At 39.6% G+C, this 144,179-nt stretch overlaps 2 protein-coding genes across 4 annotated transcripts; one reads left to right on the top strand and one right to left on the bottom strand.

The window, feature by feature from the left end:
* Positions 1 to 49,151: 49,151 nt before the first annotated feature.
* Positions 49,152 to 87,818, top strand: SHCBP1L (SHC binding and spindle associated 1 like). Of its 2 annotated transcripts, XM_004013857.6 has the most exons (10): positions 49,152 to 49,770; positions 53,583 to 53,732; positions 56,680 to 56,894; positions 57,858 to 57,944; positions 58,016 to 58,234; positions 73,774 to 73,879; positions 84,333 to 84,486; positions 85,849 to 86,099; positions 86,718 to 86,840; positions 87,507 to 87,818. In XM_004013857.6, exons 1-10 carry the CDS (start codon positions 49,372 to 49,374, stop codon positions 87,756 to 87,758), a joined length of 1,956 nt encoding a protein of 651 aa, XP_004013906.2. In that variant the 5' UTR covers positions 49,152 to 49,371; the 3' UTR covers positions 87,759 to 87,818. The 2 variants fall into 2 exon arrangements, with proteins under 2 accessions (XP_004013906.2, XP_042085118.1); XM_042229184.2 differs by lacking the exons at positions 85,849 to 86,099; positions 87,507 to 87,818 and having other exon boundaries at positions 86,718 to 86,836.
* A 2,723-nt stretch (positions 87,819 to 90,541) lies between these two features.
* Positions 90,542 to 135,247, bottom strand: DHX9 (DExH-box helicase 9). Of its 2 annotated transcripts, XM_015099353.4 has the most exons (28): positions 135,126 to 135,247; positions 131,747 to 131,879; positions 130,809 to 130,949; positions 123,707 to 123,818; positions 122,650 to 122,753; positions 121,738 to 121,886; positions 119,335 to 119,381; positions 117,699 to 117,835; positions 117,089 to 117,178; positions 116,831 to 116,992; positions 116,612 to 116,689; positions 115,855 to 116,046; positions 110,450 to 110,591; positions 109,938 to 110,020; positions 106,411 to 106,567; positions 104,204 to 104,304; positions 103,142 to 103,355; positions 102,867 to 102,961; positions 102,518 to 102,591; positions 101,261 to 101,413; positions 99,379 to 99,539; positions 98,505 to 98,616; positions 97,759 to 97,920; positions 97,522 to 97,649; positions 95,849 to 96,078; positions 95,579 to 95,694; positions 94,511 to 94,711; positions 90,542 to 92,238 (listed from the first exon to the last, which is right to left on the bottom strand). In XM_015099353.4, the coding sequence occupies exons 2-28, from the start codon at positions 131,855 to 131,857 to the stop codon at positions 91,821 to 91,823; spliced, it is 3,870 nt and encodes a 1,289-aa protein (XP_014954839.2). In that variant the 5' UTR covers positions 131,858 to 131,879; positions 135,126 to 135,247; the 3' UTR covers positions 90,542 to 91,820. The 2 variants fall into 2 exon arrangements, with proteins under 2 accessions (XP_014954839.2, XP_012043090.2); XM_012187700.3 differs by lacking the exons at positions 121,738 to 121,886; positions 122,650 to 122,753; positions 123,707 to 123,818; ... (1 more) ...; positions 131,747 to 131,879; positions 135,126 to 135,247 and adding an exon at positions 120,189 to 120,302.
* Positions 135,248 to 144,179: the final 8,932 nt, after the last annotated feature.

Below are 144,179 nucleotides of genomic sequence, written 5' to 3'. Positions count from 1 at the left end.
ACATGTCATGGGAGGGACTTCCCAGTGGTTAAGACTCTACCCTTCCCTTGCAGGGGGTACAGGTTCAATCTCTGGTTGGGGAACCAAGATCCTGCATGCCGTGTGGTGCATGTCATGAGGGCAAGGATGAGGCCAGTCTCCCAGCCCTGACACCTACCTAATGTCTAGCACATGTAGATACTCTATAAGTATTTGTTAACTAACAACCCAATGAGGGTTTGGGGGTAAAATATAATTCTGAAATTATCTAGCATTACTCAGAAGAAAATTTCCATTTTTGATCTCTTCCACAAAATGCAAGAAGAGCTTTTTTTTTTTTTTTATGAAACAGTATCGGATAATTATAATGAGAAAAAATGGGACATTGCTAGTCCAAGCACCAGTGATAAAACGCTTGTTGCCACCTGTGATGACTTTAAAGGCTGCGTCTACTGAAGGCAAGGCCTTAGCAAACGTCATACCTGCTGCAGTAGATCCTAAGCCTGTGTGGGGTAGGAGTGGAGGGTACACAGAGTCAAAAACTGTCAGGCTTCTTCTAAGTGTTCATTTATATTGTCCAAACCTTGGACAGTGAACATGTGTGGTAATGAGTTCTAAGGATGTTAGATCAGGAGGCAGGAACATAATTTTAGATTGGGCTGAATTTATCACTTGGCATGTATCCATAAAAGATGCTGGATTCAGTGAGCTAATTCAAGCAGCCGAGAATAGTTCTAATTGTTGGCTTTGATTTAATGTATTCTATGCTGAGCTAAGCTGACATAACAGAAACTCCTTGGTATTATATGAAACAGTGATTCTCAGCCCAGTTTGACCTCATGCCCCCTTTTTATAATAATTTTTTGTAATACCCCCTTTGTTCTGAAATGAAATTCATAGTTAATATAATCCACTGATACATATTATTTTCTTAAATCAATATAGTATTCTAACTGTAACATAAAGAAGGAAAGGGAAGGTATTACTATTTCAGTGTGTAAATGCTTAAACACAGCTCCTATCAGGAGACACAGCAGCAAACTAGTCAGTCATATGTCTACATCTATATGTGGAATCACCTTGAGTAAAATAGCTACAAATATAGGCTGACATAGATGTGTTGTTTTGAAGGTAAAAGATCATAGGCAGCCTTGTGGTTGGTGACATAATTTTTCCAAAATAATGAAACACATATTGGTGAAGTTCTGAACAAAACAATATAGCTATAGCTTCGTGTACATGATTCTTGCTTTCCAGAAAATTCAGTGTATATTAAAACCTCATACACGAAAAAAAAAAAATTCACAAACGTGCCTAGATAGTTTTTGAATGGCTTTCATGTGAAGGTCAATTTTTTTTTAATGTAATGTAGTGACTGTATTTGACACAATTACACAGTGAAACCCAAGATTCTGGCCTCCTGATCACCTAGCCTGAAAGTCAACCTTTTTTTTTTAAGCCTTTTATTTTATATTGGAGCATAGCTGACTAACGGGGCTTCCCTGGTGGCTCAGAGGTTAAAGTGTCTGCCTCCAATGCGGGAAACCCGGGTTTGATCCCTGGGTCGGGAAGATCCCCTGGAGAAGGAAATGGCAACCCACTCCAGTATTCTTGCCTGGAGAATCCCATGGACAGAGGAGATTGGTAGGCTACAGTCCACGGGGTCACAAAGAGTTGGACACGACTGAGTGACTTCACTTTAGCTGATTAACAATATTGTGTTAATTTCAAATGTACAGCAAAGTGATTTAGTTACATACATCTATTCTTTTTCAAGTTCTTTTCCCATTTAAGCTGTTATATAATATTGAACAGAGTTCCCTATGCTATGCAGTAGGTCCTTATTGGTTACTAATTTTAAATATACCAGTGTGTACATGTACACACTAAAAGTCAACATTTAGATTTAAATGGTACTACCTGCTTCTCCCTCTATTTCTACTGCTAGGATCAAAAAAAGAAAGTATCAGCATTTAATGATCATATATTATGTGGAAGGAACTATGTAATGCTTTTTAGTTATTCTCTCAGATCCCCTAAAACAGCCCAAAAAAGTAGGTGCTTTTATTACCCTTGGATGAAAGAAATGAATAAATGAAGCTCCTGGATTTTTCTGAAAGACCCTGTGTCCTTTACTGAGGTAACTGTACACTGGGGAAAGAGAAAGACTCTTCATGGATTATGGACTGAGCTCTGAGCTGCCATGAATCCCTGGGAACCAAAAGCTTTACTTCGGTCACTCAGTTGAGTGTGGCTTATATAAGTCATGTCGTAAATGCTTCTGGGTTCGAGTCTATCTTACAGTGGGTCCTGATATTTACAAGCCCACCTCTGGTTTCTTCCACTATTCCAGAGTATATAATTGGAATAGTATACTCAGCGGTTGGTAGAATTCTAGTATTGGTTCCCAACCCAAGTAATAAAGGCTACTACCACAGATAAAGGTCAAGTAGAGGATTCCCTCGTGATCCAGTGGTTAAGAATTGGTGCTTTCACTGCTGTGGCCCACGTTTGATCCCTGATCAGGGAATTAAGATCCTGTAAGCGGCCAAAAAAAAGAAAGAAAGAAAGAAGAAAGAAAGTAAAGAAAAGGCCAAGTAGAACGGCCTTCCCAATCAAAACAGCAAACCGAAAGCAACTCTAAATTTCTGGGAGAATCATAGAAGTCAGTGTTTGAAAGGGTTTAATAAAAGACTTGAAACAAACAAGAGTACTAGTCCTCATCTTATCTGCATTGAACTTGACATTCACCTGTGCAGAAGACAAATAGGTTCTGGCATCATACGCTTAATTATATTAGGAAGAGTATACAGCTGCACCTTTGATCTCTTTACTGAGTCAAATCAACAAAATGCCACGTCTTGTATGCAGCTATTGATGTGATAAGTGCATTTTTCTTTCTGTCTTGAGCTGAAGCACCTTGCTTTCACTAATGTGGATAGCAGCACACCTTCATTGTCTTGGTAAGCAGATGTCATGTGTGCCAAAGAATGGAAGGTAAGTCCCACAAAAGTGCATTGTCCTGCCACCTCAGGAAAGTTTCTGAGATTCCTGTTGTTTAGTCACATGAGGATATTATTACCAAAAAGAAATAAACAGTGATGCACCTTGCAATTCTACTTTGAGGAAAAGGCACAACACTTGGCGGAATGGTTTTTAATTAATATGTAACATAGTTGGGTGTACATTCTCTGACCTTTCCTAAGCAACCTATAAAGACACTGACATTAAATAGACCTAGAGGAAGAGAAGGATGTCAGCTGCTCCAGGCTTCAATGCAAGTATCTGATCCTTCATGTACAGAAAATACAATGGCAATTGACTTTACCCGTGGACTATCTTGGAATGCTGTGTAGAAACCTGCAGCAGGCCTAACAAGAGAATCATTATCAAAGCTCCTTTGAATTTTATCACCAGGTCCTTCTCTCTTCAGCAAATAACTACTCTCCTTTTCTTCTATGTATCTCTTAATAAATCTCTAAATTGAGTCCTGATAAAGATGAAACACATTAAATGATTAATTAGCCTGGTTACTCATCACAAACTGGGTGTTTTCTTTTCAATCCATCACAGTGAAAAGTTGGACATGACCAGCACACTCCACCATTAAATGGAAGCAGCGACTGAATTTGGTCTGAAGCAGGCCCTTGAAGGACAGGTGAGTTGTGTGAACAGGTGGCTCATTCTTTATCAGTTACGCTACACACTGACTCCTCTCCCTAAACCACACATATGGCCTTGTGGAAATCTACTATCATCAGTTAACTGAGAAAGAATACTTCAAGCCTGATCTGCAGATGGTTTTTGGAGTATATGCTGGTACCAGCAAGAAGCAGACTGTCATAGCATTAGAACTTCAAGTTGGGGGCAAGAATTGGGGGGTGAATTGGATAAAGGTGGTCAAAATGTACAAAACTTCAATTAATAAGATAACAGTACTAGGAATGTAAATGTACGATATGATGGCTACAGTTTATATTGCTCTGTGGTATGTTTGAAAGATGCTAAGAGGGGGGTTCATGTTTGGGATCACATGTACACCCGTGGTGGATTCGTGTCAATGTATGGCAAAACCAATACAGTATTGTAAAGTAAAATAAAGTAAAAATAAAAATTAAAAAAAAAGAAAGATGCTAAGAGAACAAATCCTAAAAGTTCTCATCACTAAGAAGAAAAATTTTTCTCTTTTTTGTATCTGAATAAGATTGTGGATGCTAACTAAATTTATTTTGGTAATCATTTCATCATATATATGAGTCAAGTTATTATGTTGTACACCTTAAACTCATACATGGCTGTATGTCAATTATAGCTCAATAAAACTGAAAAGATAGAAAAGAAATTTTAAAATAACACACTGTTACGCAGAACAAATAATAACAGATTTATAAATTCACCAAAACAAACAACAACAAAAAAGACTTAGAACTTATATAAGGGGTCTGGAAAAATAATTCCCCTCCTAGAGGGAAGAGCTTTAAACAGCAATATGGGTTATCTGCTTTGCCTGGAAGGATGAGTGGCCAAAGGTTAAAATCATCAGTGATTTATGGTGTTATGCAATAGTTTAGATTGATGATCAGGGACTGGACAGAACTCCAATTAGGATAACAATTGGAACTCCAATTGGAACTCCAACTGATAACAAGGAGATTTGGTTAAGCTACACATATGAAATGATCCTGCAACTCTCCACCCCACCCCACATTAGAAAAAGCTCATCAAAATGGACTTCCTCTTGTCAAAGCTGATTTAGTGATTGCTACTGTTGAGTGACTGCAAAAGTTAGATTACATGTTAGGCTGAAAATACAGAGGCTTAAACAAGTCACAAGTAATAGGTATAAAGTGTATTTACCTTTCCTGTAGAAATCCTGGCAGGTGATCCAGGCTATTATGGCAACTTAACATTTTAGGGAGTTCATATTCTTTCCTGCTTGCTTTTCCCTTTTCCTCTGCTGTTTTATATAGGGTGTGTCGTTAGTGGTGAGTCCACACGTCACACGTTCTCAGAAGAGGATTGTGACTGAACTAGAGAAGGAAAGAGCATCACTCAGAGGTGGATGCTGTGACTGAGAAGATGTGGGGTCTCTCTTTTGGAATGACGGTAAGGATGTTCTCATTTGTACAAAGTGTTGCTGCATTATACTGAGTGGGAATAGGTGGTTGTTGGAAGTTTAAGGATGAGAAGAAGGGTCTGTACAAACGAATTTTGGGTCACCAAGAGGACTAGCATACATACTATAGAATGGTTTGCAGAACACCTATTTCACCCTTGTCCCAGAATGCCTTTCTGAAATGCAGAGATTGGAAAGCTGAAAGATACTTATTCCAGAATTTAATAGATTTTAAAAATAAATTCTTTTTGAGTGCACCGGGTCTTAGTTGCTGCACATAAGATTTTTTTTAGCTGTGGCATGTGAACTCTTAGCTGGGATCTAGTTTCCTGACCAGGGATGGAACCTGGGCCTCCTGTATTGAGAGCATGGAGGCTTACCACTGAACCACCAGGAAAGTCTCTTATTCCAGATTTACATTTAAGTTGCAGCTAAAATTCCATATTCAGATTATTTGGGTTGAGCCAAGCTGAAACAAAGAATTTGATTTGAAACTGAGTTATGTGAGGGTAGAAACTGATACAGATGGTGAAGAAGAGCTGGCAGCTATGGCTTCCTGGTTCCCAGGGATCTTCCCATGTTAACAGGAGGGTTTTAGATTCAGCAGCTTTTGATGTGACAGAGGTGGCCTGTTTCTGGTGCCAGCCATTGTGGAAGCAGCTTCCTGACTCAGCAACTTCCTGATCACGACAGAGTCAGCCACTACCTATTTCTATGTATTACTTTGGGAGAAGTCCTGGAAGTTCAGACCAGAGGTTCTTCCTTTAGCTCTTCCAATGACTGTACAAATCAAATAAACTTTTTGGGATTTAAACTAGCTAGAGTTTATGCTCCAGACTGTTAAGAATCTACAATAATACACATGGGACCTAGAGAACAGGAGGTCTGTTATAGGAGGATGATAAAGAAATGTTCCATCTTACTAGCAGTACACCAGGGCCGGAGGGCAATCAGTTCATGTCAGAGTCTTTGGAAAAAAGTACCCAGCAAAATAAAAATAGAAATCATAGATTATCTGATGTGATTAGGCATTTGGAAAAATTATTGCTAAGTGTGTTGGAAAAATAAATGGTAGGAGCAGTTGAAAAGAAATTAAAGCTAGGTACAGAAAAAACGCAAGCAAATAAAAAAGGAGTCAATTATTAATTGCAGGAAAACTAGAAAGATGTACAGAAAAAATGCATTCTTAAGGGACATTATTTGGCTCAACAGTAAATAATATTTACACAGTCAGAAAAATATATACATTGGCTATTACTTTAGCAGATTTCTTTAAGAATGGAAGAAAGGAAGTACAGAGGTGAATCTTCAGCTACTGTAATAAGTAATCTACAGAGTCTGTCTAAAATTGATGTTAGTAGGTATAGTTATAAAAAAGAAGGAGATAAATAGCAGAAGACACAGCTGAAAGATTTAAAAACAGCTGCCCCTAGGGAGTTATATTTGGTGGCAGAAAGAGGAAAGACTAGTACCTCTTGGTTTAAGCCTTTAGTACTACTTGATAATTTATCTATTTGTATATATTACTTTGATGAAAATATTTTAAATTAAAAAGAAAATACAGGAACTAAATATTCCACTCAAGAAATTAGAGAGACTTCCCTGGTGATCCAGTGGCTAAGAATTCACCTCCCAGTAAAGGAGATGTGGGTTCAATCCCTGGTCAGAGCACTAAGACCCCACATGCTCTGGGGTAACTTAGCCCATGCATTGCAATGAAGGGTCTGTGCAGCAAAAATAAAAAGAAATAAATGAAGATGCTTAAGAAAAATGCTAAAAGAAAATATAACAAAAAATATCCCAATAAAGAAATAACTAGAAGAACAAAGAAGTGAACTGATAACTAAGAACCAAAACCAAATATAAAATGTAATCTTAATGGAGAAAAATAATCTCAATCTCTACTGAAAATATCAATAAAACAAAAACCATTGGTAAGATTAACCAAGAAAAAATTAGTAGAAATCATTGAACACTATTAAAAGCAAGAAAGGGACACAAATGTATATAGTGAGATTAGTCATTCTTCAGTTCAGTTCAGTTGCTCAGTCGTGTCCAACTCTTTGCGACCCCATGAATTGCAGCACACCAGGCCTCCCTGTCCATCACCAACTCCCGGAGTTCACTCAGACTCATGTCCATCGAGTCAGTGATGCCATCCAGCCATCTCATCCTCAGTGGTCCCCTTCTCCTCTTGCCCCCAATCCCTCCCAGCATCAGAGTTTTCTCCAATGAGTCAACTCTTCTCATGAGGTGGCCAAAGTACTGGAGTTTCAGCTTTAGAATCATTCCTTCCAAAGAAATCTCAGGTCTGATCTCCTTCAGCATGGACTGGTGGGATCTCCTTGCAGTCCAAGGGACTCTCAAGAGTCTTCTCCAACACCACAATTCAAAAGCATCAATTCTTCAGCGCTCAGCCTTCTTCACAGTCCAACTCTCACATCCATACATGACCACAGGAAAAACCATAGCCTTGACTAGACAGACCTTAGTCGGCAAAGTAATGTCTCTGCTTTTGAATATGCTATCTAGGTTGGTCATAACTTTTCTTCCAAGGAGTAAGCGTCTTTTAATTTCATGGCTGCAGTCACCATCTGCAGTGATTTTGGAGCCCACAAAAATAAAGTCTGACACTGTTTCCACTGTTTCCCCATCTATTTCCCATAAAGTGATGGGACCAGATGCCATGATCTTAGTTTTCTGAATGTTGAGCTTTAAGCCAACTTTTTCACTCTCCTCTTTCACTTTCATCAAGAGGCTTTTTAGTTCCCCTTCACTTTCTGCCATAAGGGTGGTGTCATCTGCATATCTGAGGTTATTGATATTTCTCCCGACAATCTTGATTCCAGCTTGTGTTTCTTCCAGTCCAGTGTTTCTCATGATGCACTCTGCATATAAGTTAAATAATATTAATTATTATGCAAATTAATTTGACAAGCTATTTGACATGAACAATTTACTAGGAAAGCATAACATAAATATTACTTCTAACTCAAAAAGGGGTAATAACAATGATACATTAAAACTTTAGAAGAAATTGGAATCTGTTAAAGAATCATTCTAAAACAATTAACCAGTTTTATACAATTTCTTCATGTAGTTTCAACATTATAGAAACTGTTTAGAAACATATGTTTAACAGGCTTCCCTAGTGGTCCAGCAGTTAAACTCCGAGCTCCTAAAGCAGGGATTCGGGGTTTGATCCCTGGCTAGGGAACTAGATCCTGCATGCTGCAGCTAAGACTTGGAGCAGCCAAATAAATAAGTAAAATAAAAATAAATAAATGGTGTTTTAGATAAGAAAAGAAATGTGTGGTTAAGAAAATCTTTCTAGCCCATTCTATGTATCAGACATAACCATGGTTTTAGCTCTAAAATAGTTATAGCACACCCCTCAAAATTATATAAAGTCTTGCTAATGAACAAAGATGCAAAAATGCTAAGTACTAGAAAGTTACTGTGTGGATCACCACAAACTTTGGAAAATTCTTCAAGAGATGGGAATACCAAACCACTTGACTTGCCTCTTGAGAAACCTATATGCAGGTCAGAAAGCAACAGTTAGAACTAGACATGGAAAAACAGACTGGTTCCAAACAGGGAAAGGAGTACGTCAAGGCTATATATCGTCACCCTGCTTATTTAACTTATATGCAGAGCATGTCATGAGAAACGGTGGGCTGCAGGAAGCACAAGCTGAAATCAAAATTGCAGTCCATGGATCAAAATACAGTCCATGGACTTTTCTAGGCCAGAATACTGGAGTGTGTAGTGATTAACTTCTCCAGGGCATCTTCCCAACTCAGGGATCGAACTGGGGGTCCCCTGCATTGCAGGCAGATTCTTTACCGGCTGAGCCACCAGGGAAGCCCAGATTTTCTCCGAGATGGATAAAATACTGGAAACAAGTCAAATACTTCTTAATAGAATTTATAGATTATTTTTTAGGAGGAATGAACACTTTTACAATATTTAGTCTTCCTATCCCAGAACATGATTTATCTCTCCAGGTGTCAGATTATCTTTTGTGTCTTTGAGTAAAATTTTTAGTGTTTTCCATTTGGGCCTTGCTCATGTTTAATAAATTAATCACTGGCATTATATGGATTTCTTTTTATTTATTTTTCCACTGTATTTTTTCATTATATTTTATAAGCAACTATTACTGGTGCATATTGTTACAAATAGTGACCATTTGTCTGTCCCATTTCACAATGTGCATTTTTTTCTTCTCTTACTGTGGTGTTTAGCACTTTCAGTACAACGTTGATACTATCACTCTTTGCTTTTTCCTTACTTGAATGGGATTGCATTTAATGTTTCACAATTAAGTATATTTGCATGGTGTCTGATAGGTCAGTTTTATCAAGATATATTCCTAACTTATGAAGTGTGTTCACAAACATGGAATTTTTATTGAATTATTGTTTGTCATTTTTTGAAGATCACTTTTAACTTTAATCTGTTAATACAGTGAATTTTATCCTTTAATTCTATAAAATTGATGCATTTTGAAATTCCTGTGATATTTACCCAATTACATAAAGTGCTCATCTATTTACAAACTGTAAGATCTACCTTTCTCAGTTCAGTTCACTTGCTCAGTTGTGTCTGACTCTTGGTGACCCCATGGACTGCAGCACACCAGGCCTCCTTGTCCATCACCAACTTCCAGAATTTATTCAAACTCATGTCCATTGAGTTGGTGATGCCATCCAACCATCTCATCCTCTACGTCCCCTTCGCCTCCTGCCCTCAATCTTTCCCAGCATCAGGGTCTTTTCAAATGAGTCAGCTCCTCGCATGAGGTAGCCAAAGTATTGGAGTTTCAGCTTCAACATCAGCCCTTCCAATGAACACCCAGGACTGACCTCTTTTAAAGTGGACTGGTTGGATCTCCTTGCAGTCCAAGGGACTCTCAAGAGTTGTCTCCAACACCACAGTTCAAAAGCATCAATTCTTCGGCACTCAGCATTCTTTATAGTCCAACTCTCACATCCATACATGACCACTGGAAAAACCATAGCCTTGACTAGATGGACTTTTGTTGACAATGTAATATCTCTGCTTTTCAATATGCTGTCTAGGTTGGTCATAACTTTCCTTCCAAGAGTAAATGTCTTTTAATTTCATGGCTGCAGTCACCATCTGCAGTGATTTTGGAGCCCACAAAAATAAAGTCAGCCACTGTTTCCCCATCTATTTCCCATGAAGTGATGGGACCAGATGCCATGATCTTCGTTTTCTGAATGTTGACCTTTAAGCCAACTTTTTCACTCTCCACTTTCACTTTCATCAAGAGACTCTTTAGTTCTTCTTCACTTTCTGCCATAAGGGTGGTGTCATCTGCATATCTGAGGTTATTGATATTTCTCCTGGCAATCTTGATTCCAGCTTGTGCTTCTTCCAGTCCAGCGTTTCTCATGATGTACTCTGCATAGAAGTTAAATAAGCAGGGTGACAATATATAGCCTTGATGTACTCCTTTTCCTATTTGGAACCAGTCTGTTCATGTCCAGTTCTAACTGTTGCTTCCTGACCTGCATATAGGTTTTTCAAGAGGAGGTCAGGTGGTCTGGTATTCCCATCTCTTTCAGAATTCTCCACAGTTTATTGTGATCCACACAGTCAAAGGCTTTGGCATGGTCAATAAAGCAAAAATAGATGTTTTTCTGGAACTCTTTTGCTTTTTCCATGATCCAGCGGATGTTGGCAATTTGATCTCTGGTTCCTCTGCCTTTTCTAAAACCAGGTTGAATATCTGGAAGTTCATGGTTCATGTATTGCTGAAGCCTGGCTTGGAGAATTTTGAGCATTACTTTACTAGCGGGTGAGATGAGTGCAATTGTGCGGTAGTTTGAGCATTCTTTGTCATTGCCTTTCTTTGGGATTGGAATGAAAATTGACCTTTTCTAGTCCTGTGGCCACTGCTGAGTTTTCCAAATTTGCTGGCATATTGAGTGCAGCAGTTTCATAACATCATCTTCCAGGATTTGAAATAGCTCCGCTGGAATTCCATCACCTCCACTAGCTTTGCTCATAGTGATGCTTCCTAAGGCCCACTTGACTTTGCATTCCAGGATGTCTGGGTCTAGGTTAGTGATCACATCATCGTGATTATCTGGGTCGTGAAGATCTTTTTTGTACAGTTTTTCTGTATATTCTTGCCACCTCTTCTTAATATCTTCTGCTTCTGTTAGATCCCTACCATTTCCTTTATCGAGCCCATCTTTGCATGAAATGTTCCCTTCAGTTCAGTTCAGTTCAGTCGCTCAGTCGTGTCCGACTCTTTGCGACCCCATGAATCGCAGCACACCAGGCCTCCCTGTCCATCACCAACTCCCGGAGTTCACTCAGACTCACATCCATCGAGTCAGTGATGCCATCCAGCCATCTCATCCTCGGTTGTCCCCTTCTCCTCCTGCCCCCAATCCCTCCCAGAATCAGAGTCTTTTCCAATGAGTCAACTCTTCACATGAGGTGGCCAAAGTACTGGAGTTTCAGCTTTAGAATCATTCCTTCCAAAGAAATCCCAGGGCTGATCTCCTTCAGAATGGACTGGTTGGATCTCCTTGCAGTTCAAGGGACTCTCAAGAGTCTTCTCCAACACCACAGTTCAAAAGCACCAATTCTTCGGTGCTCAGCCTTCTTCACAGTCCAACTCCCACATCCATACATGACCACAGGAAAAACCCTAGCCTTGACTAGACGGACCTTAGTCGGCAAAGTAATGTCTCTGCTTTTGAATATGCTATCTAGGTTGGTCATAACTTTCCTTCCAAGGAGCAAGCGTCTTTTAATTTCATGGCTGCAATCACCATCTGCAGTGATTTTGGAGCCCACAAAAATAAAGTCTGACACTGTTTCCACTGTTTCCCCATCTATTTCCCATGAAGTGATGGGACCAGATGCCATGATCTTCATTTTCTGAATGTTGAGCTTTAAGCCAACTTTTTCGCTCTCTTTCACTTTCATCAAGAGGTTTTTTAGCTCCTCTTCACTTTCTGCCATAAGGGTGGTGTCATCTGCATATCTGAGGTTATTGATGTTTCTCCCGGCAATCATGATTCCAGCTTGTGTTTCTTCCAGTCCAGCGTTTCTCATGATGTACTCTGCATATAAGTTAAATAAGCAGGGTGACAATATACAACCTTGACGCACTCCTTTTCCTATTTGGAACCAGTCTGTTGTTCCATGCCCAGTTCTAACTGTTGCTTTCTGACCTGCATACAGATTTCTCAAGAGGCAGGTTAGGTAGTCTGGTATTCCCATCTCTTTCAGAATTTTCCACAGTGGTATCTCTAATTTTCTCGAAGACATCTCTAGTCTTTCCCATCCTGTTGTTTTCCTCTATTTCTTTGCATTGATCGCTGAAGAAGGTTTTCTTGTCTCTCTTTGTTATTCATTGGAACTCTGCATTCAAATAGGTATATCTTTCCTTTTCTCCTTTACTTTTCACTCCCCTTCTTTTTACAGCTATTTGTAAGGCCTCCTCAGACAGCCATTTTGCTTTTTTACATTTCTTTTTCTTGGGGATGGTCTTGATTCCTGTTTCCTATACAATGTCATGAACCTCCATCCATAGTTCATCAGGCACTCTGTCTATCAGATCTAGTCCCTTAAATCTATTTCTCAATTCCACTGTATAGTCATAAGGGATTTGATTTAGTTCATACCTGAATGGTCTAGTGGTTTTCTCCACTATGTTCTTAACTTTTATCTAATAATCTCCAAAGCCTTTTTGTTCTCCTTATATGATATCTGAATCCACCTGCCAATACAGGAGAGATGGGTTCTGTCCCTGGATTAGGAAGATCCCTTGGAGAAGGAAATGGCAACCCACTCCAGTATTCTTGCCTGGGAAATCCCAGGAACAGAGACAGGTGGGCTACAGTCCATGGGGGTCACAAAGAGTTGGACACAACTGAACACACACCCACTTGCATGGGATAACTGACCAAGCCCTAATTCACACATTTAATTTTCCATAATTTAATATTCAATCAGTTACAATCTGTCTTAACTGGATTTGTTTAAAACATATTTTGCTTATTCTGAGATTGCTTCCGTTGAGCAGGAGCAGAGTCTTCAGCTACACTGATCACAATCTCCCTGGAACAAGTCTCCACGCAGGCTTCCTCCTTGTTGAGTGATTTTGAGAATAGAGCCAGGCATGTTTTCCCTGGGGGCAAACCTGTAAAGAGGCTTCCTCCAGGGTTGGGGGCTAATACGTATTTGTGAACCAGCCAGTTCTCCTAGTAAGCAAAAGAGATGAGTCAAAGCCATTTCCTATCTTTCTCCAGTTGTGTGTTGTGTTAGTTACTCAGTTGTGTCCAACTCTTTGCAACTCCAAGGACTGTAGCCTGCCAGGCTTCGCTGTCCATGGGATTCTCCAGGCAAGAATACTGGAGTGGGTTGCCATTCCCTTCTCCAGAGGATCGAAACTGTCAACAGGCTGGTGCTCTCTTCTTGGTTATGTTAGCTCTGTGAAAACTCCTTGAGTCATAAGATACATAAGTGAGATAGGTCTTTATTTTCCAGGGTTAGGCAAAACATATCCACTTTATATTTGCTAGACTGTTTTAGTAGATGTTTGGAAAGTAAGGTCATCAAATGCATATGCTTATTTTACTCTCTTAGCTTTATCCCAGGAAGAGTTTACCTTTACCATATGGTGTTAATTATTAATAGAAAGTTAAAGAAGGAGGATCTGCAATTAGAAAAACAAGAACCACAACTTATTTTTACTGTTTTTGTTGAAGTATATCCTATAAGAGAGTTGGACCATAAAGAAGGCTGAGTGCCAAAGAATTGATGTTTTTGAGTTGTGGTCCTGGAGAAGACTCTGGAGAGCCCCTTGGACAGTAAGGAGATCAAACCCAGTCAATTTTAAAAAGGAGATCAATCCTGAATATTCACTGGAAGGACTGATGCTGAAGCTGGAGCTCCAATACTTTGGCCATCTGATGGGAAGAATAAACTCATTGGAAAAGACCCTGATGCTGGGAAAGATCGAAGGCAGGAGGAGAAAGGGGCAACAGAGCATGAGATGATTGGATGGCATCACTGACTCAATGGACATGAGTTTGAGCAAACTCTGGGAGACAGTGAACGACAGGGAAATCTGGTGTGCTGCAGTGCGTGGGATCGCAGAGTCGGACACGACTTAGTGACTAAACAAAAACGCCTTAAGGAGTGGCTGCAGGCTGATGACTCCTAGGTGACGGGTATTCTTTCCTTCCTGAGCTCCCTTAGGGCTCACTGGCTCATGACCAGCTCCGTTGAGTCGCTCAGTCATGTCTGACTCTTTGCAACCCCAAAATGGCTCATAATGGAGGAGGGCTGCAATTGCTGAGGGCTGTGACATCCTTTGTTTACTGATAAGGCAGGAAATATTCCATTTCTCACCTTCAATGTTTTCATTTATTAATTTATGTTAATAAGGACGCATGGAATCATAACTGTTACAAACATTATTTTGTTGTTCGAACAGTCCATTTCGGCCAGTGAGAACTCTTCCCAAATCAACTTCTGTGTCTTTTTGACATGTCCCCATCATTCTTTGAGTACTTCCTTTCAGTCTGACATAATAAAGTATTTCAGACTCATCTTTCACTCTTGCTGCGCCAATTCTGGAATCAGCTGTTCTTATTTTTATAAGGAGTCCTGATTCCTTTCAGCGGAGAATTGCATATTGAATCCAACTTCTGCACTGTTGGTGTGCTTGTTGCCATTGGATGTGGTGGAAAGGGGTGATGCTCTAAGAGGTCAGAATTAGGGAATGCGTATATCCCATATCAATATATACATGTATTTCCATACCCTGGAAACACTGAAATCCGTAAGTTCACACCATTGCTTCTAACTCCAGTCCATTACAGTGTTCATTCTAGTTTAGTATGTTTCCAAATCTGTAACTCTTTTCTCTAAAACAAAAAAAGGGAGACTCTAGCACCCATCATCAATATTTTATTTCTTTTAGGTATTCTATTTGTATTTTGTGTATTATCTCCCATTGCCTCTGCTGCCTGCTTAGCTTGTTTGAGGGATAAAAATAATAGTAAGTCCAGTGTAGCAGGAACAGGAGTATAAAAGGGAAAATGGTAGAAGATGAAATTAGTGCTATATCACTTGTTCCCTGACATTAAATCTTTGTTGGCTTCCCAGTGGTGCTAATGGTAAAGAACCCGCCTACCAAGGCAGGTGGAGAAGGCAATGGCACCCCACTCTAGTACTCTTGCCTGGAAAATCCCGTGGATGGCAGAGCCTGGTAGGCTGCTGTCCATGGGGTCACTAGGAGTCGGACATGACTGAGAGACTTCACTTTGTTGGAGAAGGAAATGGCAACCCACTCCAGTGTTCTTGCCTGGAGAATCCCAGGGACGGGGGAGCCTGGTGGGCTGCCGTCTATGGGGTCGCACAGAGTCAGACACGACTGAAGCGACTTAGCAGCAGCAGAGCAACCAAGGCAGGAGACATAAGAGACCCTGCTTCAGTGCCTGGGTTGGGAAGATCCCCTGGAGGAGGCATGGCAACCCTCCCCAGTATTCTTGCCTGGAGAATCCCATGGACAGACGAACTTGGTGGGCTACCATCCATAGGGTCACAAAGAGTCAGACACAACTGAAGTGATTTAGCATAGCACAGGACATGATAAAACAGAATAGTTATTAAATAAAAGTTAGTTAAATTTAAGTGAAGTGAGATCTTAAACATGGACTTCCACATCTTCAGACACGCATATTTTTTTTTCCTGTATTTTGTCTCTTGAATCATTTTTGTCTTATTTGTCTTTGTATGTTTCATAATGGGCTTCCCTCATAACTCAGTTGGTCAAGAATCCACCTGCAATGCAGGAGACCCCAGTTTGATTCCTCGGTCGGGAAGATCCTCTGGAAAAGGGATAGGCTACCCACTGCAGTATTCTTGGGCTTCTGTTGTGGCTCAGCTGGTAGAGAATCTGCCTGCAATGTGGGAGACCTGGGTTCGACCCCTGGGTTGGGAAGATCCCCTGGAGAGGAGAAAAGCTACCTGCTCTGGTATTCTGGCCTGGAGAATTCTATGGACTATACAGTCCATGGGGGTCACAAAGAGATGGACACAACTGAGTGACTTTCACTTCACTTCACTTCATGCTTCATAATATTTATCTAGCACAAAACAAGTGCCCCATATGTTTTTATTATTTAATTTAAATTTTAAAACAATGCATTTAAATTTGTTTTTAAAAACATAATGGAATGTTTTTATTTTCTAAATAGGTATGGACTGAATTTTTTCATAGAGAAAATAATGATCTGCAGTATTCCAGAGGAAACTGGCTTATTTTTATATATTCTTAACATTTTCTTTTTTAAGCATTCTATTGTTTTAAACATGTAACTTAGACTCTTAAAAATAACATTTTCTTCCCCTAAATGCCAATGTATTTACTTTTTCCCATTTGGCAAGCATTGATTTGGAGCTTCCCAGGTTTATAATAGAACTCAACCCTTCCTCACCTCCTCCCACACCTTCCTCAAGAATTAAAATGAGTCAACACCCGGCTTCCCTGCTGACTCAGTGGTAAGGAATCTGCTTGCCAGTGCAGGAGACATGGGTTCGATCCCCGATCCAGGAAGATCCCACATGCTGAGGAGCAACAAAGCCTGGAAGCCACAACTACTGAGTCCTCTGTGCCACAACTACTAAGCCTGCATGCCTTAGAGCCCATGCTCTGCAATGAGAGAAACCACTGCAACGGGGGTCCTGCACACCGCAGCTGGAGAGTAACCCCCGCTCGCCACAACTAGAGAAAAGCCTGTGCTACACGAAGACCCAGCACAGCCAAAAAGAAAGAAATCAATAAAGTTATTTTTAAAAAATGAATGCATACCTTATTGTACTCCTCTTTTTGGATCTTTCTCCCGAATATGTATCATCTTCTTAATGAGATACTTTGGTGAAAAAATGAGTTTTGTAGAGTTTAACAAGGTCCAGTGAGGGATTTTAATACAAAGAATTGGTTATGTAGGTGATGGAGGCACTGATAAGCCTCATAGGGTTAGGGGGGCAGCTCGAGCACCAGCAGGGGCAATGGGAGGGGGAGGGCTTACCAGAGCCTAGAGGCCAGGGTCAGGCAGGAGGAGGATTCAAACAAAGTAGGAAGTGACCAGCGGGTGCTAGGACCCCAGAGGAGAGGGTCACTCCAGAGCAGCTGCAGGTATAGGAAACGCACAGTGACTGCTGGAGATATCACTGTGTTTCACTAAAACAGTGAAAAAGAGAAAAATACCTTGGCTTCTCCCTCCCGCGTACCTTTCAGTCTCTTCCCAGAGCCGTCCATTTGGGTGAACCTCAGAGGGGCAGTTAGCAAGGGGGCCTGGGAAATGTAATTCCTTGTGATACAGAGCCGAGCAGGGGAGCAGAGGAAAAATTGGTGTGAGAACAGCAAAGGTGGCCCAGAGCACGTTTCTTACCTTCCATTTTCGGGAAACTGAATCAATAGTGACTGCGTTATTTATTGTTAAGAAACAATAATAATACCTCATGGGATTTAAAACTACAGCTAGAATTAAATTATATGATGATAATCATTAAATTATACAGTATTTTAAGTAAGGCAGTAAGAGGGAAAATGAAGATCAAGTATTTTAAGGTCTTTCCATTATCTGGGAAGTTAAGTTATAATTTGTATCAGATATTTTAAAATGTCAACAATGGCTTAACATTGCTAATCATTAGGGAAATGCAAACCAAAATCACAATATCACTTCACATCCATTAGGATGGCTATTACCAAAAAAACAAACAAACAGAAAATAACAAGATTTGGCAAGGATATAGAGAAATTGGAAACCTGAACATTATTGCTGCTGCTAAGTCACTTCAGTCATGTTCTACTCTGTGCGACCCCAGGAATGGCAGCCTACCAGGCCCCTCTGTCCCTGGGATTCTCCCGGCATGAACGTTGTTGGTAGAAATGTAAAATGGCAGAGCTGCTATGGAAACAGTATAGCTTCCTCAAAGCATATACTGGAAATGAAGAAAAACTGAGTTAATTATTGGAGTAAACGTCACGCACACAAAAATTTTAAGGACAGCAAGTTACTCTATCGCGTTAACAGAATACAGGAGAAAAACAGATGTCTGTGAAAACAGATGTAAAAGGAAAACATTTGGTAAAATTCAGTACCCATGCACAATTTAAAAAGAGAGAAACTCCTACAAACTAGACTAGAAGAGAACTTTCTTTCTTTCTTTTTCCCTTTCTTTCTTTATTGGCACACTGCAATGTATGTAGGTCTCAGCTTTCTGACCAGGGATTGAACCCGGGTCCCCTGTAGTGATAGCACAGAATCTTAGCCACTGGACCGCCAGAGAAGTCCGCTGAGAATTTTCTTAATATAATATATCTAACAAGAGCATACAGCAAACACCTAACTTAATGGTGAGATGTTCAAAGCTTTCCCCCTGAGATCTGTAACAAGTAAGGAAACCATTCTTACGACTTCTATTCAGCATAGCCCTGAATGCATAACCTCTGCAGGAAGATAATAAAAAGAAATAAGAACCAAATGGGTTGGAAATAAATAAATAAAACACACCTTATTCAGATATGCCATGATTTTGTATCTAAAAGTATCCAAAAGGAATGCTGATAAACTATTACAATTAATGAAAGAATTTTACAAGGTTTCTGATTACAAGGTCAATATGCATAAATCAGTTATATTTCCATATGAGAACAATTAGAAAATAAATACTAAAAAAGACACAATATCAAGAAAATCATCAAATTACACAGGAATAAATCTTATGAAGGAAAGATGTTTACATAGAAAACTTTAAAATATTCTTAAGAGAAATTAAAGAAGCCCTACATAAATGGAGAGATATGCCATGTTCATGGGTTAAAAGAATCAACATTGCAAAGTTAGTTTTTACCCAACTAACCCAAAGATTGAGTGCAATCCCTTATCAGGAATCCCAATGGCTTTTTATTTCATGGAAATTGATGAGCCTATTCGAAAATGTATGAAGAAATGCAAAAGACAATTCTATAATAACCAAAAAATCATGAAGACAAAGTTGGAAGATATATACCCTTGGAAATAAAAATAAAACTACAATAATAAAATGATGTAGCATTGACACAGAATAGACAAATAGACTGAACGTAACAGAGAATTCAAAAACAGAATCAAACATTTATAGATTCTTGATTTATGCCAAAGCAGCATCACAACGTAGTGGAGAAAGAATAATATTTCCAAAAAATGACCCTACAACAGTATCACTTAGGAAAAAGTAAATATTGACTTCTATCTCATACTATCCTCAAAATTAATTCTAGGTGAATTAAAAGTCTAACTATGAAAGATGAAACAATAGTTTCAAGGAAGTAATTTAGAAGAATATTTTTAAAATCTTGAGGTCATAAGTAAGACACAAAGTGCACTAGCCATAAAGGGAACCTTTTCTTTACGGTCCAACTCTCACATCTGTACGTGACTTCAGGAAAAGCCATAGCTTTGACTATATGGACCTTTGTCAGCAACGTGATGTCCCTTTGTTATTATTAAACTAATATATAATAATATTATTATACACTATAACATATATATTAAATATAGTTAACATAATAAATTATATTCATCCATACAATAGAATATAACAGTTAAAAGGAACAAATCATTTCTACATACAACAACATGGATGAAACAAACATAATAGTCTGGGTGTTTAAGTGGTATGTTTTCAAATCTATTGCAATATTTATCCTTATGGCTGCCTAAACTTTTCCATCTTTGTCAGTGGGAGCCCTTTCAGTTAGGCTTCTGAGTTCTTTTGACACATTCTTAGCAATCTCAAAGCATTCCTTGCAATCTAAGACAAGATTTTCAAGCCTGTCCTGTACATTCCCTGTCCTATACCTGAAATTAGTTCTTTTCTGAAAGAGTCCTTGTTACTTTTAGTACAAAATATTTGGAGATCACCATCTCAGTGTTAACAGTGCTCATTGATGCTGGCTTGGTAAATGCATTTAGGCCTATTCAGTGGACAAAGCTAGGTGGCTCTTTTTAGGCCACCAAAGATATATATATATATATATATATATAACACATATATATGAGCATCCCTATATGGCCTATGTAACAGGCTTTCTGAATTTTGTGTTATCATTTCCTTTTTATTACTATGTATCTTTAAACAATGTATTGTTTAGTTCTTCAGTTTTGAAACGTTATATAAATGGAATTATATTGCAGTTATTTTGTGACCTTTGCAAGGGTTTGGGTTTGGTTTTTTTTTGGTCAGCATTAAGTTTGTGAGATTTACCCATGTTAAAACATTCACTTTCATTACTCTATACTATTTCATTCTCTGAATAAACACCATTTATTTATCTATTCTCCCAAAGATGTAAGTTTGGGCCATTTTAAGTAATTTACTCCAGTGAACAAAGTAAGTATGACCATCTGGTGTGTGTAGTCTCTTGCTGCATTCATGGAGGAGTTTCTTATTTCCAATAACTGAGAAGTGGAATTTCTGGGTTCTAAGATCTAATCCCACTTTTGGTCCTTCAGCTAACCTGAAAGGCCTTTGTCAAGGTTCCAAAGCCGCGACAGTGGCGGATGGGTGATTTTCCGTTCTCATTATGCTTGGGTCCTCAGTAGTTTCCAACTCAGCTTTTCCTTCCCTGGATGCTCTGCCCGGGTCAGCATAGCACAGTCGGCTGACATTGCTCACATTCCAACGGTAGCTCCTTCCTGGTCTATATTTCCAGCTCCTCCTAATCCACTCTACCCCCACCTCTCAACATGGAGTTCCTGGGAATCCTTCCTGAGCCCTTTCTTTTTCCGCTCTCTACGCATAATTTCTCTAGGTGAATGCATCCATTTCTATGACTTTAAATGCCAATTATTTGTTTTGGACACTGATTTTTTGGTCCTCAGCTTTCCTCTCTGAACTCCAGTTGTATGATTAACTGCTCAGATGACTCAAGAGTCTTCTCAAATTTAGCAGGTTTGAAGTGAATGTATAAATTTTCCTCCGTATATCCTAGCCTACTCAGACTCCCTCATCCCAGTAAATAGGATACTAGTCTTTCAGTTGCTACAGCCAGAAGTTTGGACTGACTCTTGATGCTTCCCTTTCCTTCATCCTCACCCATCTAATCCATCACAATGAACTGTGGGTCTGTCTCTAAAATATATCCTGACTCTGAACATGCTTCTCCACCGTTATTGCCCCTATCCTACCTGAGCTACTTTCATCTTTCTCCTGTGCTTCTGCAATACCATAACTGATCATGAACACTTCTGTTTTTATAATCCTTCTATTTATTCTTCCTACAGCAGCTGGTCCAGATGCTTCAGTCACACAGGCCTCTGTCAGTTTCTTTTACAACATGCTAAGACTTTTGCCTTGTAGGGCCTTTGCACTTACATTGCCTCTACATGCATTGTTCCTCTTGGATTTCCCATGAATGATTTCTTTTGATCATTAGGGTCTCAGTTTAAAAGTCCCCAACTCAGAACGGCTTCAAAAAGAACACAAGTAACAAGTGTTGGTGAGGATGTGGAGAGAAGGCGAACCCTCATACGCTAATGATGGGAATGTAAATCGGCATAGCCGCCTCTACAGAATGGAGGTTTCTCAAAAAGCTGAAAACAGAACTACCATATGACCCAGCAAATGCACTCCTGGGTATACATCCAGGAAAAACAAAAACACGAATTTGAAAGGATACATATACCTGCAATGTTCACAGCAGCATTATTTACAATTGCCAAGATAAGGAAACAACCCAAGTGTCCATCATAAGATGAACAGATAGAGCAGATGTGGTGTATCTCTAGTGGAATACTACTTATTCATAAAAAAAGAATGAGAAGGTACCATTTGCAGAAACAAGGATAGACTTGGAAGGCGTTATCCCAGGTGATATAAGTCACACAGAGAAAGACAAATACTGTATGATCTCATTTATATGTGGAATCTATAAAACACAACAAAGTAATGACTATAACAAAAAAATAAGCAGACTCACAGATGTGGAGAACAAACTAGTGGTTAACAATGGGGAGGGGAGCAATTTAGGCATAGGGGACTAAGGGACACAAACTGTTATGTATAACACAAGTTACAAGGATATATTGTACAACACAGGGAATATAGTCAATATTTTATAACTATAAAAGGAATATGTTGTCGTTGATGTTGGCTAGTCGCTCAGTTGTATCCAACTCTTTTGCGACCCCCATGGACTGTAGCCCACCAGGCTCCTCTGTCCGTGGGATTCCCAGGCAAGAATGCTTGAGTGGGTTGCATTTCCTTCTCCAGGGAATAAATGGAGTATAACCTTTAAAACTTGTGAGTCTATATTGTACACCTTTAAGTTACAGGTGTTGTACTTCAGCTATACTTTAATTTAAAAAACAAAAGAAAAAAAAAAAAGTCCCAAGTTAGAGAAGACTTCTCTGACTCTCCATTTAATTAGTTCCACTCCACTATCTTCTCCTCAGTGCCCTCGTTCCTTTAAAACACGAATCACAATTTGCAAAAATATATTGTAAAAAGATGTTTACAGTCTGTCTTCACCACAAGACTATAAGGTCCAGGGGAATAGGAGTTTTGTTAGTCTTTTTTCCTATTGTACCCCAGCATCTTGCAAGCTCAACCCCGTTTTGTTGTCAAGTTGACAAAAGTTGTCAAGTTTTGTCATGTCAAGTTACTAAAGCTTGACAGTTGTGAATAAGACCCATATCACATCCTCAGTTTTGCCAAAGTGAATAATTTATTTGTAAAATATTCATCAACCTTGACAGTAGATGCCAAAAGAATTCTATGCATATTGTAGTAATTTCCTGAATAAATTCCTGTCTGACTCCATCTATGTCAATACTTGGCTTCCTTAGCAGAGGGTATTTGGCGGTGGCTTCCGAAATGGCATGAAAACCTTGTTTAAAATCCCATCAAACTTTTTAGCTTAGCCACACAGCACTGATCAAAAGTTCTGTCTTGAGGAAATGAGCAATCCTTTCTCTTGACCTGAAGTCCACCTGAACTGCCACCGAGAGTCTCTTTGTTTGGTTGGGTGGGTCCAGCGTGATGAATGAATAGCCCGTTTACCAAAGAACAATAGCGTAGAAGACCTAGGTCACTAACGAGTTGAGAGGTGTTAATCTCCTTGCAGGTAATTATTTCCAGAAATCTAACAACTACTAGAATGTTTCAACTCCTACCATGGTTCTAGAAATGTAGCCAACACACTTAAAATGTTTTTAAAACTTGTTAAAGATTTCATAGTTTTTGGCTGTACACAATTTCAGAAATCATGGTTTCATATTAAAATTGTAAAGTAGTAAATATTTTTCTTGAAATTGTTTTGAATTTATAGTTTAGAATCTGAGAGAAGGATTTCATTGATAAGTTTAATTCACTTTCAGATCAAACATGGGGAACAGATACATTGATCAAATGAACACTTTTACATTGAAGTGATATGTCAAACCTACCGAGATGCTGCTGTGACCTGCAAATGTTTACTTCAAGAAGTTAAACATCAGAGGTTGTGCAGGGGTTAATCAACAGTCTATTTCTAATAGCTTGCTGACAAAGGCAACTTTATTCTATGTGTTTCTAAAAACCACCAACCTTATTTACTATAACTTTACAGTGAAAACCAAACTGTTCATGGCCTCGATGCCCTGAGAAGCCTGGAGTCCTTAGAAACCAAAAGTAAACCTTTGAATGGGAAAAATAACTTTCAAACTTGATCTTCCTCTAGAATTTACGGTAGCAGGTAAAGTAAACCGGGGATCCTCCCCATACCTCCTTGTGAACTGGAACATTTCATGCTGAGCAAATTGTGCGTGGTAACACACCACACTGAATTTAGCTCATATCTGAAAAATACCACAACCATGCTCCATTGTTTGGCCATGTTTACTTTCTGGCTAGAAGAACTTCCAAAGAGTATTCATTTCCTCTATCTCTCTTAGGCTCTGGACCTTTGTTTCTTGTGGTATAGCTTTGTGTGGTGGGATTTAGGTTGAGTTTTGAAAGCCGAAAAGGCATGATTAGATTTATCTTTAAAACACCTTTTGAAAATACTGTCCATATCTTACTGTTTTACTGTAAAATCCTAGTCCATTTTTACACAAAATTTCCAGATAAACTGGTTTAAGGTTTAAGACCTGGGACCTCAGATTACAAAACAAGAAAAGAAAAGACAACAGAAAAACCCAACAGCTTGTCATTTCTGATTTAATTTTGTTATCGTTTAGATATTATACCAGATTCTTCTATTAGGTGAGACTCTTTGTTCCTCTGCTTCACCTGTCAATTTTCAATTGAAGTCTCAAATGGCCTAAGTTGGTCTTCAGTTTCCCTTCTGGTAATAAGCAAGATATGTCCGTGGAGCAATCCAGCTTCTCACACTGATATAGGGACAGCTGAAGCTATCCTGGAAAATCCTCTTGCCTGGAAAATCCCATGGACAGAGGAGCCTGGTGGGCTGTAGTCCATGGGGTCGCTAAGAGTCAGACAGGACTGAGCAACATCACTTTCACTTTTCACTTTCATGCATTGGAGAAGGAAATGGCAACCCACTCTAGTGTTCTTGCCTGGAGAATCCCAGGGATGGGGGAGCCTGGCGGGCTGCCGTCTCTGGGGTCACACAGAGTTGGACACAACTGAAGCGACTTAGCAGCAGCAGCAGCAGCAGCAGCTCTCTGATGAGGTATATGGTACCTAATGCTATAAAAATATTAGACAGTAACAGCCTCCAAAAATGGGTTTTCTGATTGGCAACATTTCACTCTGACATTTCCATCTGTGTTTAAGTACATAATTTAATTTTTAAGTTACCCAAATCAAAAAATATAAGAATGAAAAGAAAGAAAATTGCTTCTGTGAAAAGTAAGTTGAACGCACTGGAAACTTGCAATAAGATCGAATCACTTCAACTTGTTTAGTTGTCAAATTTTGTTGTTGCTTAGTCGCTGAGTCATGTCTGACTCTTTTGTGACCCCATGGACTATAGCCAACCAGGCTCCTCTGTGCATGGGATTACCTAGGGAAGAATATTGGGGTGGGTTGCCATCTCCTTCTCCAGGGGATCTTCCCGACCCAGGGATCAAACCGTTGTCTCCTGCATTGGCAGGCAGGTTCTTTACCACTAAGCCACCTGGGAAGCGTAAGTTGTCAAATTAGATATAGGTTAAACAATAAAAAGTTTAACTGACATTAAAAGGTCTGAGAACAATAAATTCCGTGGTGGTCCACTGGTTAGGGTTCTGTGCTTTCTCTGCCGAGGGCCTGAGTCAGGGAACTAAAATCCCACAAGCTGGGCAGTGCGGCCAGAAAAAAAATGTTTTTAAATTTGAAAGACAAACACCTCAAACATAATAGAGCCACCACTTCACCCTAAGAGTTACTGTTGTGGCCATCAGGTAGGTCAGTTAGGTAGAGGTCCTTAAAAGAGAGTCTGCTTTAATGTTGACTTATGCCATCTTTATGGTATTCCTTATTTTTAAAATATATCATGGGTGTAACAGTGTGTCAAAGAAATGCAATTGAACAACAATGTAAGAGAGACTCATGCATAATTTTTTTAATTATGATATTAAAAATGGCAATAAAATATCCCAAAGAAAATGCCATAATCATTTTATGATTGTTAAAAACTCAATCAGTTTTTAGGTACAAATAATAGAAACAGAAACTGACTTCGGATGTTTAAGCAGTTTATTAAAAGAAGTTTTTAAAAGATATTGGGTTAAAGCACATGAGTTTTATGGTATGTAAACCACAGACTGATAGAGCTGCAAAAGAGGATGCTGTGTGTGTTCTCAGTCGTGTCTGACCCCACCAGGCTCTCCTGTCCATGGAACTCTGTCCAGGCAGAACACTCTCCTGTCTAGGCAAGAATACTTTCTGTTCAGTCACTGAGTAGTGTCTGACTCTTTGCGACCCCGTGGACTGCAACATGCCAGACTTCTCTGTCCTTCACTATCTCCTGGAGTTTGCTCAGATTCATGTCCATTGAGTCTGTGATGCTATCTAATCATCTCATACTCTGCCACCCCCTTCGCCTCCTGCCTTCAATCTTTCCCAGCATCAGGGCCTTTTCCAATGAGTCATCTCTTCACATCAGAGTACTAGAGCTTCAGCTTCAGCTTCAGCTTCAGTCCTTCCAGTGAATATTCAGGGTTGATTTCCTATAGGATTGACTGGTTTGATCTCCTCGCAGTCAAGGGACTCTCAAGAGTCTTCTCCAGCACCACAGTTCAAAAGCATCAGTTCTTTGGTGCTCAGTATTCTTCATGATCCGACTCTCGCATCCATACATGACTAATAGAAAAACCATAGCTTTGACTGTATGGGCCTTTGTGAACAAAGTGAGGTTTTTGCTTTTTAATACATTGTCTAGATTTTTCATAGCTTTCCTGCCAAGGAGCAAACATCTTTTAATTTCAGCCTGGGAATATGCACTGGATTATGAATGGAATGGAATTTTCAGTCGTTTTGTATGATGGGGTGAGGTGGGGCTCCAGCCCATGCCAAGTCATTCTACCCCAGATCATTCCATTCTTTTCTCTCCTTCATTAGTTACTCTCTGATTCTAAGTTCTTTGAAAGATATTAACTTTGCAAGGCTACAAGATAAAATGAATTACATTTATAAGTCAAACTGGAAATGCTTTGAACTGGGCTTGCTCAGTTTTCCAAATCCCCACTACTGTATTCTTCCCTGGCCTTCCTGAAGGTGGTTTTTGTTATCTAAACACGCAAAAGCCAGCACAAGATATCCAATGATTCAAGTTTTTCAGCATTTATAAGGCAAAGACGTGCCCACACTTCCATTCACCTCTACACTCACACATTTTTCCCCTCTTACTCTCTCTGGGGGCAAAGAGAAGGAAATGGAGAAATTCTGGCTTAGGTCAAGCATTCCTTATCTAAGATGTACCTTGTTCCCCATTGCCTTAGTGTTTGGTATGTTTCTTCCGGCAACAAATGCAGAAGAAAGATGGCTGGATGGCTCCCTGGGACAGTGCTTCTTCATGGACTTCCCTTGGACTCTAAGTTGTTCCGTCAGCCCACATCTGGCTGGAGTCCCAGGCCACCCAATGCTCTGGTACCTCTCACCCAGCAGCAGTTGTTCCAATTGGTGAGCCTTCCAAACCTGCAATCAGCAAGATGGCTTGGGAAATGTCCCTCAGTAAAACATGCTTATGGCTTAGACTTTTAATACATATGAGATGAATCCAAATTGAAAAGTATTCCAAAGGACAAAAGAATTGCAATTCCTAGTGTTAGGGAGCAACTATACTACCGTTAAGAGTTTGGGGGCTTCCCTGGTGATCCAGTGGTGGTTAAGAGTCCACTTTGGAATGCAGGGGACACCAGTTCGATCCTGGGTCCAAGAAGATCCCACATGCTGCAGGGCAACCAAGCCCACGTGCCGCAGCTCCTGAAGCCCACTCTCCCTAGAGCCCATCCTCCGCAGCGAGAGAAGCCCCTAGAGTGAGAATCCCACCCACCACAAGGAACAGCAGCCCCCTCTCGCCACCACTAGAGGAAGCCTGCCTGCAGCTATGAAGACCCAGCATGGCCAAAAATAAGCTAATTATTCATTAATTATTGATTATTTTAATAATTAATTATTGATTAATTATTAATCAATACATTAATTAATAAATGTGTATACACACACGTATATAGGTACACATGTACATCTGTCATAGAGCCGAATTTATGGAGCATGGACTTAGACAGTCACACCAAAGTGTATTTTTTATTAGATTAAATTAATTTATTTATTTATTTTTGGCTGTGCTGGGTCTTCATATGAATATTGTATAGGAACAATACGCATAGGAATATTACTCAGCCATGAAAAGGTAAGAAATTTTTCATTTGCAGCAACGTGAATGGACTTGGAAGACATCATGCTGAGTGAGATAAGTCAGAGAAAGACGGATACCATATGATTCCACTTGTACGTGGAATCGAAAACATAAAACCAACGAACAGACATAACAAATAGAAACAGAGGCACAGATTCAGAGAACACACAGAAAACAAGTAGTTGCTGCAGAGGAGGAAGGTGGCAAGAGGAAAGAAATGGGTGGGGGAAATTAAGAGGCACAGACTTCTAGCTGCAAAATAAGTGAGTCATGAGTATGAAATGTACAGTGTGGAGAAGATAGCCGGGGCCTATGCAATATCTTTGTGTGCGGACATATCATAGCTAGACTTATCATGGTGATCGTTCTGAAATGGACAGAAATATCAAATCATTATGTTGTGTTATAAGGACTAACACAGTGTTGTAGACCAATTATACTTCAAAACAAACAGACAAACATAGGAAAAGAGATCAGATTTGTGGTTACCAGAAGCATGGGGTAGGGGAGGATGAAGGTGAAAGGTACTAACTTCCAGCTGTAAGATAAATAAGAGAGCACTGCAGTATGTTATATATGAAAGTTGTTAAGAGTAAACTGCAAGAATTCTTATTACAGAAAGGAAAAAAAAACCCCCTCTGTTTCTTGTTCTGTATCTACATGAAATAATAGATGTTCACTAAACTTACTGGGATGATAGTCATTTCACGATATATGTAAGTCAAATCATTATGCTGTACTCCTTAAACTTACAGTGTTGTATGTCAATTATAGCTCAATAAAATTGGGAGAAAAAAAAATCTGGTTCTATGACTCAAAACCAGAATAGGAAACTCACTTGTTTTACCACTGTTTATCCTTTATTGGTCGGAGAAGGCAATGGCACCCCACTCCAGCACTCTTGCCTGGAAAATCCCATGGATGGAGGAGCCTGGTGGGCTGCAGTCCATGGGGTCGCGAAGAGTCGGACACGACTGAGCAACTTCACTTTCACTTTTCACTTTCATGCATTGGAGAAGGAAATGGCAACCCACTTCAGTGTTCTTGCCTGGAGAATCCCAGGGACGGGGGAGCCTGATGGGCTGCCGTCTCTGGGGTCTCACAGAGTCAGACACGACTGAAGCGACTTAGCAGCAGCAGCAGCATCCATTATTGGTAATTCTTTTTCAAAGCATGAGGATTTATTGGCTCATATAATTGAAGAGACCAGAGGTAGTTACAAATTTCAGGCATGGTTGATTCAGGGCTCTCGTTTTCTTTCTTTCTGCTTTTATTTGTACTGGCTCTGTACTCAGACTGGATCCCTTTGTGGTTGTAAGAGAGATCTCAGCAGTAGGGCTACATGTTGAAAATCTTATGATTTCCCTGGAGGCTTACTGAATAGCTTTACTTTCCTTCAAAATTATACAGACGCTGTATAATTACACAAATACCATTGGTGTGTTTGACAAATGGATCTTCAAAGCATCAAAGTGCTGAAGCACCGAGTTTCAGTGCTGGATGATGAATAAGGGTTAAGTCACCAGAGGGGCCGTGGACATCCTCATTGTCCAAGGGCATGGGGTCTCTTCGAGTTGAATAGTTCTGCTGGTCACGTGTCAGGGGAGCAACCAAGCCTTTGCTCATTTGGGAGTCCCAGCACTCAGGGTTAAGCCTTCTTGCCTTACCACATGGCCGGTTTTCTTCAGAGTCCTTTCATTACTGGTTATTTTTACGGGATTTGGAAAATGAAGCAATGAATATTGTAGAATATTATCACGTTTTCTATGAACACAGAGGAAGCCTAAACAATAATGTGAAATTTTTTCCTAATGTATCATTCTCTTTTATTGTAATTTTACATTCAGGATAATTTCTATTTCTAGTCTGACTGTTAAGTATAGGAGCTAACGTGTATGACAGTCTAAAACTGCACTGATGATATTTTTTTCTGTGGTACAGTCTGTGTGTTTTAGTGTGTGTGGGCCGTGTGTCGTGGGGGGTGGGAGTCAGGGGGATGGTCAGGGAAGTGAGAATAAGATCCTGCTGCTGAACTCGGCAGCAAGTAACATAAACTAAGCACAGCTTTATGTCAGCCATGGCTTTGAGCTTCTTACAAACATCATCTCATGTAATTCTTATAAATACCCAAGGAGGTGATTTCTTTTCCTAATATTGATTTTTATTCATTTGGCTGCGCCAGCTTGTGGCATGGGAGGTCTTTTTTTAGTTGCATGGGCATGCGAACTCTTAGCTGCGGCAGGCAGAATCCAACTCCCTGACCAGGGATCAAACCTCTGGGATTGGGAGCTCAGAGGCTTAGCCATTATCCCACCAGGGAAGTCCCCCAATGATACAATTTCTAACTTGTTCCCATTTACACATGGAGAAACCGAAGTTCAGAAAGGCCAATAACGCTTCTTGAAGTTGCCTAGCTTGAGAGGGGCTGAGCTGAGCAGTCTTTTTCCAGAGCCTGAGGCCTAACTGAACTGGCTCCCAGTGCCCTTTCCTTTGCAGTTTACGCTTGATGTTCCTTAGTAATGTGACAAAAGATGTCTCCCACCTCCAGTCTATGCCCTCTGGGAAGCCTTGACTCTGGGAATTCCATAGACAGTTTAAAGTCAGGGGTAGAAGAGCTAGCCCAAGCCTTTTTGTCCCCCTAGGAAGCCTCTTATTTCCTCTAGTACAATGGCCTTCTTCTCTTTCATATGTTTCAATACTCTTCAAAACTTAGACAAAGAGCTACTATTTGATTCTTTAAAATGTTTTTTTTATGACAGAAATACATGCGCATTGAAAACTTTTAAGAAAAAGAAAACATGAAACTATGTCAAGAACCATATAATCCACCCACCCCTAAATCCCTAAGATAATGCTCTTAACATGTTTGTGGATTTTCTTGTGCACATACAGCTTCAAGCGTGTTTTTTCATATATGGTAATGTGGTAAACAGGCTTCCCTGGTGGCTCAGCAGTAAAGAATCTGCCTGCTAGGCAGTGGTGTCGGTTCCACCCCTGGGTCAGGAAGATCCCCTGGAGAAGGAAATGGTAGCCCACTCCAGTATTGTTGCCTGGGAAATCCCATGGACAGAGGACCCTGAGGGCTATAGTTCATGGAGTCGCAGAAGAGTCAGACACGAGTCAGCAAGTAAACAGCAACAATGTGATAAACACTTTCCCAACATTCTTCAGGGCAACAGCTATGTTTATTTGGGTTACTATTATACATCCAGGGCCTAGCACAGTACCTGGCACACAGCAATTAGCACCTAGTTATTAATTTCTAATTATTTGATTTAATAAATATTAGTTGATCGAATGACTGACATTATATATCCTTCCAAAACTTTCTAAAGCCCCCATAATTATGAATCTCTGAGATAAAGTGTAACTGTGAAATCACATTAAGATGGTGCATGACTCATCTCCAGCTGTTTCACCAGGGAAAGACAAAACCGTATAACACAAAGAAGCCTGGGGCAGGAGTCAGGCTGGCAGGCTCTAGCTTAGTTCAGCTATCCTACGTATAACAATACACACTCCATTTTAACTTCCTAATACTTCGGTTTCCTCATTTGTGATGTGAAGAGGTTGATTGGACTGCTTGCTAATATTCATTTCTATTTTTACTCTATACCATTTTCTTTCTTTGCAAGGGTGTTGCTGTAGTACATAAATACATTTTATGTTAAAACATTTAAGTAATACAGAATTACATGGGGTAGAAGATAAAGTTTCCATCTTACAACCACTCCCATCCCCAGTACCATTCTTCTCCCCAAAGGTGACAGTGAGTATAGTTTGATGTCTTTAGGTCCTTCTAATGTTTTTATATATGTCCAAATATAAATTTGTAATTTAAAAATCCATAAATGGGATATTATCTGTATTATTCTATAGAACTGCTTCTTATCCTTTTCCTCATTTCTCTACAATATATTTTGGGGGCCCTTTCTGAGTCAGCATATCCAAATTGGCTTTTTTTTGGTAAATTGGGTGTTACCATCAGTTATTTACACCACCAGCAACAGATGTAGGTTGTTTCCAGTTTTATGCTATTATAAACAGTGCAATAGTAAATAAGGTACTGCAGGCTGTAGCAATTAGGAGCATGAACTTTGGACTTTTAAGACCGTGTGCATTTGAATCCTGGCTCCTTCACGTTATAGCGGTTACTTAACCTTTCTGTGCCTCAGTTTCCTCAACAGTAAAGTGGAGAATATGGATTTTAGGAAAAACCCGATCAGCATAGAGTTCTTCAACTCTATATGGCACACCGTTAAGTGTTAAATGCTATTATCGTCATCATTATAATCATTATGTATAACATCTTTGTGCACCTACACAAGGGAGTTGATTTCTAAAGATGGAATTACTGGGTTAAAGTTAAGCACATTTAAGAGTTTGACAAGTTTTGCCAAACTGCCTTCCTGAAAGTCTTTAAGGATTCCTACTTTCATCCACAGTGGTTAAGAGTGCCTTTCTTACGTTGGTCACTATCCATTTTACATATATTTGCTCTCCTATGAGAGATCTGTGCTGATTAGCTCTTGTCATTCTTAGTGTCCTTTATTGTCAAGACTGAAGTGTAAGGCTTCTGGTGGGCGTCCAGGCGCGTTTGGGCCACTAGCTCTTCACCAGAGGAGCTAGAGTCCGCGGCTTCGGGTTCTGCTTTGTCCACAGCCCGCGCTGCCTCTCTTTAGTGGAATGCATGTGCCCTGAAACATGTCTGCTGCTTCTTTTCTTTTGGGTGGTTTACGTAAAGTGAAATTAAAATCCCGTATTTACCTCAAAAAGAGCTAAAAGCAACAGCAGAACACCAAACAAATATCCGGGAGTAAGCGCTCATTGCCAGAGTTTAAAGATTTAACAGACATCACATTTGAGGCGAAAGAAATGTTAGACTTTAAAGAAATGTGTCTGAGCTTGTCCTTTAGCAAACTGGTGTGCAGCCTCCTTCTGAGTCAGGGCTGGAGCTGGCGGGGCTAAAGGAATGCTTCAGGCTCCACCCAGCCCTGTGGGATTAAACCATGCAGAAGCTCTCTAGTGCCCTCTTCTGGCCAAATTGAGGAGCTACATGCTTGTCAGAATGTTCCTGTATCCTCCCAACATTCAGAATATTTGTTTACAAAGTTAACAAAAAGAGTTAAGGAAGAGGGGAAATTTGGTGTTTTAAGAGAGAAAAATTAAATTGCTGACTGGAGTGTTTATTAATATCTATTTTTTTCAATTGAGAAAACCAAAAGGAAAAACAAATATAACTATTTTTCACAGCATCCTATTGAGTACACTTTCAAAACAATGAAAACCATATATCCACCCTACAAAACTTCTACAATTCCTAGACCTTCAGATACACTCACTCAGTGTTTCCTGACCAATACAAACCTTATTTAAATAAAAGGGAGGGGATATATGTATACCTATGGGTGATTCATGTTGAGGTTTGACAGAAAACAGCAAAAATCTGTAAAGCAATTATCCTTCGATTAAAAAATTAATTAATTAAATAAAAAATAAATGCTTAACATACAGAAAAATGTGAAAATAATATGCTAGCATCATTAAGGACTTTATAAAACTATAGCTACTCCTTATTTACCTGTGTTCTTTATATCTGAATTGTCCTCTGGGAATGACCGGGTGAAACAGAAAACTTTTCTCCCCCTTGCAGCTGTCAGAGTTGAAGGTTTTCCTCTGACTTCCTTCAGATCTTTACTCAGAAGTCAGCTAATTCAGAAGTCAGCTGAATTTAATTTTGAATGCCTGAACACCTAAACGATGGCTAGAACAAATGGAAATTGAATCTTCCCAATTGCCATTCTTGATCTAGTTTCCCCCTGCTCCCTTCACTTTCCAAAGCATGCCAAACTCATGACCTACCCCCAAAGACATAGTGACTATCTGAGTAGATATCTACAGTTTCACCTTCTGCTAGCATGCAAGCTCTAGATAAAGTATAGACTTTTGTGTGCTGGGCTGAAGTAGCAGTCATCAGCAGGGCTGCCTCGATAGCTTCAAAGGAGGAGGTGACTGCATACCCAGCACAATATTCACCTTTGCCATTTTTCAAATAAGAAACATCCATAAATCATGCAATCTCAGCATTAGCAATAGTAGTTTCTTGTAAGTCAGCTCTAAGGATTAATAACTGCTGAGTCAGTTATTAATGAGTTATTATGAGGAGTTTGGTGAGTAGGTAAAGGGACAGGCTTGCACGGTTCAAGTTGTTGCAGTGAGAAAGGGTTGTGTGAAGAGAAGTCAGTAACCATATTTCATATGAAGTAAGATGGCTTGCAGAAAGGTGTTTATGGTGATGAGACTTGAGGCCAGGCTATATCACATGGGGAGTACAGATGATGAGTGGACAGCCCATAACTGTTTGCTCAGTTGGTTTTGCAAGAGTTGCTACCACTGAAGTAGCTCCCAGGCATGGGGGAAGACCTCTGGTTACAGAGTCTAATTGTTGACTGCAATTGCCAAGGGGTCAATGTTGACCTGTGTGCCTTTTAATAAGCACTTCTAGGGCATTCTTTTCCCCTTCTTATACAAAGAGGAAAATAAGAAGCTGGTAATTAGGATGTCCTAAAGCAGAGACTGAGAAGTCTGCTTTTCAGGTTCTGGAAAGCCATAAAATGTGTTTTCCTCCCCCTCTAAGAGATCTGGTCTTTCAGCTTTGAGCAATGCATAAAGAGATTGGGCAATTAAGAAAAAGTTAGGTATCCAGTTCCTGCAGTATCTGGCCAGACCCCAAAATCCTTGAAGTTGTCTTTCAGTCTGTGGGAAATCTGAGACCCTGTGAATCCTATTAGATTCTAAAAGGAGTCCTTGATCTGAGATCAAGTGTCCTGGGTATTTGATCTGAATTTGAGCAAGATGTCATTTCTTTAGAGACCTGAAGACCTTTAGTTACTAACAGCTTGAGGAGACAGATCCTATCTTGCTCACTTGCTTCCTTGGAAGAGGAGCAGAAAAGAAGTTTGTCAACATATTTTAAGAGGGTAGACACTTGTGGAAAATTGACATCTGCTAAATCTGCTTTTAGGATCTGTGAAAAGTAGAAAAAACTTTCGGTGTAGTCAGGTGTATTATTGTCCTTTCCACATGAAAGTGAGTAAAGATTGACTTAGGATCCACAAGGTATGCTGAAAAGTGCATTATAGAGATTTATCATAGTGAAAATTTTACTCTCTGTAGGTACGGCAACCCACTCCAGTATTCTTGCCTGAAAAGTCTCATGGACAGAGGAGCCTGGTGGGCTACCGTCCAAACGATCGCAAGGAGTCGGACACGACTAAACGACTAAGCACAGAAGATCCCCTGGAGAAGGAAATGACAACCTCCTCCAGTACTCTTGCCTGGAAAATCCCATGGAAGGAGGAGCATGGTGGGCTACAGTCCATGGGGTCGCAAAGAGTCGGACACGACTGACTTCATTTCACTAATTGCCACTAAAAGGGTGTGAGGGTTGGAGACAACTGGATGACAAGGGATGACAATGTTATTAACAGCCCTCAGATCTTGGACAAATCTTCACCCTCTTCCTTGGATTTCTTAACAGGGAATACAAGGACTGGTGCCAGGGACTAGGGAGCCTTGTGTCTCATATTCCTCTATGATTGATTAATTCCTGCTAAGGCCTCAGGATTTAAAGGATACTGTTCAATATTAGGAAAAGGCTTACCAGAGTCAATATAAATTTGAATTCAGTTAAGTTCAGTTCAGTTGCTCAGTCACGTGCGACTCTGCAACCCCATGGACTGCAGCATACCAGGCTTCCCTGTCCTTCCCCAACACCCAAAGCTTTCTCAAACTCATGACCACCGAGTTGGTGATGCCATCTAGCCATCTCATTCTCTGTCATCCCCTTCTCCTCCTTCCTGCCTTCAGTCTTTCCCAACATCAGGGTCTTTTCAAATGAGTCAGTTCTTCACATCAAGTGGCCAAAGTATTGGAATCTCAGCTTCAACATCAGTCCTTCCAATGAATATTCAGGACTGATTTCCTTTAGGATGGACTGATTGGATCTCCTTGCAGTCCAAGGGACTCTCAGGAGTCTTCTCCAACGCCACAGGTCAAACGCATCAATTCTTTGGTGCTCAGTTTTATGGTCCAACTCTCACATCCATACATGACTACTGGAAAAACCATAGCTTTGACTAGATGGACCTTTGTTGGCAAAGTAATGTCTCTGCTTTTTAATATGCTGTCTAGGTCGGAGAAGGCAATGGCAACCCACTCCAGTACTCTTGCCTGGAAAATCCCATGGACAGAGGAGCCTGGTAGGCTGCAGTCCATGAGGTCACTAAGAGTCAGACACGACTGAGCGACTTCACTTTCACTTTTCACTTTCATGCATTGGAGAAGGAAATGGCAACCCACTCCAGTGTTCTTGCCTGGAGAATCCCAGGGACGGGGGAGCCTGGTGGGCTGCCGTCTATGGGGACGCACAGTAGGACACGACCGAAGCGACTTAGCAGCAGCAGCAGCAGCAGGTTGGTCATGGCTTTTCCTCCAAGGAGCACGTGTATTTTAATTTCATGGCTGTAATCACCATCTGCAGTGATTTTGGAGCCCAAGAAAATTCAAAAATTTGAATTGGGGATGCTGAGTGAATCCACCCAATGTTGGTTGTAGACTTTGCCCGGAGTTTCTCAGGGACTACTTTGGGGAGTTTTAAGTTTATTTTAGAAACTTGTCTTAAGGGCAAAAACTGCTAATGGAATTGAGGAGCTTGGAATGCCATGAGTTGTTGAGGAGGTTATATCAATTTCAAGGATAATTTCCCTTTAGAGGAAAAAAAGATGGCAGTATGATATTTTTAAAGTCTTTCCCTAAGAGGTTGACAGGAGCAGAATTGACCAGGAGGGAGGAATAGCTGTCCTGGAAGGAGCCCAGTGGGAAAGGTAAGGGACTTATAAGCTATAAGGGGTTTATTAGACATCATCACCATGTGAATGTGCTCTGAGGAAGGGGTTGCTTGTGGATGATGTAAAAGTGAAAGTGTTAGTCACTCAGTGCTGTCCACCTCTTTACAACCCCATGGACTGTAGCCCACCAGGGTCCTTTGTCCATGGGATTATCCAGACAACAATACTGGAGTGGGTTGCCATTTCCTTCTCTAGGGGGTCTTCCCGATTCAGGGATGGAATCCGGGTCCCCCACATTGCAGGCAATTTGTTATCGTCTGAGAGTCTGGTGTGGGTGAGCATGAATACTGTGGCTTCTGTGTCAATTAAGACAGTAAGGACTTCATTTCCAATTATAAGAGAGGTTTTCCCCGTAAGAGAGGGAAGGATTGGAAAAACCCCTTGTTTGTCTTGGAGCAGGTTCTGTCCATAAGAGAAGCTGAGGGCTTAACGTGGGAGAATTGTTTACAGTGTTTTAGTTTAAGGCAATCCTTTATCCAATGACCAGGTTTCTTAAAAAATGGCAGAAAATTTGAGAGTTTGAAGGCTTTAATTTAGTTTGTTGAGTCCCCTAGAGACAGGCTGCTAGCTGTTGAATCTGTGAATTCATTTTAGTGGCTTTCTATTTATTTGAATTTTTAAGAGTCCAGGTTGATTTGTTTGCTGGATTAACCACATTGGGAGATGCCATGGTTTCCCAATTAAGTTGTGCTCACTTCACTAGAATGGTGAGATCTTCGTCGGAGCTGTTTATGAACAGCTTGTTTATGAACAAGGTGTTAAAGGCCACCTTAGTGACTCTGCATCTAAAGGGAGTCCAGGGTTTTCCTTAAAAACAATTTTAGGTCAGTTGTAATAGTTATACAGAGGTTCATCAATCCTTGAGTGCATGCTTGGATTTTATTTCAATCAACAGATTTTGGGAAGGCCCAGGAGATGGCGTCATATAAGGTTTTTCCTATTTCTTGAGCTTTGAATCAGTCATCATGATCCACTGAAAATTCTCCAGAGGATGATTCCAGCTAGCTTTAACCATCAAGTGTTGGGCCTGACCTTCTTGCATGAGCATGTGGACTAACTGATAAAGATCAGGAAACACAGGCTCATAGGTTTGGACAACAATGTTAAATTCCTTTGCAAAATGGCCAGGCCTTCAGTAACCTTGGGAAATTCTTTGGCCATATCTTGCAATTCTGCCTTTGTCCAAAGTGTGTAAGCTACATTTAAAAGGGTGCTTTGGGAATTTCCTGGAGGTCCAGTGGTTGGGATTCCATACTTTAACCACTGTCAACCAGTGTTCAATCATCCTGGTCAGGGAGCTAAAATCCTGCAAGCTGTGCAGTACAGCCAAATAAATAAATACAAGGGGGCCTTCAGTATTGGGTTCCAATTTAAAGGGAAGAATTTGAAGTGGTTTAAGTAAGTGGAAGAGGTTGGGCTGGAAGATCAAGAGAGGTCTTTTGGTTTCTGGACTTGAAGGGGAGTTCAGCAAAGGAAGGGTAAAGGGAAGCAGAAGTGGAGGATGGGTGGGCAAAGGGCAGACTGAGGAGTAGGGGTCAGGGGGGTGACAGAGAAGAGTTATGAGTCTTTTGTGATTGAGAAACCTACTCAGAAAGTCTAAAATTTTCATCTTGGAGGGAAGTGATTTTGAATCTTGGACTCATTTGCTGCTAAGTCACTTCAGTCGTGTCCGACTCTGTGCGACCCCATAGACGGCAGCCCACCAGGCTCCCCCATCCCTGGGATTCTCCAGGCAAGAACACTGGCCTCTAAATACCAATTAAAGTGTCCCATTCAATCTGCTTAGTTCTGTAGTTCTCAAGTTTATTGTGCAGAAAAATAAGTTTAGGAAATTCAAAAGAACTCCACTGTGGCCACTGTAATTTTAAATATATTTGGTGTTGTTAATCCATTGAAAGAGAAATTTATAAAATTAAGTACCATGGGTTTTTGGGTTCTCATTTAGTTTTATTTTTTATATCTTGGCCCTACCATGTGGCATGTGGGATGGTTCCCCGAACAGGGATTGAACCTTGGTCTCTGCATTAAAAGCACCAATTCCTAACTACTAGGCCACCAGGAAACTCCAACAACCATAGATTTTAGACTTAAAATCTGCTTGAGTCCCTGAGGGAGGCTACTTGGGAAAACTTAGAAGAGGACAGTCCCACAATTAAAGAAGCATGCAATGAAAACAGAACACTCACTGGAAGGGAAATCTTTATAGCGGCATAGTGATGAACTGGCACAGTGAGACAGTCAATATGTACCAGGGCGTCTGCCCACCTGATCCCAAAGAAAGGCAGAGACCTCAGCCTCAACTTAGTTGAAGGAGATGGCAAGTTGTGAAAACAGTGAGCGCAAGAGGATCTGGGTGTACCACACCAATTCTAGGAGGTATCAATCCTGTGGCCTTCAGAGGGCTTCAGATCCCACTTCTGACACCCCTCAACCCAAAGAAACCTAGAAGGGCATCATCAGGCAAAAAAGCCTTTATTGGGGATCAAAGAATTGCCATTCAAGGCGTGTAGATTCCGGTAGCAACCCAAAGAGTATCCTGCTAGGGAGTAAAAGTCAGGGGTTTTAAAGGCAAAGAAGGGAGGTTTGCGTTACAAAGACTCTTAATTGGAGTTGGAGGCAGAAGCTAGTCTTGGATAAGCATGACTGAATACCAAGATTATTTCTAGAGGGAAGTAAAAGACTGTTCCTGAGACAAGTTGCAGGTGCTCTCATAGAGTCTTTGAATGGCTTGTGGTTTGGCTCAGTTCAAAAGTTCCTAGTTTCACCTGGTGAGGACATGCATAAGGCCCACCTCCTTAATAGCCCCCTGGCTCCATTTTAAAACCTCTTGCCATAAGTGACTCTATTTTATTTCACATTTCACAAATCCTCCAGGTCTCTGCTATCTCTCCAGCGTCTTCCTCCAATCCCAAAACTGGTTTTATTACACTCCAGCCTCTATTCCATCTCTGTATTTATTCTAGGTGGGTCTGCATTGCTCCTGACTCCAAGTCCCTCCTTGAGATAATAAGGAAATATCAAGAAAACTCTGAGGCAAGGTGAATCTCTGAAATGCCAATAAGCCTTGTCTATTCTCTGTTTTGCCTAGGGCTAGCTGTTATTACTCATCAGGGCTTTGTTCTTTCCCTTGAAGACCGAAAAAAGACTAAGTGAAGTTGCTCAGTCGTGTCTGACTCTTTGCGACCCCATGGACTGTAGCCCACCAGGCTCCTCAGTCCATGGAATTTTCCAGGCAAGTTACTGGAGTGGGTTGCCATTTCCTTCTCCAGTGGATCTTCCCAACCCAGGGATCGAACCCAGGTCTCCCGCATGGCAGGCAGATGCTTTACAGTCTGAGCCACAGAATTAATATTCAGGGACTTCAGGATTGAAAGAATTTACAAGTCTGCTTTTTCTATTCAAAGTGACCTAGGAAGAAAAAGAAGGTTTGATCAGAAATACTTTCTGATAAAAAATAACGAATTCTAAATTTTAAATAAAATTTTGACATTTAGATTGTTTGTTGGAGACAGTCTGTGAAGTTAACCCAGACAGCCTAACCCAAAGAGAAAAACAGTTTACAAATATTCACATTAATCTAAAGAATTTAAGTATACATGTGTTAAGAACTGGTAATGTGAGAGCTCTGCGCTGAAAAAAGTTCTATAGTGGGCATCAAGGAGATAACAGGTGAGAAGGACAAATACACATTTCAACTCAGAAATTGAAAAAAAAATTTTTTATACACTCCAAGGGTACAAAAGGGCACAGAGCAGAGAAATTTCAGTTCTGACAAGGGACGTGTATTGGAACATGGCCTAGAGGAATTTTGACAGGTGGAGACAAGCAGGAAGGGCTTGTGCAAGTGAAGAAAACATCAGGAACAAGGTAGGACAATGGCTAGTGTTCAGATCCCTGGGAATGAGAGACAAAGAAAGATATCCAGGACCTTAGATTTCTCAAATTCAATTCTGCTATGGCGAAGAAGAACTAAAGACCCTCTTAATGAAAGTGAAAGAAAGTGAAAAAGTTGGCTTAAAACCCAACATTCAGAAAACTAGATCATGGCATCCAGTCCCATCACTTCATGGCAAATAGATGGGGAAACAATGGAAAAAGTGGCAGACTTTATTTTTGGGGGACTCCAAAATCTCTGCAGATGGTGACTGCAGCCATGAAATGAAAAGATGCTTGCTCCTTGGAAGAAAAGCTACAATCAACCTAGACAGCATATTAAAAAGCAGAGGCATTACTTTGCCAAAAAAGGTCCATTAAGCTATGATTTTTTCAGTAGTCATGTGTGGATGTGAGAGTTAGACCATAAAGAAAGCTGAGCACTGAAGAATTGATGCTTTTGAACTGTGGTGTTGGAGAAGACTCTTGAGAGTCCCCTGGACTGCAAGGAGATCCAACCAGTCCATCCTAAAGGAAATCAGCCCTGAATATTCATTGGAAGGACTAATGCTAAAGCTGAAACTCCAATACTTTGGCCACCTGATGAGAAGAACTGACTCATTTGAAAAGACCCTGATGCTGGGAAAGACTGAAGGCAAGAGGAGAAGGGGACAACAGAGGATCAGATGGTTGGATGCCATTGTGGACCCAATGGACATGAGTTTGAGCAAGCTCTGGGAGTTGGTGATGGACGGGGAAGCCTATCATGCTGCAGTCTATGGGGTCGCAAAGAGTCGGACGCGACTGAGCGACTGAACTGAACTGATAGCCAGGCATCCCCTTCAAGATCCTTGTGAGAAACAAGACAAACCTGAAAGTTTTTTCAACAAAACTCCAATGTGGAAACTAGCCATGTATACAGAACCCACAGACTCCTCATTTTTGGCTGACTGGAGCTCTAATGTCCACACAGGCCTGGCAGCATCCTACTGTTTTCACTTTTGGGCACTACTCAACTATCAAAATCATGCATTTTGCTACTACAATGGCTGCTGCTGCTGCTGCTGCTAAGTCGCTTCAGTTTTGTCCGACTCTGTGCGACCGCATAGACAGCAGCCCACCAGGCTCCCCCGTCCCTGGGATTCTCCAGGCAAGAACACTGGAGTGGGTTGCCATTTCCTTCTCCAATGCATGAAAGTAAAAAGTGAAAGTGAGGTTGCTCAGTCGTGTCCGACTGTTAGTGACCCCATGGACTGCAGCCTACCAGGCTCCTCCACCCATGGGATTTTCCAGGCAAGAGTACAGGAGTGGGGTGCCATTGCCTTCTCCTACTACAATGGCAAGGAAAACCAAATCAAGGAAATATGTACCCCTCTCTCTCACACACACCCTACCCTACCCACTCCACCCCCACCCTCCTCTTTGCAGGGTATAGAGTGGAACTGGCCTCATTTAGCACCCAAGGCTTTGCTAGTTAGAATTACTAATCAAACATGAGAATTGTTCTAAGTGCTGTGAAAAAGTACAGACTGATTTAACACTGATAGGATGTACCTCAAGGACTAGCTAAATAGATAAACATATTACGTCATTACCACAAACTTATTTATTTTTATTTAGTTTTAAATTTTTACTGGAGTATAGTTGATTTACAGTGTTAGTTTCTGCTCTAAAGTGAATCAGTTATACATATATCCACTCTTTTTGAGATTCTTTTTCCATTTGGTCATTACAGAGCGTTGAGTAGAGTTCCCTGTGCTAAATGGTAGGTTCTTATTACCTACCTACTTTTTGTAGTAGAATGCATGTGGCAATCCCAACCTCCCAATTTATCCCTCCCACTCCTGTTCCCTCCCTGGTAACCATAAATTTGTTTTCTACATCTGTGACTCTATTTCTGTTTTGTAAGTAAGTTCATTTGTACCTTTTTTTTTTTTTTTAACCACAAACTTATTTGAGTCTCATTTTGCTGGTAAGGAAACTAAGGCCATAGAGAGGAGGAGAAACTTACCTTTATATCACAGCCAAGCCACTAAAACCAGGCAGTCTGCCAGAGTCCGTGCTCTTGATCATTCATTATAGAAATTAACTTAAGCAAAGAAGTGAATTGAGAAAAAGTGCTAGAGGAGAAGAAAGCTCAAAGACAGGAGTCCAGTGAGATCAGCTTTATGGGCATTCAGACTTTTCAAATCCTTTGCATGTCTCCATCCCTTAAAACCCTTGACTCCCAGCCTTAGGGAAAGGATGACTAATACTCTATAAGTCCAGGGAGGGTGCCTAATTCCCCATCAGTTCCCAAAGCTAAAACTGATTGACTTAATAATCTCAAGTGCTGCAACTACCACTTTTTTAGACCAATAGCTCAGATGAATCAGCACTGAGTCCAATTTTGTAGAGTTCTGTGAGTCTGAGTGAACTCCGGGAGTTAGTAATGGACAGGGAGGCCTGGCATGCTGCAATTCATGGGGTCGCAGAGTTGGACACAACTGAGCAACTGAATTGAACTGAACTGATTCTGTCTTACATCCCAGTTCTGATAACTGCAAGTAGTGAATGCTGGGGTGAGCTGCCCCCACCCCTCTTTTAGAACCAAGACAGTCATTTTCCCAGCTGCTGAGAATGCTGCCCACTGAAGCCCACCGCACATCCCTTAGAATGGACAAATTTCAAAATACTAATGACACTGCATGCTGGAGAGGATATGCAGGAATTCTCATTCACTGCTGTAAGGAATGCGAAATGGTACAGCCCACTTTGGAGAACAGTTTGGCAGTTTCTTATAAATGGAGCTGCCACATCCAAGTAACGCTCTCTCTTTTTGAACAGCTCACATTCAATGACTAGAAGATCCAGAGGTACAGAGGCCCATTCAACTAAAGGGCCATCCCAGTCCTGAGCTGCCAGGAGGAATGGCTGAGGACTCATTTTAAAAATATCAGAATTCAATAGCCCTCTTTGCCATTTCCACTCCTTCATTCCCTTACAGATGCAGTTTTCAAAAAGACTCCCTCGAATTCTCTTTATGCAAATCATCATCTGATTCCCAGGAGACCTAACCTAAAACAGTTGGTATGAAAGCAGATTGTGTGTTAGTCGCTCAGTCATGTCCAACTCTTTGCAAACCCTCCAGGTTCCTCTGTCCATGGGATTCTCCAGGCAAGATTATTGGAGTGGGTTGCCATTTCCTTCTCCAATGGAAGTAGATTATAAGATAATATTTTGGAACTGGATCACCAACTGTCAATGAGGACATTGTCATTGGTGGTAGGTGGAATACTGATAGTTCCCAGCATGATATGGAGGTGCAATTGTTAAAACTTTTATTGTGGGTGAAAGGGAAGGGTTTCACTGGCGGTACAACATTGGGAGTTTGAGAAGTTAGGGAAAGAGGTAATTATAAGCAGTATAGAATCTCAGCATTCAAAAACACTAAGATCATGGCAACCAGTCCCATCACTTCATGGCAAATAGATGGGAGAAAAGTGGAAAGTGACAGGTTTTATTTTCTTGGGCTCCAAAATCACTGCAGATGGTGACTGCAGCCATGAAATTAAAAGATGTTTGTTTCTTGGAAGAAAAGCTATGACAAAACCTAGTTGCTGTTGTTTAATTGCTCAGTTGTGTCTGACACTTTGTGACTCCATGGATCCCAGCACGTTACGCTTCCCTGTCCTTCACTATCTTCCACAGTTTGCTCAAATTCATGTCCATTGAGTCGATGATGTCACCCAACCATCTCATCCTCTATCACACCCTTCTCCTCCTGCCCTCAATCTTTCCCAGCATCAGGATATTTTCTAATGAGTCGGTTCTTCACATCAGGTGGCCAAAATATTGGAGCTTCAGCCTCAGCATCAGTCCTTCCAACGAATATTCAGGGTTGATGTCCTTTAGGGTTGACTGATTTGATCTCTTTCATGTCCAAGGGACTCTCAAGAGACTTCTCCAGCACCACAGTTCAAAAACATCAATTCCTTGGCACTCAACCTTCTTTATGCTTTATTTTAAAAGCAGAGACATCACTTAGCTGACAAAGGTGAGAATAATCAAAGCTATGGTGTTTTCAGCAGTCATGTATGGATGTGAGAGTTAGATCATGAAGAAGTCTGAGCACTGAAGAACTGATGCTTTTGAACTGTGGTGTTGGAGAAGACTCTTGAGAGTCCTTTGGACTGCAAGGAGATCAAACCAGTCAATCCTAAAAGAAATCAACCCTGAATATTCATTGGAAGCGCTAATGCTGAAGCTGAAACTGCAATACTTTGGCCATCTGATGTGAAGAGCTGACTCACTGGAAAAGACACTGATGCTGGGAAAGATTGAGGGCAGGAGGAGAAGGGGGCTACAGAGGATGAGATGGTTGGATGGCATCACAAACTCGATGGACATGAATCTGAACAAAGTCCAGGAGATAGTGAAGCAATCCATGGGATCACAAAGAGTTGGACACAACTGAATGACTGAACAATGACAATAGAATCAAATGGCTCTTGCTAAGTCTTACTTATTCTCTTCACAGGCATAAGACAAAGAAAGGCTGAGGTAATTAATTGCCAGTTTAAGGTTTGAGGCCAGAGGCCTCCAGTACAGCAAATAAAAATACTCATTTACTGTTGAAGGACAGAAAAAACATAGCTCTAGGTTTTTGTAAGAGTAATGAAGTTTCAGAGTAGGTTGAGTTCTCAGCCAGAGCAAGATTGCTAAACCAAAGTGAAGCTCTGATTGGGAGGGAATAAGATCCACAGACTTGGGGACGTCTTGGTTGACACATTTGAAAATATTGAATCCCCAGATTCCCTTGAACTTTCTGGGTGTACAGCAACCCATTAAATCCTGCTCCCCTATTGGAGATGATGTCTTACGTAAGTGTCTTATGCCATTTCTGATGATCCACCCATATTTTCTCCTGGCCACCAGTCTAATAAATAAGATTAAGATACAACATAACCCAGCCAGAGAAGTACTGGGTCTGCCAAGGGAAGACAAGGACACTGAAGGAGTGGCCCATATGTACTGGCAGGTAGTGGGAAATTTTATCTGGAAATGGATACTGAAGGTGCTGGATCAGAGGGTGGAATATAAAGCTGGTTAAGGGACAGTCCTCGTGACTCATATGGTAAAGAATCGGCCTGCAATACGGGAGACCTGGGCTTGATCCTTGGTTTTGAAGATTCCCTGGAGGAGGGCATGATAACCCACTCCAGTATTCTTACCTGGAGAATCCCCATGGACTGTAGCCTGTCCAAGGGGTTGCAAAGAGCTGGACATGATGGAGCAACTAAGCACAGCAAGGGATAGTTTATCAATATGGTTGGAATTCAACTCTTTAATACATCATATATATGACTCTTTGTGATATGATTTTTGCATGTCTTTCAAATCGGAGGTTTTGTCTTAATTTGCCCCCTCTGTTCCAATAATACCAAGTTACTTGGCCAAGTTATTTCACTCCTCTGTAAAACCATTAACAACTCTCTCCATCTAGAATGTTTACCCTACTCCACCCCCATTCTACCCCTGCCTTAGACACCTATAGCCTACTTCTATTTCACACAGCCAATCTGGGAATCTTATCTGATAATGGAAATAGAAATTAATACATCCTTTTTGAGAAACAATTTTGCAATACTGACAGCCTTAAAATGGTTCAGGAACCCCACTTTTCTGGTGGGTGGGGATCTGAAATTTTCAAAAATTTATGCACAAAGATGTTAAAAATGGCATATTTATTATTATGAAAATCAATGTAACCAATATCTGAAAGCATAGGTTTATGGAAATTATATCCATACCAAAAAATTGAGTGTAGTTATTGAAAATGATGTGTTTAAATAATTTGCAATAAGAAAATGTTTATGATACACTAAATAAAAAATGAAATTATTAGTACCAAAACTTTGCAATAATGTGATAGGAAAAAATATTGAAAAAATATTACAAAATTTAACAATTGTTATTGCCTGAGATGAAAGTGAAAGAGGAAAGTAAAAAAGTTGGCTTAAAGCTCAACATTCAGAAAATGAAGATCATGGCATCTGGTCCCATCACTTCATGGGAAATAGATGGGGAAACAGTGGAAACAGTGTCAGACTCTATTTTTTTGGGCTCCAAGATCACTGCAGATGGTGACTGCAGCCATGAAATTAAAAGATGCTTACTCCTTGGAAGGAAAGTTATGACCAACCTAAATAGCATATTGAAAAGCAGAGACATTACTTTGCCAACAAAGGTCCATCTAGTCAAGGCTACAGTTTTTCCAGTGGTCATGTATGGATGCGAGAGTTGGACTGGGAAGAAAGCTGAGCGCCGAAGAATTGATGCTTTTGAACTGTGGTGTTGGAGAAGACTCTTGAGAGGCCCTTGGACTGCAAGGAGATCCAACCAGTCCACTCTAAAGGAGATCAGTCCCAGGTGTTCTTTGGAAGGAATGATGCTAAAGCTGAAACTCCAGTACTTTGGCCACCTCATGTGAAGAGTTGACTCACTGGAAAAGACTCTGATGCTGGGAGGGATTGGGAGCTGGAGGAGAAGGGGACAACAGAGGATGAGATGACTTGATGGACGTGGGTTTGGGTGAACTCCGGGAGTTGGTGATGGACAGGGAGGCCTGGCATCCTGCAATTCATGGGGTCGCAAAGAGTCAGACACGACTGAGCGATTGAACTGAACTGAACTGAAAGTAAATTTACTTAAATTTCCTTTTTTCTTATGCTTTTCCATATTGCCAAATTGGCTCAGGGAACAGATACTGCTTTCAGAATCAAGATTCAGCTTAAAGTATCACCTCTGGAAAGAAAAGACCTTTTTTCTCACAGTGTGGAGAATATGTGTGTGTGTGTGTGTGTGTGTGTGTGTGTGTGTATATATATATATATATACATATATAAAATCATTGTCCTTACCAAAGACAACCACATATTCACCCATCCGCACCCTTCACTAGGATTATGAAGATAAGAATCTTGTCATTTATTTCTATAACTTAGGCATCTATGCACTGCCTGGCAAATAGCAGCTTCCTAACAAATTGTTTTCTTTCTTTTTCTTTGGTGGGAGGTTGTTGTTGTTTTCTTTGAACTTTTGACTAAGAACTTTTGACTAAGGTCTCTGTTACTCTGAACCTAAAGAGTAAAAAGCCCAAATTTTATTAAAAGCAAACTTTTTCAAGAAATGCTAGTGTAATTTTTTTTTTGATGAGTAAAATCTATAGTTAGGGATAATTTTTTAAAGATCCAGGATTTCTGACAAAAGGAATAAACTTAAGAGTCAAATATGATGAATGTTGTAATTATTCCCTGAACTATAGTTACACAATATTCATATTAATATTTTCCTCAAAATAAACTGCAAATTTAACACAGTGTCCTTCCAGATGAGTGGGAAGGCAGGCAGGTGTTTTCCCAATGCTGTTCGTCCATGGGAGCTGTCAGCCCCAGCGCAGTATTTCACAGCTAGACTGTAAACAAAAGTTATTCCAATTGGCTCAACAGTACTTTCAATAGCAAAAGTAACAGAAACGAACGGTCTCTGTTTTCCAAAACTATCATCTTGAGCAGACTTTTATTGTGAAAGCCTTCGTCATTTGCACACATTACTCCCAGCTGGAAATTTGGGTCCAGTTGAACTGTTAAAAAACACATTCTTTCATGTGAGAATTTTGAGCAGCACAAAAGGGATATGAAAATAGACCAAACCTATCCTTCTTGGCAGACAGTGTCTTCTTTAAAATGTAAAGAAAATCTTATTTTGGGAAACTTGTGAAAAATTGGGGGGAAAACCTAGGTCGCTGGGTTTGTCACTAGATTTTCCTCTAGTAATAACCAGAAAGGTCCAGCTACCATTGCCACTCAGTATAAAAATAAACTTTCTTTCAGGGTGTATTTGAGCAGACACCTGTGCGTGGAGGGTTAGGTAGCACCTACATATATTAGGTTATGAGGACGTGGAGGGTGTCCCACAATCATCCTGAAAAAGTATGAGAACCCTATGAAAATCTTCCTTTGGGAGAGAATTCCGTCTCTAAAGAGACGGTTCTAAAGAGGGCAAGGTGAGGTTAGATGGGTGAGGTTAGATCCAGCGTCTGATATCTCAGTTGGTAAGGACTCTGCCTGCAATGCAGGAGACGCAGGTTCCACCCCTGGGTGGGGAAGATCCCCTGGCGAAGGAAATGGCTCCTCACTCCAGTATTCTTGCCTGGAAAATCTCATGGACAGAGGAGCCTGGTGGGCTGCTGTCTATGGGGTCCCAAAGAGTCGGACAACACTGAGTGACTAAACCACCACCACCATCACCAAACCAGCGGGCGCCAAGCGGGCAGTCATCTTGTGGCGCCCCTCCCCCGCCCGCCAACAGCTCGCCCAGAACCTTCCTTCCATCCCGCCCCGCCCCGTCGCGCCCCACAGGATCCTACCCGCCGGCAACCCCCAGATTCGGACCCGCGGCCAACAACCTCATCCCCCAACCCACTCCGGGCGGCATCCCCTCGAGCCGCCGCGCTCGTCGCGGGACCTGCAGGTACGGCTCGCCCATTGCCCGCGCGGCCCGGGCCGGAAAAGTGACTAACGGCTGCCGCTGGCGCGCAGGGTGCTGAGGAGATGGCGTCGGGGTCCCGGGTGCCTGAGGACGCGGTTCGAGCCGTCAGCCCCGGCCGGCGAGGCGAGAAGATTGTCTCGGCGCTCACCGGGGACTTGGTGACGGCTGCGGCCCTGAAGAGCGCCGCGTCCCCGATGCGGTCGGTGGCGGCCTCCCCTCGCCCGCTGAAGGGGAAAGCGGGCCGGGAGGCGGCCCGGCGGCGGCTCCAGCTCCTGCCGGGCTCTCAGGCCGAGGGCCCGGGACAGGGGCCAGAAGAGGAGGAAGAGGAGCCCCTGCTCTCAGTGCCCGAGGAAGACGAGGAGGCGCAGCCGCTGCCCCCGGTGTGCGCGTTCCCCATGAGGGGGATGTGGCGGGAGGAGAAGGTGGCGCTGTACTGCGACGAAGTGCTGCAGGGCTACAAGGTGAGGACTAGAAGACAGCGGGCCCCGAGGGACTCGGGGCCACCTTCCGTGCGGATGTGGGCACAGAGCGCACAAAGAACCTGCATGTCACAAAAGTAAATTTACTCCACGCTTACAGGACTTCCACCTGGATAGAGATTCCCAGGCCCTGTTAAAGGAATTCCAATTCGATTTTTCCTTCAAACAGATCACATAGCGTTTTCCAGGTTTTTTGAGAGCTGAAGGAAGATAGGCCTTATCAGTGCCCTGGTCATAACTTTTCTTCCCAGGATTAAGCGTCTTTTAATTTCATGGCTGCAGTCACCATCTGCAGTGCTTTGGAGCCCCCCAAAATAAAGTCTGACACTATTTCCACTGTTTCCCCATCTATTTGCCGTGAAGTAATGGGACCAGATGCTATGATCTTTGTTTTCTGAATGTTGAGCTTTAAGCTACCTTTTTCACTCTCCTCTTTCACTTTCATCAAGAGGCTTTTTAGTTCCTCTTCACTTTCTGCCATAAGGGTGGTGTCATCTGCGTATCTGAGGTTATTGATATTTCTCCTGGCAATCTTGATTCCAGCTTGTGCTTCATCCAGCCCAGCGTTTCTCATGATGTACTCTGCGTAGAAGTTAAATAAGCAGGGTGACAATATACAGCCTTGACGTACTCCTTTTCCTGTTTTACTGTGTCATTAGTCAGGGTTTAATGTCTGAGTTTCATACTAGTTTAGATTATCATCCTGAGGTAGTTGAATTGAACTGCAGAAAACCAAATGGGCAAAAATTCTTAGTATGCTCATTTGTTTTATAGAATGGATTTTTATTTTAAAATTTTATGTGCTGAGTAAATTCTAAATAGGTCATTAAATCTTTAAAGTTCAGAAAAAATTGATGACTAGGTTTTTAAACATGATAATAACCATGTTTTTGTATGTTTAATTACAGTAGAGCTACCTGGAGTAACAGGCAAGTTTGGCCTTGGGGTACAAAATGAAGCAGGGCAAAGGTTATCAGAGTTTTGCCAAGAGAATGCACTGGTCATAGCAAACACCGTCTTCCAACAACACAAGAGATGACTCTACACATGGATATCACCAGATGGTCAACACCAAAATCATATTGATTATATTCTTAGCAGCCAAAGATGGAGAAGCTGTATTGCTATTGCTATTGCTAAGTCGCTTCAGTCGTGTCCGACTCTGTGCAACCCCAAAGACGGCAGCCCACCAGGCTCCCCCGTCCCTGGGATTCTCCAGGCAAGAACACTAGAGTGGGCTGCCATTTCTTTCTCCAATGCATGAAAGTGAAAAGTGAAAGTGAAGTTTCTCAGTCGTTTCCGACTCTTAGCGACCCCATGGTCTGCAGCCTACCAGGCTCCTCCGTCCATGGTACTCTCCAGGCAAGAGTACTGGAGTGGGGTGCCAAACAAGACCAGAAGCTGACTGTGGCTCAGATCATGAACCCCTTATTGCAAAATTTAGACTTAAATTCAAGAAAGTAGGGAAAGCAACTAGGCCACTCAGGTATGACCTAAGTAAAATCCTTTACGATTATACAGTGGAAGTGAAAAATAGAGTCAAAGGATTAGATCTGATGGAATGCCTGAAGAACTATGGACGGCGATTCATGACATCGTACGGGAGACGGTGACCGAGACCATCCCCAATAAAAAGAAATGCAAAAAGGCGTAATGATTGTCTGAGAAAGCCTTACAGATACCTAAGAAAAATAGAGAAATGAAAGGCAAAGGAGAAAAGGGAAGATATACCCATTTGAATGCAGAGTTCCAAAGAATAGCAAAGAGAGATAAGAAAGCCTTCCTATTTGATCAAAGAAATAGAGGAAAACAATAGAATGGGAAAGACTAGAGATCTCTTCAAGAAAATTAGAGATACTAAGGGAACATTTCATGCAAAGATGGGTGCAATGAAGGACAGAAATGGTATGGACCTAACAGAAACAGAAGATATTGAGAAGAGGTGGCAAGAATACACAGAAGAACTATATAAAAAAGATGTTTATGACTCACCATGATGGTGTGATCACTCACCTAGAACTAGACATCTAGCAATATGAAGTCAAGTGGGCCTTAAGCATTACTACAAACAAAGCTATTGGAGGTGATGGAATCCCAGTCGTTATTTCAAATCCTAAAAGATGATCCTATTAAAGTGCTGCACTCAAAATGCCAGCAAATTTGGAAAACTCAGCAGTGGCCACAGGACTGGGAAAGGTCAGTTTTCATTCCAATCTCAAAGAAAGGCAATACCAAAGAATGTTCAAAATTGCCGTCATTCTCACACATTAGCAAAGTAATTCTCAAAATTCTCCAAGCCAGGCCTCAGTGGTATGTGAACCAAGAACTTCCAGATGTTCAAGCTGGATTTAGAAAAGTCAGAGGAACCAGAGATCAAATTGCCAACATCTGTTGGATCATAGAAAAAGCAAGAGAGTTCCAGAAAGACATCTACCTCTGCTTTATTGACTATGCCAAAGCCTTTGACTGTGTGGCTCACAACAAACTTTGGAAAATTCTTAGAGATGTGAATGCCAGACCACCTGACCTGCGTTCTGAGAAATCTGTATGCAGGTCAAGAAGCAATAGTCAGAACTGAACATGGAACCACAGACTGGTTCCAAATCGGGAAAGGAGTACATCAAGGCTGTATATTGTCTCCCTGGTTATGTTCTTATATGCAGAGTTCATTATGCACAATGCTGGGCTGGATGAAGCACAAGCTGGAATCAGGGTTGCTGGGAGAAATACCAATAACCTCAGACATGCAGATGACACCACCCTTATGGCAGAAAGTGAAGAGGAACTAAAGAGCCTCTTGATGAAGGTGAAAGAGGAGAGTGAAAAAACTGACTTAAAACTCAACATTCGAAAAACTAAGATCATAGCATCCAGTCCCATCACTTCGTGGCAAATAGATGGGGAGGCAATGCAAACAGTGACAAATTTTGTTTTCTTGGGCTGTAAAATCACTGCAGGTGGTGACTGCATCCACAAAATTAAAAGACACTTGCTCCTTGGAAGAAAAACTGTGACCAACCTAGACAGCATATTAAAAAGCAGAGACATTATTTTGCTGACAAAGGTCTGACTAGTCAAAGCTATGGTTTTTCCAGTAGTCATGTATGGATGTGAGAGTTGGACCATAAAGAAAACTGAGTGCTGAAGAACTGATGCTTTTGAACTGTGGTGTTGGAGAAGACTCTTGAGAGTCCCTTGGACTGCAAGGAGATCAAACCAGTCAATCATATAAGAAATTAGTCCTGAATATCCATTGGAAGGACTGATGCTGAAGCTGAAACTCCAATTCTTTGACCACCTGATGCAAAGAACTGACTCATTTGAAAAGACCCTGATGCTGGGAAAGATTGAAGGTGGGAGGAGAAGGGGATGACAGAAGATGAGATGTTTGGATGACATCACCGACTCAATGGACATGAGTTTGAGCAAGCTCCGGGAGTTGGTGATGGACAGGGAGGCCTAGTATGCTGTAGTTCATGAGGTTGCAAAGAGTCAGACACAACTGAGTGGCTGAACTGAAATTGCTCAGTAGATCAATATAACATTATTTAAAAAATAATAAGTAGATGTCTCATCTCTGAATTACTCTATTGAATGAGTAGATATATTTTCAATTTATTCTAATTTTTTAATGTTTATTTTTCATTAAATGTAGATTCAGTTAAAATCTATTATTTCTGAGTTTTTTCATTATTTTAAAGGCATATGGGCTGCATACTTAAATAGAAATCAGTAAAAATATATATAAATCTATAATTTCATATATATATGTGTACATATTTTTGTTTTGCTAGGCAGAAGATGCTGATGATGCTATGAGTAAATATCTATCAGAAAAATTAAAGTTGAAAGACAAGTGGCTTGGAGTCTGGAAAGCTAATCCTGAGTTATTCTTTGTGAAATATGAAGAATCTTCTATCCCTTTTGTTGGTATATTGGTTGAGGTAAATAATTTTCACCTGATCCTTTTTCTTTGCGTGAAATTATCAGTTCTTTTTAAGACCAAAATGTAACTTTATAAGTTTGAGGCTTGGATACTTAAACAAAGGTTGGCAAAAGTTTACATCTATTTAAGTTTCTTAACAAGTTAACAACGTAAAAGAGGGTAAGGACGGGTATTTGCACATATTTTCCTGTAAACAGTTACCATTAAATCAAATCTCATAGTATTAGATAATATTTATTATCCTACTTTCAATTGCCCAAATAATGTAAAAATAACAAAAGTGCACTTCTTAAAAATTAGTAAATTTTTCCCATTATTTATCTTTAATCTTCATTTATCTGAATTATGAGGTTTAGTTATATTAGGAAAGAATAAACTAGATCAGAAAATTATTGGTAAAATTATTGGTAAAATTTGAAATTTTTTCCTATGAAAAGTGACTTTTTAGTATAATACATCTACTTCCAAGCTTTTATCCAGGATTTTGCTTTTATAGGTCTGTAGGTTAAATATTGTAGCATATTTGACATCATAAATCTGATTGCCTTAAAGGTCAATTATCCTGTGTAGAAATTAATATTTGCAATCACAAATGGTACTCCTACTTCAGATAGATACTTCAAATCCGTGGTTTTGGTGACAAGAAAAAAATTGTGTTTGAAACTCATTACATTACATACTATCAGAAAACAATTCGATTCTGTGTTATATAGAAAATAAGTTATGGATACATATATGTATGGTTGAGTCACTTTGCTGTTCACCTGAAACTGTCACAACATTGTTTGTTAATTGGTTATGCCCAATACAAAATAGTTTAAAAGAGAGAAGGAAAGAAAGCATGGTTAGGTAAGAAAACCAAACAGTCAATTGACCATAACTTGATTCCTTTTAATAAATTAAGCACCAAAATGCTGTATATTAAAAAAAAAAGTAATACTTTTATTGGACATGTATTTGAAAATGTTCAAAATGTATTATTAGTAGTGTTTATTTTTTCAGTTTTATTGAGTTATAATTGACAAGATTGTAAGATAGGGTGTATAACATGATGATTTTATACATACATATGAAAAAGTGAAAATGAAGTCACTCAGTCGTGTCTGACTCTTTGCGACCCTGTGGATGGTAGCCTACTAAGCTCCTCCATCCATAGAATTTTCCAGGCAAGTCCTGGAGTGGGTTGCCATTTCCTTCTCCAGGGGATCTTCCCAACGCAGGGATCAAACCTGGGTCTCCCACATTGTAGGCAGACGCTTTACTGTCTGAACTACCAGGGAAGTCATATATACATATACTTCATGGCAAATAGATGGGGAAAAAATGGAAAAGGTGGCAGATTTTATTTTTTTAGGCTTCAAAACAGTGACTGCAGTCATGAAATTAAAAAACACTTGCTCCTTGGAAGAAAAGCTATGACAAACCTAGACAGCATATTAAAAAGCAGGGACATCACTTCACCAACAAAGGTCTGTATAGTCCAAGTTAAGGTCTTTCTATATATGGATGTGAGAGTTGGACCATAAAAAAAGCTGAGCACTGAAGAATTGATGCTTTTGAACTGTGGTGTTGGAGAAGACACTTGAGAGTCCCTTAGACAGCAAGGAGATCAAACCAATCAATCCTAAAGAGAATCAAGCCTGAATTTTCACTGGAAGGACTGATGCTGAAGCTGAAGCTTCAATCTTCTGGCCACCTGATGTGAACAGCCAACTCATTTGAAAAGACCCTGATGCTGGGAAAGATTGAAGGTGGGAGGAAAAAGGGGCAAAGAAGATGAGATGGTTGGATGGCATCACAGACTCAGTGGACATGAGTTTGAGCAAACTCTGGGAGATGGTGAGGGACAGAGAGGCCTGGCATGCTGCAGTCCATGGGGTCACAAAGAGTTGAACATGAGTTGGTGACTGAATAACAAATTATCAACTGTAGTCACTATGTTATATGTTAGATCCTTAAACCTTTTTCATCTTACAGCTGAAAATTTATACCAACTTCTGTAATTCTATACTTTGTGCTAATACTTAGTGTAATTTATTAATTTTTAAAGCTACTGTGCATTGGTTAAGATTTCTCCTTTCAATGCAGGGTGTGCTGGTTTGATCCCTGGTCAGACAGCTAAGACCCAGGGACTTAGGACTAAGGACTCCCCGCCAAAAACCAAAACATAAAACAGAAACAATATTGTAACAGTGGCAATAAAGACTTTAAAAAGAAATAAAGCTTCTTTCAACTCAGTGATTTCATGCACTTATTTTCAGACATGCTAGAGATTATAAAATCCTAGGGACCGGGGAGCCTGGTGGGCTGCCGTCTATGGGGTTGCACAGAGTCGGACACGACTGAAGTGACTTAGCAGAGGTTATAAGACAAGAAAACACAAGTGTATTGTTTATGAAGCTAAATTTATTCAACCTAAGGACTTTACCTTTTACTTTTCTTTTTAGGACTTAACTTTTTTATTATGTCCATTCTACTTTTTTGGTATTTTATAATCCTTTCTTTTACTAATACTGTAATACAGATAATCAGTTCAGCTGCTCAGTAGTGTTGGACTCTTTGTGACCATGTGGACTGCAGCAGGCCAGGCTTCCATGTCCAATAAAGACAATAGGATATTTTAAGACATACTTTCATGGCAAAATTAGTCCAAAATTTTTTTAATACTACTGTTTTATAAAATCGAAAAGTCTGGCAACTCAAACTTAGAAATTATATAGGAGACAGTTCCTCTCATGAACCTTAAAAACTAATAATTGCTTAAGAAGTAGTTTGAAAATTTGTGTTGATATTTTTTTCTGTATTTATCTATTGTTATTATGTACATTGACTGTTAGAGAAGTCATAAAAATTTACAAGAAGAAATGTTATAAGTAGCTCATATTTGAAGAAGAATCTTTGTGATTTACTTTCATTCACAGCTACAAACTTTATATTTATCTTAGGTAACTTGTAAACCAAGCCAGAGCTCATCGTCTTGTTTCAGGGTTACTGTTTCTGTTGCTGAGCCCTTTTCTTCTAACATTGCAAATATTCCAAGAGATTTGGTTGATGAGATTTTGGAAGAACTAGAGCATAGTGTGTCTCTCTTGGAAGTATACCCTGTTGAAGGACAAGATTCTGATTTACATGATATTGCTTTGGCCTTGGAAGTTGTAAGGTATTAGAGCTTTTTACTTCCGAAAGTTCTCATATTTAAAAAGTTGATTTAATATGTAAGTCTTGTTCATATAGGTTCTTTATTTAACTTTTACTCACAGCTGAAATCAATTTTTCTATTTTTAATATACATATTTATGTCTAAAATATTCTCTCTTGTGGAAATATTTTATGTGGGCAATAAGCTTGCTGGGTTTTGATCTTACATTTTACAAAAATTGAATTTTAAAAACTTTTAGAGATAAGTCACACTAAATTCTGGGGTATTCCTTGGCTTTCACTGATGGGACCCAGGTTCAATTCCTAGTCAGGAAACTAAGATCTGGAAGGCTGCAAGGGGTGGCAAAAAAATTACCCCCAAAACAAAACCACCATATTCTGCTCATATTTAAGCATCTTAAATATATTAGATTTCATTTTTTACATTTAAAAGCATTACAAGTACCAGATGTCATCATCCCCATTATGATTGCTTCTTACACATTGATACAGTTTGAGAGAAGCTATATGTAAGCATAATACAGAATATTGGGGGGCACGTCTTTGTTTTCCTAATACCCCCCAATATAAAATATTATTCTATCTCAGATATTATTTCTTTGGTAAACAAAATCAGCCACAGACTATGAAATGTGGAACATGAATTTTATAATCCCACTTCAAGAAACATTATTTGTAGTAACTTGAAATATAATGCAGATCATCTAATGTTTGAAGTTTTACTTTTAATATTAGTTCACTGAAAGTTTATTTTGAAATATTGGTGATGGACAGAGAAGCCTGGTGTGCTGCAGTCCATGGGGTCACAAAGAGTCAGACACGACTGAGCGACTGAACTGAACTGACTGATTTTTTTAAACAATTAAGATTCATATAAAGATTTCTGACATCAGGATATCTTTTAAATTATAAACATGGTACTGGCTGATTTTGACCACTGTCATCTCAATTTGATTTGTCGTAGGTTTTTTTATGACTTTCTTTGGAGAGACTGGGATGATGAAGAAAGTTGTGAGAATTATACTGCTTTGATTGAAGAAAGAATTAATTTGTAAGTATAGTTAAAAACTTACTCATCACATTATGTAAGATAAACATTGTCACTGTACTGATACTTTTCAGGTGGTGTGATATACAAGATGGAACTATACCTGGCCCTATTGCACAACGTTTCAAAAAAACTTTGGAGAAGTATAAAAACAAGCGAGTTGAACTCATTGAGTATCAGAGCAATATTAAAGAAGATCCATCTGCAGCAGAAGCTGTTGAATGTTGGAAAAAATACTATGAGATAGTAATGCTCTGTGGATTACTGAAAATGTGGGAAGATTTACGCCTCCGGTAATAATTTGCTCTATTTTTTTAAAAAAAGATTTATTTATTTGTGTATCTATTCATTTTTTTGGTTGTCATAGGTGTGGGTCCTCATTGCTGTGCACTGGCCATTTCCAGATGCAGTGAGTGGACGCCACTCTTTGATGCAATGCGAGGGCTTCCCACCATGGTGGGGTCTCTGTTACAGAGCTCAGGCTCTGGGTACACTGGCTCAGCAGTTGTGGCACACAGGCCCAGCCACTTCAGAGCATGTGGGATCCTCCCAGACCAGGGATCAAACCAGTGTCCCCTGTATTGCAAGGCAAATTCTTAACCACTGGGCTACCAAGGAAGCCCTGCCCTATTTTAAATGGAAACAAAAAGATTGCATGGTCATTCTTTTTTTTAAAAAGTAATTAATTTATTTTAATTGGAGGCTAATTAATTTACAATATTGTAGTGGTTTTTGCCATACATTGACATGAATCAGCCATGGGTGGTGTACATGTGTCCCCTATCCTGCATCCTGAATCCCCCTTTCACCTCCCTCCCCATCCTATCCCTCAGGGTCGTCCCAGTGCACTGGTCCTGAGCACCCTGTCTCAAGCATCGAACCTGGACTGGCAATCTGTTTCACATATAGTAATATACATGTGTCAATGCTATTCTCTCAAATCATCCCACCCTTGCCTTCTCCCACAGAGTACAAAAGTCTGTTCTTTAAATCTGTATCTCTTTAGTTCTTTGGCCTATTTTTTGATTGGGTCATTTATTTTTCTGGAATTGAGCTGCGTGAGCTGCTTGTATATTTTTGAGATTAATTTTTTGTCAGTTGCGTCTTGCATATAGGGTCATTGTTACCATCTTTCTAAATTCCATATATATGTGTTAATATACTGTAATGGTGTTTTTCTTTCTGACTTACTTCAGTCTGTATAATAGGCTCCAGTTTCATCCACCTCATTAGAACTGATTCAAATGCATTCTTTTTAATAGCTGAGTAACATTCCATTGTGTATATGTACCACAGCTTTCTTATCCATTCGTCTGCCGATGGGCATCTAGGTTGCTTGCTTCCATGTCCTAGCTATTGTAAATAGTGCTGCTATGAACACTGGGGTACATGTGTCTCTTTCAATTCTGGTTTCCTCAATGTGTATGCCTAGTAGTGGGATTGCTGGGCCATATGGCAGTTCTATTTCTAGTTTTTTAAGGAATCTCCACACTGTTCTCCATAGTGGCTGTACAAGTTTGCAGTCCCACCAACAGTGTAAAAGGGTTCCCTTTTCTCCACACCCTCTTCATCATTTATTCTTTGTAGGCTTCTTGATAGCAGCCATTCTGACCGGCATGAGATGGTATCTCATTCTGGTTTTGATTTGCCTTTCTCTGATAATGAATGATGTTGAGCATCTTTTCATATGTTTGTTAGCCATCTGTATGTCTTCTTTGGAAAAATGTCTGTTTAGTTCTTTGGCCTATTTTTTGATTGGGTCGTTTATTTTTCTGGAATTGAGCTGTGTGAGCTGCTTGTATATCTTTGAGATTTACTTTTTGTCAGTTGCTTTGTTTCCTATTATTTTCTCCCATTCTGAAGGCTGTCTTTTCACCTTGCGTATAGTTTCCTTCCTTGTGCAAAAGCTTTTAAGTTTAATTAGGTCACATTTGTTTATTTTTGCTTTTATTTCCATTACTATGGGAGGTGGGTCATAGAGGATCCTGCTGTGATTTATGTCAGAGAGTGTTTTGCCTATGTTTTCCTCTAGGAGTTTTATAGTTTCTGGTCTTACATTTAGATCTTTAATCCATTTTGAGTTTATTTTTGTGTATGGTGTCAGAAAGTGTTCTAGTTTCATTCTTTTACAAGTGGTTGACCAGTTTTCTTAGCACCACTTGTTAAAGAGATTGTCTTTTCTCTTTTGTATATTCTCACCTCCTTTGTCAAAGATAAGGTGTCCATAGGTGTGTGGATTTGTCTCTGGGCTTTCTGTTTTGTTCCATTCATCTATATTTCTGTCTTTGTGCCAGTACTGTACTGTCTCAATGACTGTAGCTTTGTAGTATAGTCCGAAGTCAGGCAGGTTGATTCTTCCAGTTCCATTCTTCTTTCTCAAGATTGCTTTGGCTATTTGAGTTTTTTTTTTTTTTTGTTTTTTTTGTATTTCCATACAAATTGTGAAATTATTTGTTCTAGTTCTCTGAAAAATACCATTGGTAGCTTGATAGGGATTGCACTGAATCTATAGATTGCTTTGGGTAGTATACTCATTTTCATTATATTGATTCTTCCAGTCCATGAACACGGTATATTTCTCCATCTATTTGTGTCATCTTTGATTCTTTCATCACTGTTTTATAGTTTTTTACATAAATAGGTCTTTTGTTTCTTTAGGTAGATTTATTCCTAAGTATTTTATTCTTTTCATTGCAATGGTGAATAGAATTTTTTCCTTAATTTCTCTATTTTCTCATTGTTAGTGTATAGGAATGCAAGGGATTTCTGTGTGTTAATTTTATATCCTGAAACTTTACTATATTCATTGATTAGCTCTAGTAATTTTCTGGTGGTGTCTTTCAGTTCAGTTCAGTTCAGTTCAGTTGCTCAGTCGTGTCCGACTCTTTGCGACCCCATGAATCGCAGCACGCCAGGCCTCCCTGTCCATCACCAACTCCCAGAGTTCACTCAAACTCACGTCCCTCGAGTCAGTGATGGCATCCAGCCATCTCATCCTCTGTCATCCCCTTTTCCTCCTGCCCCCAATCCCTCCCAGCATCAGAGTCTTTTCCAATGAGTCAACTCTTCGCATGAGGTGGCCAAAGTACTGGAGTTTCAGCTTTAGCATCATTCCTTCCAAAGAACACCCAGGACTGATCTCCTTTAGAGTGGACTGGTTGGATCTCCTTGCAGTCCAAGGGCCTCTCAAGAGTCTTCTCCAACACCACAGTTCAAAAGCATCAATTCTTCGGCACTCAGCTTTCTTTATAGTCCAACTCTCACATCCATACATGACCACTGGAAGAACCATAGCCTTGGCTAGACGGAACTTTGTTGGCAAAGTAATGTCTCTGCTTTTCAATGTGCTATCTAGGTTGGTCATAACTTTCCTTCCACTGAGTAAGTGTCTTTTAATTTCATGGCTGCAGTCACCATCTGCAGTGATCTTGGAGCCCCCAAAAATAAAGTCTGACACTGTTTCCACTGTTTCCCCATCTATTTCCCATGAAGTGATGGGACCAGATGCCATGATCTTCATTTTCTGAATGTTGAGCTTTAAGCCAACTTTTTCACTCTCTTCTTTCACTTTCATCAAGAGGCATTTTTAGTTTCTCTTCACTTTCTGCCATAAGGGTGGTGTCATCTGCGTATCTGAGGTTATTGATATTTCTCCTGGCAATCTTGATTCCAGCTTGTGCTTCTTCCAGGTGGTGTCTTTAGGGTTTTCTATGTAGAGGATCGTGTCATCTGCAAACAATGAGAGTTTTACTTCTTCTTTTCCAGTCTGGATTCCTTTTATTTCTTTTTCTTCTCCGATTGCTGTGGCCAAAACTTCCAAAACTATGTTGTATAGTAGTGGTGAGAGTGGGCACCCTTGTCTTATTCCTGACTTTAGGAGAAATGCTTTCAATTTTTCACTATTGAGGATAATGTTGGTATGGGTTTATCGTATGTGGCTTTTATTATGTTGAGGTATGTTCCTTCTATGCCTGCTTTCTGGAGGGTTTTTATCATAAATGGATGTTGAATTTTGTCAAAGGCTTTCTCTGCATCTATTGAGATAATCATATGGTTTTTATCTTTCAATTTGTTAATGTGGTGTATCATATTGACTGATTTGAGGATATTGAAGAATCCTTGCATCCCTGGGATAAAGCCCACTTGGTCATGATGTATGATCTTTTTAATATGTTGTGGGATTCTGTTTGTTAGAATTTTGTTGAGGATTTTTGCATCTATGTTCGTCTGTGATATTGGCCTATAGTTTTCTTTTTTTGTGGCATCTTTGTCTGGTTTTGGTATTAGGGTGATGGTGGCCTCATAGAATGAGTTTGGCAGTTTACCTTCCTCTGCAATTCTCTAGAAGAGTTTGAGTAGGATAGGTGTTAGCTCTTCTCTAAATTTTTTGGTAGAATTCACCTGTGAAGCCACCTGGTCCTGAGCTTTTGTTTGTTGGAAGATTTTTTATTACACTTTTAATTTCCATGCTTGTCATGGGTCTGTTAAGATTTTCTGTTTCTTCCTGGTTCAGTTTTTGAAGGTTATACTTTTCTAAGAATTCATCCATTTCTTCCAAGTTGTCCATTTTATTGTCTTATAGTTATTGATAGTAGTCTCTTATGATCCTTTGTATTTCTGTGTTGTCTGTTGTGATTTCTCCATTTTCATTTCTAATTTTGCTGATTTGATTCTTCTCCCTTTTTTTCTTGATGAATTGGGCTAATGGTTTGCCTGTCTTCTCAAAGAACCAGCTTTTAGTTTTGTTGATTTTTTCTATAGTCTCCTTTGTTTCTTTTTCATTTATTTCTGCCCTAATTTTTATGATTTCTTTCCTTCTGCTAACCCTGGGGTTCTTCATTTCATCTTTTTCTAGTTGCTTTAGGTGTAAAGTTAGTTATTTATTTGATTTTTCTGTTGTTTCTTGAGGTAAGCTTGTATTGCTATGAACCTTCCCCTTAGCACTGCTTTTACTGAATCCCATAGGTTTTGGGTTGTCATATTTTCATTTTCATTTGCTTCTAGGCATATTTTTATTTCTTCTGTGATTTGTTGGTTGTTCAGAAGCATGTTGTTTAGCTTCCATATGTTTGTATTTTTAACAGTTTTTTTCCTGTAGTTGATATCTAATCTTACCTCATTGTGATCAGAAAAGATGCTCAGAATGATTTCAAGTTTCTTGAATTTACCAAGGCTAGATTTATGGCCCAGGATGTGATCTATCCTGGAGAATGTTCCGTGTACACTTGAGAAAAAGGTGAAATTCACAGTTTGGGGGTGAAATTCACAGTTCAGGGGTGAAATGTCCTATAGACATCAATTAGGTCTAACTGGTTCATTGTATCATTTAAAGTTTGTGTTTCCTTCCTAATTTTATGTTTAGTTGATCTATCCATAGATGCAAGTGCGGTATTAAAGTCTCCCACTATTATTGTGTTACTGTTAATTTCCCCTTTCATATTTGTTAGCATTTGCCTTACATATTGCAGTGCTCCTATGTTGGATGCGTATATATTTATAATTGTTATATCTTCTTCTTGGATTGATCCTTTGATCATTATGTAGTGTCCTTTGTCTCTTTTCACGGCCTTAATTTCAAAGTCTATTTTATCTGATATGAGTATTGCTAATCCTGCTTGCTTTTGGTCTCCATTTACATGAAATATCTTTTTCCAACCCTTCACTTTCAGTCTGTATGTGTCCCTTGTTTTGAAGTGGGTCTCTTGTAGACAGCATATACAGGGGTCTTGTTTTTGTATCCATTCAGCTAGTCTTTGTTTTTTGGTTGGGGCATTCAACCCATTTACATTTAAGGACTTCCCTGGTGGCTCAGATGGTAAAGTGTCTGTTTATAATGTGGGAGACCTGGGTTCGATCCCTGGGTTGGGAAGATCCCCTGGAAAAGGAAATGGCAATCCACTCCAGGAGTATTGCCTGGAAAATCCCATGGACAGAGGAGTCTGGTAGGCTACAGCCTATGGGGTCACAAAGAGTCGGACACGACTGAGCAATTTCACTTCACTTCACTTCACATTGATAAGTATGATCCCATTGCCAATTACTTTGTTGTTTTGGGTTCAAGTTTATAAACCTTTTCTGTGTTTCCTGTCTAGAGAAGATCCTTTAGCATTTGTTGATGAGCTGGTTTGGTGGTGCTGAATTCTCTCAGCTTTTGCTTGTCTGTAAAGCTTTTGATTTCTCCTTCATATTTGAATGAGATCCTTACTAGGTATAGTAATCTGGGTTGTATGTTTTTCTTTTTCATCACTTTAAGTATGTCCTGCCATTCCCTTCTGGCCTGAAGAGTTTCTATTGAAAACTTAGCTGTTATCCTCACGGGTATCCCCTTGTGTGTTATTTGTTGCTTTTCCCTTGTTGCTTTTAATATTTGCTCTTTGTGTTTGATCTTTGTTAGTTTGAGTAATGTGTCTTGAGGTGTTTCACCTTGGGTTTATCCTGTTTGGGACTCTCTGGGTGGCTATTTCCTTCCCTATTTTAGGGAAGTTTTCAACTATTATCTCAAGTATTTTCTCATAGCCTTTCTTTTAGTCTTCTTCTTTTGGACTCCTATGATTTGAATGTTGGGGCGTTTAACATTGTCCCGGAGGTCTCTGAGGTTATCCTCATTTCTTTTCATTCTTTTTTCTTTTTTCCTCTCTGCATCATTTATTTCCACCATTCTATCTTCCACCTCACTTATTCTGTCTTCTGCCTCAGTTATTCTACTGTTGGTTCCCTCCAGAATGCTTTTGATGTCAGTTATTGCATTATGCATAATTGGTTTACTCATTTTTATTTCTTCTAGGTCCTTGTTAAACATTTCTTGCATCTTCTCAATCTATTTATCTGTAACTCCATTTTGTTTTCAAGATTTTGGATCATTTTACTATCATTATTCTGAATTGTTGTTCAGGTAGACTCCCTATCTCCTCCTCTTTTGTTTGGTTTGGTGGTCATTTATCATGTTCCTTTACCTGCTGAATATTTCTCTGTGTTTTCATTTTGTTTAGGTTGCTGTGTTTGGGGTGGCCTTTCTGTAGGCTGGAAGTTTGTGGTTCCTCTTTATTGTGGAGGTTGCTCCCTGTGGGTGGGGTTGGACTAGTGGCTTGTCAAGGTTTCCTGGTTAGGGAAGCTTGTGTCTGTCTTCTGGTGGATGGAGCTGGATTTCTTCTCTCTGGAGTGCAATGAAGTGTCCAGTAGTAAGTTTTGAGGTGTCTATGGGTTTGGTGTGACTTTGGGCAGCCTGAATTTTAATGCTCAGGGCTGTGTATGTCTTGCTCTGGAACTTGTTCGCTCCTGGGTGGAGCTTGATTTCAATGTAGGTATGGAGGCTTTTGGATGAGCTTTTGTTGATTAATGTTCCCTGGAGTCAGGAGTTTTCTGGTATTCTTAAGTTTTAGATTTAAGCCTCCTGCCTCTGGCTTTCAGTCTTATTCTTACAGTAGTCTCAAGACTTATCCATCCATACAGTACAGATGATAAAACATCTAGGTTAATGGTGAAAAGATTCTCGACAGTGAGGGACACCAAGAGAGGTTCACAGAGTTACATGGAGAAGAGAAGAGAGAGGAGGGAGATAGAGGTGACCAGGAGGAGAAGAGGGGAAATCAAAAGGGGAGAGAGCAGTCTAGCCAGTAATCAATTCCCTGTGTGCCCTCCACAGTCTGGAACACCCAGAGAGGTTCATGGAGTTACATACAGAAGAGAAAATGGAAGAGGGAAATAGAAGTGACCAGGAGGAAAAGAGGGGGAGTCAAAGGGGAGAGACCAATCTAGCCAGTAATCAGTTCCCTAAGTGTTCCCCACAGCCCAGAACACCCAGAGAGATTCACAGAGCTGAGAAGAGAAGGGGAAAGGAGGAGACAGAGGTGACCTGGGGGAGGAAAGGGAGAGTCAAGAGGAGAGAGAGCAATTAAGCCAGTAATTATACCCCTAAGTAAAAATGGGTACTGAAGATGAAATTCTTAAAGATACAAAATTGATAACAAATACCAAAAAGCAAAGATTAAAAATCTAGAGTAGAGGTTAGACTCTCAAAACTACAATATTAAAAATACAAACAAAATCAAACACAAAAATTATAAAATATATATATGGGGTTTTTTTTGCAAGGTAGTAATAGGTTATAAAATGAAAATTAGAGGAGTAATAAAGAACCTAAAAATTTAAAAAGTAAAAAAGTAAAAATTAAAAATGATAATAGTAAAAATATATCTAGGAATTTCTCTGGAGCTGTTTAGGGCAGTGTGGGGGTCAGTTCAGTTTCAGATAGTTCCTTGTACCAGCTTATACTTCTTCTCAAGGTCTGTAGGCCCCTTCCAGTGCTTAGTCATGCCAACTACAGGGTTTTAATCTGTTGCACCTGTCACTTCTAGAGCCGTTCCCTCTTCTTTGTTTATTTGGCTTCCTCTGTTTGCAAGTCTCTTCAGTGTCTAATTTCCACCCTGACACAAAAGGGCAAAGGTGGTCACTTATTTAGGCTCACTTGTTCAGTTGTGCTATGGGAAGGGAGGAACACTGCAAACAAATATCACTGGCGTGTGTGGGGAGTGCTCTGTTATGGACCACACTGGGTTTGCCCCAGCTCATGGAGGCATGTGCTTTCCTGGTCTGCAGTGCTCAGGCTCTGCAGGAGAACTGTCCAAAGCAGGCCCTGTGTTTCATACTTCCCAGGTCTAAGATGCTCAGGTTCAGGTTCTCAGATACTCCACAAAGGCACAGACTTGGTTGGGCGTGCGTTTTGTGCCCTTCCCAGGTCCGAGCAGCTCAGGTGACCAGGTGTTTGGTGAGCACACTGTCCCAGGTGGGCTGTGCGTCTTAATCACCTCCCCGGTCCCAGCTGCTTGGTTTCCTAGCTGCACCAGGAGAGCACTGTCTCAGGTGTGCCGTGTGTCTCCTCTAGGGAGCTGATCTCTGGCTGCAACCCTCCTGGCAGATGTCAGCTGTCCAGGATCCCAGGAAGACTTAGTTAGCAACTCAGAGTCTGCTCACAGTTTGGTGGAGGATGCTGTCTCTGGGGCCAAGACTGCCTCTCATCTTCTGGCTCTGGCTGTTGCCTGCCTGCCTCTCTGCCTCTGGCAAGGGGAGGGGCTGGTCCAGAGCTGGCTAGCTTTCCCTTGGTATTTATGTAATCCTTTGTTCTGTGAGCGGGCCAGGCTGTGCCTTAGGTTAGAGCTTTTCGCAGGAAAGTTCTCTCTCTCTCTTTTTTTTTTCTCTCTCTGGCTATCCCACAGTTTGGGTTGCTATCTCCTGTTAGCTCCCTCAGATTGTCTTCAGGGCATTCAAGCCGGTCCTTACCCTAAGTATTCAACCCGCACCTCGCTGTCCAGCCCCCGCTCGCTGGTGGTGGACGCAGCGTCTGGGCTACTTCTCTGCTGCTAGCTGCAGTTAGGCGAGTGTTCTGTGGGTTTTTTTTTTTTTTTTCTTCCTGGTTATGTTGCCCTCTGAGATTCCAAAACTCCCCACAGACCCACCGGTGAGAGGGTTTCCCGCTATTTGGAAACTTCTCCTCCTTCATGACTCCCTTCCCGGGATGGGTCTCCATCCCTAACTCTTTTGCCTCTTTTTTTGTCTTTTATAGTTGTCCTACCCTCTTTCAAAGAGAATGAGCTGCCTTTTTGGATGCCTGGTGTCCTCCACCAGCGTTCAAAAGTTGTTTTGTGGAAGTTTTTCAGCATTCAAATGATCTTTTGATGAACTCACTGGGGAGAAAGTGGTCTCCCTATCCTATTCCTTCATCTTCCATGGTCATTCTTTTATCATATCACTTGTCATATATCACCCCAATTGAAATAGGTTATAAAAATAGACATTTATGCTTTTGAACTGTGGTTTTGGAGAACACTTTTGGAAGTCCCTTGGACTGCAAGATCAAACCAGTCAGTCCTAAAGGAAATCAGTCCTGAATATTCATTGGAAGGACTGATGCTGAAGCTGAATCTCCAATACTTTGGCCACCTGATGCGAAGAGCTGATTCATTGGAAAAGATCCTGATGCTGGGAAAGATTGAAGGCAGGAGGAGAAGAGGACGACAGAGGATGAGATGGTTGGATGGCATCACTGACACAATGGACATCAGTTTGAGCAAGCTCTGGGAGTTGGTGATGGATAGGGAAGCCTGGTGTGCTGCAGTCCATGGGGTCACAGAAAGTCAGACACGACTGAGCGACTGAACTGAACTGAACTGAATTTATGAGATAAGCACAGGCACAACTACCAGTATTGGAAAATTATTTTTGTATGAGCTGAATTCACTGAAATCAATGTTTTGGGGTTTTTTATTTTAAAAAAAATCTCATAAATCTAGTCCTCTCCTTACCTTTCTTCTTTACCTTCTTAATTTTGGCCAAAGCATAAGAAAAGAGTCAGGAGACATTGTCCACATATAAAATGCAAGTAGAGAGTGAGAATTTGTGGCATTTTGGTTTGAGGGTCATCACCAGCTGTTATAGCTCAGGTAGCAAAAATGTGCCATCTTACTGTTTCGAGGTGACACAAAGGACAGAGTTCAAGGCTGACAGAGTAGCTGGAAATTTAGTTGGGATATTCTGAAAGTGAGAGAGCTGCAAAAGGAGTGAGACCCAAAATTTGAGCAACAGAGAAATGAAAACTATAATAAAAAAGAACCAAGAATTTCTGGATTTAGCTCTGACATGCAAAGAGCTTGTGAGTTATCATCCCTATCCTTACAACAAGAAAAAAGCTGAACAAACTTGAAAATTACTTTCTTGGAACCATCAGAGAACTGAGATCACAGGACAAACTGCCACCCTAAAATTTGGAGAAAGGTAAATTCAGAGAGTCACAGCTAAGATCTGCTTATCTTGAACAGAACCAGCCAGAGCCATAAATTATAAGAACATTTAAATGGTAATTTTGATAGATTGCTGGATGCTGAATGATAACTAGTATGAAAGAAACTCACAGGGAGCTACAGTTATTAGTGAGATCCCATACCTTTGTGGGGTTTGACCTCTAGGAGTCTCACTAGGTTTTCAGTGAAGAGCCAAGAAAGATTCTGTTATGACTCTGGAAGGGTGAAGGGAAAAGTACCCATTATGAAATATACCCAGAGCATTCTCCATATAAAGATCTGCTATTCTCCAGAAGAAAAGTCTTTACCAGAGCTTTTTGCCACCTAGAAGAAAGGCATTTCTCTGACTCTAGTCCCTTCTAGCCTTCCTGTCTGGGGAAAGAGAGGATTAAGAAACAGTTGTGAAGGTCACAGTCCAGGGACATAGACTCAGTAAAAGACCGATAAGTAATCACAAGAGTATAGACACTTCCTCTCCACTAAATCTTAAAACCATACCAACAAGATTCCAGGACAATAACTGGATTGTAGTTAAAAGAGCTGTAAGACACAGACTCTTCTAAAGAGTAGTTTGGGGCTTCTAAAGGATGCCTGAAGGTATATAGAGGAGACTGAAAATTGGAAATCACAGGAATTTGAAGTCTTTGACACACAAAGCTACAGCAAATAAACATAGGCTACCTCCTGGTTGGATTAATAATTAATCTACCTCACTTCCTGTTAGCCATGTGTGGGTTTCAAAAAAAGTTATGATATGCTAAAAGGCAAGGAAATAAACCAAGTCTGAGGAGGGAAAGCAAGCATCAATAACAGACTCAATTATGATTTCAGAATTTACCAGACAGAAGATTTAAAATAGCTATGATTGGGACTTCCCTGGCAGTTCAGTGGTTAAGACTCTGCACTTCCACTGCAGGGGGCACAGGTTTGATCCCTGGTCAGGGAACTAAGATCCCACACGCCATGCAGTGCAACCAAAAAAAAAAAAAAAGTAGCTATGATTAATATGTTAAGGACTTTAATGGAAAAAAGTATACAACATGCAAGAAAAAAATGGATAATGTTCAAGCAAAACATGGAAACTGTAAGAATGAATTAAAAGATCATTCTAAAAATCAAAGACACTGTAAATAGAAATGAAGACTTCCTTTGAAGGGCTCATGAATAGGTGGGACACAACTGAGGAAAGAATCAGAAAGCTTGAAGATATGTCAATCAAATTGTCTCAAACTGAAGTACAAAGAGAAAAGATAATGAAAAAAAATCTAAGAATTGTGGAATAGTTTCAAAGAATGTAGCATATGTGCAGTTGGAATACCAGAAAAGGAGAAAGCAAATGCAGCTGAAAAAAAAATTCAAATTCATAATGGTGAAAATTTCCAAAATTAAATGAAGACACCAAACCACAGATCCAAGAAGCTTAAGAGAACACTAAGTAGGACAGATACTCCCAAAATGTGCAAATAGGCATATTATATTTAAAATGAAGAAAATCAGAGATAAGAAAAAATCTTGAAAGAAACCAAGAGGGTAAATAAACTCTACCTGTGTGTGTGTGTTTAGTTGCTCAGTCATGTCCGACTCTTTGCAATCACATAAACCGTAGCTTGCCGTGCTCCTCTGTCCATTGGATTTTCCCAGAAAGAATACTGGAGTGGGTTTGCATATCCTACTCTAGGGGATCTTCCCAAACCAGGGATTGTACCTGTGTCTCTTGCGTCTCCTTTGTTGGCAGGTGGATTCTTTGCCACTGAGCCACCAGGGAAGCCAACACCTTTTTTTTTTGCAAAGTCTTCCAAAAAAAAAAAAAGAGAAAGGACTACTTCCTCAACTCATTCTATGAGGACATTATCACCTTGATACTGAAACTATAGAAAGATATCACAAGAAAACTGCAGAAAATATCCTGTATAAATATAGATGCTGGGACTTCCTTGGTGGTCCAGTTGTTAAGACTCTGAGCATCCAAAGCACAGAATGTGGGTGCAATCCCTGGTCACGGAACTAAGTCCCACATGCTGCAGGACACAGACAAAAGACTTAAATAATAAATATAGATGCAAAATCTTCAATAATACTTTAACAAACTGGGTCTAGCAACATATGAAAAAGATTAGACACTATGACAAGTGGAATTTATCCCAGGAATGCAAGGTTGGTTTAACATATGGAAATAATATAATACACAATAAAGCCATATTATCATCTCAAAAGTTACAGAAAAATCATTTGACAAAATTCCTCTTTCATGATAAAAATTCTAAAAAAAACTTAGACTAGAATGGATCTTCCTCAACCTGTTTAAGGCTATCTGTGAAAATCCTATAACATCATATTTACCAATGAAAGAATGGATGTTTCCCCGCCTAAGATCAGGAACAAGACAATGATGTCCACTCTTGTATTCAGTTGTGCTGGAGTTTCTAGCCAGAACAATAGGAAAGAAAAGGAAATAAATTCATGCAGATCCAAAAAGGAAAATGAAAATTATCTCTACTTGCAGATGACATAATCTTGTATATAGAACATCGTAATGAATTGATGCTTTTGAACTGTGGTGTTGGAGAAGACTCTTGAGAGTCCCTTGGACTGCAAGGAGATCCAACCAGTCCATCCATCCTAAAGGAGATCAGTCCTAGGTGTTCGTTGGAGGGACTGATGTTGATGCTGAAGCTCCAATACTTTGGCCACCTGATGCACAGAGCTGACTCATTTGAAAAGACCTTGATGCTGGGAAAGTTTGAGGGCAGGAGGAGAAGGGGATGACAGAGGATGAGATGGTTGGATGGCATCACTGACACAAAGGACACATGGGTTTGGGTGGACTCCACGAGTTGGTGATGGACAGGGAGGCCTGGCGTGCTGCAGTTCATGGGGTCGCAAAGAGTCGACACAACTGAGTGACTGAACTGAATAATGAAATATTTTTCTGTGATGTAAAGAAATTGCTGATATACAAAATAACATGGTGGATCTCAAAATAGTCTGACTGGAAAACTCCAGACACAAGAGAGTATATAGCATATTCTACTTTAAAATTCCATTTTAAAATTACAAAAAAGATAATCGTACTGATGAACCTATTTGCAGGGCAGCAACAGAGATGCCGACCTAGAGAACAGACTTGCATACACAGCTGGGGAAAGAGAGGAATTGAGAGAGTAGCACTGAAACATATACATTACCATATATGAAACAGAGAGCTAATGGGAAGTTGCTGTATCATACAGGGAGCTCAACCCAGTGCTCTGTGACAACCTAGAGGGATGGAATGGGGAGAAGGGTGGGAGGGAGGTTCAATAGGGAGGGGACACATGTATACTTATGGCTGATTCACATGGCTATATAACAGAAACCAACACAACTTATAAAGCAGTTATCCTCCAATTAAAATTACAAGAAAGGAAAATCTATGACAAAAAGATAAGTGGGTTTCTGAAAGTCCATGTTGAGGACTGACTGCAAAGATGTATGAACTTGTACGATGGGAATGTTCTATATATTGAGTGTTATGATTGAGTTAAATGGGTGTATACATTTGTGAAATCTCATAGAGTGGTTCGCTTAAAATGAGTGTTATGTAAATTATACCTTATTGAAAGTATAATCTTGAAAATCACTGACATATACCTTTAATTTTAAAGCTAGGATTGTATGGTAAACTATTTCCTGCATGTAAGATGCTTTACTCTTTGAGCAACTAATAATTAGATATATGGTGAAAAAAATGCATGAGTAGTTCTCTGTCTCAAATCAAAATTTGCTTAAATAGGTGTAAAAGTGCTAAATGGGTTTGATGTTGAAATGTTAAATGAAACTTCCTTTGGAGGACATTGCTAATATCTTAGAGTTCAAAATTTAATCATTAGAATGATAAATACTTAGGAACAGTTCCATGAAATTTTAAGCTTCACAAAAATATTGGTTACTGAGATATTGTTTATATGTGGAACCTAAAAAGAAGGGCGCAGATGAACTTAGTTACAATACAGAAGTAGAGTCACAAATGTGAAAACAAACTCATGGTTACCATGGTATAAGGGGGAGGGGAGAGAAATAAATTGGGATTGACATATACACACTACAAAGTGTATATAGAATAGATAACTAATAAGGACCTACTGTTATAACACAAGGAACTCTACTGTATAATCTGTAATGACCTATATGGGAAAAGAATCTAAAAAAAGGGTGGCTATATGTATATGCACAACTGACTGACTTTGCTGTACACCTGAAACTAACACAACCTTATAAATTAATTATATACCAATAAATTATTTTAAATATTGATAATTGAAGCATAAGCGGAAAAATATTGGTATTAATGCTGCATCAAGTGATAATCAAAGTGCTGCAGAGAACCCAAAAGATTACACATAAGGTAAATATGTCTGACAGTAATGATAAAAGTTATACTCAATTTTTTTTCTTTCTTTTGATAACACTTAAATGATTAATAGGAAACAGGAACTGTAAAGGAAAGCAGAAAGAAGACAAAGAATGGAATTATCTAAAAGTGCTGAATAGCAATCAGTTAAAAACAATGAAGAAAGAAGCTAGAATTGTCTGATGGAGGCCAACAGCCAACTTATCCTGTTTCAAAGGATAAGTTCTCCATAGATACAAAAACAATCTCAATTAAACATAGTCTCTCAAATTAGGCAGGTCCCCAAATATTCTTATACCTCAGTAACACAGATATGACCTATCTCTGCTTTGAGTGTCTACAATTCAATATATTATGAAAGTATAATCAGGAAATTTTCTACTGTACTGAAAAGATGATTGAGGTATTGATTGTAGTGAGTTGCATGCAGATTTTCAGAGTTCAAAAGATTTCAGAGTTCAGTGGTTTAAACACTCAGTTATCTAAAAGATCTCAATTATTCCATCACTTTCAAGTTGCTCATTGCTCTCAAGAAGCTCAAAATGAATGGAACCTATTTCTCAAAGATGCTTAGTATAAAGTTTTAAGTAGGTGTACCTTGAATATTTTTCATATTGATTTAATTAAAAATAAATGTTTTCAACTTCAGAGTTCATGGACCTTTCTTTCCAAGAATTCTGAGGCGTAGGAAAGGAAAAAGAAACTTTGGAAAGACTATAACACATATCGTAGCAAAAGTGATGACTACTGACATGGTAAGAAATACATTTTATTCTTATTTGTTCATTTAAGTTTTAGCTGCATATAATTAGAAAACAAGCTCTTTGAAGGTTGGATTCTTGTATGACGTTAATGTCTTATTTCCTCCATTACACCCAGCTCAATGATTGACATATAATAGGTACTAAATAAATAAATGCCCACAACTATTTACAGAGTACTAATCTTGTTGCTAGGTGCTATGCTAGCACCTATGGGAGAGAAATATGAGAAATACTGCATTTGAGGGAGATACACTTTTGAACCAGACCCACAGTCCTGCTTCTTCCATACATCTGAGCAGTTTGAATGATGGTGGAGATGTTGTTTAGTGGAAGCTGAGCCATGTCCGACTCTTTGTGACTCCGTGGACTGTAGCCTGCCAGGCTCTTCTGCCCATGGGATTTCCCAGCAAGTATACTGGAGTGGGCTGCCATTTCCTCCTTCAGGGGATCTTCCCAACCCAAGGATCAAACCCATATCTCCTGCATTGGCAGGTGGATTCTTTACCACTGAGCCACCTGGGAAGCCCTATGGTGGAGACACGGACAAGTAAATAGGCTATTGCAGTTGCCACACAGAATAATATAATAGTAAATGCTGTGATAGGAGTATATACAGGAGGCGCTTAGGATGGGTATATAAGCAGAGTTAGGAATTCTGGCAACGCTGGCTGAAAGAAATAATGCAGATGAAACCTCAAGGATGAGTGTAAATTGAACTAGCCCAAGTGGGGAAATGTTCTAAGTCATCTCACTTGACCTCTCAGTAGTATTTCACAGCTCTCTCCTTGAATAGTCTTTCATTGTCTTCTGTTACCATACTTTGCTGGTTCAATCTCTCTAGTTGTTGTTGTATTTTTTCTCCTTCTGTACTCTAAATGCTTGGAACTTATCTTTTTTCTGCACTATAATATGCCTAAGTGATTTATGTGATCTTTTCCCGTAACTTCAGTTATATACACTGATAATCTAAAATGTGTATCCACAGCCCACATTTTTTGTTCTGAGCCCCAAACCAGTATGTCTAGCTACCTATTGCTCATCACCCCTTAATTATCTTCTGAGTACTTCAACTCAGTGTCCGCAATTAAATTCATGATCTTATCCAGTACCTAGTTTATATTCTAGAGTTCTCTGTTTCAGTGAACGGCACCACCATCTACCCAGTTGTTAATCACCATCTTCTGAGAGTTTGTCGTCCCCTCATCGCCTTCATATACCCCTTCCTCCCTCACTAAACCACCTCTTGGCATACACCATGTTGTTTCAGAGAGCTACCGTATGTCCTTTCGGTCTCAATTTAAATGTCGTTTCCATAGGAAAAAACTTGCTCAACCTTCCAGAATACATAGACTACATACTGTGCACCCTGCATGTTCCCTTACTGTCACTTTTCCTTAACATAACTATGTTAAATATTTTCTGTGGCTACCTATTGAGTGTCTGTCTCTTTTACTATTAATATACTAGCTTTTAAGAGCAAGGGGAGTATGTTTATCATTCATCTAGTCACCGAGCATGATGATTGGTATAAGGTGGGTGCTGAGCATTTTTCATTGAATAGTAAATGAGTACATGTTTGATAGAGTAGGGGGTATATATGAGTAACTAAAAGAAGTCCAGAAAGGATGGTATTTAATACCTAGTAGGAGAGTGAATAGAGATAAAGCCTGGCCTATTAGACTGGTCTTATATGTTATCCTACCAATTTTTATTATTTTAAACAAAATTTAATTTTCCTTTGATTTGCTTACTGGATCAGATTTTCAATAACATTAATTATTCCACCAACTATATTTGTAAACATCTTTTGAAACATCATTGTAAAGTAAGGTATAGATTTTATCTCCAGCCTTTTAAAATATTTTTATTTTTACCTATCTTTTAATTTGTTTTTAAATCTGTTTTTGGCTTTATTTTACTATATAACAGTAAAATGTTTCTGTAATTTTTATTCAGTGCTTTGCAACCCTGTCTTCATTTGTGTAAGTAAATATCCACAAACTTTAGACAACAGGACAATGAGAGGAAGAGTACTCTGAGAAGGCAGCATCATCAATTTCTACTTTGCTCAGATCTTTGATTTTAGATTTACCTTTGAGGTGGACAAAATATTTTAATTTGGTGTACCTAGTCACAGCTATGTATATAAGCCTTTAACAGTTTTCTCAACTTTGAAGATTCTTTAGTCTTTTTCCTGCTCTATACTCTCCATAAACAGTTTTAACCCATGCCCATTTAATCCATGCCATTATACTGGTGATCTTTACAAGTAGTGTAGTGAAAAGGCATGGACTTTGTAGTCAGGTAGCCCAGTGTTTAAATAGCCTGTTTTGGGCAAGCTGCCTAACTCTGAACCCCAAATTCTTTATTTTTAGAGTGCTTTAAAAAGAGAGAAAAACTGCTGATTAAGAGGATGATCTTGAGCCAAACTGCCTGGATGCAGAGTCTGGCTTTGGCATTCATTAATTATGTGATTTTCAACAAGCTGTTTTCCCATTTGTGCTTTAGTTCCTCATCTGTAAAACAGAGATAATATGTATTCTTTATTTATAGAGACTATATGAATTCACATTTGTGATGTGCTTAGAATAATGGCCAGCACATAGTAAGTACTCGATAATCGTTTTCTGCTAGTATGATGGCTACTGCTGCCACCACCACCATCACAACCATCACCACCAATACCACCACTAAACTTTAGTTTTTTGTTTTTTTGAGGATGAAATTAAATCCTATGTATAAAATACCTAGCAGTGCCTGGCATGCAGTGGCTTTTCAGTAAATTTATCCCCTCTTGCATTTTTTGCTGATCAACATCACTACAAGTTCTTCTCAGCATCTTTACCTTATGTCTCACTAACAGACAACGACCCTAAATTTGAACTTACTGTTCTTTTGTACAAAGCCTGTCCTTAGTCCTCCTGTATTCTCTATTGAATTAATGTCCTAGATATCCTTCCAGTCAATTGGACTAAATATGTCTTTACTTCCTTAGTCTCTCAAATTGTGATGAGGGGCTTAAATTCTGTCTTTAGGTTTAGACTCAGTCTGACTTCTGAATCATTCCTAACAGAGACAAGCAATATTTGTTTCAGTGCTTAAAGTTCAACATTAGGTTTTCTCCTATATTTAGGAGAAATATCAATGTCCCCATTGTTCATCATAGAACTCTATCATGTTCCTTCTTTGTCTAGAAGGCAGGATAGTGTGGTGGTGAAAAATATAAGCTTTACAATAATAGAAATCTAGGTTTGATTCATAGTTTTTCTTCATAATAATTGGGTTGGATTTTTTAAAATTACATAATTTCTCTTATTTCATTATCTTTAAAAAGGAGTAATGAAGTCTATCCTATAGAGTCATTCAGTTCAGTTTAGTCACTCAGTCGTGTCCGACTCTTTGCAACCCCATGAATCACAGCACGCCAGGCCTCCCTGTCCATCACCATCTCCCGGAGTTCACTCAAACTCACGTCCATCGAGTCGGTGATGCCATCCAGCCATCTCATCCTCTGTCGTCCCCTTCTCCTCCTGCCCCCAACCCCTCCCAGCATCAGAGTCTTTTCCAATGAGTCAACTCTTCACATGAGGTGGCAAAAATACTGGAGTTTCAGCTTTAGCATCATTCCTTCCAAAGAACATCCATGACTGATCTCCTTTAGAATGGACTGGTTGGAACTCCTTGCAGTCCAAGGGACTCTCAAGAGTCTTCTCCAACACCACAGTTCAAAAGCATCAATTCTTCGGCGCTCAGCTTTCTTCCCAGTCCAACTCTCACATACGTATATGACCACTGGAAAAACTGTAGCCTTGACTGGATGGACTTTAAGTCGGCAAAGTAATGTCTCTGCTTTTCAGTATGCTATCTAGGTTGGTCACAACTTTCCTTCCAAGGGGTAAGCGTCTTTTACTTTCATGGCTCCAATCACCATCTGCAGTGATTTTGGAGCCCCCAAAAATAAAGTCTGACACTGTTTCCACTGTTTCCCACCTATTTCCCATGAAGTGATGGGACCAGATGCCATGATCTTAGTTTTCTGAATGTTGAGCTTTAAGCCAACTTTTTCACTCTCTTCTTTCACTTTCATCAAGGGGCTTTTTAGTTCCTCTTCACTTTCTGCCACAAGGGTGGTGTCATCTGCATATCTGAGGTTATTGATATTTCTCCTGGCAATCTTGATTCCAGCTTGTGTTTCTTCCAGCCCATCGTTTCTCATGATGTACTCTGCATATAAGTTAAATACGGCTTTGACGTACTCCTTTTCCTATTTGGAACCAATCTGTTGTTCCATGTCCAGCTCTAACTGTTGCTTCCCGACCTGCATACAGGTTTCTCAAGAGGCAGGTCAGGTGGTCTGGTATTCCCATCTCTTGAAGAATTTTCCACAGTTTATTGTGATCCACACAGTCAAAGGCTTTGGCATAGTCAATAAAGCAGATGTTTTTCTGGAACTCTCTTGGTTTTTTGATGATCCAGTGGATGTTGGCAATTTGATCTCTGGTTCCTCTGCCTTTTCTAAAACCAGCTTGAACATCTGGAAGTTCACAGTTCACATATTGCTGAAGCCTGGTTTGGAGAATTTTGAGCATTACTTTACTAGCGTGTGAGATGAGTGCAATTGTGTGGTAGTTTGAGCATTCTTGGCATTGCCTTTCTTTGGGATTGGAAGGCTTAAGTAAAATAATTTATGTAAATCTTTTAGCAAAGTGCCTACCACAAAAATGTGAACTCCTAATATTATTACTATTTTGCCATTCAGATCTCAGTCATATATCTATCATTGCTAGAATTACAGTTTCCTTGTAATGCTTCAGAAAGTGTGGTAACGTGTGTGGTTAAGTGTGGTAAAGTGTGTCTGAAAATATACCAGGTGCAAAGAAGAATAATCAGTTCCCTTCCATCTGCACTGCTGAGTCTGTTGCTACCCGACTCCTCAGAGAGACTGTGCTTTTGGTTATTCTTTCTCTTTCTTGTATATTTTTTCCCTTTTTTTGAAATTGATATGAAGTTCACATTAAAAAATGAGCTATTTTAAAGTGAACAGTTCACTGACATTTAGTAATATTAATTTCACTATGTTGTGCAACTGTCATCTGTCTAGTCCCAAAACATTTTCATCACCCCTAAATATAACCCTATATCCATTCAACTGTTAATCTCATTCTTCCCAGGCCCTGACAACTACCAGTCTCTTGTCTCTGTAGATTTACCTATTCTTCATATTTCATTTAGATAGAATCATACTATATATGACCTTTTGTCATATATAGTGACTTCTTTCACTTAGCATAATGTTTTTGAGATTCATCCACATTGGAGCATGTATCAGCATATCATTTCTTTTTCATGGCTGAATAATATTCCATTGTATGTATATACAATTTGCTTATCCATTCATCAGCTCATAGACATTTGAGTTGTTTCCACCTATTGTGAATGGTAGTATATACAAATATTAGTCTGACTACCTGTTTTCAATTCATTTGAGTATGGTAATTCTATGTTTAGCCTTTTAAAGAGCCACTAAAATGTTTTCCACAGTGGCTGAGCTATTTCATATTCCCACCAGCAATGTATGAGGGTTCTGATTTCTCCACATCCTTAGCAGCACTTATCTGTCTCTTTCATTACAGTCATCCTAATGGATATGAAGTGGTATCTCATTGTGGTTTTGATTTTCATTTCATCTTTTTATGTGCTTGTTGGCCATTTGTATGTCTTATTTGGGGAGAGATACACTGAAGTCCTATGCCTATTTTTAGTTGGGTTGTTTGTCTTTTTGTTATGATACTGTATTCATTTGAGATATATGTTTGCATCTATTTTCTCTCATTCTGTAGTTGTCCTTTGACTTTCTTAATAATGTTCAATGATGCACAGAAGTTTTAAAATTTGTTCAAGGTTTCAACTGTTATTTTGTCAAACATTCTTTCCAAAGAAAAGGTCCAATTACTTTTCTGGGTTTCCTCAGGTGGTTTGTGTCAATTTTTTTTTCTTTTTAATTTTCCCCATGAATGGACCATAGTTTCCTGTTTCTTTGAATGTCTTATAATTTTTGTTGAAAACTGGGTATTTTTAATATTCAGTTCAATTCAGTTCAGTCGCTCAGTCACGTCTGACTCCTTGTGACCCCATGAATCACAGGACACCAGGCCTCCCTGTCCATCACCAACTCCCAGAGTTCACCCAAACTCATGTCCATCAAGTTGGTGATGCCATCCAACCATCTCATCCTCTGTCATCCCCTTCTCCTCCTGCCCGCAATCCCTCCCAGCATCAGGGTCTTTTCCAATGAGTCAACTCTTCGCATGAGGTGGCCAGAGTATTGGAGTTTCAGCTTCAGCATCAGTCCTTCCGATGAACACCCAGGACTGATCTCCTTTAGAATGGACTGGTTGGATCTCCTTGCAGTCCAAGGAACTCTCAAGAGTTTTCTCCAACACCACAGTTCAAAAGCATCAGTTCTTCGGCGCTCAGCTTTCTTCACAGTCCAACTCTCACATCCATACATGACCGCTGGAAAAACCATAGCCTTGACTAGACAGACCTTTGTTGGCAAGTAATGTCTCTGCTTTTTAATATGCTGTCTAGGTTGGAGAAGGCAATGGCAACCCACTCCAGTACTCTTGCCTGGAAAATCTCATGGATGGAGGAGCCTGGTAGGCTGCAGTTCATGGAGTCACTAAGAGTCGGACACAACTGAGCGACTTCACTTTTCACTTTCCTGCATTGGAGAAGGAAATGGCAACTTATGCCAGTGTTCTTGCCTGGAGAATCCCAGGGATGGAGCTTGGTGGGAAATGGCAACTTATGCCAGTGTTCTTGCCTGGAGAATCCCAGGGATGGAGCTTGGTGGGCTGATGTCTATGGGGTCGCACAGAGTCGGACACGACTGAAGTGACTTAGCAGCAGCAGCAGCAAAGCTATTCCAGGCTACCTACAACTGCCAATTGCTTTCATGTTCTGCTAGCACAGGGCCATGGTCAGTCAGAAGCACAAGCCTAAGGTCTTTACAGATCTTTTCTGAGTATGCATCCATCACTGAGATTGTGCATTTCATGTTAGGTTCCCAAGATAAGAGGTAGGTCTTATTACCCCAAGAATCTTCCTCTTCAGCTTCATCATTTGTAGGCTTTTTCTTGTCCCTTCCTTCATCCTTTGTCCCAGGTAGCTTTGGGTATAGTATGTCTTTAAATGCTTTTATCAGCTGCTACTTGCAAAGTTCCTCCATCCTCAGTTCAGTTCAGTTCAGTCACTCAGTCACTTCCAATTCTTTGCGACCCCATGAACCGCAGCACGCCAGGCCTCCCTGTCCATCACCAACTCCCGGAGTCTACCCAAACCCATGTCCATTGAGTCAGTGATGCCATCCAACCATCTCATCCTCTGGCATCCCCTTCTCCTCCTGCCCTCAAACTTTCCCAGCATCAGGGTCTTTTCAAATGAGTCAGCTCTTCACATCAGGTGGCCAAAGTACTGGAGTTTCAGCTTCAACATCAGTCATTCCAGTGAATACCCAGGACTGACCTCCTTTAGGATGGACTGGTTGGATCTCCTTGGAGTCCAAGGGACTCTCAAGAGTCTTCTCCAACACCACAGTTTAAAAGCATCAATTCTTCAGTCTCAGCTTTCTTTATGGTCCAACTCTCACATCCATACATGACCACTGGAAGAACCATAGCCTTGACTAGACGGACCTTTGTTGGCAAAGTAATGTCTCTGCTTTTTAATATGTTGTCTAGGGTTGGTCATAACTTTCCTTCCAACAAGTATGCGTCTTTTAATTTCATGGCTGCAATCACCATCTGCAGTGATTTTTGAGCCCTCAAAAATAAAGTCAGCCACTGTTTCCACTGTTTCCCCATCTATTTGCCATGATGTGAGGGAGGTAAAACAAAGCTCAGTTTCCTTACCAGTCCCTCTTCTGAGATAAGGAGGAATAAGAAAAATATAAATGATGGGAATTCCCTTGTGGTCCAGTGAATAGGACTCCAAGCTTCCCAGTGCAGAGGACATGTGTTCTATCCCTCGTCAGGGAATAAAGATCTTGCAAGCCGCAAGCATGGCGCAGCAAAACAAAACAAAACAAAACCCAAAGAAACAAAAAACTTAGGGGAAAATAATGAGATGGATTCTAGAGTTTTTCTAAAACATTTATTTACAGAGATAATCCTTGTACTGTTTGCCACAGATGTATAAGAGTACATAAGATGTAATACAAACACAAATGACTATCTTAGTTTGCTGACTTAGAGAGGATTATTATAAGAGTTTCATATATATATTTCTAGAAAAATGGTCACTCCTGTTTATCAAGGAAAATTAAAATTAGGCAGCAAAAATTGTTAAAATGGCGAATATTTTTATACATTTAAAAGATACCCCATTCTGATGAGCTTGCAGAAAGAAAAGTGAGTTCTCAGATCAAGTTTCAATTGGTTAAACTTTTCTGGAGGGCAGTTTAGCAATATGTATACAAGAGGCTTCAAATGTTTTATACCTTTTCACAGTAATTCTCAGTCTAGCAATTTACCCTAAAAAATAACCAGGGATGTGCATAATTTATTTGTGGTAGTATTTTCATGATATTGAAAAATTATAAGCCATCTAAATAAGGATAGAAAATCATAACATAAATTATGACACATCGAGATTTCCCTGATGGCCCAGTGGCTAAGAGTCTGCACTTCCAATGCAGGGGGCCCAGGTTCAACCCCTAATCAGGGAACTAGATCCCACATGCTGTATCTAAGACTCTGCTACTGGTCACTTCAGTCGTGTCCGACTCTGTGTGACCCCATAGACGTTAGCCCACCAGGCTCCCCCATCCCTGGGATTCTCCAGGCAAGAACACTGGAGTGGGTTGCCATTTCCTTCTCCAATGCATGAAAGTGAAAAGTGAAAGGGAAGTCGCTCAGTTGTGTCCAACTCTTAGCGACCCCATGGACTGCAGCCTTCCAGGCTCCTCCATTCATGGGATTTTCCAGGCAAGAGTACTGGAGTGGGGTGCCATTGCCTTCTCCGTATCTGACTCAGGCAGTCAAATAAATAAATATATACACATCTATATGATGTATTATTACATAACTTAAAAAAATTAGGTTTTGAAAAAATATTTAAAGACATGGGAAAATGTGATATAATGTAATGAGAAAATTAGGATTCAAAATCATCTGCATCCATCTTATGATACAGCAATATTATGCATGTGAGTATATGCATAGGAAAAAGACAAGAAGGAAAATGGCTTCATACATATATTCTATTTAGGTAAAAATTTGTTAAAATTTCCATTTTTGTTATGCTTTGTTTCAATTTTCTATTTTTTATAATAAGAAAAAAGAGACATGAATGATAATGCCATTTCTATTGGGATAAAAGAATAGACATTTTTTCATGGTATATATTTAGTTTTCAAATTTTATTTTTAAAGTTTCTCATTCTTACTGGTTCTAATAATGAAGTTCTTTTACCTTTTCTACTCCCAGTGCAAATTCCTGGTCCTTTTTCATTTTAGTTTTAGAATCTATAATAAATTTTTGATGGTTTACCAAAATTTTAGGGTCAGTTTGAGTTAAAGAAAATAAAGTAGTAGTTTCCAATAGGAAAGAAATCTGGGGTCATCAAAACCTACACCTAAAGTTTAGCTTCACCACTCACTCACTCTGTGTCCATAGGCAAATCATTCACTCTCACTGAATTTCAATATTTCAACATTCAGTTCAGTTCAGTTTGGTCACGCAGTCATGTCCGACTCTTTGGACCCCATGAATCACAGCACGCCAGGCCTCCCTGTCCATCACAATCTCCCGGAGTTCACTCAAACTCACGTCCATCGAGTCGGTGATGCCATCCAACCATCTCATCCTCTGTTGTCCCCTTCTCCTCCTGCCCCCAATCCCTCCCAGCATCAGAGTCTTTTCCAATGAGTCAACTCTTTGCATGAGGTGGCCAAAGTACTGGAGTTTCAGCTTTAGCATCATTCCCTCCAAAGAAATCCCAGGGCTGATCTCCTTCAGAATGGACTGGTGGGATCTCCTTGCAGTCCAAGGGACTCTCAAGAGTCTTCTCCAACACCACAGTTCAAAAGCATCAATTCTTCGGCGCTCAGCCTTCTTCACAGTCCAACTCTCACATCCATACATGACTACTGGAAATTTTTAACATTACAAGGGTATAATAATACTTTACCTCAAAGAACTATTGGGAGGCTTAGGGGGTAAAGGTCACAATAACTTCTGGCTGTATTTAGTAGCTGTAAAAATTATTAGGAATTATAAGGAAAGTCTTTCATTATTCTTCAGACATTTAATGAACATAAATACACACAATATTTAAACAGTGCACTACCTATAAGATAATGTGAAAAAGCACATTACCAAGGAGTTAACTCATTTAAATGACCTATGTCAGTTTGACCTACTGTTCTATTTCTTCTTTTCAGGTAAAGGATTTATCTCCAGACACACTTCTCCAACAGCATGATGATTTGGATTTGGCTTTGGATAGCTGTTATAGTGGAGATACAGTTGTTATTTTTCCAGGAGAATATCAAGCTGTAAATCTTGCTTTATTGACTGATGACATTGTTATAAAGGGTTAGCAAGGCATCCTTTTTAATTTTTTAATAGCAATGTATTCTGGACAACTGTATATTATAAACATGGTTAATCAGATTACTAGAAATTAGAAGAGTTTGGCATTTCACGAAAATCCTGTATGTGCCTTTTCCAATTAATACTTTCTCACCTGTCCAGTGTGGGCTTCTAGGTGGCTTGGTGGTAGAAAATTCAGCTGCCAGTGCAGAAGATGCAGGAGATGAGGGTTCAGTCCCCGGGTTGGGGAGATGCCCTGGAGGAGGAAAGAATACTGCCCACTCCAGTATTCTTGCCTGGATAATCCCATGGACAGGACCCTGGCGGGCTACAGTCCATGGGGTCAGAAAGAGTCAGACACGACTGAGCAACTGAGCATGTGCGTGCGTATGCACCTGTCCAGTAGTGTATTATCTGTACAGGTGACCTCATTTGGACATACCGTACCAGAGCAGACCAGTGAGACTGCTTCCCCATGATAAACAACCAAAGTCAGAATAAAACAAAAAAAACCTGCTCACAATATCTTTCATCAGCTCTATTTTTTACCTAAACTACTTTTTTCTCTTCTGTCTCCACAGCATTTCATATTACTATAGTAGAAAACCCAAATGTAAAGTTATATTAAAATATACTCAGTATTTTCTGTAAAAGCTTAATTCTGTGGAAACTTACTAAACTAGAAGTAAAAAAGCAGAGTTTACTAAACTTCTTTTAGGTTCTGAACATATTTAGTGACTTTAGTTCTACCCGTTTACTTTAAGGTTATTCCCATTGTCTGGCCAGAAGTCAAGACAGATGACTTAAACTTTGCTATCATTTCAAAAATTTCCACTAGATTTTGATGACTGTAATGTTCACTTTGCTGAACTATATGGGTAATAAGGATATTTGTTAATTTTAAAAATTTGTTGTCTTTAATATACAACCCCTCATTTTTGGATAGATGTTAAACCGATGATTGCAACAACTACTAGAGCAAAATTATAGACATGATTACAGTCATCTTGTAACCTAATTCAAGAGTCTCTGTCAGTCTTTTTTATTATGGTTTTGAAACCAGGTTATGGTAAGATACTTTCTGTATCTTACACATTTTGTAGATTACTGCTCACTATGTAATATAGGGAAATGTGTAGTGGAATGAGTGTAAGTACCATAGGTACATTTAGGTTGATTATAAACCCAGATTCTTCCATCATGGCATCAAAATAAGGAAACAAGACTACATTATATTTAAGTGTCTAAATGGTTGACTGAATAATTACAAATGTTACTTGTAATAGTGAGTATTACTGAATGACTAACGGGCTTTAAGCTTTGGAAGTACTCATTTAATTATGTATTTTTGTCCCTATAAATCAGGAATTGGAAAGAGAGAGGAAATTATGATTACTTCTGAACCTTCTCATGACAGTTTTGTGGTGTCCAAAGCTGATAATGTGAAACTAATGCATCTATCTTTGATACAACAAGGGACAGTTGATGGTATTGTGGTGGTAGAGTCTGGTCACATGACTCTAGAAAACTGTGTATTAAAATGTGAAGGAACAGGAGTATGTGTTCTTACAGGGGCTGCTTTGACTATTACAGACAGTGAAATAACTGGTGCCCAGGTATTTTATTTTATAAAATTTATGGCTTTATTTGGCTGTATATAACTTTGAGTGATCTTAATATGTAAACAGAAGGTACCAATTGTTTTATCTTTGAATGGAATTATAATTAAGCTTGGAAACTGATAAAAAGTAAATTAAATGAGAACAAGTACAAGCATGTCATTTTATACACTTAGTATACTTAGGAAAGTGAACTGCCAAAGAAAGAAATTAGTTTTGTTGATGTGTGCTTTTAAAAAAAATAGGAATCAGCGGTTATAAACAGATTATGAGTCAGGTTAACAGATTTTAGCAGCATTATGAAGGATTTAAAGTACATATACATCAATTTTTATAACTACCGAGAATAATTGCTGTTAAGAGATCTTCCCTTCTAAGACATGATACGGGTGGGTGGAGAGCAATGTAATGGTACATACAACTTCAGCCTTCTTATAGGTCTAATGATTCTTTGACACAGAGTTTGTTTTCAATGTTTTAAACATTATTTCCACAATAAATTGTACTATTGTATTTTCATGTAACTTAATATGTTTAGACTGCTAATATAGAACTCGAAAATTTTGGAGGTGGACATGTGTTTTGTAGATTGTTTTATTTGCTTTTAATTTACAGGGTGCTGGTGTTGAACTGTATCCTGGGAGCGTAGCCATTCTGGAACGAAATGAAATTCATCACTGTAATAACCTCAGAACCTGTGACAGTTCAAAAAGCACCTTAGGTGGAGTTAATATGAAGGTATTCTCATATTTTTTAACATAAGAATTATAAATATTATAAAGATACCAAAATATTAGCTTCAGCCTTAAATTTTAGTCTGTTAAGTATGGTACAAGCAATTAAAATACTGTTTAGATGATAGTTGACAGGAAACAAATTTAGTCTTATAATAATTTCAACTTTAATTGTTAGTAAATAACTTTGAATATGAGAAAGGGGTAAGTTCTTTTTAGATTTTGTTTTCATTGAGCCAGACTTGTAGTATTAATACATTTGGCTAAGTAAAGTGAATAAAGAGGATAAATATATTAAGAAATATTTAAGTCATTCAAAAGTTGTAAAATAATTTAAGCTAACCAATTAAAACATAAATAGCAATAATTTGTAAGTGAAATGCTTTCCCATTCTTTTCTACTTATGTAAATTCTACCTTTATAGGTCCCTCTCTCGACTTGTATAGTTAACGATAAACTTGAAAACTTCATATACTATTTCCTCAAACATTTTTGTAGTTAATATTACATTATTCCAGTATGAGGAAAATAACACTTGTTCAAAACAGATTCAGTTGTTTCAAGGTAATGTGTGAGCTTAAGAATTAAGTTCTAGAGTTTATGAAATGTTCATTAGTTCATATTTTTATAGAAATTACTGAAAACCCAATTTCCTTGAATAATTTAACAGGTTCTTCAAGCACCCAAATTGAAGATGACTAATAATCATATTTACAACAACAATGGCTATGGAGTAAGCATTCTTCAACCAACTGAACAGTTTTTTATTGTAGCAGAAGACGCCCTCAACAAAGGGGCTGCTTCAGGAGATAAAAGAGATGATAATATGCTCTCCAAAGTAATGCAAAATCTGAATTTGGAAATGAACAATAATAAAATAGAAGCAAACTTAAAGGGGGATATTAGAATAGTAACAAGTTGAAGCATCTGGATTTAAAGTTTTATATTTCAGATATTTAATAAATCTCATATCCCACAGAAATGGTCGTTTTAATTAAATTCAAATTTTATTTAATTAAGGGCTTCCCTAGTGGCTCAGATGGTAAAGCATCTGGCTGCAATGCAGAAGACCCTAGTTTGATCCCTGGGTTGGGAAGATTCCCTGGAGAATGAAATGGCAACCCACTCCAGTATTCTTGCCTGGAGAATCCCATGGACAGTGGAGCCTGGTGGGCAGCAGTCCATGGGATCACAAAGTCACACACACCTGGGAGACTAACGCCCTCTAGGTGAGCTAACCTGGTTGTATTTAATGCTCTCTCACTGAAGAGTCATTTTAATGTTTTTAAAAAATGTCTTTGAAGTATCACACAACCTAAAAGCTAAATGGTAATACCATCACCACCCATTCCAAAAGCAAACATGGTTTAAAATTCTTTAAATTTTTTGGTCACACTATGGGGCAAGAGGAATCTTAGTTCCTTGACCAGGGACTGAACCCAAGCTCCCTGCACTGACAGCATGGAGTCTTAACCACCGGACCACCAGGGAAGTCCCTGAACATTGTTCTTATAGCCTTAGTCCAATAAGCAGCGTTACGTTTTTTACGTAGTTTCTGGCCAATTTATGGTCAATTCCTGATTCATTCCTACGTATCTGTGCAGGTAACTGGAATAAGATAAGTTATATAGGATTAGCTACAGGAAACACAAAAAGTCATAATAAGACAAAAAAACAAAGAAAATGTATTTCTTCCTTATGTTCAATAAATCCAGAGGTATTCAGTTACAAAACTAGCAGATGTTCCACATGGGTACTATTAGGTGTTGAGTGCTAGAAATTCAAAGTGCTTCCGATTTCTTCTGTCTTCCATTTGTATGGTTTTCATCCAAATCACCACATGGTCTAAGATAGCAACTGTTGCTCAAGCCAAGGGATAAGACCTCTCTACTAAGTCATACACATTTCAACTTTTATGCTCCCCCTCCCCCGCCTCCAGCCAGAATCTAATCACATGGCTTTGAGTGCAAATTAAGCTAGAAAACCTTTAAATTGGATTGCCATGTGTGCTTTACAAGAGGGTTTTTAAAGAAACTGGTCTTTTTCACTAAGCACAATTTACATTAATTTCAGGATATAAAAGGAAATAAGCACAGGCTTCAGCCCTTCATCTTTCTGCAAATTTGATCAGTCCTGGGTGTTCTTTGGAAGGACTGATAAAGCTGAAACTCCAATACTTTGGCCACCTCATGCGAAGAGCTGACTCATTGGAAAAGACCCTGATGTTGGGAGGGATTGGGGGCAGGAGAAGGGGACGACAGAGGATGAGATGGCTGGATGGCATCACTGACTCGATGATGAGTCTGAGTGAACTCCAGGAGTTGGTGATGGACAGGGAGGCCTGGCATGCTGCAGTTCATGGCGTGGCAGTCAGATGTGACTGAGACTGGGCTGAACTGAATTTAGTAGAAGTGACCCTGTGTTGCTATCTCTTAAGGCTTAGAGAATTTAATAAATGTTGTTCCTCAGTATTTCACTGAATAGCTTTTTAAACACAAGGTTGTTGTTGCCAAATGACGTAATTTGAGGAGGCCTTAAGAAAAAGCCTCTTTATAATGAATTTAATAAGCTGTCAAAGTGGGGGTTTTCCTTTCCAATTCTCTACTTCCTTGTTTCTTCCAAAGAGTAAGTGATGGACAGACAGACCCTTTTGAGAGTGAACAGAAAGCAAGAGCCTTGCATGAACAAGCTTCTCAATCATTGGTCACCTGCCTCCTTTTGGTTGCTTCCACTGGTTTCCGAATTACTTTTCAGTCCTTCAGAATACAGTTCCTCCTGCCCCCCCAATTCTCAGTTCATCAAAGCATACACAAAGCGCTTTAAGATTTTCTAAGAACTTTGATAGTGTTGGCAGAATTCTGTTGTTGCGGTTGTAGGATTGAGAACTGTTGTCACCTGGGGGCTACTCCCAGCTTCTAGTGACCAACTGCATTTGGGTTGTCTTCCATCCTCCGTCTTCAACGCCAGCAACGGAATGAGTTCCTTTCCTGCTTTGAATTTCTGCCTCCCTGGCCCAACTCTTCTGTCCCTTCCCTTCCACTTTTAAGAACCCATGGTTAGATTGAGCCCACCTGGATAATCCAGGGTAATGTCCCCATCTCCAGGTCTTTAACTTCAGTTACACCTGCAAAGCCCCTTTTGCCATGCAGGATACACATTCACAGGCTCTGGGAATTAGGATGTGGACATCTTTGAGGGGGCTTTCTGCTTACCACCCATCTTAATTTTCTAAGTCAAGGGACGACAAATTCTAATCCTACTCCTCTCAAATGGGATTTAATTCAGTTTTTCTGCTCTTTCCCTTTTGTGCACATACCTGGCTGGCCTACTAGACTAATTTTGGAGTACAGACATTGGGTCCTAATAACCACTGTATTCCACACTGTACTGTGTATTGCAAGTAATGTTAACTTTTAAAAGGAATGCTACCAATGGATCTCTGCTTATGCAGCGAAATGGTTTATTCTCTGATGCAGAGAAACAATGTAGGACTGTTAAGGATTTTTCATCATAGTTGTTGGGGATGGAAATGTTAGGATTTTGGAGGGGAAGGCTGGACAAATCAAGATGAAAAGTGGTGTTGGTGTACAAGGAAAAGGGATGAATTAGAACTCCTTTTTTGTAAGGGGTTTCCTTTGCTCCACTGCAATGCCGGTAGCAGCTATGGTAGTCTCAACTAAATTAAGAACAGAATGGGAGCCATAATACGAGAGTCTCTTGTCAATTTATTAGAAGCAATAAAGTGGAAGGTGGCTACAAACCAAAGGACTGAAAGGACTCCTCAGCAGCACAAGGTACAAGCAGTTGCTAACTCTTTGTGAGACACACAAGATGCAGTTAATTAGGGTTTTTTTTCCAGTTTGGAAAGCTTTGTTTCTGGACAGCACTCTATTGTTTAGTAAGCAGTTTTTTTACAAAGGCCTGATGCACAGAAAGAAAATCTCAGCTGGAGACAGATTTGAGAGTCTATAAATAAATTGGATTTATCAGCAGTTAACCGTTGAAGGTAATCCGCAAGAAGAGGATTTTGAAAATGCCACTAAGACAAAATATAAGTTGTCCAAGATCATTCACATGTCAGCAGCATGAAGATATGAACTCGGTTCTAATTGAAAAACTGTCATCTCTACTATACTGTGCTACTGAAATGAGAAATGTGAAAATTCACTGGAAACAAGTATATGCTAAGTGTATAAATGTCTCCAATAAAATAACCCAGCTTAACAAATATCCTTTGAAATACATGTTAATGTAGTTATTTGTCAAACACCTAAACATTATGCACTGAAGTTTCACTTACCTTAGTTTTTTGGATTAATTTTAAAATTTTAATTAAAATTAATTTTAATACTGGAAACTACTAACCAGGAAAAAGGAGAATGCTGACCTTGGTCTTAGATTTTTCAAAGACAATGGTTGGGAAAAAGTAAAATAGTCAGTCCTAGGTCAAAAGTTTTATTCAGGTACAGAGATTCATGTAAATTGGGTACTGGCCAGTATTTAACACAAGAATAACAGCATTCCAAGGCTATTTATTCTAACTACTGTAGGTAATGACATCAGTTGCTATAGTTATGAAATGAAGTAGTTTTTCCCCTGACGTTTAAAACTAACGAATGTAATTAACTGGCATTGTAAAATTATTCTAATGTGTAAGATCAACAATTAACTATACATGGCCAGTATTCAATGTAATACTTTATTTTCTATTGTATTAAACTAAAGTCAAGAAAATATCACGTATTTTAAAGACAATTCTCAACTCCTGAAAGAAAAAAAATACAAACTGTGGTACCTTTATTATAGATATTTTACATAATATAAACAAAATCACTAATATAACTAAATGTCTAGTAGTTTAAGCTACAATGAACTACAGAACAGGTGAAAATGGGTTTACTTACTGGCAGCAAATAACTTGAGAAAATGGGTAGCATGCTTTTTTTTAAAACTGTCTATGCATAGACACTGACATAACTAAACTTTAATAGCCTCCACCTCCTCTTCCTTGTCCGAAGTAACCACCCCCGTAACCCCCTCTGCCACCTCCTCGCTGGAATCCTCCAGATCCTCGGTACCCTCCTCCACTCTCCCCTCTGTAGTCTCCTCCTGACATACCTCTATAGCCACCTCGGGAAAGCCCTCTAAAACCACCACCGCCACCGCCACCGCCGCCGCCACCACCACCTCCAACATAGCTTCCCCGAAACGAATTGGAGCCACCCCCATAGCCACCGCCACTGTAGCCTCCTCTACCACCATAGCCTCCACCACCTCCGTAGCCTCCAGTGCCATAGCCTCCAAGGCCATAGCCCCCACCGCTGTAGCTAGAACCGCCCCTTCTATATCCACTTCCATTGTCGTAACGAGCCATCTTAGGAGGACGGGGACCATCTCCATACCTAGGAAAAGCACAAAACCACCACTTTAGCAAAGCATCATGAATACTTCTCAACTAGTCACAAAATAGTAACATTTAGTCATATTTGAATATTTAGTACACAAAGGGAATACAGCCAAATGCACAAATTAAGCTGAAATGAAATAAATCTGCTAAACTCCAAGACAGACACAAGAGGAGGCATACCTATAAATATCTGTTTTTCTAAAGTTCTTACTGGTTCATTCTAAAAATCTTAAAATTTTGGCATGTCCTTACAACTTTCACTCATCTCAAATATATGGCATTCTAAGAAAGTAATAATTTGACCTGGCAATAAATTATTTGACCTTTACCACAAAATATTTTCCTGTATCAACTCTGAAAAATGTTTTTGTAAAATGCCTTTTAGTAATTTACTTACATCTAAATCAGCTTCATATGGCAAAGAAAGGAGGGTAATGAAAAGCTGCAGAAAATCAAGATGTCTCACCAAAATGTCAATTTAACATACCCCAATCTGCTCATTCCTCCTGTGAAGCTTTTCTTAGACACTGCTGCTGCTAAGTCGCTTCAGTCGTGTCCGACTCTGTGTGGACCCCACAGATGGCCTCCCACCAGGCACCCTGTCCCCGGGATTCTCCAGGCAAGACCACTGGAGTGGGTTGCCATTTCCTTCTCCAATGCATGAAAATGAAAAGTGAAAGTGAAGTCGCTCAATGTGTCCAACTCTTAGTGACCTCATGGACCACAGCCTACCAGGCTCCTCCGTTCATGGCATTTTTCAGGCAAGAGTACTGGAGTGGGGTGCCATTGCCTTCTCCTTCTTAGAGACTAGCATTACCAATTCAGCTGCTGTCCAAGCCAGAAACATGGTAGGATCTGTCTTCATTCCCTCACTACACTGCTCTCCCCATTTTAACCCATAACCAATACTTACTGACTCTATTGCAAATCTTTCTAATCTAGTTACTTTTCATTTCAATTCCCCTGACTCTAATTCAGACCACCATTTTATTCACACAACCTAACCTCTTATTTCTATCCCATCCTTACTAGTTTTGTCCTTCACAGAGCAGCTTGTATGCGAAGCCTTCTTGATCACCACCCCTTCCTGACAGAAGTTTTATCTCCTAAACATCTATGAGTACTGCATTTATACCATGCCTGGGACACGTATTTTCCATCTTTCTTTCTGAAGATTCTTTCTCAATTGTTCTATACAACTGACCTTGTGGGCAGACCACAGTCATGAGAGCACCATTTCAGGAGCCATCCTGTCTGCTTGAGAATTCAACTCTACCATTCACTAGCTGGAAGATCTTGGGTTTTAACTTCCCTGTGCTTAGTTTATTCATTTATATTAAAAGGGATAATGATCTACCTACATCACAGGTGGATCAAGTATTAAAGCAAGCGAATATCAGAAAAGCACTTAGCACAGTGTGCCACAGCTAAGTACTATGTTTGATTAATTCAAAGGAAAAGTTAACTCAGTTATAACCAAAATGGAATGCCAGAATCCATAAAGCACACAGCATTTCTGTATAGTAAGTTAACACTTTAAAACCAAATGCAGTTAAGTGATTTTTGATGGGGAGATTGAAAAATATTTTTGAATGACAAATTTTAATGACTGTATATTAGATACTATTATTTTAACACATTTTTGTGTGTGACTTATAGCTATGTTCTTAAAAGATACATGAAGCATACTAATGTAAAATGTCATAACACCTGCAACTGAATCACAAATGATTCAACAAAAGTATGTGTGTAATATATATATGTATCAAAGCAAGTGTCACAAAATGCTGACAATCATTGAAACCTAAGTTAACAGAGTTCACTGTACTACTGTTCTGCCTTTTCTACAGGTATCAAAAATTTTGAGAGTAAAAGGCAGTGGGCAAAGAAAATTTTTAAAGGTGAAAAAAAATGAGGCAATTAGAACACTTTAAAGATTAAACTCTGACGCTTTTCATTCGAAGCAGCAGCAATTTAAGCCCTCATCATTTTTCCTGTAGAGATGGCAAAGCAGTTGGGCCTGTCGCTTTTTTTCCTGTCATGGGACCTATCCTGGACTCCATATGTACTTCCAAGGTCTCTATCTTTAGCATGCACTGGTGTAACATATCATTAACACTCTTTCTCTGAATGTGTTAACCAGAACTAAACTTCATTTAGAATGTGTATATAATTTTAACTTAAATAACAAGGCCTCCATAAACTAAATGTAGAGTAAGATTACTGTCTCTTCTGCTTAGTTCAAAGAAAGTTACTGTGGTACCCACCGTGTAGTGCCAATCATAAGGTTGATACCAGCAGCTGAGGGCCGAGAGATCTGGCGGATTGTGTTCAGCATACGTTCATTAACAGGATCCAACTGGCTGATGATACCAGGCTGTTTGGTTACTTCAACAACCAGAGCCTCCATGGCTGCTCGAAGAGCAGTGATACAGGCAGCAGCTTCATGAGATATTTGCAATCTTATCCTAAATTAGGGAAAAATGATTAAAAATGAGAGGAGGTACACACAGAAAAAGACTATTATCTCCCAATTTCACCCATGGCAAGTGATGGGATAAATTTAACTTCTTTTCCAAATGTAATGGCCCTAGATTTAGCAAACACAGGTATGAAGAGTAACAATAAGTTAAACCAACTTCTTAAACTTCACTGCTAGCTACTGGCAGGAGTTGTGAACCATGAAGTCTACCAAGTGAAGTACGCTTAGCCATACAGATCACTTCAGCCTCCAATAAAAGAATGAAATGAGAGACTACTAACCATTAAGTTCTGTCCAATTCTGCCAAGTGCTTACTACACAGACACCACTTGTCTCTAAGCAATATGGAGTGTACATAAAAAAAGAGGCATCCAAATTCCAATTAGATTTTAACTCCTCAGTATGGTATTCACGGTGGTGGATGGGGCTCCAATGAGTAATGCAGCAGCCCCCAACCTTTTTGGCACCAGGAATCGATTTTTGTGGAAGAAACTTCTTCCAGACTGGGGTGGTGGTGGGGATGGTTTGGGATGATTCAAGTGCATTACATTTACTGTGCACTGAATTTCTATTACTACCACATCAGCTCCGCCTCAGGTCATCAGGCCTTAGACCCCAGAGGGTGGGCACCCCTGATTTACTGCATCTGCCTCTACAAGTATAATCAATTTGAGACTTCACTATCAGCTACAAATCGTAAGCCTAGGATATACTCCTCTAAGAAAAGACAGTGTTACACAACACATTGTTTATGCCATCGAATTCTGCCATATTTCACAAATAGATTAGCAGCTGAATTCCAGTACATTTCAATTCTAAGAATTCAGGTGAGTTCACATCTGAAAATCCATACCAGTCGTCTACAACCACAAGCTGTCCATCAGACATAACTTTCTTGGAGGCAAAAAGCAGCAGCTGCAAGGGGGTGACTAAGGTCATGCCTTTAGCAGAGATGGCCCGAGTTCGAATCTGAAGATAAAGAGGCAAGAGGAAAAAGTTGACATTCCAACTGTCAATCAACTACCATATAATAATAATGAACTAAAACCCATGTCCCCACTACACATTAATAAAGTAATCTGGATTTTAAATGTAGAAGTTTTCTAAACCTCCCTTTTCTTACCTTTTCACCAAATACAAAGAAGGGAGATGGGTACTTCATGTCTTGGCTGCTAAAAGGACAATTAACAGATGACTTGTGGATAAGTGCATTACGCCCTTCAGTGGTGAGAATCTTTCTCTTTTCCTTATGGTAACACACATTGGGGTACACACCAAAGGCCAGGAGAGAGATAACAACATCCAGATTATTGTCTGGTCCAGTGTTAGTAAACACTTGTGTCAGTAAACACTCTGTAAAGAGGAAGGAGAGTAAAAAAAAAAAATCAAGTATCTGGCTAATTCTAACATTGAATTTACCAAAATTAAATGACAATTATAAGAATTAACTCCTCCCTCATTCTCTTTTTCAAATAACCCATCTCACTGCCTCTGTTCTTAGCATTCTCGCACTCAGATTAATGCAAGGAGAAATTTTGCTGAGTCTTCACAATTTTAGTAAAATTAAAACATCTGTTTTCTTTTGTAGACACAACTAAGCTTGAAGTACTTAAAAACAAATGCCCCAATTAACCATCTCCTCTCAGATTAGAGCTAGACCGGTATGACCAGTATTTCACCTGCTGCTCTTAAAAAGCTGTTCCTTCTACAGAAGATGACCAAGAGGAACACACTAGAAAAACGCTGCTGTTTTCACCCAAAAAATGCTTTGTGCCCAGGCCATCACATGGAAAATATGATGGTAAGAGTGTGGATAAACTTTGTTCCAAAAAGCCTGTATACCAGTCTTATAAACTTCTGAACTGAATGAATGTGGACAAGTAATTTAAACCTCTGGCCAGCTGCCTAACCTGTAAAATGGAGGTCATATCTGCATCTCAGGAATTTTGTAAAGAGTCTATCATACAAAAATGTCCTATTTTCCTTTGATTTTTGAAAGTACAAATTTAGTCAGTTTACAACAGAAGAAAAATGTTTAGTTATTTAGATATGGCCCAGAAGGTAGTCCTTCTCTCTCTCAACTAGCTATTTCTGGTTATGTGTTCCAACTCTCAATATTTCAGAAAATTAACTCTGTCTCAATCTAGCTGGAGAAGTACAATTGTTCAAATTCACACAAGAAATGAACAGTTGGATTACTATTCCTATATCAGATATCAAAGTCCTCTATGATTAGCTATCCATTAAAACTTACTCAAAGCCAATTAAAATTTAATGCAATAGAGTTTACTTCACACCTAAGAATGAACAGATCAGCAAATTAACACATCACTTCAGAAACCACTACCTGAAGTAAATTCAACAAACTGCTCATTCTAGAAGTGCAAAAAGCTAGGCCTGTTTTTTTACAAAGTAAATGGATCAGAAATAAAAACACACCCTTCCACCTAAAAAAAGACAGTGATGTGTAACTGACTCATTTTGCTGTACAGCAGAGCCTAACACAACACTGTAAATCAACTACAATCCAATAAAAACAAAACCTCCTAAAGCAGCACAACTCTCAAAACATCTATTCATCATCTGTGTACAAAACTGTAATTTGAACATTATAACCTTTTGCATCCTTAAAAAAAATTCAATTAATGTGAAAAACTGATTATCACCAGAGTTCAAAAAACTAAGAAATAGCTAGGAATACAAAAAAAACAAAAGCCTTATGTTTAAAGCTAAAATATACTGGGACTGTCAATGTGAATGTTTAATATTAAGGTACTTTAGATATGAGAATCTTACCTTCTGGAAATCCAGAATTAATGAGAATCTCTTTGAGCTGAACTTTGGCTTCCCAGGTCATTCTTAGTGTTGCCATATTGAGTCTTTTGTGCTCACAAAAACGTATCTCGGCTTCTTCTCCACCCATTCTAAACAAACAGGTTAAGAAGTTATGCTCAAAGCCTAAAGAACTAGACACAGACTACAAACTAGACAGTTCATTCAAATCTTACAAATCTTTGTCTTTCAAGCCCATACCTAGCATCATCCCAAGCCTGGAATACTGATAAAAGGGCCACATGATCAGAAAATCGGTTTCCAGCAAAATTTCGATGGATATAACCCAGTCGCTTCCCTTCACTGATGAAAGGCTCTGGAAAGCAGGTGGCCGCAGAGATGGTGCAAATAGCGTCTCCCACACTGAAAGAGACGGGAAAACTCGGTCCAAACCACATTCTTGTTCCAGCAACTCGGCAGTACAGTCAATTGTGGGTCAGGGTATTAGCTATCATATGGCCTTTTTAGTACTGAAATTGGTTTAACAAATAATTTTACAGCTGCTCTCCAGATGCAAAAAGAAAAAAACAAAATGAGCTTTGATGTTAATGGATGCTTATTTACCATAAATTGACCAAGTATTATATTTTCCTTTCCCATTCTCCCTCATTTTACTAAATCTCTTCATCTTCAAAATTTGTGAACAAAATATACCTGTTTTCCTAACCTTTCTCTTTCTTGGATAGCTGCTTAACCTCCTAAAGGAAATGCACTTCTCTTGATAAATCTGTGCTCTTCGTCTCAACAAGTTAGGCCCAGGTATCCATCTACTACAACAGTTTCTTCTCATTTCACACTTTGCTCAGTATCTCAAGCATGCCACTTCTCTACTGAGGAATATTTAAGCTTTTTATTCTATGTGGGCCCATCCTGTTTCTACTGGGAGGGGGATGAAATTCTGAAACTGTTTTACCATTTAGCTGTAAGCAATAAAATAAAGCACTTACTAGAAAATACATCCCATTATCATCATTTTGCCAAAACGAGGCTCAATGGGGAGTTTAGCCAGGATGCGTCCTAGAGGAGTCAACTCATCATTGGCATCTAATGCATCAAGCTCTGTGGGGAGAGATTGCTTTGTGAGCAGAAACAGTAATGAATACCCCCTCAACCCCGGGAAAGATGAAACTTAAGTTTCAGATACTGACTGAAGTTTTCATCATTTGTCAAGCCAACTGCCAGCATCACGCCATATCAACAATTCTCTTCACTCAGAAACAGAACAAAATTAACGAAGAAAGCCCTAGAATTAGGCCCTATAGGCTGTAAAGATGAGTACCATCCATGAGAAGTCTGTAAGTACAGTAACTATAATAGGTGCATAAAACATGCTGTTAACAAGTCTGACACCATCTGTTAATAATTTTTAGAAAGAAATGAAATCTGGAGAATAAATTTCTGAAGTTCACATAGCAGATGAGCATGAGATTAAAAATTCAAATCGGCTCCAATGTTCTTTTTTCCCACTATACACTGTTCCTCTAAGTGTGATTAGAAAACATAGAGGTTCTAAGAGATGTACATAAAATGCTGTGGGTATCATGAATATTCACTGTCTGATCTTAAATACTGGTTAAGAAATAACATCTGCCTTTTCTCCATTTTTTTTCCCCCAAATGAGACTCATATTACTCCTTTCTTACCTTATATTGCTCATTTTATATACTGATCATACTAAGTACATTAAGCAACACTGGAAATTTTACTATCACAGTCCTGTGGACTGTATCCTCTTCTTGACTCCTTTGTGAAGTGTTATTTGTGAGGACAAGACAGATGGTGTAATTCACATGAGTTAGGCAGATCTGTATTTGTGGGTACCTCTAAGTGTGTGCTCTGCTTCAATCACAGCATCCAAAGGCGGAGGTTCAATTGCCTTGGCCAGAAACTGGCCAATTCCTCCCAGACGCAGAAGTTTTATGCTCAAAGCAATTTCATGCAATGGTGTTCGGAACATCTCTGGTGTCATGTGGGTTTCGAGTCTAAGAGAAAATAAGCATAAAATAACCATCTTCTTTTGTGTACACACGCGTTTAATTAACTAAAACCTTGCAGAGAGCTCATCAGGCCCTTCCCTCATCCTTTCACAATTACCAAAGAATGCTTATATTTACTACAAAGACTCTCTTGGACAAGACTCTCTAACCTTTAAAAATTCTATTAATAAAAACTAGACAAATAAATTAACAAAAAGAGTATTTACTGAGAGTTTACTGTGTGCCGAGCACTGTTCTCAATACTTTCCATTACTGACATACTTAATTCTCAAACAAACCCTATGGAGTTAGCATTATACTACCTTTTTTCCCCCACTGAGGAAAGAGACACAAAAAGGTTAAGTAACTTAATCTCATTTTATAGAATGGGGAAATAAAGACCTAAAGAGCGTGAATGTTTAAGGTTATATGATACGTTAGGTACAAATAATATTAAAATGTAGGTCCCTACATTTCTAACTCAGGCTTATTCTATATGAATTATTTGTAATGAAGATTCAGCGGGATCATCTGTAGGTAAATGCAAACATTTCTGGCAAGACTTAGATCAGCTTAAATTGGGTTTACATAAATGCATATAGCATACCTGTACTTTATCTTACAGAAAAAAAGAACAAAAATCTCAGATCTACTCATGCTGTTACTAGCTGTGGGCTGATTTTACTCCAAGATGTTTCTTCAATTCAAGGGAGAACCCAACCTTTAAAAAGAACTAAGTATCACGTTGCAGCCAGTTGCCTGGAATAATTTCTGATGCTCAAATAAACCTATATTTATAATTACTAGGGAGCCATGCTACCAGTATAAAAACAAATCAAAGCTCTGATTTTTACTCAGTGTGTTATATACATCTAGACCTAAATTAGTCTGGCCCACAATTTCTTCACTGCGGTAAATACACACACACAAGCTAATGTACACCACACTGATTTCCAGAAAACATACAACTAAATAGATATCTTAAGTCTATAATTCAAGGACAGTATTTTTTATTTAAAAAAATTTGGGGGGGGGGTGTTTGTGGGGAGGCACACAGGGAATACCACCTCATTTGGAGAGCCAACAAACTGAGAAGATGGTGCACTCATGCCCCAGAGAAGCGCATTAAAGCGACTGGTCTCACCCACTAACATTCCCCAAAAGGCTCTGTGGTATAAATGGAAATGGACAAGGCACTGACAGACTTGGATTTCAGCACTGGAGAAGTCTGCTAAGCTCCTTAGGCTCTGGTTTCTTTAGGTGAACAATGCCCTCTCTCACACACGAGGCAGATCGTATGACAGAGGTGATGTGCTGCTGGGTGGTTGTAGGGTCTATAAACACAGAAGTGTTATTATTTTGACATATTTTTTCAGAAAGCTAATCATTTCATAAATACAGTACTCCCTATGTGGTGCCTGAATAATGCACATATATCCTTTGGGGGGGGGATGGGGTGGGGTGGGGGTGGGGAAAACATGTCATGCTTTTAAAAGATTATCAATAAACAGTATATCAGTATCAAATATGCCACTGTTGATAATTTCTAATTTCATCTCATTCTCACCATAATCTTATATCGAAGCTAAGTTTCCTGCAATGAACTTAACTGAAAGCACCATGTACTGAGTTCATTAAGTTATGTCAGGGCAGAGGTGTGGGGAGGGGCTGTGTGCATAAAAAGGCTGAAAGAAAATCTTCCTTCTTCACTCAAGAATTGGTCTTACCTCTCAAAACGAGCTCGGCTACAGAGGTGAAAGCAGAATCCAGGGCGTACACGGCCAGCTCGTCCTTTCCGCTGCTCAAGGTTTGTTTTAGATGCCCATACTGTAGCATAATTGGTCATATTGTTGTGAGCAGTGAACAGCTTCACCTTTTGCCTAAATAGGAGTGGGCGGTTAATTCTAAAACTCACATGACTATCAATACACGGCTATTATATTTCCACTAAGTGGCAGGTGCTTCCAGATAGTTAGGCCTACCTGCAATGTCTGTCTGTGAGCAGCGCCAAGAATTTGACTCTGCACTCTCTAAGCTGCCAACCTACTATGAGGTGATGTAACACACACGTGCCACTTCCCAGCTGGATCATCTTGGCCAAGTTACTAATCTTTCTGTGACTCATTTTCCTCATCTGAAAACGTGTATAATACTAGCACCTACCTCACAGTGTTTTTACATTTTGTGAATTAATGAACATATAGCATTTAAACAGGATATGGCACATATACGTAACTAAGTGATAATTATTTCAAGCCAACTCTACTCCAAAGTTTATAACTGTTAGGCAACCTATGATCTAAAGACTATGTGCTAAACCGGAACATGCAGTACTTCTAATGACCTCACCAAGCGCTATCAGCAAGGTACTTCTGGAGCCCTGTAGCAAACTCGGAATTTGTCAATGTCACACACAGGCAGCTGTCACTAAATGACTGAGGGTGACCTGACACGGGCACTGGAAAATCTTTTTCAACTTCCAGGACAGGCTTAGGAACTACACAGAGAAGACAAGCAGCACAAGCTAGCTAGACAGAACCAAGCTTCGACGTTCCTGTCCTCTCTGTGTATTACTTTACCTGTAACACAGTGCCTCCCTGGCTGTTTCCTAGGCCATCCTCATGCAAATACACGTCTTTACTCTAAGTGAGTATCCTATAAGTAGGACACCTGTCACAACCTAAATATTGGGTATCTTTACACACCACAGCTCACTATTGTACTGCAGTGGTCAATGAAAACACCCAATGGCATATGAGAAAAATACCAGCAGATAAAAATAATAAGCAGCAGCCAGAAGCTAACATTAAGCTCTGTCACTTTCTACCGTAACTGATATGATGATCAACACCAAGAATCACTCAGTACATACAGATACAGCACAGTAATTTTGATGGTAGAAGAATAGAGTTTTAAAAACCAAGTATTCTGAATCTGCTAACTGACTTCTTATGCCCCAGGCAATGGGCTCCTTGAGAACTTACTTGCAGGAGTCAATGACATAAACAACATCATTTATGGTGATGCTTGTCTCAGCAATATTTGTGGACAAAATAATCTGTGAAGAAATAAAATTTTAAAAATTACACTTAGGAAAATATTTTATCATGTACTCAAAAAAAGAATGATCTGCCTATGCAGTAAGTGACAATAGAACTACAAAAGTTTTTTTTTTTTTAAATCACTCAATGACTGGATAACTGGAAAACCCACTAAATTCATGAAGAAAAGACCTGTGTTTTTCTTCCTCAATTTAGATAATTTACAACTTTTTTGGATAGCTCTTTGAAGGTCTGTCTCATTTAATATCTAAGGCACTTGCAACCCTGTTACCTTGGTTACTCCACTTGGTACTGGATCAAATACTTTGCGCTGCTCCTCTCGCGGAATCTGAGAATGCAGAGGTAGAATCTGATACCGGTGGCTTCCTGTAACAATATGGAAAAGTCCAGGTCTTAAAAAGGAGCCTAGTTTAAAACTGCCTACATTATGTACTTTTTAATCAAAAATCAATACATTAAACTTTGTTTTCACATACTGGCTAGAGAACAAGCAAAATCATTCACTTCCCACTCTCAAATAGTTGAAAATTCAAGACAGACTCATACCAAAATGTGGATTCATTTCCAAATGCTTCTGCATAGTATAAATCAAATTCCAGCCAGGCAGAAAGACCAACACCGCTCCAGGAACATTAAGGGTCTCAATGTACAGAAGTAGAGCTTCAATGAGTTCAAAAGGAGTTTCCTTTTCATTCAGTTGAGCCATGCTTATCCTTGTTTCTGCACCATATTCATCACCACAGATCAGGTTGCAATTTGCCTGCAAAAAACAGGGAAACATACTTTGGACTGTCTCAATCACCACAGCTCACAACTAGATAGATGTGTTCTCAATGTTCAAATGACACCTAAATATCCTTACAATCTCTAGCTGTTTAGTTGTATTTAGCATATAGAAGAAATTTAATTTTTAAAAATGTAAAACCACTGCATACTGGCTTATTGAATTTCTCCACTGACCAACATGTCCCATAGGACATGACTAAAATTCAAGGCACAAACTCTTCATTTGACTGGTTACTAATGGCTCTTTCTACCAAGTTTCTCTCTTTTGACTATAACCTTGGTTTTTCAAAAAATATTTTCCTTACCAATTAACGAACTGCTTCTATGATCCTCTCTTTGTATCAATTACTGTATAATTACTTTATATATATATATGCAATGCTTCTCTGTGTAATTTCCAGACTCATCTCGCCCTAAATATTAAGTCCTTTAATTCTAAAATGAGTCCTACAGACAGGACATTGGATCACCTTCATCTGATTTACTATGGTTGGTATTTTCCAAAAAGTGTGTCTGAGAAACCAAGATAACCCACACCTTCAGTAATGAGAAACAAACTTGTTATGATTCCCACCCCCCCCCATAAATTTTCTAATTCATCAGAAGATTTGAGAACGCAATTCATAATAGAATTCATTTTTATCTTCAAAGTATCTGATTAAAACTACCAATCCTCACAAAAAAAGAAAAAAAAATCTGAGGTTATGTTCAGTATATTCTACATTGTTGGCTGTAATGCTAACTTGTTGCATCTTTTTACTGAAATCATTCTCTGTAATAAAAATTTGACCACAATGAAAATTCTTCATTAAATTCACTTACATCATCATCCTCACCACCATCATCATCCTTATCCTTCTTCTTCTTGTCCTTTGGTGGAGGAACAAAGTGGGTCATCTGAATACAATCTTCCAAAAAGTATTCTGCCAGGACAATATAGTCGGGTAAGTAACAGCAACTTTCAGAATGAGCAGTCTTTAAAACTCATCCTCTAATTTCACAATTTTGAATTACAATTCAAAATTCACAATTCAAAATTACTTTCATGCCCTTCAATCTGATTTTTCACAACTGCCAAGGCATTTTCAGGGGCAATAACCTGTTTTCCCAACCAAACTAAGTGTTCAGGGGCAATAACCTGTTTTCCCAACCTAACTAAGTATTCCCATTTCTTAAACCATGAAGGAAGGGGTGAGGTATCTCTTATACATACATGTTCCCACAAAGCCAGTCAGGGTGTCCACTAACATTCATGGACTGCATACTGTGCTCTATGTTGTATATTCCCATGGTGTGGTACATGTGGGCAGAAATTAATAATAACCCATAGTCCATCCTTATAAAATGGGTTCCTTCCAGTTACTACTCTAAAGAAGGACCTCAGTGCAAAGGCTGGATCATCTACTGATCAATTATGCTCCTGAGGTTCTTTGAAGTGTTCCAGAAGTGTTCTGGAAATGTCTCATACTCTAAACACTTCCCCACTACACCAAAGAGCCCCAGAGTACCATTCTCATCACATTATAGCAAAGGTAATATCAATACAACTCCTCATTGTGATATAAACTTGATCATGGTGAGGCAGTGTTTGCCAAGTTACTTGTTTCCCCATTTCCCTATGTTACTCTTTGGAAGCAAGTCATTAAGCAGAGCACCCTGAAGATATAAAGAGTTAAAGAGTTACTTTTTTGAGTATCTACATAATTTTTTCTGTAATTCTTCATATGAGAGCTGTGTCTTTATTATCCACGTATTTATTCAACCACTGCACAAATTAATCAGTTCAGTTTAGTTGCTCAGTCGTGCCTGAATCTTTGCGACCCCATGGATACCTATTTTTATACTTCAGGTTAAATCCAATACTGTTTTTTATTTTTCTGTTCCACCTATTCCATTTTTGGCCACTGAGAGCTTACAGTTGACTCCTATGTCCCTCTGACTCCTTCACTGTTTTTAAGCACTTCCTTACTTTCTGGTACTGCAAAATGTTTCAGGCTCATCTTGTGTATTCCCTGCCTCAGAATCGGTTTTCTTTAAGGACATCTGGCTCCTTTAATTGGAGAATGGTATTGAAAACAAGATCTGGGTATCATACTAGAATGTCATTACTTCCAGGCATGTTCAGCAGACAAAGTGAGGAAATATATGTATACAAATTCATGGATCCAGACTTGTCTGCATTTATTTACTTCTATTAGAACATGAGTTCTTACAGATGTTTACAACTGTAACCCAATACCACAGAGTTTATTCAAGTCTCCCCTTATACTCACCTATATAGCCTCTCACTACAGCAGTTAACCTGGTTCTCACCATTGGCCATTCACTTACCTATTTTCTGAATCCCAGTATGCATGCAAAGCCATTTGGGAATTACTAACTGTACCTTCATGAGATATGAGTGCACTGACTTTTATTTCAGAGCTACTCTTACCTTTTAATTTCAAAAGTTAGCATCTTGACACAGCTATTCATCATTCCATATGTAAAAACTTTTTAGCTTATTTTCATGTCTTCAAATTAGATTGTACCAAGTAATTCATTTTTAAAAACAAGCTACTAAATGACTATCATAGAGTATGGTGATGATAAAAATCTTCCAAATAAAGAAGCTCTTAATAATCAGAAATGCATGAATTTGACAAACACTCACCTTAACCTTGTTTCAAAATCTGCCTGCTCTGCTCTACAAAAGATTGATTCTCTAGTTAATTTGGCCCTGGCAGCTTAAACTTTTAACAGCATTTTCCATGAATATATATAGGCCATAGTAATTTACATTTGACTGTACAGAATCTTAAAAGTTTAGCTATTAAGGACAGACAATTTACTGGATACGTAAACTCCTCAAATTGTGATCATCACTACTGCTTGACTAAAACCCCAAGAATGTTATGATGTATTTGATACCCTAATTTAGACTTTATTTTAAATATCCTTGAGATTACTCTTATCTCTGGTATTAAGGAAAACTACACACTACTGCACAAAAAATGTTCACCTTCCCACCCTACTTCCACAATATTTACCTTGAACTGGGAAAGTCCTCCCATAAACTTCAATGATTGGGCAATTGAAGAAATATTCACAGAACATGCTAGTATCAATAGTAGCAGACATGAGAACAATGCGAACTTCAGGATAAGCCTGAACGACATCACGCAGCACTACCAAAAGGAAGTCAGTCTATTATAACATAAACACAAAAGAAAAACAAATGAATTAAGAAGTCCTTGCTCATGAGATACACCTAAAAAGACTTCTGAGTTATATAAGCACAAGATATCAGTGAAATTTGGTTTTTTAGGTGGCTTGTAAGATGAGGGATTACAGTGGAATGCAGTAACAGTACTTTTTAACAACAGTTGTAGCCTATTCGTTGTGGGGATTCAAAATGAGTGCTATCAGGGTAGGGGAAGGGAGAAGAAAAAAATTTAATGAGAGGAAATTTTCAACGAAATTTACATTTTCAGTTGCACAAACTTTAACTGAAGAAAGGGGGAGAGTCACACTGAGCCTTTCAGTTTTTCAGCCTAATCAGTTTTCCAATCACCTACCTAATCTTAAATATGTTGAAAAGGTTGTACTTAGTCCATTTAAACAAACAATGATCAAGGCACTTATTTAATAATGTAGAGTTTCCATCAACCTATCAAACAACATTAAAGGTGGATCTCTGACAAACTTTTCTCTGGCAATACGGTCTTCAAGTCCATCATTCTGCCTCCCCAAGCTAAAGAGAGCCACCATTCTGAATCTCTATTTCTTTTCATATACCTTTCCTCTTATCTATATTTGTATCTAAATACATATACACAGACATATGTATGTATGAATACATAGAATTTTTAAATTTACCTATTTTTATCTTTATGAGAGAGTACAATATTCTGTCATCTTTTAGGATTTCCTTTTTCACACACCACAGCACTGCTAAGATTCACCCACGTGTGTTACCAGTCTGACAAAACTACTTAAATATCACAATGTGTGTATATACCCGTTAATTCACCTGAAGATTTCTGGGGATGCCCTCTGCAGGCATCTATGTTGTTTTCAGGATCTTAATCATCCAAACATTTGCCCTCTGAACATTCTTGTGTGCACCTCCTGTGGTACATATCCAAGCTTCCATGAGTAAGTGTAGGTGTGGAACTGTACTGAGAGGGTGTGAAATGTTGAACTTTGGGAGATAATGCTCAAATAAGAGAGGCCGATGACATTTATATTCTTCAATACTTGGTATCATCACTTATATTTTATTAATCAAGTGGATATAAAAGAGAAGTATTCTATGGTCTTAGTCTGTACTTTCCTATTCACCAACGAGACCAAGACCCCACATCATGTCTGCTAGCCAAATGTAACTCCTCTTTCAAATTTCTCTACTGAGCCATCTGTACTTTCCTTACTAATTTGCAGGTGGTGTTTCTGTATTACTAATCCTTTGTTGGCTACATTGCAATCTTCAAGCTTGTGGTTTTCCATAAAGTATCTTTTGAATGAATAACTGATCTTAATTTAGATGAACACATCAGTCTTGTATCATGGCTAATGCATCTCTTGTTATAAGAAATTCTTCTAGAAGGACTGGACTGTTGTTGCCCCATAAAGTTGTGGCTACTGAGGAGATGAAATATGCCTGATCTAAACTAAGATGTGCTGTAAGAGCAGAATACACAGATTTTTGAGGACTTAACATGAAAAAGAAAATGCAAAAAACCTTGATATATATTTTATATTGACCACATAATGAAAATTTTAGATATACTAAGTTAATTTTATATTTCTCTTCACCTTTTAAAATATGAGGCTAGAAAATTAAATGACATGTGTGGGCCACATTATATTTTTACTGGGTACTGCTGTTTAGTTGTCTTACATATTCTAGTTTAGAGTTTTAAAACTGCTTTGGCACTTAGATCCTATCTACCTGCAGCTGATCTTTATATGAGGTAAGGATCGAAAACTATTCAAGTATCTCCTTACAGATGAGCATTTATTTCCAGCTCCATTTCTTGAATCGTCCACTCCCTTTCCCACTGATCTAATGTGACACCTATCACTCATTCTACTACACCAAAGCTGCACGCAACACGATCTGTTTCTACACTGTTACTCCGTCAGTCAAACTGTCCCCCCTCGTGCCACACTATCTCAATTACTAGAGCTTCAAATTAAGTCCCAACATCTGTAAAGCAAGAGCTTTCATTCTGCCTGTCTATAGGAGTCCTGGTTATTTCTGGCCATAAAGCTTCCCTGTTTACAATTAAAAAACAAAAACAAAAAACTTCCATTAAAAAAACAACCTACTGGAAATATGATTAGACATTCAAACGCGGATCAACTTCAGATGAACTGACATAAGTCCTTCTAGCCATGAACACAACCTGCTCTTTTCTAGTATTTTGTTATGAAGTTCTATTTTTCCTATAGAGGTTCTGGGTCGTTTTGTTGGAGTCAGTCTTAGGTGTTTGACATTCTGATTAGTGCAGTGTTATCTTTTTAGTTGTTTTCTAGCTGTTGGTAACATATACAATGCAACTGACTTTTCTATATTAACTTTTTATCCAGCCATATTGCTAAATATTTCTAATTGGTCTTATAAGTTCTTTGAGTTTTTCCTCTTAAAGTGACAAATTTAGATTAGGTTCATCTGAAAGAGAACAAAGTTTCTGCCAAGCTGTTTCTCCATTTTTACTGAATGAACAATACATTAATATAGACCTGACAAGCTCTCAAGAAAAGCTAACCAATACCACTTATTTTGGGGGAAATTAGTAACAATAATCCATGTTTCTAGTATGATCTGGAATAATTTAAACTCGAAGAACATTTGTGTGTTACCTATTAGTAAAGATACAGCAGTTTGGCAATAGTTTGAATGACTTACTATCCATCCACTAACATCTTTGTTTGGATATGTAAAACAGTGTCATAGAAAACAGACTGCTTTATGGGATCAATCTTTGAATTATACAACTGTATAAAAAGTTAATTCTATATAAGTTTTGCTAAGAACCAAGAGGATCAGATATGAAAAATCTAGTTTTTTTCTTAATTCTGGTATTATCCTTAACATCAAAAAAGACTAAAACTACAAATATTCAAAAAACAACCGTTAACTGTATTAAATTTTAAAACTCCCTAGTGGTGCAACAATTAGGACTCAGCTATGGGGATGGGTTCAATGCTGGTCAGAAAACTAAGATGCCGCCAGTCACATGGCCAAAAGAAAAAAAAAGTAAAATTTATTACAAATTTTCAACTCAAAGAAAAACTGATCATTAAAATTCCATCAGATATTCAGTGATAAATCATTCAGTTGCTGAATTATGGTATAGCTTAATAATCACTGAAATTATACTTACTTTACAATAAGAGGTCTTTACTTTTAGAACTCTGCTTTAACAACAAAAAAAGGGTTTAATGACTTTGCTAAAACAGAATGGCCAATATCTTAGTGACTAAAGTACCTAATTTTGTCAGAAGTTGTAAGATCTCTTTATTCAGAGTATTAGTACCAGTACCTTATTATAATTCTCAAGTTACTTACATTTATGTCTCTCTCATGTATTTCATCTACAATTACATGACTGATTCCTCGAATGCCGGCTTCTAATTTTCTTAGGAGCACACCTTGAGAAGACAATCAGAGTAAACACTGGAGATGAGCTTCTATGGTAAAGTAGGGAGGTACAGAAAAGTGCAAAGAAACAAATTTCCAGACAATCATCCATGCTTCAACTACTACAACCCCAGCATTTTAGTTTCATCACTGGTATAAATTATTTAAAAAGTGATTTGTACTCTGAAACATACCTGTCTAATGAAGAGTATGAAAAAGATGTTACTCTCGTAACCTAAGTTGATTTCATTTGCTCTGTGCTACAACAACCAGAAATGTATCATACTAAGAGGAAAACTGCCAAAAGTTCTGTTTAAACAAGAATTCTGAGACTGGGCTCTTGTTTCATCATTTCTAGTCATTCTGTGCTGTTATCAAGTTTTCTTCACAAACACAATGTACACCCCAAGTGAAAGGCAAAAATAAAACATGTCACTGACCTACAGTGCAAAACATTATACTCGCATGAGGGCGAGGAAGTATGGACTCAAATCGAACGCTATAGCCACAGCTTTTCCCAGGCTCTTCTCCTCTCTCGTATGCAACTCGTTCTGCCACAGAAACCGCACTGATTCTCCTGGGCTGAGACAAACAAACAAAAAAAGTGATTTAAATGCTACAAAATTAGTTATACTTAGTAGGGTTATTAAATTACTGTAGTAAACCTGACCCACTGCCAGCTCAGTAATCAATAGAAAGAATAATAGTGATATATTTACAAAGTTCCAAAATTTTAAAAAAAAAAAAATTCTATGGCAGATGCCAGGAGCCAGCGTGAGGAATCCCGCCCATGGCAATGGTCACGAGGAAGGAAGCCAGACAAAACGCAAAGGTGTGATCTAGCTTCAGGGGTTCCCCCTGAGTTTTCCTTAACATCTACCCCCCAAACCCAGAGTCTGCCTGCCTTATTGCATATAAAAAGAATGTCTCGGTCTGAACCCCCTTTGGATGGCTCTCTAACTTGCCTAACAGGTTCCCCCGGACTTTTTTCTACTTGTGATCTGTTTACAGCCCCCTAACTGGGAGAGGCACGAAGCTTAGAGCATCTTAGAGATACAGAGCCTTTTCTAAAAAGATAAAAATTATATTGGTGACGGGTTTTCACTGTTGACTCAATGACTGCTGCCAGGCCTCCATATTCTTTACCTTTTAGCCACCTGAAGGATATTAATCAATGTAATTGGGATATAGAAATAGAAATATAGTAGTTTTGATGTTAGCAACACTAGACTTTTGAGTTAATTACTTTTCTTTGTTATATATCACTGCACTCCTCTTGTATCCTTGCTACGTAAAAATGTAACTTTATTTAGTGCTTTCTGAGAGTGGCACCAGACTTTGGGAAGAACACCACAAATAAGTCTTCTGGTTGACAAATTCTTATCAGAAAAAGGCTATAAAATGTTAATTGGCCCTCTGGCCAGAAGATGATGTAAATCACCTAAGACTTGTGTATACAACTAGGTATGCTGTATACTAGAAAGAAAGCCTGGTTTTGGTAAGAGTCAGGGCTGCTGATGCTGCATAATTTTATATTATCCATTGATGTCTATGTACAAAAAAAAGTATAAAAGGCCTTTCTGGACAATAGGGGATGGGCCCGTCACTGGACTGGTTTCCCCGTGTCTTTACTCTATTTTCTGGCTGAATTCTCATCTGGGGCGTGGAAGCTCACCAAGTCTACTTACTTGCCTCGGCTTCTAAGATCCACGAGAGAGGGAGCCCAAGGTGGGGCACCCCCCGCTATTCAAGAGGACACTGGCGGCCTAACCGAGATGATGCAAGTTCCTTGTCTGGAACTTTATTGGCTTTCCACGTAAACCAAGTTATTCAGCCTCTTTTCTCCACTAAATTTTCCTACTACACTATTTCTTCCTGATCTCTCTTTATATTTCTAATTAAATAAGTTTTCCCTTGCCCACTCCGTCTCCCCTTCGAATTCCCTGGATCCACCAGGGCAGGACCCTGGCAGGCAGACATGTTTAAAATGCTGTTTTTCACTTTGTATACAAAGTGATTCCAAGGTTTTTACAGAAAATAAAATTTCTTCACCACTGGCCCTAACTCTTAATGGTATCAAGTGATCTTTCAATAGGGAAACCAATCACACGTGGTAGAGAACTTAAGTGAAGGCACACCTTTAAAGAACTATTTAACTGAGATGTACGAGTTATTAGGAACGCGAACAATCTCATCCTTTGCTGTATCTACCATTCACCCATTTATTAATTCCTAAGGTAAGTAGTCATAGCACATTAGTATCAGGTACCACAGCAGGTGCTAGACAAACAGAAAAAGATTAAAAAACAAACAAACAAAACCCCCCCAGACCACAATGAAATCACTCCTAGTTTTGATGTGCTTATGTAGCTGGGAAAACTGAATGTATATAATTGTTTCCTGCAATGTAGGAATAAACAGGCTGAATCATAAGGATGACGCTATGGGTTAATGTTTTAAGTGTTGGGCCTTGACTTTTCTGAAAACTTCCAAAGATTTCCCTATCATCCAAGTATACAAAACAGCATTATACTTGGTAGATAATATGGCTAATATGATATCCTGTAAGTATAGCAACAAAGGTACATGTAGATTTAGACTAAGTGTTTCTAGGCTGTCCTGGAATCAGAAGACATAGGCTACACCTCCACACCACCGGAAATTTTCAAGCAGAAGTTAGGTGACCATCTATTATAAATACACCACTCTGAGAAGAAAGATGGAATAATTCTCTGAAGCATTTTTCAACTCCATAAATGTACTACTCTATGAAAGATATAACAATAAAGGAAAACTAGGGAATAAATGAAAGCTGTTTTATATGCAAAGAAAGAGAATAACCCTTGATCCACCATTCCACACTAGCTTCCTTGCTTTGATATTTGTTGCTGCTGCTAAGTCGCTTCAGTCGTGTCCGACTGTGCGACCCCATAGATGGCAGCCCACCAGGCTCCCCCGACCCTGGGATTCTCCAGGCAAGAACACTGGAGTGGGTCGCCATTTCCTTCTCCAATGCATGAAGGTGAAGTCGCTTAGTCGTGTCCAACTCCTAGTGACCCCATGGACAGCAGCCCACCAGGCTCCTCTGTCCATGGGATTCTCCAGGCAAGAGTACCGGAGTGGGATGCCATTTGTTATAGCCTACTTATAGAAATCTGTGCATTTTACAGATGAAGCCCACTGGAACTGTCCAAGTTATTTGGGAGGGGGCACAAGTTAGTGAGCAAATCATACACAGTGGAAGACCATATTACAGAAACTATTCTGTCTAGAACAAACAGAAGCCATTTTTTGTCTGAACAACTTGGATTTGGTAAATCAGATAGGAGGTGAAAAAAATCACTTCCTACTGGGGCAGGAGTTAGTTTTTTCCTACTCGTGCAAACAACTTCTGAGTGAAAATACAGGTGTTCAGCTCATTTGCTGGAGTTTGCATTTTTGCCGATATTGCTGGATTGTTCTGAGTGTAAAGCTGGAAGTGGCAGCACAGGAGGGCAGAACAGAACTCAACTGTTCTGTAAACGGCATCCTCCAGTATTAAGAGGAAGGGTACTTTACTGATAGGTGTAGTTGGGAGTTAGAACGTCTCCTGTGAGGCAAAGAAATCATAGCTAGTTTGGGGAGTGAGAAGGACAATCAAGGAATAGTTTGAGAAGAAAAAAGCTAAGGGTCCTATCCTAGAAAAATGGACACCTATCCATTCTATCTCTTCAAGCTTAGGATATCATCAATTTTAAATGCATTCCTTTGGTCAACATTTTTAGATCCTCCCCAAACCCAACTCTCCTATAAAATATACAGGGCAATTTTAAGACACATATTCATTTCAGACACATTAAAAGCATGGTTTACACATGTCCACATAAATGTATATGCACAATTTCTTTTGGGGGGGGTGCTATTTCAAAGTTCAAGACGCTCCCCTGAATATTAATTATACTTTCCAGGTTAAGAATCCCTAAGTCAACCCTAGTCAGCCTAGGAGGTGGTATCCGGCTACCTGCAATGCTCTCCTTCCAAATGCCAGAAGTACAGAGTTACAGCTGACAGGAACCACTTTACCTAAGAAGACTTGGAAGGGTAATTAGCTCTTCCCTAACTGTGCGACAGACTTGCCAGCATTGCTTATAGCTGGTAAGGTAACCGAACGTGGCAGTCAAAATGGGGAATACTGAAGGCAGACTGGTTGTGAATATTAGTTTCAACCACTTCCTGTGTTAATCTTGGGCGATTTTTAAATCTCTTTGTGCCTCAAGTTACTGAAAGAAAACTACTAAATGATACAGTACTTACATCTTAAGAGTCATAAACTTAAAAAAAAAAGTCATAAACTTTAAATGAGCTCAAAAATATCAATTGTCTGCAACAGAACCCAGCATATAATAAGCATTCTGCTAAAGTCAATCATTTATCTGTTTTTCTATATTGTCTACTCTTGTTCTGATTGGTTTTTATTGAACCTTAAGGTGATAAGATAAAGAGAACCAAAGTTTGAATGCAAACTTAAGGACAAAGTACTCTCAGTTTTATCTTATTTTAGGCCCAAAGAAATGGGAATAACAGACCACCTGACCTGCCTCTTGAGAAATCTGCATGCAGGTCAGGAAGCAACAGTTAGAACTAGACATGGAACAATAGACTGGTTCCAAATAGGAAAAGGAGTACGTCAAGGCTGTATGTTGTCACCCTTTAACTTATATGCAGAGTATATCATGAGAAACGCTGGGCTGGATGAAACACAAGCTGGAATCAAGATTTCTGGGAGAAATATCAATAACCTCAGATATGCAGATGACACCACCCTTACAGGAGAAGGCAAATAAGAACTAAAGAGCCTCTTGATGAAAGTGAGAGAGGTGAATGAAAAAGTTGGCTTAAAACTCAACATTCAGAAAACTAAGATCATGGCATCTGGTCCCATCACTTCATGGCAAATAGACGCAGAAGCAATGGAAACAGTGACAGACTTCAGTTTTTTGGTCTCCAAAGTCACTGAAGATGGTGACTGCAGCCATAAAATTTAAAGACACTTCCTCATTGGAAAAAAAAGTTATGACCAACCTAGACAGCATATTAAAAAGCAGAGACAATACTTTGCCAGCAAAGGTCTGTCTAGTCAAAGCTATGGTTTTTCCAGTAGTCATGTATGGATGTGAGAGTTGGGACTATAAAGAAAGCTGAGCACCGAAGAATTGGTGCTTTTGAACTGTGCTGGAGAAGACCCTTGAGAGTCCCTTGGACTGCAAGGAGATCCAACCAGTCCATCCTAAAGGAGACCAGTCCTGAATATTCGTTGGAAGGACTGCTGCTGAAGCTGAAACTCTTAAAACTTTGGCCACCTGATGAGAAAAACTGACTCATCTGAGAAGACCCTGATGCTGGGAAAGATTGAAGGCGGGAGGAGAAGGGGGTGGCAGAGGATGAGCTGGTTGGATGGCATCACCAACTCAATGGACATGATTTGAGTAAACTCCAGGAGTTGGTGATGGACAGGGAGGCCTGGCATGCTGCAGTCCATGGTGCTGCAAAGAGTCAGACACGACTGAACTGAACTGAAATGAGGTTCGAAGACTCCCTTCAAGCCCAGACATTAAGAATCTACCATATGATTCAGTTTACCTTATCAGTGAAAGATACCAGAGATTAACACAAAACTTAAATTCTTTTCCTGCCTTTTTTCTGTTTTTAACTTGAAGGGGCCTAATGCTCTACCACTTTCAGAATTTTCTGTCACTACAAAGGGAAGCTGACCAAAGAATTAGGAATGCTCTGGCTTCTGGATGTTTCCACCTCTCCAACACTATTCACAACAGGCACACGCCTCATCAACTGGCTTGTCACTTACCTGAGTTACTACAATGTTGCACTCAGCTGCGCGGTCATTCTGGATGCAGTCATCTAGAATAAACTGGGGAACCTGTGTGGTTTTACCACATCCGGTAGCACCTCGAATAATGACAACTGGGTTCTGACTAATTGCTTCCAAGATTTCACTTTCAAATTTCTTCACAGGCAGTAACTCTCTCTCCTGTAAGACCTGTATTAGAAAAGTTACACTTCACATGTCCACCCACATATATATCAGAAGCTACTACTAATTCTGGAAAAGAAACTGCCATCTCTAGGAAAAGAAAGCCTTCCCACTGGCTTAATACTCAGAAAATACTTTTTGAGAAAAGAATATATATATATATATATATATATATATATACACATACACACACACACCTCTAATTGAACAGCCTCTTTCCATTAAATTTCTGGAAAAAAAAAAAAAAAAAAACCTATCTTTTGGCCTTATCCACATCCTTATTTTCCTCATTTTTATCCTGGACATTACATATACATTACCTTTCTTCTAACATTTTAAGTCGCTTTATTCAGAAAACACCAAAACACACACACACACGGAAAGTTATTATACTCCATCTCTTCATTTACATTAAGAATCACAGGCCCTTAACTCACTACTCCTATCCTCAGAGGTAACTAGGAATCAGTTAGATTAGTATCTTTGATTTGCTTTCCTAGAAAGGGCAAAAATATATTATTCACTGTTTTGAAGCTCTTAAGCCCCATTTGTTTAAATACTTCAGACTTACTGCTTGCAAATCACGATCCTGTTCCAGCTGATACATTAACTCATTCTTGAGGTCCATGCTAATTTGTTCGGGAGTAGCCTGTAAAATGGGAAAGCAACAGTCACACAAAGGCATAATTCAAATGAAGCTGAATTCATTTCTTTAAAACTAGGCATCCGAATGAAATATGTTCAAAAGTAAAACACAGAAGTCTGATCTCAACAACAGTGTTGCACTCACATAAGCCAGAGGCCCCTCATCAATGTTGCTGCTAGTCCAAGGATTCCAGTTGGATTGTGGCGGTGACCAAGGAACCACACCCACTGGGTTTTGCCGCTGAGATGGCTCAAACTGAGCCAGTTTGCCAAGGTTGAGTGCAACAGGCACAGAGGGATCTTCAGGCTATTAAAAAAAAACAAACAAAACCAAAAATATCAGTTCTTGTCTGACTAAAGAAGGTCAATACAAAGGTGAAGAAATGAGTAGCTGTATGCTTACTAGGGGCACGATCTCAAGATTTAACTCTTGAACAATGTTCTGCAGCTGATGCTCCAGATCTTGAGAAAGATTCACTTTGTAAGGCTCCACCTACAGAAAAGGGAGAGTCATCAGAACCGTGTGACATACGCATGGACACCACTCGGGTTTACTACGGAAGGGTTAGGAGGATGGAGTCGATACTAGTAGTCGATACTACAACAGACCTAAAGCCACCAAAAAGTCAGTTTCTTGGTGAAAGAATTACTTTAATGATGAGGAGTAAGGCCATTTCCATTTCTTGAGGCAAGAGTCCTAGAATGATCAAACATCTTTAGCCAAATATTAAACAGAAGCTAAACTGAATCTCACGGGCTTCCCTGGTGGCTCAGTGGTAAAGAATCTGCCTGCCAATGCAGGAGACCAGGGTTTGCTCTCTGGGTCGGGAAGATCCCCTAGAGAAGGAAATGGCAATCCACTCTAGTATTCTTTCCTGGGAAATCCCATGGACAGACGAGCCTGATGGGCTACAGTCTATGGGGTCACAAAGAGTTGGACAGATTTAGTGACTAAACACCAGCAAAACTGAATCTCATATTATCTCTCTGGGCTACTAAGTCTAAAGACTCACTGTCTCTCCTTCTTTCTTCTTTGTAAGTCCAGAGTAAGGTTCAATCACTCCAAGGTGGTAGAGTTGTCTGACAAGTGACAGCGCACAGGACTGTGCTGCCAATTTTTTATTTGATCCATGTTCGCGTGCAAAAATCCCTATAATTTAAGTTCGAAATTACCAAAGAGAAAAAGATAAATTGTCTTAAGTACAGAAACATCTCATCATAAGCAACTAGGAGGTTAGGGTACAAAAGCTGACCTAAAATGCAGAGTATGAATTCTAAGCTCTTTTCATTCTAACTGCTAACTCAAACCATTACCATTAACAGCTGACCATCGGTTATAGGCACACACTAAGACACATACCACATACAAATCTTTACATTAAAAGCAGATAAACTATTTTAATGAAGCTGTCATTATTAACATCATATAGCATTAAAACGGGAAGAATTTAACTTCTGAAAAATAAAGGGTTAAAAAGCAAATCAAAGGAATGAAAATGGGTCCAAAGTGCCTAGGCCAGGAGTCGAGCAATTTTCTTCTATTAAGGGTCAAAAAATATCTCAGGCTTTAAGGCCATATAGTCTCTGTCACAGTTACTCAATTCTGTCTCTCAAGAGTGAAGCCATTTACTAAGAACACTTCAACTAGAGTTTGACCATGGGCCCAGGAACCAGAAATGTTATCATGTTTATAAAGAGCTTATAAATATAAGACAGAAATAATAATGTGTCATATATTTGACCCACCAAGCTTAAAATATTTATCTGGAATTCTACAGAAGTTTGCTATTCCCTGATGTAAACAAATGACTGTAGCTATGTTCCAAAAAGCTTAAAACTCCTATCCACTCAAAGTAATCGTAAAAGTCTAGGATTAAAAAAATTCAACATCATCTCCTAGTGCTTCTTTCAAAGACTTGATTTTATTCTAAGTCTTTGATACACTACACTTAAGTCGTAAGAATTAGACACTACACATAAGTGCATAATTCTCAAGCTGGAAAGAATCTTTACCTACTTCCCGCAACTGTGGTGAGGTAAACTGAGTCCCAGCAACACAGGTATGATTTAGTTGAAATCACTAAACTTGTTAGAGACAAAATCAGGTACACAGAGCTATTCTATACTTTCAAGCATGACACACTGCCTGCTTTTAAACTTACTAAGAATAAAGAATACATGTTCATGCTTGTCTTTTTACTTCCTTTATGAATAACCCCAGTCAGTTCCTTAAATGCCTCCTCAAGGGTAACTTTCTCACCTTTCTGTCTTGACTCCATGACTCTTAAATGCTCACATTCACCTTTAGACCTCCAATCCTATCATCTGATTAAATCCTTTCTAAATGTCACTAAGTTTTACCTGAAGGAGCTCTATCTTTTCTGTATCAATGCAAAGATTAATTCTTTGACACTGGCACATTCCTCAGCAGCCTACCACCTCTCACCCTTTGAAATACAATACTAGCACAATCTTTCACATGTAAAATTGGGAAACTGGGCCTGCTAATCACTAATATTCTAAAACACCCTAAATGGTACCTTATAGCATGGACTCTGTCAAATTAATAATATATGTGGCTCAAGACTTTATAATGAATACTACTAAACTGTACAAGACTCAGAATATCAGGAAAGCAATAACACTTACTTCTGCCTATCTGCTTGATATAAATGGTCATTTCTGCAATAAAGCTCCTGTAACAACATATACAAACAAGGTTAGAAATTTCACCATTAGAATTATTAAATCCAGGATTCTTAAATCAGGCTTTCCAACTGCTTAGGCAAATCAAAGCAAAAACCACTGTAAACATTTCTGTTCACTCCTAGAACAAATGAAGTATATAAACGTCAAATAATGTACAACACGGCATGAGACAGCTGTAATCAAACTTGATGAGCCAACTGTTCATGGAAAGAAAATGTTAGGATTTGTGATTCCATATTTACTTACTTTAAACTGTATTTCAAGGCTGCAGTCTGAATAGCTAGAAAACATTCAGTGAAAAGGAATTTTCCACTTAGCCTGAGGCCAAGAAATAAAGTAAGTCCAATACTCTCCTTAAACTACAGTTGTGGTTGTTCTAAGATTCTTTGCACGGGCCACCCACTAATGATTTCAATCTGTTACCATCAGCTAAAAATAGGCTCGTATGCACACATACACATGGGTATACGAACACTGAGCCCGTGTCAGTGGCTCGAAACAGAGATCTGGTATCTGCCTGCAGTTGGAAGTAGCCCTTATTAACAACAAAAAAAATTAGCTTATTTAAGTCAAGTCTCGGAGAACAAAATATTTTTGAAAACTACAGCTAAAATAGCTAGCAGACACTAGGGAATAAATTTGGGCTTTAAAAAGGGGAAAATTGCCCTTTGGAAACTATGCTTTCTGATCTTTCCATTGCATATTCTAACCTTGGCTTTGTGCTGTGAATAAAAGGTCAGGTGAGACTTACAAAAAAAAATGTTAAGATTCCTTCCTATACCTCGTGAACTGACCTTCAGGCACAGCGGCTTCAGGGGTCAAAGGCCACTGGCTTTCAGGGAAACAACATCCACCCTTTCATTAATGACACCGATGCCAGTATGTTTCTCAGCCAGGCTTAAAGTCAGCACTCAATCTCATTCTCCTCCACCTAGGGGGGAACAGCAACACCAGAAATCAGTTTACAATAGTTTCCCATGTGATTGCTTAGTTCAGCCTAAGCAGCAGCACATGTGTGTATGAACACAGACCTCTAGTGTTGCTGTCTGTTATGCCTTTAAAGGACATACAAAGAGCAATGCTGTCCAAGCTCCCCCAACTGCCTCTGCCTTCCTTGTCATAGCCTGAATTCTTTAACTCTTTGTATCAGAATCAATTAAGATATTAAAAAAATTTACAATAAGTTTCAGGCATACTTAAATTATCTAACTGCCCTTAAAGTTATTAAGAGCTACTAAGCCCAATCAGTGTAGCAAAACAAAATTTAAAAAAAAAAATCATCAATAAATGAATCTTTCTTTTATAATCTCTGATGGTTTAATAAAGTCAATGTCAAAATTAAGTATTTGAGAATTCAGGATTGAATAAAACACTGGGAAGCAGGGGGAACCATGCTCTGAACATCATTTTGATCAATATCAAAGTTTTATTTCTGTAATAATTATTTTAGGGTTGCTGGATGCAACACTTTGATTTTTAAGGAAAACAGTTTTGATGCATTTTGACTTAGTTCATTTAAGGACAGCAAATTAAATCATCCAGATTTTCATTAAAACATCCCCTCCCTTTCAATAAAATATTAGTGCCCCCAGAAGAATCTTATCCATATGAGCCTTCCTGGGAGTAATAATTACTACACCCTGGAATGCTCTCAGGAAGAACAGCAAGCAGGCTGAGAAACATACTGTCACTGTGAGAACCTCCTCCTCCCTGTATGTTCAGTTTTATGAAATTTAACAGAACAAAAGTATGCTAATTTAACTCACATACAAAGATGGAGGCTCTCCTTCAGCTTCACAACAGGCCCTTAAAACTTCACTAATAGGACTCGAACACAGGCAACTTTCAAAGCCGATGGGAAATTTGGTTCTAGATGTAACACCATCTTATCTCTGAAGACTCTAAACTTTAAGTGTCTAACTTGACACGTTAAAGAAAAACACATTATAACTGCTTCTAACACCACAGAGAACAACAAACTCACTACCTCTGGCTGACTTTTTAGTCAAACACGGACAAACCACTACTTGAGGCTACTACTGAGGCTTTTGCCTCTCAGATTCATACGAGAACCAGAAGTCTAGCAACACAAATAGCAGATTTTTTGCAGATTTTATTCTTACACAGAAAATTTTTGTGATTTTACTCTTAAAATCACACTCCTAAGTGGAAGCCATCACAAACTGCACATTACACATCAGTGACAATTCTCGGTCAAAGTAACACATCTTTTCACCATTTCTACTCATCCACAAACTGAACCAGATGCCACGTACAAGAACAGAACAAGAACTCTACAAACCCCTAACTTACTATAGACGGAAAAGAGTGAAACAAGCAAACCTGTTGTGATCAGGACCCACTTGGGTGTACTTATATTCTCCTTGAATCTTTTCTTTTTGGAAATATTGGTTCAGACGAGCCTTAGCATTTTCCAAGGTCCAGTTTCCATGAAGTCCAGCATTTAAATCCACTTCTTCAGATTCAAGGGTCTGTTGAATCAATGATAATTAAATTTGGCTTCATGATGCTATGTATATTTAAGATACACAATTCTATAACAACAATTTCTTTGTACCATGCTTTAAAAGTGCAAAAGTTGTCTTTTTTTAACAGCTTTTAATCCTAGTCAAAACTCAGCCAGAACTAGTTTTTATTCCATGTGACGGTCCTATTGTATAAACACGCTATTGGTTAATGTATTACACATTTAAACTGTTCCTAAGAAGCCTTTGACCACTTTCTTTAGGCTGGTTTAAAAACTTTAAACAAATAAAGCGAAAAGATTTTCACTGGTGGTCCAGTGGTTAAGACTTTGCACTACAAGGGGCATGGGTTTGATCCTTGGTTACGGAATTAAGATCCTGCATGCTGCACACAGCCAAAAAAATATAAGTATCTATCTATTTGGCCAAAAAAATAAGGTATCTATCAAGTCAGAAAAGTAAGCTGTCTTATCAAAGCACTTTTACTGCAAGTGATCAAGAAATGAGGTTTACTAAGGCAACTAAGTTTCCTACAAAGCAGATGAAGAGACATTTTATTAATACCAGGGAAAAACAGTTTTATTTCACAGGCAATTCTAGTGACCAGAATTAACAGGTAGCTTAGATTTATGGTGTTTTGCATGAATTATCAGTCTCAATTAATTAAAACAATCACTAAATTATAAAGTTGCAAATATTTTAAACTGTTCCATGAACCAAGTCCTAAATCACACTCTAGGAGATGTAAAACAGGGTTATACAGCCTTACCGCTTGGACTTCCTGTTCTTCTTTTCTTGAGTAATAATCCTTCAAGTTGGCACCTCGATCCCAGGTGGGCACATAGCCAGAGCCCCCACCTCCAGAATTATTTTCTATTACGGAAAGAAAATGATGTTCTTTTAGCAAATCAAATTGTACAAACACTCTTAATATTTTTTTAAAACTACTCCTAATTTAGATTTCAGAGCTCTATTATTAGAAATTCAAGATTTCAGTTATTTGGAAATGGACCTGAAATCTCTCACTTAACCAAGTGTTACCTCACTGAATACAGGTCTAAATTGCTAACTGTAAAGATGGTACGCAGCAGGGTGCTGCTAGTAATGATCATGTGACTGATAACCTGGCATACATTATCATGTACCTCTGTTTTAAGTTGTTACATATGTAATAACTGATTAAAGGTTAACTGTTTCTTCACTAGATATGACCCTGAAAGAAAGCTACAAGCTAGTGCTAGAGATGGAAATAAGAAGTTTAAAAAGTGTTAAAAAGTGATGAATTTTAATGAGAAAGCAGAGTAAAAATTGTACTTAATATTGCCTAAAACTGTTTATTAATACTTTTTAAAAGTTTACTCAAGTAATCTTATAAGTAAACATTGTTATCCTTGTCTCATAAACACTGGATCTGAGACATAGGTAATTTGACAAATATTCCAGGTAACTGACCCCACAGGGGACACACTAATGAAAGTTTTGATATATACAGAATTCAGCAGTGACTGGGACCCATATAGCAAACAAACAAGCCTACAATATTTGGTAGAAGTCAAGTTAAAAAACAAGAAAGGGCAGTATAAACCCCTTTAACCAAATATTCTAGCCCGTGCAAAATCTATCCAGAGATCAAAATCTATTGACAGAAAGCAACTGAGCTGTACCACTTTTTAAGAGATTAAATAATCTGGTTGTATCTGCAAACTTATGAAGATCTTGAGTTCTCTTCACATTAGGACTTCAGAATAGTTATTTCTATCTGTCCAAGTGAGAAAAAGATGATGACTGTGCAAGACAGTGTCATGTGCACACATTCAAGTCCTTACCTGCCTGGAGAGTCAGATGTGGAGGAAGAGGTCCTCCCAGGTTTCCTGGTAAACCTCCATCATCTGTTGTGGTATCAGATGAATCAGTAGCTGAGGGTGGAGGGGGTGCTACCTATAAGAGGAAAAGTCAAGGCAAGGTCAGTAACTTTGCCTTCAGAGACCATTAAATTCTCTAAAACTCAGAGGAGGCCCATGTGTCACCCCCTCTTTTCCTCATAATATTAATATTGTTGCTTTCAGAATTAAAAAACTATTATGTTCTCATTTCAGGCAGAAAAGGTAAGGGTAATAAAAATATCCATTAATTTTCTCTCTGGAGATTACATAATTATGTAGATGAAAATAATTTTCACACAAAAACTGGGATCACTTTATGCTGTATATATCATTTACCTTTCTGCATAACTCAATAAAGCTATGAGCCATGCTGTGCAAGGCCATCGAAGATGGACAGGTCATAGTGAAGAGTTCTGACAAAATGTGTTCCACCGGAGGAGGAAATGGCAACCCACTCCAGTATTCTTGTCTGGAGAATCCCATGCACAGTATGAAAAGGCAAAAAGATATGACCCTGAAGGATGAGTCCCCCAGGATGGAAGGTGTCCAATATACTACTGGGGAAGAGTGGAGTGCAATTACTAACAGCTCCAGTAAGAATGAACCAGCTGGGCCAAAGCAGGAATGACGCTTTGATCACAGGATGTCTAGCAATATCCCTGGACTACCGACTAGATGCCAGTAGCAACCCTCCCCCTGTTCTTAGTCAAAAATGCAATGGGGACTGGGGGACATGCCCAAACTGCCCGTTGAGAACCACTGGAAATGACTGAAATTGTGGAAATGCAAAATAATTCAACTCTTATCCTACAGAGAAAGAAAATGGTAACAGCCTGCAAAAGCACATATGCAGTATCCTCTGATACAGCAATTCCATTTCAACTAATCTCTCCCCAAGACAGATGAGCAAAAATACAAAAATTTATATGTATACACATGCATAATACATAGGCTACTCATTTTAGCATTGTAAGTAACAGTAAAAACCACAAAAATCCATCAGTAGAGGTTAGCTGAAGAAACTATGGTACTATTTTAGTGAAAAGCAGGTAAGTAAAGGAAAAAGAAAAGTGTACACAAGATACTGTTAGTAAAATAAAGAGCTGGGGTTAGGAATATTAATATACATATTTTTTTTTGGCTTATAGTTAGAAAAAAGAAGATTGACTAATAACTAAAAAACAAAAACCCAACAGGAAAACAGATGGAGGAGGCAGGGACAGAAGTCAGACTTTTCCAAATATACTTGTTTCATTAATTTAACAAATTATGAAACTATTTAATGTAATTGTCCAGTTTTACAATGATCCTTAAAAATTAAAGCAAAATGAAAACAAACCAAAGGATAGAGATGACAGAATGACCACAAAGAGGAATTATTTCAACGTGAAAGTGCAGTCATTTTAAGTCTGCAGTAGGATATGGGGGCTTCTTCCCAGGTGGCTCAGCAGTAAAGAATCCGCCTGCCAGGCAGGAGATGTGGTCTGATCCCTGAGCTGTTACGATTCCCTGTAGAAGGAAATAGCAACCCACTCCAGTATGCTTGCCTGGGAAATCCCATGGACAGAGGAACCTGATGGGCTACAGTCCATGGGGTTGCGAAGAGTCAGGTATGACTTAGTGACTAAACAACAAGTAGGATATACCCTAAATATGAAAAGAACTGCAAAAACTTAAACTTTCCAGTAATTGCATAATTGATAATAGCACTGGAATTTACAGCATGAGACTGCTGTACATGTATTATTGAATAAGGCAAGAGTAATTATGTTAGGGCTGTGCAACGAAACACAGTTTTGGTTTGGGGGTAACAGACAAACAGATGCACACGAAGGGTGAGAAAAAACTCTGCCATTCTGAGTTTAAACTGGAAGCATCAGGGTGAACTCAAAATATACCTTGTCTTGGAAAAAATTTTCCCAAGCTTTGTACACTGAAAAGGCTAAAACAATAACTGATTTAGTAGCAAGTCTTGGCACTCAGTTTGTAGTCTCTAAACACCACCCCCCAGGAAAAAGAGCCAGGGATCTTAACATCTCTAATAGTAAAATTCAAGCTGAGTCAAACATATGATATGCCACAAAGCAAGAAAACAATCAGACTAAGGGGTAAGGTTGCTACTGCTACTGCTAAGTCACCTCAGGCGTGTCCGACTCTGTGAGACCCCATAGACGGCAGCCCACCAGGCTCCCCCGTTCCTGGGATTCTCCAGGCAAGAACACTGGAGTGGGTTGCCATTTCCTTCTCCAGTGCATGAAAGTGAAAAGTGAAAGTGAAGTCACTCAGTAGTGTCCAACTCCTAGCGACTCCATGGACTGCAGCCTACCAGGCTCCTCTGTCCATGGGATTTTCCAGGCAAGAGTACTGGAGAGGGGTAAGGTTAAAGGAACTGAAAAAAATCAATCTGAAGGTCCTACCAGCTAAAAATGGGACAACTTAAACAGCAACAAAAAGATTAATGAATGTATTAATATGTTACATATTTGAATCAATGAGTTCATAATAATTGTGGACTAATACATAAGTGATAACCTTTAAAAGATACTAGGGATGAACTTAACTGTTAAAGGGAAAGAATCAAACATTTATCTTTAACATTTTCTGTATAAACTACATCCCAGAATAACTGAATTATTGATAAAGAGAGGTTCTGTTTTTTTTTAAAGGTGGTTTCTTGTTATAAAAGTATTTGAACTAAAAAAATCAAAGAAATTTACTGAAGAATTAAATCCACAGTGATATTAATAGCTGCTAACGTCCCATCAGGTGCCTCCTGATGGGAGTACAGACTTAATCTTTGGAGATTTCCTGTGCCTGCCCCTCTACTCCAATCAAATTGAAATCTGGTCAAGTCTCTAACCACCAATTATGAGGAACAGAGAAATACTTTATGATACCAGGGGGCTGTATCTGCAAGATCTAACGTGTGGGAAACTAAAATAAACAACATGCTTTAACGAATTCCAAAGAAAAATTAGAGAGAGACGGGGAGAGAGAATCTAGTGATGAGAACACCAGACATCAATTAAAAAACACAAGACAACATCTGGAACATAATTTAAATAAACTACTAAAAATGGACTCACGGAACAATCAGGAAAATCTGAGTACTGACTGGGTGTTTGGGGATGTTAAGAAACTATTAATTTTTTTTAGTTTGATAATGGAATTGCTGTGTTTTTTAAAAAGATTACCTTTTAGAAATACAAACTGAAACAGTAACATATGAATGACAGGATATTTGGGATCTGCCACAAAATAATCCAAAAGGAAAAAGGTAGACAGAAATTAAGAGATGAATCATGATTGGTCATGGTGAAAAGTATTGCAACACAGGGGTTTGTGATATTATTCCTAGTCTTACTTTGACACACATCTGACATTTTCCATGATTAAAAAAAAGTTTAAGTATCCTTGGCATTTAGAAATAAGTCACTTTTGGCAAGTACATTCTGTTGCATGAAAGGGCAAGTAAAGTGACACAAACAGGGTTTGGTGAGGATGGGGAGGTAAAATATAGATGGCATGGTAAAGATTTGCTTGTGATAGAATATTTTTCCAAGTTCATCGCTCATTCATCTAACCAAAAAATATTAAGTGCCTACTGTATGGAACAGAACTATTCTAGACGCTAGAGAGATAGCAACGAATTAAACACAGGAACTGCTACCCCCCCCCCCAACCCCATCCTCTGCTCTCATGAACTATAGTATGAGGATCTAGGGGTAAAAAATAGATTAAAAGAGGGGTCCTCAATCTCAGTATAAATGACATTTCGGGTTGGATGATCCTTTGTTTCAGGAAGCTTTGGCCTCTCCCCATTAGATGTCAATAATGCCACCATCCCCTTCCAGTTGTAACAAATGTCTCCACATATTGCCAAACATCCCTGGGGGACAAGATCACTCCCGGTTGAGAAGCACCAGACTGGAAGTTAGTAAGCGATAGGGACAAAAGCAAACAATGAAAGGAGACAGACCACCAGGCTAACAGCAGATTTGCAATTTTCAACAGGATGGTTGGGAAATAGCACTCTAGGCAGAAAGAATAGTCAAGCACAAAAGTCTTGAGACGGAAAAGGCGCTAGCCTATTTGACGAATTGCAAGAAGGCCAGTGTAGAAGTGAGGGACAAAGTAGAAAATGCACAGTTGGAGCCTTACAGAAAAGATCTGAATGTGTTACAATTCTAACAAGAAAAAATTGAAAATAGGATACTATTTCTGGTATGGCACAGTAGCTCCTACTATACTAACTCCTGCAGGTAATATGAACTCCAGAAAAACAAAAACCCTAAAACTCTCCTCAGCTATACACAGGCACTAAAAAGTGAACAAAATCTTGCAAACTCTAGAAGGAACTTGAAATGAGAAAGCAAAAAATAGAAAGTATAATTCCAGCTTATTATGCCTTTTATTACTAGGAAGACCATCTCAGACAGCTAAAACTCAATAGAAAACCCAGTCTTTCTGGCCAGAAGTATCAAAGGATAAGAATTTGGGGACACCAAAGCTGCTAGAAAGTAAGAAAGAAATCCTGGAAAGGAAACAAAAGAGGAATCCCAAACTCTTGTGTATAAACTTTCCCCAAATCTCTGGCTAACCTTTAAACTATATATATGCAGAGGAGATTTCAAGCCTCCCAGCACAGGATCAGAAAACTGAAGTGAGATCTGAACTATCACTCAAAAGACAGTGCTGGCGCTTAAGTCCATCTCAATTAACTGCTTGACAACACAATGACAAAATACTCTTTGGAAGACTAACATCATTTAGTTTCCAAAATGTAATAGTCACAATGCCCAGAATATAATGCAAAACCATTTGACATACAAAGAGGAAAAATCTCAAAAGCACAATTGTTGTTGGGCATTCAGATGCAATTGGACCTAGACAGCAGTGGGAACCCGTCTTTCAAGATGGGAAAATGGCTTTACTGGCCTCCAACAGCTGTTTTATTAGATGCAATGAAGCAGGTGATATAGAAGCAAAAAGTAAAACGGCAGAAGAAATGATAAAGATCAGATCCTGCACCGAAAGAGAAACTAAGAAAAAAGATGCTATTCCAGAAGACAAAGGAAACGTCAAACAGTGTGAAATCAATTATGTAAAAAAAATTCCAGAGCTTCCAAGACCACAAGCTTAAAATAAGAAAGACGACAGAAAATTCTGAAAAAGGCCCGGAAAGATGGATTCTTGCATGAAACACTTCTGGACAGGAGAGCCAAAATTGAAAGCTGATAGATACTGCAAATCACCAGGATTTTGTTTCTTTTTTTCAATAATAAAACCAGTGTTTTTACAGGAAAAAAAAAGCACAATCAACAGAGCCCAACCCTGAGATGGCCCCGATGTTAGAATTAGCAGTTAAGAATTTTAAAGCAGCTATTGTAACTATGCTCAATGATATACAAGAAATTCAGTCGTATTATGAATGTATGCTTATACTGACTGGATGAAAAGAAATGCCACCAGAAAAACAAAACCTGTTTAAAAAAAAAAGGGGGGGGGGCAATAAACTTAGGGGGGGGAAAAGATAGTATCTGGCGGGCGGTGGGGGGAGGAACTGACAGAACCAACAAAGAAAATAATCAGTGAACTTGAAGATACTGATTATCTTTAACATATATATGAAATCATCCAATCTGAAAATCAGAGAAAGGAGGAGAAAAAGACGGTCCAGGACCTCCAAAATAGTTCCAAAAGGTTTCTTATATATGTTAACATGAAAGTCCCAGAAAAAGAAGAAAAAAAAATTAAGAAATATTTGGGGGAAAAAAAAATAGCCAAAAGTTTCCCATATTTGATGAAAGACATAAATTTACAGATTCAAGAATTTCAGCAAACTCCAAGCAGGATGAGTACAAAGAAAACATCACAGCCAAGCTACTGGAAACCAAAGAAAAAAACAAAGCAACCAAAGGAAACATATATAGGCAGAAATGATTGGATTACTGCCCACTTCTCATCAGACAACAACGGAAGTTAGACAACAGTGCAACATGATCTTTGAAGTCTTAGAAGAAAACCGGCACCTCAGAATTGCGTTGAATCTTCTATTCAAGGTAAAATAAAAACATTTTTACATAAAAGAGATGGAAGAGTTTGCCACCAACAGACCTAGGAAGAGGCTTAAAAATATAAAACCAAAACACACAACTAGAATAGGTCGTAACACATGGAACAAAGGCCAGTGGGTCAAATATCTGAAAAAGAATCAAGGTCGTCTTGTCCAATCTTTTCATTTTACAGATGGCTCAACCAAACTAATTAAAAATCTTGTAATTATATAGTGGTACACCATACTAGAAAGTAAACTCAATTCCTGGGTAAATGCAATGGAAAGGTAAAAAACATGTATTTTTACCTTTCTAAGCAAGTCAGAATACAAAAACCCATTGAAGGGTGCTGAAATTAATGTTATTCCTAAAGGTTTTATAAAAACTGGATCTTTCATGTAATACCTAAGGCATCTGCTTAAATCATAATGTGATTTTTTTCATAATACAACTTTCTAAAAACATCAGCAATACCACTATTTTTGTGAAAATTCAAACTTTCACTTTTTAGTTTATTTTTCAAAACTTTTGCTGCATACACACAATATAATTAAAAATAATTATGGTATAAAAAACACAAGAATGATATTCTACTGTACCAAATACTATTTTAACTCTGCTAAGAAAATGTCAATGGGAGCAAATGTATTTTAAAATGTTACTGATTTTTATATTCTGTTTAAAATGTTATTTTTGAAGTACACAGAATACAACAGACTCTGAAAAATCAGTTTTGAATGAATACAATATGTAAAACCCTAAGACATACCGACTAAAGGGAATCCCCAAGTCAGGTACATAATGAAAATGAAATCCAAATCTTTAGGAAATTATCCCAGTTCTCTGAGAAAACAAATCACCCCCAAGGTTCACTAAGGAACATATTAATATACTATTTAAAAACAACACTGAAAAACTATCACCCTGAGCCTCCATACATACTGGATTAGCATAATCTTATACGTCTCAAGTTGTTTGGCCATACTTACCCCAATAGCTGGGACTTCTTCACTCTTTAGTTCATTTATTCGAACCAAATAGTTAACAAAGTCTCTGGCAGCATTGCTCTGTGCATCTTTTTTATTGGTGGAATTACCCATGCCAGTGTAATTATATCCTTCCACTCGAACCTTCAAGAAAAAAATATATTGAGAGAGTGACCTGGGTAATTTTGGGATTTAAAAAATTCATACTTTACTAGACCATTAAGGGATTACAGTTAATTATTGGAGATATACTTTATAAACATAGTGAAAATAACATACCTAAGAGAATTCACATGCTATCTTATAAAAAAGTGCTTAATTCATACTGTCCAGTGATAAACTAATCCAAAAGCAAGAATGTTAACTTATGTGGCTCATATAATTTCTTCTAATACAACATTAAGTTCCACATTAAAATCTGATTTTACAAGACCAAAGAATAAACTAGCCGTACTTATTTTAAAGCTCTCTGATGTGAAGCAGTTAAGAATGCACCTACTTTCTACTGGAATTAGTAACTAACTACAGACAAAGTTAATCCAATTTTTCTAGTCTGCATTACTGGTAGTGCATAAAGTGTGAAAGACACATTGTTTTAATTAGAATAATTTACCTACCACGATGTTTTAAAAGTAACGCTCAGGGAATTCCCTGGCTGTCCAGTGGTTAGCACTCAGTGCTATCACTGCAGGGGACATCGGGTCCACCCTTGGTCAGGGAATTAAGATCCCCAAAGCTGTGTGGTGCAGCCAAAAGTTTTTTTTAAATGATTGATTTCATATCACTTGAAAATGATTTATAATGATAGAAATAGCAGGGAAGTCACAATAAAGGACATAATCCAATGTACAACACATTAACATTTCCAAACAGAAAACATTATTCTTTTAATAAAATAAGCCTTAAAGTCACATAAATGCAAAATGTATTTTTTTTAATACCTCACACATGAATTTCTGTCTGTTTTTGTTCCCCACTGCTCTGATTTCATATGCTGGGGTCATCTTCCTTTTGCCACACCAGGCATACAGGAAATTTTTAACATCACCCATGATTCAAGTGTCTTCTTCAGACCTAAGAAACAAGTTAGTTAAAAACAGCATTATTTATAAAAGTAAACAGTGGAAATTACCAATCTGGAAATATCCAATGGCTGAAATTTACTGAAAATCTATGTTAAGCACAGGATATTCTATCATGCTGCTATTAACATTGCCTATTAAGAAATGTTAATGATGAAACTGGACCATCTATCACATTTTGTTTAAAAAGAAGAAAAGCAGAATACTATAGTTTGTACTACGCAAGAAGTATGCATAAATAAATCAAGACTGGAAAACAACTATCCCCCACAAATGGTTATTTTTAGGTAACTATATGTGATTTTTACCTTTTCTTAAAAGAGACTTTATGTAATCTCCTTTTTACAAGAGGTACTTTATGTGTTTTATCTAATCCTCACAACTGTGGGAGGTACACATGATAGATCCTACTATATCACCGTTTTACAAGGGAAGAAACTTTGGCATAGATAGGTAACTTCCAAGTTATCCACTGTGGAGGCCCAAGTTCAAACCCAAACTACTATATTAAGAAATGGTCATCAATTATTTCGTATATAAATCCAATAGTTTACCCTCATTCGCACTGTCTCCTAGCAGACGGTCCTCAAAGCTGCAAGCAATATATTGTTAGTAAGTCCAAATACATAAATTAATCAGTACTTAAAATAATTAATGAACCTAAATATATTATACCAAATCTTTAGGCCTTGATATTCATTAAAATTTGGAAATATTACATCTTCTTGAAAAACAACATATTGCACTTGTTAGCATTCTCCCTCTACTCCCTCTATAAGATAGCAAAAGATATTCAGCCTAGGTCTAAAATCTGAATTTAAATTACTAGCTAAGTATCTGGGACTAAATTTAGAACCAGAGAAAATACACTACAAATTCAATTTGCTGTGATGTGAGAGGAAACTCCAAAAAGTCTGTCTTCTGGTGATGCTCAGTGTATTTTGTTAGCACCTAAGTCTTGTGTCATCAAACTGGACTTAGTATAAAGTTTATTTTGTAGTCAGTCACCCTGTTGTTGTTCAGTTGCTAAGTCATGTCGGACTCTTTTAGACCCCATGGACTGCAGCAAACCAGGCAGACAGTCCTCCACTATCTCCCGGAGTTTGCTCAAACTCAAATCCATTGAGTCAGTGATGCCATCCAACCATCTCATCCTCTGCAGCCCCATTCTCCTTTTGCCTTCAATCTTTCCCAGCATCAGGGTCTTTTCCAATGAGTCAGCTCTTAGATGGCCAAACTACTGGAGCTTCAACTTCAGCCCTTCCAATAAATATTCATACTTGATTTCCTTTAGGATGCAAATCTCCTTGCACTCCTAGGGACTCTCCAGAGTCTTCTCCAGCACCACAATCTGAAAGCATCAATTCCTTGGGACTCTGACAGTAAAGAATCTGCCTGTAATGCAGGAGACCCAGGTTCAAGCCCTGGGTGGGCAAGATCCCCTGCAGAAGGAAATGGCAACCCACTCTAGTATTCTTGCCTGGAGAATAATTCCATGGACAGAGGAGCCTGGTGGGCTACAGTCCATGGGGTCACAAAGAGTTGGGACACGACTGAGTGACTAACACACACCCACACCCCACAAATACACCCACACCCTTCTTTATGATCCAACTCTCATGTCTGCAACTGACTACTGGAAAAACCAAACTTTGATGATGCGGACCTTTGTCTGCCAACTAAGTTAACCCTGGAGACACCCAATTAACGAAAAGCTGTGGAAAGCTAAGGATATCTATCTACAAATTGCAACCATGAATAATCAATTTAAAAAACAAGCCCTCAAGGTGAACGAGTTAACATGGAATATGAAGGACTACACTATCAAATTCCTTCTTCCCTCGGTAGTCTCATCTAACTCCATAATATTAAACACCAACTATATCATAATGATAACCAAATATATACTAAACATTTATAGTCTTTTTAACCTCCCAAACCAAATTCATCTAACAGACCCATTTGGATGCTACCTTGGCATCTCAGTCAATACAAAACTTTAAATTTCTTCCCCAAACCTGTTCTTCTTCCTCCCAAGCCCAGTTTTCCCATCTCCCCAAATGGCACCACCATTCACCAAGTTACTCACGGTGTGGGATCTACCCAGTCCCTGAAGATCCTCTATAGCCATCCCTTGTTATGTACCCGTCAGTATCCTTAAAGGAGCACCTACGTGAACTATTTTACTTAACCTTTACAACACTGTGCAAAAAGCATTATTATTATTTCCTTTTTACAGATGAGTAAACTAAGTCAAGAATAACCTGCCCCAAGAGACAGAGCTCCTAACTGGGGGACCCAGAATTTCCAGCCAGGTAGGCCACTGCTCATCCACTGCCCACTTCTGCCTCCAAGGCAGGTGTCCCATCTCCCTGCTATCACTCTGCACACCTGGAGTGCGGGAATGACGTCCTCAACGATTCCCACTTCCTCCACTCTAGCTACCCCCGAATCCTTGCTTCCCTTAAATTCTCACCACACTCCAGTCACATGGCCTTCTTTCAGTTTCCAACGCCTGCCTGTTAACACTCACTACTCCCTTCGGCCTCTGCGGTTCTGCCCCCTCCTCCGCCGCTGACGCATCCTCCGCCCCGCGGCCGACAGTTCAAAGGTCTACTACCTCCTCCGGGACGCCTGCCCTCGCCACCCGATCTCAAGTGGCTCTCTCCCTTTACACTAATTCCTCGCCACCTCTTGACGGAAACCTGCAGACGCCTGTTTTCCGACTGCCTCCCTCTCCCCCAACCCCAACCCCTGGAAAGGAAGGGCCGGGACGCTGCCTCAGCCCTTTACTCTCTGTCTACAGCGGCCGCAGAACAGCGCCCCCGAAACAACAGCCCGTTCTGTGCGTCTTGAACGACCGAAGGGCCCTAAGGCGAGCGCGGGGCCTCGGCGGGCTCAGCCCCACAGGACGACTCACCCCGCCCCCACACACCTTTCCCTCTGCGGCGAGAGCCGCGCCGCCGCGCTAGGCCGGAGGAGGAAGTGCGGCCTGGCCGTTAAGCAGACCGGGCCGGGAAAGGGTGTGCGAACAAGCAGGGCAACAACGGGGCTCCCCCGACCTCACGGGCAGCGCAGCGCGGCGGGCAGCACGCAGCCCGCAATCCGGGAACCCGGCGAGGCGGCTCCCCACCCCCACCCCAACCCGCCACCGCCCGCGCCACCGAACAAAGCCCTGCTGCAGAGCCGCGGGGCCCACGCCGGCCCAAGGAAAACCACAAGGCCGTTTTCCCCTTACCCTCTTCTGCTTTCCTGGTGCCCGAGAGCACAGCCCTCTTAGGACCGTCCGTAGCACGGGCTTTTAGCGACGGACACCGGAGAGCAAACCGCAACTTGCAAGAAAGCGGCTGCGAAATGGCTGCGATCGCGGCGCCAGGGGGCGGGGCCAGCGCTCTGCGCATGCGCAGAAAGCGAGCTGGGGGGCGGGGCGGGCGGCCCAGGCCGCCGTGAGGGAAGGGCGGGGCTGCGGCTACGTAGCGGCCGTTAGTTTCTGGTCGCCCGGGAGATGGGGCTGCCAATGGCGCCCGCGGTCCCGGCCTGACTTCCTTGTGTAGCGTTTGAAAGTTTGGGCGACTTGGGGGACCCGGTAGCATTTTAATGCATCAAAATGTTTTGCAGCTTTTGTCATAGGGACCTGTGGTAGATGAGGTGCCCTTCCAAGACAGAACTGAAATGTTAGGTGCTAACTTTATAGGGTTTTTGTTTTAGCTCCTAAGTCTTGTCTGCCCGCCAAGCTCCTCTGTCCATGGGGTTTCCCAGGCCAGAATACTGGAGTGGGTTGCATTTCCTTCTCCCGACCCAGGGATGGAACCGGTGTCGCCTGCATTGCCAGGCGAGCTCTTTACCTGGTGAGCCACCGGGGAAGACCTCAGAGGCTTGTTAGGGTAGTTAAACTAGACACCATGTGAAGTGGGCTTATTGTGTGTTCCTGACACACAGTAGGTGTTCAACAGATACTGTTGTAGTGATTAAAATACTCTTAACAGGAATGTCTCCTGAGAGAAATAATCTCAATGAAGGCAGGAACTCTGCCTGGCTCACTCAGGCCACTCTCTGTGTTAACGGAGTCCAAGCGTACTCTGCCTGCTACATGGACAGGCCAATGAATCAGAGGGGCGAGCTTGAAGCAAGGAATATGACTTTATGTTCAGAGAGCTGACTGGCCAAGAAGATGGCAGACAAATGACTCCAGATTGGGGGAGGTGAAGAAAGAAAATAGAAAGGCCATTAATCTTGCAACTATCTCCTAGAAAGAGAAGCCTCAAACAGAGATGTGTTCATTTCTTCCTTCCTGCCATCTACAGATGGACCGGGGTCTGAACAAAGACACTTTAACAGGCAGAGGGGCAAGATTCTCTCAGGCAGGCCATTATGTATGATTATAATAACAAAAAACTAAAAGTCAGTCAGATAGTTCCAAAGTGGAGTCAGAACTGGTTTTTCCCTGCTACAACTGGGGTACATATCACATGCTTACTAAAATGAATAGATTAAAAACTGTAAGGTTGTTTTTGCTCAAATTGGATATCCTTTTGTCTTCAGTCTTTGAAATAATTTGTATTGTTAACTATTGTAGTAGTCACTTAAATTTTTGAACTCTAGTGCTTCCCACAGAGTCAATAGTACAGAATATTTCAAGTTGGGATTGTTCCAGAGAATCCAGACTAATCAATTATCTGACCCCATCATACCTACCATCCTTATTTTTCACCTCTTTCGCTAAGTTTTTTTCCCTAACTCTTCTAGCTCATTGTGGTTAGTCCCTTGTTTTAGTATTTCTCCTATGATTAGAATAACACAGCATTTACTCAATCTTATTTTCCTCATGGGTTTGCTGTCTTCAACTGAAAACAAAACCATTCAGGAAAACACCTTAATCTTTTTCTTTGTCCCTTTCAGGGTGTAACCGAGCAGGATGCCATGGGAGCTTCCTGGGACAGGCCTTCCCCCAAATGTTCCCCCAAAGCTCCTCTCTGAAGTACCTAGACAATACTGTTTGATGCACATTTCCTGAGTTATTTTGCAGATGTAAAGAACCTCCCCTCTCCAGCAAATGGAAGATAATATGACCATGAGTCAGTTTGAGCCTAAGGACCAATTTTTTTAAACCCTGTGACACCGCCTCACCGTCAGCCAATCAGAGAATTGTGACAAGCTGATCGCAGATCGCCCCCTCCCATCTGGTTTTTAAAAGTGCTTTGCAGAGCTCAGGGCTTTTAAGGCATAAGCTTCCTGTCTCCTTGAATGACCTTGCAATAAACCTTTCTCTGCTGCAAACTCTTTTTCAGTTTGTTTGGCCTCACTGTCAGGCACACGAACTTGCATTACAAGGGTACTTAAACCAGAGTTTTGTTTTGTTTTGTTCATTTTATGATAAGGGAAACCCAAATAGCATAAATGGATTACAGGTGTTTTCTTGTAGATAAAGAACACAGCATTTTTATTACCAATGTTTTGAACTCATAGTCTGGTAGATGGATTACATATATCTGTTTCATCATTTTCTTGGAGACTGTCTCTTGTTCTTTCAATTGAGAGTAGTTCTTGTCTTTTCATTTTACTTACATTTCTCTGTGTCTATAAATTTAGGTGAAACAGTTATCTTGTGGTGTTGAATAGGTGTTTGTGGGAGCATCCCTATATAGACTGTGTGCCCAGTGTCTTTGATGTGAGCGCTGGATTTGATATGACAGCAGCCACATCTTTTCTCAGGGCGGGCTTGCCACCATCACCTTGATAAAGGGGGTCATGGCTGGTGTTGAAGTAGCTAGAGCCTGTGCAGGGTGTGAGGTGGGACTTTCGCTCTGCACAGTGCCTGTCACCACACTGGCAGTGGTCTCCTGAGTTGCTTGAGCCAAAGCCCTGGAGGTTGGACTCAGGCTGGCTTTGTTCCCTGTAAGTTTATATCTTTGAAGTTTTTTATTGAAGTGAAGTGGAAGTCGCTCAGTCACATCCGACTCTTTGCAACCCCATGGCCTCTACAGTCCATGGAATTCTCCAGGCCAGAATACTGGAGTGGGTAGCCTTTCCCTTCTTCAGGGGATCTTCCCACCCAGGGATCGAACCCAAGTCTCCCGTGTTGCAGGAGGATTCTTTACCAGTTGAGAAGCCCAAGAATACTAGAGTGGGTAGCCTAGCCCTTCTCCAGCAGATCTTCCCGACTCAGGAATCGAACTGGGGTCTCCTGCATTGCAGGTGGATTCTTTATCGCCCCTAAGTGTGTATATCTTTACTTCTCCCCATACTGGAGCCTTTGCCTCAAAGGAGGGGAGTGGTAAAGTAAGAAAGGCTTGTGTGCGCTGCCTGTGTAGCCATCTGTGGCTTTGCTCAGGAGCAGCCCAGAGTCATGTCTTATCCCATGTTGCAGCCACCCCATATCAATGCAAAGCTGTGGCATGGAGTGAGTGGGGCCAGAGCATTCACCAGGTCGTGACCAGGGGTCATGGTGGTTTAAGTGACCATGCTGCTGTCAGAAATCTGGTCCGGCTTCAGTGGCACCATTTGAGTGAGTGCCAACAACAGCCACTCTTGCCCCACTCAGACCACACCCCAGGCCCCCAGCTTGCCTCTGCATCTTTAGATGAAGTCTTTCCAAGGTCCCGGGGCACTAGGTTCATTGCCAAGCTGTGCTGTGGAGTATGTGGGGCTGGGGTATTCTCTTAGCTCAGACTAGTGTTAATTGCTCAGTCATGTCCAACTCTTTGCAACCCCATGAACTGTAGCCTGCCAGGTTCCTGTCCATGGAATTCTCTAGGCAAGAATACTGGAGTGAATTGCATTTCCTCCTCCAGGGGATCTTCCCGACCCATGGCTCAAACCCTGGTCTCTTGCATTGGCAGGTGGATTCTTTACCACCTGAAACATCAGGGAAGCCAGCTCAGATTAGGGATAGCAGCAAAGAAGCAACCACTAGGGCAGACCTCTCTCCACCCTGTCCGATGGCAGACCAGTACCTGCACACTCCTCATGAATGGAATCTAGGCTTCCCCGGCTTCTTTGTCCCAGTGGTCCTCCAAGCAGCCAAAGGGGCTTGTCTCTTCCGGGCAGGACCCCAGGACTGGGGGGTCTAGTCTGCGGCTTCACCTGCTCATTCCCCAGGGCCACCTGTGTGATTCCCCTTTTCCCCTTGTCCTCTCCCAAGGTCACAGGTCTCCACTCCATGCTTTTCTTCCCAATTATATGGGAATCTTTCTTGCAGCCTTAGTTGTTTAGTTTTTCTGCCATTTTTCAGTTAGTTTTCCATAACAGTTGTTCCACGTGTAGATGTATTTTTGACTCATTTGAGTAACAGGGAAGAATAAAATCTGATTCCCTGTTCGATTTGTTTCTTTTACTCTAACCTTTGTTTTCCATCGCTTTTGTTTCTATAATCAGTAAGAAGATGCTGCCTGAAGCTATAAGCGTACATCATGGCTTCGGGGAACACCTGCCCCTCTACCAGAATGTTAAAGAGCCTTTCTTTATTCAGCTCATAGGGAAACATCTTGACCCTGTCCACCTGTGGATGGCTGCAGAAAAAGAGGAATTAACACTTTCCCTAATGGAGGCTGGCCAAACCAGGAGATACTTTGCAAGACTTAGCGCCTTTTTACTTTACTTCCTTACCTTCTCTTCTCTGTTCTGTAAAAGAAGCTAGCATCCAGACCCCATAAGATGTCTTGGACTCTAGTCTGCCACCTTCTTGGATGCCTGGTTTTCTGAGTAAAATCGCTACGCCTTGCTTCAGCACCTTGTCTCCTGATTATTGGCCTGTCGTGCAGGAAGCAGACTGAGCTTGGACTCGGTAACATTTGCAGAGGGAAGTAAGCTCTGTTATCTTCTTAGTTTGTCATCTTGATCCTCATCCCATGGTGAGAATATTTAGACTATTGAATTAGGCAAATGCTACAAGTCTGGGCCTCCCCGGAGCCACGAACCACCCCCCCCTTACCCTCCCCGCCCCTCCCAATCTTCTGCCAGAGTCAATTGTTAACCATTTATCAGCTCACCACTGGCCTTGGCCCTGGCAAGTCCTTCAGCTGCCCTGGGTTTAATCTTCCCTTCCCTTGAACCAGGGGTGAATTAGATGCTGGTCTTTCAGCTCCAGCCTCCTGCCCTGCAGCTTAGGCAGTCAATGGTGAGTTGTGCTACTTCTGAGCTGCCCTAGAGAGCCTGTGTCCTGAGCCTGGGGCTCAGTGACAAGGTGATTGGGAATGGAACCTCACGTGGTACACAGCTTCTGAGGTTCCAGGGCTTTCCACACTTGCAAGATGACTCCAGGGGTAATTGAGAGACCCTGGTCCTTTGGGGACTGGTGACATCTGCCAACTGCCAACATTCTCCTCTGAGAAAGAGACTTCTGAAGCAGATCTCTGAACATCACCACCCCTCACACTTGAGGCTTTTGGAGTTTCTCTGAGCACAGCTCTGCTCCCATGTCTCAATCCCTCCATCTCAGACTCCTATGGAGCTCCCTCTGTAAGCACACCGAATGCCAGTCATGCCCAGATTCTGTTCTCAGCACTCTGTATACACTCTGCCTGGACTATCTTACATGCTTTCAACTGCCATCTATGTGTGAATACCCTCTAAACCTCAATCTCCAATCCAAACTTTCTTTTGAACTTCAGATCATATGTAAATGTTTAGTGAAGCTCTCTCCTTAATGTCCCCCAGGCTTCTTTCTGAGTCTCGGGTCTCAATCCTGATTCTTTTATTATTGGAGTAGGCAGCCTTCAATATGGCCAACAACGATCCTTTCCTCCTGGCATATGAGCCCTGTGTAGTCCCATCCTACACTGTTACTAGGACTGGTCTTTTTGACTTTTTGCTTTAGCACATGGAATGGGATAGTAAGCCACTTCTGAGATTGCTTTAAAAGACTGTGGCTTCTGTTTTGAGTTTTCGCTCACTTGTGTGCCATCTCTATCTTTCGGATCACTCTCTCAGATCTTTCTGGAGTAAGAAAGCTGCCATAGTTTCATGAGAAACTGAAGTCTCTGGCCAATAGCCAGCAAAGAACAGAGGCCTGCCTAGCTACGTAAGTGAACCCAGAAGTGGGTTCTTCGGCTCCAGTTCAATCTTGAGAGGAATAATGCTCTAGCCAATGGTTTGACTGCAATTTTTTCAAAGACTTTGTACCAGAATCACCCAGTTAAGCTGCTCCTAGATTCCTAACCCTCAGAAACTACATGAGTTAATATTTCCAATGTTAAACTGTTACATCTAGGGGTGATTTGTTACATGAAATAAATAACAAATAAAAGTGCAATTGTCCCTTAGTATCCATAGGGGATTGGTCCCAGGACCCTCCCAGATACCAATCTATGGAGATTCACCAGTCTCTAAATAAATGGCACAGAATTTGCATAAAACCTATAGGATATACTTCTATATATTTTAATCATCTCTAGATTTCTAATAACTACAATGTATGTGCTATGTTAATAGTTGTAAATACAATGTAAATATTATGTAAATAGTTACCAGTATGTGACATATTCAAGTTTTGGTTTTTGGAACCTTCTGGAATTTTTTTTCCCAATATTTTTCTTCTGTATTTGGTTGAATCCTTGGATACAGAGATATCCCGCAGATACAGAGTGCCAGTTATATCTTCCGTATCTAGTTTCTGTTGATTCTTTTTCTAAATATCTTTTATTCCACTCCCTCCCCTCCATCACTGCTGCCACTTCCTTAGTTTGAGTCTCCACCACTGGTTACCTATTGCAATAGGCCACCCAATGGTTTCCCTGTTCCCAGTTTGTCTTTTAATCTACGCATCACACTGCTTCAAGAGTGACATTTTTAAAGCAAAAAGTCATGTCACATACCTTCCCAGCCCACAAACACATTCAATTCAGTTCAGTTCAGTTGCTCAGTCGTGTCCAACTCTTTACGACCTCAAGGACACCAGCACGCCAGGCCTCCCTGTCCACACCAACTGCCGGACTTTATTCAAACTCATGTCCATTGAGTCAGTGATACCATCCAACCATCTCATCCTCTGTCATCCCCTTCTCCTCCCGCCTTTGATTTTTCCCAGCATTAGGGTCTTTTCCAATGAATCAGTTCTTCACCTCAGGTGGCCAAAGTATTGGAGTTTCAGCTTCAACATCAGTCCTTCCAATGAATTTTCAGGACTGATTTCTTTTAGGATGGACTGGCTGGATCTCCTTGCAGTCCAAGGGACTCTCAAGAGGCTTCTCCAACACCACAGTTCAAAAGCATCAATTCTTTGGTGATCAGCTTTCTTTATAGTCCAACTCTCACATCCATACATGACCACTGGAAAAACCATAGCCTTGACTAGACGGACCTTTGTTGGCAAAGTAATGTCTCTGCTTTTTAGTATGCTGTCTAGGTTGGTCATAACTTTCCTTCCAAGCAGTAAGAGTCTTTTAATTTCATGGCTACAGTCACCATCTGCAGTGATTTTGGAGCCTCCCCGCCCCAAATAGTCTGTCACTGTTTCCCCATCTATTTGCCATGAAGTGATGGGACCAGATGCCATGATCTTCATTTTCTGAATGTTGAGCTTTAAGCCAACTTTTTCATTCTCCTCTTTCATCGAGAGACTCTTTAATTCTTCTTTGCTTTCTGCCATAAGGGTGGTGTCATCTGCATATCTGAGGTTATTGATATTATTCCTGGCAATCTTGATTCCAGCTTGTGCTTCATCCAGCCCAGTGTTTCTCATGATGTACTCCACATATAAGGAGGCCCCATAAACACATAAATACTTCAAATCTTTCAGTGATGTTAACTTTTTAAAATCTGTGTCTCTTTGACCTGCTTGTTCCTCTAAAGTCACTTAGCAAAAGGCATTCTCTTATTGTATTTGCCACTGTTCCAAACAGTGATACATGGATCATTCAAGAGTCTGTAGATATTTTCCATTCCCCATCTGCTACTGTTAGAAGCACAGTCAAAAGTTTGCAACCTAGGAAAAAATCTGAGAGTGGAACTGTGATCTGATCTCTGATGATAATAAATGCAAATTTCTATTTCTATATTCTTGGGTTTTGTATCATTTTCAACTTTATTTTGCCAGCTATTGAGTTAGCGGTTTAGCAGCTGCCAGGGGCCAGCGTGAGGAATTCCGCCCATGGCAAAGGTCATGAGGAACGAGGCTTGGCATACGCAAAGGCGTGATCAAGCCTCAGGAAACCCCCTGTTCCCGAGCATCAACCCCCAAACCAGAGTCTGTTTTACGCTCTCACCTACACCTCTGACTTTACGGGGGGCTCTCCCCCATAATCGTTTCTCTCTGAGAAGGAGTAAACGTGCAGCTCCAAGGCGATAAAAATTCTTGGGCGTGACAATAGTGTTTCAGCTTACGGACTCCTCTGAAGGTTATCTAGCCCACCTGTATAGGTTTGTCCGGCCGCATGTGATTGCTTACAGCCTCCCAACCTGAGAGGCACGAGATGTTTTAGACTTACTAAAGGCAAATTATTTTGGGGAGTTAAAATTATTAGTATAGTGTGTTGGTTAGGAATTATTTGGTGAAGGGTTCTTCATTTGTTGTGTCAATAATTGTTGCTCATTCCCTGCTCTGGGTGGGACAAGGATGTCTCAGGTCAAACCTCTCTGCTGACAGACTAGCTTGTGTGACAGGATTATCCTTACTGCCGCCACTAGGCACATGATTGTTTACTACCTCTCAACCATAAACAGCACAGAGAGTTTTGGAGTATTTTGAGAGTCTTAATTAGCGTAGGACTTTTTCTTCTTGTTGAGTCAATGATCGCCGCCAGGCCTCTATATCCTTAGGTACCTGGGAATATATTAATCAATGTATTTGGAATATAGCAAAGGAAATATGGTAGTTTTTGATGTTAGCAATACTAGACTTTTTGAGTTAATGGATTTTCTCTTTTGTAATAGATCACTGTACTTTGTTATATATCACTGTGTCCTTGCTGTGTAAGAATGTAACTTTATCATATCTTAAGACTAAATAGATCTTAAGGGGAGCATTGGTGAAAGGATTTTCATTTGTTGGGCTGATGTTTGCTGCTAAATCTCCATGTTCCCTACTCTTATAATGGATATAACTAACATATAGGAGAAATAAGTATTAACCTTTAAGCATATAGGAGAAATAAGTGTTAACCTTTAAGACTAATCATGTTAACCTTGGGTTAAATAAATTCCTTTCTTGCTTGTAACTCACTACACCCTCACCCTATAGGAATGTAACTTTATTTGGAGGGTGGTGCCTGGTTTGAGAAAAAACACCCTTGGAAGAAATAAGTTTTTTTGGTTATCAGAAAGAAAGGATCATAAAATGTAAGCAGGTCTCACTCAT

Source organism: Ovis aries, chromosome 12, assembly GCF_016772045.2.
Source record: "Ovis aries strain OAR_USU_Benz2616 breed Rambouillet chromosome 12, ARS-UI_Ramb_v3.0, whole genome shotgun sequence".
Taxonomy (NCBI): domain Eukaryota; kingdom Metazoa; phylum Chordata; class Mammalia; order Artiodactyla; family Bovidae; genus Ovis; species Ovis aries.
This window is presented reverse-complemented; position numbering and strand designations above follow the sequence as displayed.

What these genes read in the sequence shown, in the direction of transcription:
- SHCBP1L (XM_004013857.6), top strand. Translation starts at nt 49,372, where the DNA reads ATGGCGTCGGGGTCCCGGGTGCCTGAGGACGCGGTTCGAGCCGTCAGC. An exon ending in AAGTGCTGCAGGGCTACAAG is followed by an intron (nt 49,771 to 53,582) that starts GTGAGGACTAGA and finishes TTGTTTTGCTAG; the next exon opens with GCAGAAGATGCTGATGATGC. An exon ending in TTGGCCTTGGAAGTTGTAAG is followed by an intron (nt 56,895 to 57,857) that starts GTATTAGAGCTT and finishes GATTTGTCGTAG; the next exon opens with GTTTTTTTATGACTTTCTTT.
- DHX9 (XM_015099353.4), bottom strand. Translation starts at nt 131,857, where the DNA reads ATGGGTGATGTTAAAAATTTCCTGTATGCCTGGTGTGGCAAAAGGAAG. An exon ending in GTGGGTCCTGATCACAACAG is followed by an intron (nt 119,382 to 121,737) that starts GTTTGCTTGTTT and finishes ATGTTGTTACAG; the next exon opens with GAGCTTTATTGCAGAAATGA. An exon ending in AGGATCGTGATTTGCAAGCA is followed by an intron (nt 116,047 to 116,611) that starts GTAAGTCTGAAG and finishes TTTCTAATACAG; the next exon opens with GTCTTACAGGAGAGAGAGTT.